Source organism: Colius striatus, chromosome 11 (genome assembly GCF_028858725.1).
Source record: "Colius striatus isolate bColStr4 chromosome 11, bColStr4.1.hap1, whole genome shotgun sequence".
In the NCBI taxonomy this organism is placed as follows: domain Eukaryota; kingdom Metazoa; phylum Chordata; class Aves; order Coliiformes; family Coliidae; genus Colius; species Colius striatus.
The window spans coordinates 707526-830407 of record NC_084769.1 but is presented as its reverse complement, the minus strand read 5'-3'; the positions used below and the strand labels follow the sequence as shown (position 1 = coordinate 830407).

Sequence of the window (122882 nt, the reverse complement as noted above, 5' to 3'; positions counted from 1 at the left end):
GAGGTGTGTGGCTGAGGTGCGCTGAGTCCCTGTGGTCCCTGTGCCCCCCTGGCAGAGGGACTGGGACAGATGTGTGTTGCATGTCACAGCAGCACCATGGGGATGATTTCAGATGCCTGTCCTTTGCCTCCAAGAAGGGGAATGAGCTTTCAGGGCAGATGTAAGGGGAACCCCTCTGTATTGAGGAGTGGCATTGACCCTGCTCAAAGCTTATGTGCCCCTCAGCTTCTCCATGGTGTTTGCTCAGAAAGAGAAGAAAAAGGAGTGTTTAAAAATCAATGCACAACAGGGAGAAAGCTGCCTCCTTTTCCTGAGAAAATTAAGCTGTATCTCAGAGATGGCACCTGCTTACTTGCTAAAGCACACTGAGTAATGTGGAGACCTCAGTGACTCAGAGCCTGTTCCCCTTTTCCTGTCCACAATCACCCTGCTAAGTGCCTTTGAAAATAAACAAAGTGCTTTTCAGTTCCTCAGGCAGCCCTCTTTTACGTTTCTGAAACCCAGTGACTCATCTCCAAATACGCAGAGAGCAGAAACAAATAAGATCTCCCGTCAGAGCAAAGCTGGGACCTTGGCGCCAGGAGCCCCAGCAGCCCATTGCCACCCTCCATGCCAGGGGTCACGGCCCAACGCTGCCTGGCTGGGGCTCGCAGCCACACACAGCCCGCTGAAGGCAGAGGGGAGCACAAGGCAGCCATCCCAGCTTCCAAAAGTATCTCCATTGCTGTAGGGGCACTGTTGCACACCAGAGCAGATGTCCACCTGGCTGGCACTCAGCCCAAGCAGCACTGGGCTCTGACAGAGCTCAGGCACTGCTATCCCCATTGCCCTCAACAGCTCCCACTCTTGCCCTCAGCCCTAGGTTGAGAGCATGGCCCTGTCCCAAAGGACCACAACCCTGAGACACCTTTGGGACAGCTCAACTGTGATGATTAGTTACTGCTTGATTGCAACCTGACCTGTCAAATCAAGCTTGTCACTTTCTCAGCATCACTCCCTCCACAGCCTGGGCTTGGCCTCCCCATGCACAAGCAGACAGTCAGGCTCTGCTCTAACCATTTCTCCCTCACACAACTGCTTTGAACTGTATTTCAGTTCAATTTCTAGGAAACCAAAACTGCTGCGACACTAAGGGACTGATTTTGCATCTCAGTAATTGGACTGACAGTCACAGAGTGAGGGTGGATTTGCATTTAATGAAAAGAGAACTGAGTTCTTGCAGGATCTTGATGAAAAGGCAACACCAGGACTTTCCTGTGAGTTGGTCTAATCTGAGTAACTTCACACAATGTGATAAAGCCTCATTTTAAGAGTGTGCAAACCCTCCTTGAGGCTGTGATGAAATCCCTGTGTGAGCTCAAGCAGTCTATTTTTTGAACAAGGTTTTGTACTGTCACACTTTAACACGTAGACAAACCACATGAGCTATTTTTGGTGGCCAGTCCTTTGTACTACTGACTTTTCCATCTGACAAGTAGCCAGTAAACCAGGCAATGACTCAGAATAACGGTTTGAGTATCCAAATGAGTATCACCCCCCATTGTCTCTCAACAGAGCTGCTGATCCATCCCCTGTGCCCTCTTGGCTCTCCTAATCAGCAGTTGAAAGCAAATCTTTCAGTGAGTCAGTAGCCATCACCTTTGAGGCAGAGAACGCCCCTCCTTCCCCTCAGATACTTTACTGAAAGGCTTAGCATGAAACAGAGGAAACATGCATTTGTAGGATATATACCAGGACTGGAATGTGGGCTTATTAAAGTATTAGAAATATACTTTAAACCAAACTCCACTGCAATGCTTTAGCCAGCAATTTGTAAAGAAAAACCCTTATGAAGGTAATGCAAGGGAAAATCCCAGCTTCTTTCAGTCCCCTTTACATTTGCTTTGAGCCCAAATTCCTGTTACACACCAGATCCTGTGCTCATGCTGATATTAAGCACAGCAGTATCTAAGGTAAGTTCTTTCATTTAAACTGACAGATTCTCAAAACACAGTTCCTTGCCTCCAGTCTCCAAAGACAGGCCAGTCCTCACAGGGTGAGGCAGGTTCAGTAAACGGTGTCCTACCATCCAGACTGCTGCAGCCACGGGATGCCTGGGCAATGACAGTGCAATTAAATTGATCACAAATAACTGAGGCAATCAAACACTCAATAGAGAGGGAGAGATCCTGCCTCTGCAGCACAGTAATCCTGCAGGAGGAGATTGCTTAGTTTTGCTATTTTCTCCTCCTTTTCCTACACACTCCGTGGGCTCCCATGAACTCACACCCTTCCCCACAGGGCCATGTGCTGCTCATTAATGGCCACGGAGACCTTTAAACCTTAAAAACCGTTTCCCTTACACAACAAAGCCTTTCCCTGCTGTGTGTTAAGTTACAGTAGTTTACAGTCTGCCTCTTCTATGATTCCAGCTCAAGAGAGGCAGGACACAGCAGCTGCAGGGCGCAGAGGGGACGTGCCCCTTCACTGGTTACCCCATGTCTGTTGGGGAAGCTCTGACCTCACCAGCAACTGCTTATAATACAACACTTTTTTAAGGAGAACATAAAAGCCCAGGGTACCCTTCCAAAGCCAGGGAAGCCTCTGTGCTCTTGGGCAGTGAGGAACTGCATTTTCACACTCATTACGTTTGACATTTTCCCCCCTGCCCCGTGCAGCCCCTCCCCACGCTGCAGCTGGCCTGGCACAGGCAGAACAGCTTCAGGTCGTGATTGGAACCTCCAGTGTCTGTGAGTTACCTGAAAGATGATGATGGGAGTGAGGTATCTCCCTTCTGATGAAAGGCTGAGGGAGCTGGGGCTCTGTAGCTTGTAGGAGACTGAGGGGTGATCTCATGAATGTTTACAAACACCTAAAGGATGAGTGTGAGGAGGCTGGAGCCAGGCTGTGCTCAGGGATGGCCTGTGATAGGACAAGAGGCAATGGGTACAAGCTGGAACAGAAGAGGTTCCAAAGAAACACAAGGACAAACTTCCCTGTTGGGGTGAGGGAGCACTGGCAGGGGCTGCCCAGACGAGCTGTGGAGTCTCCTTCTCTGGAGCCATTCCAACCCAGCTGGATGAGTCCCTGTGTGCCCTGCTCTAGCTGGTGCTGCTCTGGCAGGGGGGTTGCACTGGGTGAGCTTTCCAGGTCCCTTCCAGCCCTTGAGATCCTGTGACTCAGTGAAACAGCCACCAACCCTTTTCCCCTCACAAAGTGGACGTTAAAGAAGCCAGCGGCGCGCTTCACAGGAACACAACGGCAGTGTGCTTGGTTTATTGAAGTCACCACATCCTTCCAAAGCAATGCCTGTTTGTGCAATGTGCATACAAAATACAACACACACCAACCATGTACATCCAGGGCAACTGCTAGAGTGAGCCACGACCTCAGCAACAGCTCTAAAAACACCTTGCTGCAGCGAGCACTAGATGAGGCATTTCACAATACGACAGTTGAATTCTAGCACTGTACTGCTAGGCTAAGATCTAAAACGTCACACTACTCCCCGATTAAACAGCATCAATGCCTCTTTAAAAAACAGACGACTCAAACTGGTTTGCAGATTGACAAGACACCACACGTTTCTCTTTGGGGGCTGAAAAGCACAGCAGATTGAGACACAAATGTAACAGCTACATTCGGAGTACACTCGGTCTATTTACGCCAAAAATACATTCAGTAGAAGTTACAACTTATTGCACGTTTCTTACCTCCTGTAGAAACGTATCGCACCCCTTCAGGCCTATTTGCCAGCAGGGGCAGGCTGTGCGGCCTGCTGACACGGGAGCCCGTCCCTCAGCGCCGAGGCGGAAACGGGGCAGCTCAGCGTGCAGGGCGCTGCCTCGGGCTCTGTGTGAGGGCCAGGACAGCGTCCCAAACCCACCCTCCAGCACAGCAGGACCCCTGGAGCCGTGGCTTCCTGAGCACCCGGGGCCATGCTGCTCCCACCCACCACGAAGGACGCGCCGCGCATCCCGCAGCCACGCCGACAGCCCCGCAGCAGGCCCGGGGCCAGGTGAGCCCCGAGGGGAGGCAGGCCCTCGGCTTCCCTTCTCAACTGACAACCTCATTCCCATCAGAGCGGCCGTGCTGGGGCCAGCCTGGAGCCCTTCAGCGGGCACAGCAGCTCCAGGCAGGCAGGGACCACGAGAGGATCACTGCTCCATCCAGCGTCACGACCCGCTGTAGGGACCAGATGTCTTTCTGAACAACTTGATTTGTCATTCCTGGATATATTACCAAAGAAGGAAGTGGTATAACAATGTCTAAAATACTATGGGATTCGCTATAGGGTCACGTCAGGGAGTTACCTTGGTGAAGTGCAAATGGCTGTACGGGTATCAAAGTGCAAAGGAGATCATAGACTGAATTTCTCAGGGGGTATTTGGGGGAAGCAGTTAAGGAAACAACAACAACAAAATGAGGTGCTAGAGAAAATTATCTTTCCCTTTCAGTCCATTTTGCATGCATTAAGTTCTAGTCTGTTATCAGAAGCAGATGTAAAGAACTCGCCCGAACTAGAAGCATCACTCGGGAGAGGCTGAAAGCAGGGACTGCTCTGCAGCAGCTGCGAGCTCCAAAACTGGTATGAGCTCAAGGACTGGGGCTTGAAAGCGAAGGTCAGCAGGAATATTAGTAACCTCTCGAGAGCCCTAAGCCTCCCTACAACTGCAAAGGAGTGTCTCAGCTTAACCTCCCTTCTTAAATTGGAGCAGGACAAACGTGCACTGAGGGGAAAGGCCACTACCACAGAGGGGTTTGGGCTGGTGTGTCAAAGGAGTGCACAGTTTGCAAACATCTGAAAGCCCAGTTCAGTATCAGCCCCTTGGCTCAGTTGCTCCAGTTTGCTGAAACCCACACTTACCTCTCAACAACAAAACAAGAAAGAAAACCCGTGCAATAATACTGATGTAAGTGAAAGGCTGAGGCAAACAGATCGTCGCTGAAAGTGTTCCCAGGGCTGGAGCTGTGACCTGTGAGAGGTGCAGCTGAGGCAGACCCCTGCCAGCCCTGCAGGGCATCCTCCCCTCCCCAACTCTCCCCACGTGGGCACCAAAAGGGGTTTCTTCAAATTTCAGGTTGTTCAACAATCTCCAGAGGTCCAGGAGGGAAAGGGGAAAAGCACCACCTAAAAATCACCACTCCAGTGGACTGACCGAATGCACTGGGGAGAGCAAGTGGCATTTACAACTGAAAAGCAGTTGCTGATGGGGGTTATACAGGGGATTAAACTGAAACAAGCAGGGGGAGCAGGCTGTACCTCAGGGCAGGTCGTGGAGGGGCTGCAGAGGAATCAGCCTTGTGCCACTGAGCTCCCTCTGCACATCCTGCCTGATTTCACTGCACCTGGGGTAAACACACAGCGGGCATGAGGCCCATGCAACAGCCTCACCAGCCTCCTGCAGAGTGAGTTCTGCAGACCCACCAAGCGCCTGAGCCCCTGGGGCAGGGGAGGGCTCCAAGGAACCCCCGAGCAGCCGCGGGACCCAGGGCCGGGAGCGGGCAGCACCATCTCTGGGTGCTGGGTCACACCCTGTTACTCAGCAAACTCTCCTGTTTTGGGGGTCACCAGCCGCCTTATGCCAAAAAGCACATTTTATACAACTCACAGCACTTCAGTCGAGCACAGTGCCTGACCCAGAGGAGCTCTGCACAGACAACAACCTCCTCCAGCCTGCAATCCTCCTCACAGGGAAAGCACCCCCAGGAACAATTATCAATACACTTCAAGGGCATAGGTCCCTGCAAAGGACAGTATCGGTACAAAGTGCATAGGACTCAATTTCAAATGGAAGAAGTATCCCCAGAGAGCATTCTGATCACACTCCCCGTGAAGTCCAGGGAACATCTCAATTTTAGGCCAAAAAATCCCCCAAACCAACGGCACGTTTTCAAAGGGGTCAAAGAGAAGGTCACGGTGTCCCCTGGTCACCCTGCACGGTGTACGGGACCTGGCCAGGGTCTCACCAACGAGTCCCAGTGTCCCTGCACATGTGGCAGGAGCTGCACTCCGCCGGATCTGTGCCCGCTATGCACCAGGAACCTGCTCGGCTCTCCCCGTTGTCACCTGCTCCAAGAGACCGGGTTCAACGTGTTTTTTTAACACACCTCTCTGGCTGTGGCAAGCACTTGCTTCTTTTTCCCCACTCTTTTTCACAGCTAACCAGGTCTGCAGGCTCCAGCAGCTCTGGAAAGGGGGACTGTTTGCTTTTACACACTTTCCTGAGTGCTAATGTCATTCTTAAAGGTTCACCTCACCTGCACAGCTTAAATACTGTTGAAGAAACAGCTCTAATACTATTATTTTACTCCACTAGCACTGCTTTCAGATACCTTATTCTGCAACCTCAAGAACAGCTGAGTTCAATGGATAAGACCTTTCCTTTCCCCACTTACAAAATAACCTTTGGTTGTTCCTTTTTAAGTCAAGGATTTTTTTCAAGTCACATTACACAAGGACAACTCCTGGATCCAGTGTTTGCAAATCCCTTCAGTACACTTTGGATCATGCAGTGGCAGCAACCACACAAGAAAATGTGTGAAGCAAGTGTGCATCAGTTGGGGTCCCTGCTGCAGTTACGCAGTTGAAGCACATGAGAATTAAACCTATGCAATGACTCTGATTCTAATCTCACAAAGCATCATAGAGAAAGAGCTACTAGCAACCTAGTAGAAGTGTTCTCCACTAGTCAGCCAACAGGCCACACACCCCCTGCTTCTGGCAGCTTGCAGTATCATGGAAATAGCGAGTGGGTGATGCTTTTGACCAGCCTGGTGCTGTTACAGAAACCCTCATGAGGCCTCTGAGCAGGCTGTACTGGCTTTGTGCAAGGACTTTAGCGCCTTCAGTTTGGGTTTGAACAGGCCCCTGGGCCACAATGGACAAACAGTGACGCAGCCCAGGCTGTGGGTACGTTTGCAGCACAAACCATAGGTGCTGAAAGCTGGGGTGGTAGGAAGCACATCGGCTTCCCCAGGCCATGGGCACTGTGTGGCCAGGAGCCCTGCCATCCCCAGCCCCCTGACAGCACGGTGCAGCCTGCAATGAGCAACCAACCTTTCTGCCAGGTTCTTCCAAGAGTTAATTGTGTTAAAGCTTCCCCCTAAAACATCAAAAGGCACTAAAAAATATTTCCAGTGACCAATTGGCAAGATGGTGTTTAAAAACATACACTGTCTCAGTTCAGGTGGAATTTCTCCCCACCCATCCCTCCAGGTCTATTGGAAAAGCACTGCCTCTTGATTTTCCTGCTAAAACTGTTAAACGCTCCCTCCATCAATATGTTCAATCACCACATGAACAGATTAAATAACTCCAGATCCTAACTATAACATCATGTGTGAAACCAAGACACTGAAAGTTAACAAGCAACTGACCAGGTGCTTTTGTTCACAATATACACCCTTAGTGGAACTATCACCTCTTTTATTTGCTTAGGTTATGATAAATATAGTGTTTTAAAATGCATTTTATTGACAGACCCTTCTCAGATTCCTCTGTAAAAACATGTAAAAAGCTGGACTAAGTTTGGTCTTTTGTTTGGCTTGAGGATAACACATTCAGGAGAGAAACCACAGGCTTTGACCAACACCAGCTAGTTCCAAAACGTTTGGGGTTTGACTAGGACAAAAAACACAACAGTGAAAGGTATTTCCCCCATCGTGGGGTTTACAGCTCCCTTCTGCTGTGAGCCAGCTGCTCCATTTACTGGAGGAAGCCAAAGCAAATCCTCGACTTGAACCACGAATCAAAAGCTGCCCCTGCCAGTGGCCGGATCTGAAGCTGGACGTCAGTGCTTTGGCCCGGGCACTTCAATACTGAACCGCGGTGTCTGAGGTAGACCAAAAACAAAAGTGATATCACACGTCACGAGACGAACAGCAGAATTCCCTCCCCTGTCCTCCCGCGGGGAGCCCCGTCAGGCTTTGGAGTCCTTGTGCACACAGAGCTGTGAGATGGTCTTCTTGACGCGCAGGGCGGTGAGCCGCGCCGTGCCGTTGGCGTGCCAGCACTCGCGCATCATCCTGCCCATCACCCGCAGCGCCTGCAAACCACGCACCAAGGAAACGTCAGGAGCCAAACACTCACCTCCTGCCTCCCACTTCCGAAGTGCAACGCTGGAACACAAAATACAGGCCCCTAAAATGGTAATACCACCGCAATACCCAAAGTTAAGCCTGGACACGTTCCTGTGTGACCTGATCTAGGTGGGAGCTGCTTCTGCAGGGGGGTTGGGCTGGACAATCTCTAAAGGGCCCTTCCAACCCCACCATTCTGTGATTCTATGATATTCGAGAGAGTCCAGTTTTGTCTGCATTGATCTAGGAGCTGAACAAGAGCAAGACATGTGAAACACATCTGAATACAGGACAGGCTCAACATCGAGTTCCCTCCATCCCACTGAAAAACTCTGTCTTAAATTTGCTTTGTGATAAATTGGAAGAGTGCTTTTACCTCACAGCTTTGCCACTGGTTTGGAATATTTGGTCTCAGCTTCTGCTCACAAACCACCCTTCTCATATCTTCTATCGAAGGATCAGAAGGCACGACATCATAGTAAGGCAACTGGTACTCCTCGGTGATTCCTAAGAAAGATTTGTTGTGTAGGAAACACAAAATCCATAGTTTATCCAGAATAAACTCTAATTGCTTTCACAGGCAAAGAGAGCACAAAGGAAGATTTGGGATCTGCTCCACAACAGACTCCTACAGCCACATACTGTGAAGACAACTGGGAGGGCTCTGCAGATGAAAGCAGCCTGAGCTGCAAAATGGAAAGGCCAGAAACCTCACCTCCAACGGAGCACCTTCGGGCTATCTCCCAGTAAACCAGACCCAGAGAGTACATGTCTGCACGCTTGAAGGACTCGAAGATGTTCGTGTTCATCACATCATCGAGGATCTCAGGAGCCATATACCTGCACACAAAGGCGCATGAGCTGGAAGGGGATCACACACAGGAGCACGGCTGTGCTGCTGCATGCCAGGGCCAGGGAGCAGCCGCTCTGACCAGCAAAAAGAGGCAAGGGAAACCCTTTTTGAAGGGAAAGGGGAAGCTCCTTCTGACAGCCACTCCAAGGGAAGGCTGACCCGAGTGATGACTTCAATGACGTGCTGCCTACAGTCACACAGAGGGCCAGGATGCTGGGAGCGATGCCTCGGTGAGGATACGGGGCAATCCCCAGCCCCCAGGCCAGGCTGACAGCCGCCTTCACTGCAGCTGCCCTCACTCACCTCCTGGTGCCCACCCTGGGGTTCTGGGGGATGTCGATGGTGTTCAGCAGCGAGTCGTGCTTCACCGCCAGCCCCAGGTCTGCGATGGCGCAGCTCTCGTTCCTCTTCACCAGGATGTTTTTGGATTTGAGGTCTCGGTGGGCAATGGCTGGCTTGCCTGTGCACACGGAGGGAAAGCGCTGTCAGCTTCCATAACGACAGGATGAATTTTAACATAACGAGCAAGGACGCAAAAACAGGTTTATTCAACTTTGGCACCATGCACTGTAAGAAAGCCCCAGCGTTGAAGTCTATTTTGTACCAAGTAAAGCTCTGCTAAACGACATTGATTCTGAAACACCCGAAGCTTGAGAGCGTCTTTTGTTTCAATATCTGTATTTCAGGAATAAAACACAAAAAGAGACACTAAGTTCACCCTCCAAATTCACTCTGAAAACCCTTCACTAGCATTCCCTTTCAGCACAGCTGCTGCCACGGGCACACACACAGGCGTGGAAGGGGGTGCAGACAGTGGAAGTGGGGAGACGACATTCCTATTCCTGTTTCTGCTGTACCACACACACTAATACTGTTTCTTGTGGTCCAGCAGTTGGTAAAACGCTTTAGTACGCCACGTCACCCATAGATATTTTTACAGACAGCACTGAAGTCCGTGAGGGAGAACTGGGGAAGCGCTCGCCTTGCGTGCCGACGATCTCCATGTGCAGGTGTGCCAGGCCGCTGGCCACCGACAGCGCCAGCCTGACCATGCCCTCCACCGTCACCGTGCCTCTGTTCAGGTAGTCGAACAGGGATCCTTGCTCGTGGTACTCGGAGACAAGCCAGAGCTGAGTCCACGTCCCGTTATCTATACCCAGAGGAAGCAAGATTATTCAGCTTTACTTAAAACCATGGGCCGGGAAAAGCCGTCCCCGTTCTGTGGCCACTCAGGCGTGTCAGGGAACAAGCTCACTGCCGCCGCAGTGGGAAGCTGTGGGACGGAAAGCAGAGTTTCAGGCGGGAGCAGGGGCAGTGAAAGCAACGCCGGGACAGCTGCGTGGCAGCGCGGGCCTGACTCGCAGCCTACCCTTGTTATCGGCAGCGATGAAGCCCAGGATGTTCTCGTGCCTCAGCATAACCGTCTGATAGATTTCTGCCTCCCGGAACCACGACCGCTCGTCCCTGGAGGAGAAGATTTTCACAGCCACGTCTTCCCCACACCATTTTCCGCGCCAGACTTCGCCGAACCGGCCTTTGCCTACGATCTCCTGCAGGACGATCGTCCTCGCAATCGTTCTCTGTACCAGCAGAGGTAAACCTGAAAGAAGAGACGGGCGTTTGTGAAATACCTCAGCAATCACCTATAAATCCCATTTTCCAGTGAGCTGTACCAAGGGAAAATCCTCTCCCAACCCGAATCTCCCCAAATGCCCCTTTTGGATGCCACCTGCCACACGAGTGTGTGTTGTGTCAGTCAGTGGGTACAACAGACCACTCCAGTCCTGCAGCAGGCTGGGTGCAAGCCCTCCCTGCCAGCAGCCCTACGCAGCGCACAGACAGGCTTTGGTGCATGCCTGTGACAGGCTGGTGCCCATCAGTCTGCCGCAGGGCACCAGGGAACCCCACAGCACTGGGGGCGAGCTCCACAGATCCCTTTGAGAGCCATAACCCAGTCTGAGTGATGACAGGAATTATACATCCTTCAGACAAGGGAGCAGGGGACAGAAACGGATGAGGAGTAAAAACCTGGCATGTAGGGCATCAGCTTGGCTTTGCTGGAAGGGAGACTGGCTGTGGCCATCATGTGATGCCAGGACAGACCTCAGTAACCGTGCCCTGGCAACGCAGGGGCTAAGCCTTGCCAGCCCCCACATTGGGCATCACCTGCCACATCCTTGGCGGCCTTCAGGGCAGCACAAAGGCAGCTCTCCCTTCCTCACACACCTTTCTCAGTAAACCACTATGTGGGTGTATTTTCCAGCAAAGCCAGGAGACCCATATGACCCACGTACCTCCCTTTCCCAAGCTCTACCTCCCTCACCCCAAATACATTTATAAACCATCAAAAACACTAAAAATAATTTAAAACCCAACAAAACAGGCCTGAACTACTTCATTAGGTTTGATACAGACTGCAGTTAATCAGTTAATTCGGTTTGATACGGACAGTTTGTTTTGCAGTCAATTGGTTGATCTGTTCTGGCTGAAAATTTCGAGAAGAAAAATGAATCCTGCCATCAGTTTCCCTTTGCTTTGCCAGGCACAAAGCCCTGCCTCCTTTCACTGGCACCCTACTCGCCTAGGACTCTGAGAAAAAGAAAAACAAACCTTTGTTTGAAGTCAAGGCAACCTTGCTTTTAACAGAGCAAAATAATCGCTGAGAAAAAGCACTGTTTGAAGGTCAGCGTACTGAAATCTGTTCACATTTTCCCTCAGGCCTCCTGGACAGAGCCCTCACACCCTGCAGCCTTTGCATGGGCAGAGCAGGGCAAACTCCCTGCTTGGGTGAAAGCAGAACAAATGGCACCAGCACCCTGAGGCTCTGCCTCCCCTCCCTGCTGGGGCAGCACCCACAAAGCCCCCGTTATCAGCTCAGGGATGCCAGTAAACAGTTAAAACTTCGGGGTTTAAGCCAAAGTCTACTCATTACATCTGTGAGAAGTCATTAGGGAAGTACAGTAAATTAATCCTGAAAGGTATGCTGTTCATGGAAAACAAAGTAATTAAATTAAGCACCATTTATATTATTTTCACTTATAAATGAAAGCCTGATTTACATATTTTTCAAGTAGAGAAGGATTCTAGTCACAGAAAGCTGGGCTGTACACACCAGCTGTGCCACCAGCCCGAGGAGCTGGAGCGTCTGAATTCCCACCTCGCTCCTGCATTCCTGTCAGCTGACAAGTTCTCAGCAGCACTGGAGGCATCACAGGAGACAGGGCATCAGCAACAGGAAAATCATGCTCAGAACAAGCATTTGGAGTAATGCAATTCTGGCACTGCTATGAAATTTCAGGAGAGGCGTCTGATTCATTCAGTTAAACCTTTCTCATCAGCTATGCCTCACCAGCCAGCAACGCTTTTGCTTCACACTTGAAACTGACTTCTGAGTTCATTTTTTTTAACTCTCCCATTCAAACAATGAACCCAAGTTTTGTGATTTGGCAGACAAAGGGCAAACAAAGCCCTGTTGCTGGTGCAAGGTGTGCCCAAGCCTACGGGCACAAATCCTGCTCTGACAGCAGACCTGTTACTGGTGTACAAACCCCTGAGGCCAGACCCCACCAACAGCCTCTGCCTGCAGGCAGCGTTCCTCATCGCCCGACAACCAAGGTGGCGCGTTTGCCTTTGGTGTAAGCATCAAGGAAACCTGCTCAAAGCTGCCAGTGAAGCAGGCGCAGCCGCACGGGGCCGAGGGCGGCCGGCGGGGAGCTCCCCCTTACCAGAGCCGGAGCCAGAGGTGGTCATGTCGTAGATGAGATCCTTGAGCGTCTTGCCGGAGCCGACCAGGTTGCACTCGGAGAGAGGCTCCTCCACGTTGGGCTGCTTGGCGCGGGCCCAGCGCCGGGCCTGGCACACGCAGGCCGCCAGCACGGCCGCCAGCGCCAGCACACACACCGGCACCGCCACCGTCAGCACCGCGGGGCCCGCGCCGCCTCTGCCCGGAGACTCCAGCGCTTGCGGAGACACAAGGGAGAGCGGGGAGGGGAAGACAGGAAGATTTACGTGAGATCTTAGGCAGCAGCTTTTGCCTGTGAGGGTGGTGAGGCCCTGGCACAGGCTGCCCCATCCTTGGCAGTGTCCAAGGGCAGGTTGGACGGGGCCTGGAGCAACGTGGGCTGGTGGAAGGCATCTCTGCCCATGGCAGGGGGGTGGAATGGACGAGCTTTAATGTTCCTTCCAACCCAAACCATTCTGTGATGCTATGATAACATGAAAGGCGGTGGAGTGACAGCACGTTGAGATTTAACGATTGACTGCCCACAGTCATCCTGACGAGCCCCTGGGCTGGGGAGCTGTGCCCAGGGTGTTCAAAACACTGCACCTCTCATGCATCACCCAAACCAATGCCTGCACCACAATGCCGCAGCTCTGAGGGGATTCATTACCTGTGGCAGGGGCTGTTAAACACAAAACACACAACAGACTTACTAAGATATCTCAGTTCTTCCCACCAGCTGCTGACAAACAACAGAACATGAGATGAACAACATACACAACTTTATTGTCCTTAGGGCAGCACAAACAGTATCAAAAGGACAATAACCGGGAAGCTTTGAGGAGCACCAGCCGAGCCCACGGGAAGAGGCTCTGCAGGGGCCGTGCAGACACAGGGGAGCTCGGTGGCCGGGCACACAGCAGTGCCAGCAGCTCCCACAGCCCAGGCTCCCACTGATGCACATGGGCTAGCGGTGGGCTCAGCAGTGGGAGGGCAGCAGCTGGACTCCACGAGCTCAAAGGGCTTTTCCAACTGAAATGCTCAGCCTCGGTGAGGTGGAGGATGCTGTGTGTTCACCAGCACACGGCCACAGTCCTGCAGCCTACGGTCACTGCTGCCCTGCATCCTCCTGCCAGGTCTTCCAGCTCCTTCCTCCTCTTCCTCTCACAGTTCCTTCTTCCCAGAGCATCACTTCCAGAAGAGAACCTGAGAATCTCCACTTCTGTTCTCTTTACCTTCGAGCCTGTTTCCTTGCAGTCTGGATGTTACAGGTGCCAAACCTGTACAGGCAAAAACAGTTACAGTTACTGTTGGCTCTTTACCTTGCAACTATACACATCTATGAATATGCATAAAACTTTCCAGGAAGAAAGGAAGCAGCTTCAAAAGCCAAGCTTGCTAAGGGCACAGCACATTGCTTAGCTCTTCCTGGCGGCTCCTGAACCAGCTGCACACGGCATTGCTGCGGCAGCACCTTGCCTGGCACACACAGGGACTGCCCAGGCCATGATTTCAGACGGGCAGACAACAGAGGAGCAAAGCACAGAGGTGTGGAGCAAGGAGAGTGGAGAAATGCACCATTCCACGAGCACTCTTTTTATTGCTTCCCCCTCACGATGAACCCAAAAGATGGCACCTTAACAAGGTTTTGTGGAGCCTTTCACCATGAAAGCCTTTCACTCCAGCAGCCTTGCCCACACCACTTTGTCATACACTCTGCAAATCCGGGTTCTGCTCCTACATTTGCCAACAGAACTCAGCAGGACAACGCTGTGGTTTAGGCTTCTGGGACATGGCAATGTGCAACTTGCAGTGCACTGGCTGTACACTGCAAAGCACTGAAACAGCTTTTAGAGTAGGACTTTGAGAGACATAAATAAAAGCTCAGTATTTCTTTTTTAAAAAGCAACAAAACCATTCTTATCAGGGAAAAAACATCAGCCATTTTAACAGAAAAGGGATCAGATGCATTTTAACAGGAAAGAGCTGTGAGCACAACCGGTATCACCCAAGAGCTGCAGAGCAGGCTGTGTGAGACAACCACAACGGGGCTTAATTTGTAGAGCTATTTCCCTCCCATATGGCGTTTTGGGAGTCAGGCAAGCAGCAGGGCAGGACAGAGGAAGCAGCAGGTCTAGCAGGGACCACAGCAGGCCAGCAAACTCATCAAGACACTCAGGGGCAAGCAGCAGAAGCAACCTTGGCTGGAGCAGGAGGACGGAGGAGGGAGCACAGGGACACAGACACTCGGGGCCATTCTGGGGATGCAGAGCGAGACATCAGAGTGAAGCAGAGCGAGATTCAGACTCACACCCACTCAGGAGGGTGACATCCGGCATCAGGAACACAAACAGATGCCAGCTTTATGACTTATGCAGTAACAGTAGTTCAGAATAAAAATCAAGCTCAGTGATGCTTACAGGTCTCCTCAGTTGAGAGAGCTCAAGTGCAGAGGCAAGGCAGCAGTGAGGTGTCCAGGACAGTTTCCACGGGGTCTCCATCAAGTTCTGGCAATGAAGAGATCGTGACCATCTGCAGAAGCTTCTTGGAAGGAGTCAACTGGTTCTTTGTCATCCTTCAGTCTGCTGGCTGTATCAGACAAAGTGCAGACCAAGGCTGGTGGCAGCCACTCAAACCCCTTCCAGTTCTTCACTGAGCCCACGCAGGATACTTCACAAGTACCAGCACTGTGATTGCTGCTTTGCAGGGGGTTGGAAGCCATCTTCAATCCAACCCTCTGCAGCGCTGCATCCTGCAGCTAGGGCTGCAGCTCACCCCAGGGGGAAATCCATCACCCCAGGGGGAAATCCATCACCCCAGGGAGACTCCTGAGGCTTCCCACAGCACAAACCAGGCAAAGCAGGAGTGACAAACTGCACAAGTGCAGAAACACGACACACAAGGTGCAAACAGTACCTAAAGGCAACATCACCAGCAATGCTTGCAGTAGTTGTGCAATGTTAAACTCTTTGGGAACCAAGAAAATCCCTCATGACTCCCTAAAACCTAAACAGCCACTAATCACAGCATTTTGCAATCTGATTTTGAATGTACTGTTCAATGACTTACTAACCAAGAACAGAAGCTGAAGTCATGTACACACGTGTGAAACAAAAATAGCACATCTGGCAACATTTACCAATTTCACAATATGGGGTAAGTTATATTCCAGGCTGCATAAACAAAATCATACTTTCAGGGCAGCAGAAGAAGAGGAAGGATTTCTTCCCTCCTCCAATGGAAAAGACATTCTCACCCCCTACTTTTGCCTTGGTTCAGACACATAATGGGCACCCTAAGACTTCTAAAAGCCCTGAACTATGTGTGATTAAGCTCCTGAGCTACTCAGAGGGAACAAACTGTGTGTGCTTTGCAGTGTGGTAAGAAAATGTATTGCAGCTAAGGTGGAGCCCTAGTCAGACAGACAGAAGACTTTTAAATTATTGCAAAAAGACACTACTTGGACTAGAATCTAAAATCAACTTTCCCCAGCTTCCACCCTGATGACAGCCCCCAGCACCGCTTCCAGGATACCCAGACATCAGCTGGGAAAGGGCTGCTTAAGGATCCAGCAAACCCATCAGGGTCCAGCTATGAGATGAAGCATTATCTGAATTGTTTCCTCCCCTGCCCTCTCATCCACAGAGCAGCTGAGGCTGCAGCCCTGGCTGGAGCCCTGCCCACTGGGGCTTTGTTGAGGAGAACCCTCAGGAGATGGGTCCAGCTGGGGATTATCCCCGGAACTGCCCCACTGCTGGGGCGCTGAGCTGCACTGACACAAAGAGGGGAAAAACAAACCAACCAGAAGCCAGCCAGCAACAGAGCAGTAACACAAACTGGTAGTGTTGGCCACTGAACTCCAACAGTGGCTTTCAGAAAAACATCAGTTAAGAGGAAACAAAGTGGCCCCACAGAAGAAAGACAAATACATAAAAATACCTCCCTCCAATTCCTTCTTTGCTCCATTCCCCATCCTCCACAGTTTTGTCTCTCATTACCATTCTAGGAGACTTTAGTGACATTTTTTTTTGTCTCTTCATTCACAGATCTTCCTTCTAACTCTACTCTTGGATTGAGTCTGTGCTGAAAAAAACAAGTGAGACCTTCTCACCCTGTTCAGTAGCAGACAAGGAACAAGGAAACCAAAGGGGAGGGAAAGCCAGAGCTGTGCCCTGACCCACACCCCTCTGCCCCTCAGCACCCAGCCAAGCTCTCAAGGCCCAGCAAGGACTGAAAAGATTTCCTTTCCAATTTACATTCCAATGCTGAGGTTCACTCAGAAGGCTCTCGGTTGAAGAATGGCTTTTCTCACTTTCTGCATTAACATGTATCTTACAAAACTTTTGGTAGGCAGCCTTCCACTTCTTTAACATACCCTGAAAGAGCTTCAATGTCTTCTGGCATTTTCAAACAGGTAAATGCAGAGTAATTGCTTGTTCATGCAAAACCTACAGATGACATTAAAGCACAACCAAAATGTGACAGTCTTGTTCAACAATTAGTCTAATTGGTACCAGTCATCTCCCTTGGCAATATGAGTATTCTCAAGGGTTGTCTGTCTTAGGAACTGTGTTACATTTCCCTTTCTTTCCCCCCAGTGTGTGCCACTGTAGGTGATATGAGGCCCATTTGTGCCTGTGTACAGTTTGGGCAACTGGAATAAAGAAGAGAGCTGGCAAATTACTTAATATACACTTTGTTAATTACACTATTAGCTTGTTACCTTGTTGCATGAAGCCTCCTTTCTCCTCTGACTCACCTTCCATTATGCAAATAGAGAACAGAAATCATATGCTTTTTAGCTCAAGTTTTAGAGATGCTGCAGTGCCAGCTCACTCAAAACAGAGCAGAGAGGAGAGTGTCCTCCCTGTGTGCTGCCTTTTGATGGAATGACAGAAGCACTTTTGAAGGAAAAAAAATGTTAAAACCAGAGAATTCTGTGCTGAAGTTTCCCACTAGCTCATAGAGGTGGGGCTGTACACACTGAGCACATCCACATGCTTTTCCTTAGAGAGGCTGGCACTTTCTTTAGCCAGCCTCTGAAAGCAGCCTGGTCAGAAAGCCCACAATCCTGTGATGAATTTGCAGACCCACCTACACTCACCCAGCCTCAGCTTCCAGCGTCTGTAAAGATGGAGACTTAATACCCAGTGTCACTAGGCGTTCTGAGATCGAGAGGTTAGAAAGAGCAGCAGTATGAACACACATATAGACACACAAGAGCTCAAGAAACCCCTATTAACTACATCTGGTAGCAAATGTAAAGCATCTGAGCCTTCAGGCTCCAGTTCAACAGCTGCTGAGTCACTGCCTCCACTGAAGGAGGTAACTGAAGCCAACATCAACTTTGCTGCTTTGGAAAAGGGATGGGAAACAAGTTCCCCAGCCCACACTTATTCTTCTTGGGGCCAAACACCATCCTCCAGCATAGCCACATGTCAGCATCACTTTGTAAGAAGCTCAGTAGTCTACTCCAGGGCTGCAGGTAAAGGTCTGTGAGGTATCAACAGGCTTGTGAGGAGGGTAAATCCCACTCACGAGTGGGGTGTGGGCAGAGATCACAAGCACTGCCTCCCAGATCTGAAATGTGGCCTGAAAATCCTGTGAGACACAAGTCAACAACTGGGAGAAGTCTTTTAGACCTTGTTAGCAACTCCTCAAAACAGCCTGTTACATGCTGAGGTGCACAATTTCTCACACAGAGATTCACAGAAAGGTCCATCGAGGCAGTGGCTCGCAGGTGCTTTTCTGCAGCCCTGTTACGACATCCCACTGACAGAGGAAGCTCACCTCGAGTCACCCGCCAGCACAGAAAGTATCCCAGCCAAAACAGTGGACAGCTGGAAACTAATTCAGGGCAAAAACCAAAACCCCTAATTACTGCAAACCAATCCTGCACTTTGAAACCTTGTATGCATTAATGGAAAGTACTGTCATGAAATCCCTGCCAACAACAAGAAGGGTACAACAAGCAGATGTCCAGGTTGAATCTGTCCTTAAAGACGTGTATTTTCAGACATTACAGAAGAAACCAACTGAAATCAGGAACAGGCTCGTCTAACGCAAGACACAGTCGCAAGGGCTCTGCTGCTGACTGAGGCATGCAATGCCATCTACAGTTCTACCCCAGAAGTTCATGCACAGGCAATCAAAACAGACAAAAGGCCTTCTGCCCTCACGATGCAAGTCATTTGATTGCCTTCCAGTCACTCTTGATATCTTTACAGTACAAGCCCTTGGTAACTAACACACAGCCAAGCCAAAGCGGGTCGGCATGAAGAAGAACTGAGGGAGAGGCTCATGTCCCTGGCTGGAGGCAGCGGCAGGAACCCGAGGGAAGAGCCTGCCAAAGCCCCTGCCCCACCTGGCAGGGCTGTGCTGGGACGTGTGCACCATGCTGCACCTTCCCAAGGCTTCTCCTCCTCCTGAGATTCACTCCTTTTCATATCCACATGCTCTACTTTTGAACCAGAATCTGCACCATGGAGAAAGACAGAGAATTTCCATATCAAGATGTCTGTACCCAGAGTCAAACTCTTCCAAGAGAGAGGGTGGGCGGTGGGCTGGCTTACACGAGTACCTTGGCAAAGCAGGTGTATTCTAAGGAGCAGAGAGCCTGTGAGCTAAGTTAGACACCAACGAACAGACCCAGTGAGTGACTTTCCCACCATGGCTGGCAAGGAAAAGCCAGTGTGAGAGGAGCCATACCCATACCCCAGCAGGCAGTGACGGGGCAGAGGGAGAGTGACCCTAACCACAGACCTCTGCGCCAAGCAGCCCTGCCTGGGGCCGTGCAGATCCTGGCCCAGCCCACACTCAGAGGTGGAAATGAAAGCTTCCACAGTGTAAGGTAACAGACCAATTACTAAACCTAGGACTGCCTGCATGTCCATGACTCCCTCAGAGACAAACCCAGTCTGGGATTTCCGAGTGCCTAAAGGAGCTTTCCTGCAAGGAGTGACGTGAAGAAGGGCTGTCGGAAAAGACCAGCAAACAAGCACCAGCACCATTACATTTTCCACTAACGTGAGTCCCCCCCAAACATTTAGAGCAAAGGGCTCAGGACACAAATTAAGTAACTTTCTCTGGTACTGCAATATGAAACCAGATGTTTTGCAACCACCAGCTCCAGCATCGGGACAACAGACATGCCTCTACCGCTCCTCTATAAATAGCGGTCTTCTCCCAGGATTCCAGTAGCTCAACTTGAACAAAACCCCAACAAAAGCAGCATGGTATGTTATCCCTGCATTTCCAGAGCATGACCGCTGTTAGTATTTCCCTTCTGCTGTCAGTTGAAAGAAAAACACTCAAATAGCCCTTCTTCCTGCCCCAGGCAACAGGTGAGATTCAGTACCAGGGTCCAGACCCCCGGCTGTCAGGCGTCTCCCTCAGCTGGCTGCTGGGAACAGCATCCAGCATCTGCCTGTCCACACCAGGAGGAGACAGTCCCCAGGGCTCCACAGCAGCTGCCCCTGGGTCTGCCCTCCCTCGTCCTGTGTGACACTGTGAGTGCTTCCAGAAACCTTTTGTTAAGTACAACACAACAGCAGCTTAAATGCAATTGTAACTGTAAATTATGTGTTTACTTGCATCCTTCTTGCCTGTAACACCTCTCACTGGTTTAAGCATGTAGAATCACAGAATGGTGGCGGTTGGAAGGGACTTTTAGAGATCATCCAGCCCAACCCCCTGCCAAAGCAGGTCCCACCTAGATCAAGTCACACAGGAATGGTATCATCTGATAAAGCAGTATATATTTTTCAGCTTCTTCAAAAAAGCTTGGATTAAACAGAGATCTTGGAGAGAAGACTCCAATAATTAAACCTAAGAACAGTTCAAATATCTATTTTTAAAAAGCACTGCATCAACTCCTTTGCACAGTTTTCAGTCTGGCAGGCTTGAGTGCTGCACCAGTTGTGTAACACACAGAGCTCCTGGAAGTACCAATCTTTTTCCTTCCTCTAATTGGGACCAGGAATCTTACACTTTCTCATCCCTGCTGGGCAAGAATCAATGGTACCAATCTAACACTGAAGAACAGCTGCCTTATGAGCTGCCTAGATGAACTGCAGAGCCCCAAAAGTTCACCACAGGCCAACAAGATTGTTGAAACAGCGTCAAAGACACCCCTGAGGAATAACTTGGTGCCTTTTACCCCTCTTGCTCTGCAGCAGAAGACCCATGTGTTGTACAACCCACATCACTGGAGGGGACACAGGTGCCTGCCTGTGCTCAGCAGAGCTGCCACGAAGCCCCTGCAAACATGGGAGCCCTGACAGCAGGGGCAGCAGCTGCTCATGCCCCCACACCACAGACACGGCAGCGAGGGCCAAGGGCACAGAGGAGAGCGGCTCCTCACACGCTGGGGGCTGCCTCAGCCCTGCTCTCAGCTCCCTGCCAGCCCAGGCACTCTGCCCACCCACACAGGGCTGCCTCTCCCAGGTACAACCCACTGCCTTCTTTCCAAGCCTCTCTAAGCTGAATTCTTACCAGAGCCATCTAAAGCAGGTCTTTCAAAGTGTGTGCAGAGATGCTTCAGACTATAAATCAGTGCAAGGCCTTTGTTATTCCCTTGTGACGTGCCAGGTAACAGCTCTCAGCAACCCACAAGTGCAAATTCGTGGGTGCTACACACTGCAGATCCATGCCCCATGGAAAGTCCCCGCTACAGCAGAAAACATCTTCCTACCAATCCAAATCAAACACTTGCTGAAGATATTTTAGCCCATAGTATCTGTGAGGTTACAAGTCTATTTCTGTCAGACCCTTCATCTTCACAGTTAATGCCCCGTGGGGTATCAAAGACAGCATTTGGAATATCATTAGGAGATGCAATAAACTGCCTCTTCCCCAAACAGTTTAGATCTGGGTAAGTTTAGGTTTTGCTGTCTGAATCGAGTTGAGAAGAAATAGCTACTGCTTTACAGGCAGCCCTTAACAGCCCCATTAGCTGGCTTCCACAGCAGTGCCCTCTGCACAGCGTCTCCCGGGCTGCCACACGACACTCGACACTCACCGACAGGCAGGCGGAGGGTGATGTTGTTGCAGAAGTCGGTGTAGCAGCACTCGGTCTTCGTGATGTTCTTGGAACTGTGGCAGAAGACCTGTGCGTTGAGCTCTGGGAGGGACACGCAGGACTTGACGACCTCCTCCCGGCCGTTGGTCAGCATGACGGAGGCCCAGCAGGCGCCTTCCGTCTGGCACGTGAAGTTGGTGTGCTCGCACAGCTGGCACACGCACTTCAGACCTGAAAGAGAGAGTTCCAGCTTTCATGAGAAGACCCTGGGAAGCCAGACCCCCACACAACCAGGCCAGCCCGTCCTGGCTGCAAGTAGCTGCTTCTCCATGCCCCAGCCCATGGGGCTCCAGCGCAGGTGCCGTGTGGGGCTGGGACATGGGGTCCGGGCTGCAGGAGGAGGCTGGTCTCAAAGCCCTCGACAGCACAGGTCCCAAACACCCACAGATGACAAGTGCTGGTCCTTGGCCACAGGAAAGCGTATGGCACGTGGTAAAGACCACTGAGTACCCCGAGAAGTTTCTGTGAAAGCTGCCTTTTGCCTCAGTGGGGAGACAGAGGTTCAGGTTTGTGCTCTCAGCTTCCACAGACTCAAGACATGCATGGGCATGTGCTCCCTTTTGAGTTCCACAGTTAGACACAGCGATGCCCATTACAAACTGAACTTGAGCTCCCAGCAGCCGCTGTGCAGGCAGCTGTGCTGACTCCCCGAAACACGGCTGCCCTGGCGCAGCCCCGCCACGCTGGACACACCGCCCCTCGCTGCAGCCCTGCCCATCAGTTTCTTCTGGTGCACAAGTCTGGTGATTTCTAAACTTTGCACGTTTTTAACTGTTATCTTCACGTTTTACCTAATCAAACTGAAACACCTTTAGTGACTACTGCACTTTCCAGGCGTGACTGACTCTTAGCAGAGGAGGCAGGAACCAAAGCCACATCATCTCCGTGAAACACCAGATGACAACAAACTTTTTTGCCTTCCACGTTTTCAGCACCTGCTTCGTAGCAAACAATTTTTGCTTGCTTCGTGCCAAGTTTGGGAGCCCACATTAGCAGCAATAAGATAACCAAGACATCTTACCCTCGGGCTGAAAGCAGTTTTCTACACAAAATCCTCCCTCAAGCGCACTTCACACGATTATTCTGTTTCATAAAAAACAAACCAAACACCAAAGGGTGGAAATCCCATCTCATTTTAGAGCACAGAGACTGAACCTCTTCGACCTTTGACTTGAACAGTCCTCATCCCACCACAGGGTCCCTGAAGTACATTCTGTACACCTTCCTGGGTCAGACACACCTCTGCAAGGCTGAACTCTCTGCTCTGCTTACAGGAGATGGGGTATTGGGGGAAAAAAAAGCATAACTCCATCCTGTTTCTTTAAGAACTGGGCAGGGAGAGGCTGTTTCCTTTACTTAAAGATAATAGAGGTAGAGAAGTAAAGCCATGAGGAGACCACAGACCAGGATGGCCACCAGAACAGATGAGCTTTGCTCTGCTCTGCTCGCCAGCTGGCCCTGGCAAGGCTGCGTGCTCCAGCCCCTGCCCCGCTTCTCTCTCTGACGCCTTTCCCTGACCAAAGCAGGACTCAAACCACACTCTGCCATCAGCAACGCTGACAACCAGCGCACGGGCTGTTGACAGGCCAGCCCCCCGGCTGGGGTGCGAGTCCCTGTGCCCCACTGGCAGCTGAGGAGGAAGGTGTGACGGCCGGGGCCGCGGCAGGAGCGGCAGGGACGCGCCTCAGCCTCCGGAGCAGCGCAGGAGTCCCCACAGACGTCAGTCCCAACCTGATTTCTGTTTCTCTGACACTATTTGTTTTCTCTACAACAATCTTCATCCTGTGCTACCCTTCTGAAATAACAGCTTGTAGTGTTTATCTTCAGCTCAGGCCCGCAACAAACTTCCTTGGCACCATATGTTCGTGTTTATCCTGGATGCAGGGTGCGCTAGGAACCATAGCACTGTCTGCTTCGGCTTCCTCTCGCTACTGGGAGCGAGCACAACCAATCACCCAGCAACAGAACTGGTGCATCTCTTCCTTAAAGACATTACCATAGTCCTAGAAGAGATGCCAGGAGCAAGACTCATCAGATCCAAATAAATAAGACATCTAGCTGAAGAAAAACAGACACATCATCACCCATGCTGCAAAATAAAGGCATTACTTGGGGAAGTGAATGTAAGACTGCCGCAAGCGTCTCCAGCGCTTCAGACACGTCACTGTGCTGTTTTTCTCCACCTTCTCATGGCCTAAAAATAAGATGGGAAATGGTCTCTACGACGTCACTCACAGCAGATAATTGACAGCTTTATCCCTATTCTGGTATTCTGCAGACTGCTCCAGAGAGGAGCTGATCAAAACTTGTCCCTGCCAGCCCTGAGCAGCTCCAAGGACATTCCTCTGAGCACCGTGAACACGGGGTGAGGGGAGCGTGGCTGAGGGGCTCTGTAACCTCACTTTGAACAAGCAAACACAGTCACTCACTTCCTGAAGGAAAGGGGCCTTGCAGCACCTGCAGCCCACGAGCAGGCTGAGCTGTCTGAAGCCACGCTGGCAGACAGTTCTACTTTCTACTGTTGCATTCAGAGAGCGTTTCACTCTGGACATCCTTTTCTCTTCCCGTGACACTGATAGAAAGGCTCTAACAACATCTTTCTTGTTAGTTCTGAGTATTTTGCATGAAGCTGACTTGCCCAATCCGCTGCCCATAACCAGAAGTTCACAGCCCTACAGGAGCGAGCCTGTGAGAAGCTGTTGTGGAGAAGCACACAGAGGAACAAAGAGAAATCAAGATTTGGTCAAAACTCCCAATATAACACAACCACGTTATTATTGCTTCTGAAAGTGAATGCCTTCAGCCATCTGATGACAGGCTGGGAGGAATCTTTGTGCCCACCAGAGACTTGAAAGTCCAGGAGACCAAGTCGGCTCGACAAGCATTCCCTCTTCCCCTTCAGAAACACTGAGCTCACACAAGTCACACGAGACAGGCACCAGACCTTCAGATGGGAATAGCACCCGGTTTGGAAGGGGTGCAGGTGCACACACCCGCAAACATTACACCAGAGAAGAACATTTTAAACACTGCCACTGCTGTGGAAACCAGGGAAGTGGTTCCAGGGAAGGAGGTGACTGTGATGGAGCTAAAGGGAAACGGATCAAAGAGGAAAACGGGTTCCCAACGTTTCAAAACGAGGCCCTTTCTAATCCAGTAACGAGCATGACTCCTTTATTTAGTCCAGGACAACAACATGTCCCTTAATTGCACCCTCTGGTTGAGAAACTCCGAGAAAGTGGATGACTGTAATATGCCACAGCCTCAGAGGGCTCTGAGAGGCAGCCAAACTCGGCTACCGATGGGCACTCGGCTGCCCCGAGCACGTAACTCTCCAGCAGCCCTTACAACCCCGCCACGTGCCTCGGCACAGAGCATGTGCACGGCTGCAGGAGTGGGCTGCCCGTGCCCCTCAGCTGCCCCACAGAAGCCTGGCGCTTGGCAAGGCCCCAGCGATCAACTGCACCAACTAACAGCCAGCCACGGCGACCGGGAAGCTGATTCGCAAACTGTCAGACACACAACGCCGGCAGCTCTCCGACGCACAGACCACGAGCAGCAGATGTTCCCTGCTTTCAGCATTCTTAAGACACGAGTAGTTTTCAAGGATTTTTCTTCTGGTGTTATTGCGATAGGAGCTGAGACTATACACCAGCTTCTTGGATGAGACCCACTATGAACCAAGGACAGAATGACTTGCTCTTCAGAGCAGAAAATAACTGACACAACTTGCATAAAGAAGAATGTTCTTCCCTTTTTAGTTTTCCATGCAAGAAAAGGCACAACGGAGGCAAACACACCGTGTGACTAACTTCTGTAGCAGGAAGCACTGGCCCAGCACCCACTTCAGAACAAGCCAACAAAGACGCACAACAGGCTTTTTTTCCCCCTAATACTTCCAACAGTTTTCCCTCCAAGTATCAGCTTCAAATACATGAATCATTAGACAACTAAGGAACAAGGAGTCTTCATCTGTTGTTCACATGAAGTGCACGAATTCAGCCACCAGCTTAGTGAAAGCAGCAAACAATTACAACAAGTAGACACCATAGTGCAACCTCCAAAGTTAAATGGAAGGAACAGAGCATACAGTGGGCATAAGCTGCCTAATAGTATGGGACTGAAAGAATATACTGAAAGCTATGGGGGGAAAAACCCCAGACTTGTTCTCTCCTAAGACCCAGGCAATGTTCTGTGTTTCAACACAGACTTTTTACTGTACAGATTAACAAGGCATCACCCTTCCATTAAGTCAGAATCCAGAGCAACCCACAACAGTTGGCAGCTTCTTCCTGTCACTACCAGGCAGCAGAGCATTTCAAAATTAAATTGGAAAGCAAGTAGCTAAGTGGCCATAGAGTAATTAATTGCCTTTAATCATGCTGGGAAGGAAGGGTGAACACCCAGAGCATTCCCACCCTCAGGCTGTACAACCACTCTCCACTTCCAGACATTGCATTCCCAAAGTAAGCCACCCGAGTCCCATGTGAGCACAGGTGCTGTGGGGTGTCCTGCCTCGGGCACAGACCTGAGGACACCACTGTCCTCTGGGCACCTTCGTGGGGGAACACGTTACGGGGTGTGGACCTGGACCTGACCCACCAACCCGCCCGTCTGCCCCACACGGGACAGCGCTGGGGGGCAAAAGCTTCACTGTTGTAAAAACAGGCTTAAAGGGGACCCTAAAAGCTACAGTCTGGGTGTTCCCCAGTGCCTGGTCCACAGCTTGTGATGGAGCTGGCACACGGGCAGCAGCTGGGCCAGCTCAGCCCCTCAGCAGGCGGCCTCTGAGCAAGCCCACGCGGCTGCTGGTAACTGACCACGACAAAGAAACTGCTGCTGCGAGGCAGGGCTGCCTCAGCCCCAACCAAGGGCAGCCCCGGTGGCAGCAGCTGAGGTAAAAGGTGGGGGAAAGGGTCAGCTGTGACAGCGAGAGGCTGTGACCTGCAGAGTCACTCAGGAACGTGCTGTGTGCTCCGGAAAGGGGGATGGATCATAAAGAAATAACATTTGCTGAGGGTAGAGAACGCAGAACTGACCTCAGAGCATCACAGAGAAATCTCTCCATGCTGAGGGATCACAAGCCAGAGAAGAGAAAAAACAACTTCAGCCGAGCATGTGCCGTGACCAACCCCACATTAGCTGTCACCACTCCCAAGAGATGGCTGTGCCTTCCCGGGGAGCCCTGGGCACATCAGCTCAGCGCACGCTGCGAGGCACGGTCAGGAGGGGACCCAGCGCCCATCCTGCCGTTCGGGACTGGCCCATCACCCACTTCAAAAGGGCACAAGAGAAGCAGAAAGAGCTTCGGGACAGACGGCAACAAGGGGACTGGACACAGATTAAGAAATTGGGCTCCTTCATGTCAAAGGCAGTTTGTGAGAGACATGAAAGTTTCATCACAGATCACACTGAGAAGACGGATGGGACCAGTGTCCCTTCCAACCCCTACCATTCTGTGATTTCCCATTAACTCCAAAGCTCTCAGGCAGCACAGGCACTACTGACAGCAAGTTTACAACAAGCAGGAGGAAGCACTCCTCCTCCTCCTCACGCTGCCCCAGCTCCTGCTATTGCCACTGCTCCGAGGACAGCATTAATGTACTCAAAAAGTCACTGGATGATCCCACCTTTATGTACTGGAGATTTACAGACGCTGTCACAACACAAACATCTTTCCCCCAAGAGTCTGTAAACTGCAAGCTGCCAGGGGCTGGGAGCTCAGAACACAGGTTCTGCTCTCATGCCACATCCTTCCCAAGCACTCGCTGGAGGGGCAGCAGTGTCCGGGGCTGTCGAGACCCCTCTTCTGCCTCCCACACACAGGCACAGCCACACCAGGGAAGAGGAATTAACTTGCAAATACTGACTGAAACTCTGCAAGGCTGTTCCTGCAGCAGGAAAGGTGTGAACTCCTCCGAGAGGGATCTGTCTCCTACAGCCAGGCACTTCTGCGGCAGAGGCAGCACCTCGCTGTCAGATCTATGCTCTCGTAACACAATTCCTCAGGTGAGTAAATCAGCATCTTGAGCAATGACAGGTCTTAATGACAACTTGCTTCTTGGACTATTATGGAAAATATGGAGAAGCTTCCTCTCTGGAAAGAAATAAAGCAGGAGTAATGGCAGATTAAAAACACCCTGCAAAAAGGACTGAGAGCAAAGAAGAAAACACCAGAAAGCTGTGGAGGAGAGAGGGAAAGTTATTCCAAACTGGAGAAAACATCTTAGAACGGGTGAGATCAAACAGTTCCAACGTTTCCACTTCTTAAAAATATGTCTGGGAAGGGATTTCACTAATGTGTGCAAGTTTCTCCACTTGGGGAGGAGGATACTGGGTACTCGAAGTCCCTGTTCCGAAAGAGAGCAGTAACCACGCCAAAAAAATGGCAGAGGGAGGCTGAGGCCAGGCACTGAGATCAGTATTAACGCAGCAGGAAAAAGGGCAACAAAACCCAGCGGGTTTTTTTGTTGGAATGAGTTGACAAAGGACATTTGCTAATTTCTCCTTAGCTTTGAACAGTCAGAGCTTCCTTTGAGAAGTGATGCTTCATGAAACATAAGATACGTGGCAAAACACTACACGTGCAAGAACCCTGTGGAACAGAGCACACTGGTCGTGCTGAGGAAAGACCTGCTGGTCTCAGGCTGTCACAGGGCTCTGGATTCTGTGGGGAAGGGGCTGCAGTAGCACAGCACTGGCTGCAGTCCTGACCCCAAGCTCAAATAGCTCATGTAAAAAGGAATCCCTAGCACTGAAAGCTGAACACAGTCAACATCTGACAGAGAAGGTATTTTCCATCCAGGACATCCCACTGACTGCCTTTCCCACTGCCCCACGGTTCCCCTCCAGCTGAACACAGCTTCTCTCACAAACAGCAGGTGCTGGCAAAGAACAGAACTTTACTATGAAGATGGAAGTTTGAATGGTTCAGAATGACTGTATTAAGTATCTAATAACAACATTTAGCAACTAAAAATGGTCCATTTTACCTCACCGTTGTCACTGGGTTTGCCCCACTGCATGTCAGACTGAAAACATGTACTGCTGGAGAAGTGAGGGGGACACGAGCTCTGCACACACTGCCCTGATTACCTGGGACCAGCTTCCTGGTAAATGTGACATCAGAGAACATCAGCTTCCTAAGGTACTTCTTTTTGCCACCACCAAACTCAAGACGAACCGAGGACAGATAAAACACCAACTGCACGCCAGCAGCTGCAGCAGGAGGTCGCTGTAGGTCCCTTCCAACTGAACTGCTCTCTTCTGTAAGAAAACCCTAGCTTGCAAAGACCCTTTATTCTGGAAAAAGGCATTCCTGAGGCTATGCTCAGCAGTGGAAGACAGCTGGCTCTGAAGGAAGGCGGGCAGGGGCACGGGCATTGCTTCCGAGCCAAAGCAGGAGAAGATTCTCCTGTCTCGGGGGACACCGGGATCACGTCACCGCAAGGGCTCAGGACAGTGCTGAGGTGACAAACCTGCCAGTCTCCACACAAGCGACCTGCACGTGCCCAGATCCACCTACACATGTCCAAAGTTCCTGGGGTGTGAGCATATCCCCCCCCTCAGCAAGTACTCGCAGCACCTAAATTTAGGATCCAGTGTGGGCTTCAGTCGGGACTTTGCTCTCTGCAGGACAGCCAGGGTAGCTCAGAGCCCAACAGCACTCGAGGCAGTGAGAAGAAATTGCACTTTCGAACGAGGATGGTGTTATTAGCTCAGGGTCTCTTCCCTATCACCTGCTCATTGCTCAACACGTGCGTGTCACAGCACTGTTAAATACCAGGCTATCAGAACCTCCACAGCCAGGCAGAAGGTGAGTTTCTACCCTACACAAATGAGCCCAGGAAAAAGCCCTGAGCCTCTCCCTCCAGCACCCGGTACCGACAGGAGTATGGTGACAGACCACAGCTCCCAGGGGCTGCAGCACAACCCCTTTTTTCCAGGGATCTTTGCTGAAAGCTGTGACATCTCAATGGTGTAACCCAGAGCTCAAGACTGACTTTGGCAGAGGCTCCAACAGCCCCGGCTGAGCCGAGGGGCACAGCCCACAGGTCCCTCCCCTCCATGGGTATGGGTGGCTCTGCAGCCCCTGCGCTGCTCACCCTCAGCAAGTGCTCTCCAAAAGCCTGGCCCAGGAAAGCCTAGAATGACCACTTGCAAGTAACTGGTAAGGATCTAGAGCCCCCTCCAAAAAAGCAGCATTAAGTTCCACTCACTCACCCCTCACACAGTCTTCTACCTGCGTGAGTTACTGGCAGACATTCTGGCAGACCATGGAGTCAGGACATTAAGTGCTTCTTGTTCTCAGCCGTGTTGCTTCATTAAAGCTTTTTTTTTTAATTAAAGCTCTTTACTAAAAGCTAAGAAAACAGAGCTTTGGTGGCCAGCAGAAATGGGAAGATGGCATCATCCTTCCATGTGTTACATGGCAGTGAATGACGTTCAGAGAAGTACGACTGCTCTGATACCACAGCACCTCTTTGCAAGGACGTACTGCTTCTAGTGCTTGACAGGACAGAGGCTTTTCAGTATTACCCTTTACTAAGGACTACATAAACCAGATTATTGACGTGGAACAAAGATACTTTATGCAGAAGGTGGCTCCCTGGACCTGCCAGCAACACGGATGGACACAGACGTGCAGGGCTGGGTTCCCAGCTCCGTGTGTGCCCAGCAGCTGTGGCCCTGTGGGGCAGGCACCTCGGGCTCCTGCTCCAACTTTACATTCCATCAGAAATACTGGAATCAACGCAGAGCAATAAGAAATCGGGCTTCAGCTTCCCAGCCCCGTGTTCTCTGCACCTGCGTGTAACTCTGTACGAGGGTGTTTTCCAGTCTGGAACAGACAAGACGAAGGAGTTGTTTGAACACGGTACTACCCATGCAGCCAGAGTCCAACTTCACACTATTTCCACACACCTTCCTTATGCAGCAGGTTTCAACAGCAATCTGGCTAGCTTCTGATTTTGTTTGTGTTGTGGCTGGCTGTGGGCAGCAGTCACTCACACGTGTGCCCCCCGCTCTGCTCCCTCGGGGTGCGCAGACCAACAGCACTCCCATGCTCACAGCCAAGAGCCATTCCATACCTGCCTCTGACTGTACACACAGACACCTCTGCCACGCTGCATGGACAGCTTGTGGTTTGCTCTCTGGAGGATTAAACTGCACTTGAGTGAGAAACAAACTCTCACAAACTTAGGCTTTGTCTGAAGGCTCTTGTGAAACACAGAACAAGACATGATAGGCTCGCCTGCCACCACCACCTCCAGTAACACATTTCCTTACAGCAATCCACATCCTCAACTCCTGTTCATTTAGAAACCCTACAGCACACTGAGTACTCTTTACTTTCCCTGAAATAATGCTGTGATGAGTACAGAAGAGCATGCACCGGATGCAAGAGGATGGAGAAGATGTAGAACAAATGCGGTAGGAGCTGGGAGGGGAAGCAATTCTGGGGAGCCCACACGAGGTAAGCAGATAGGAAGCAGTAGGATTTTTCACCACATCAGTAGCAAAACACTCATCCTCTTAATGCTGTAAGTATTCCTGACTGGGACACAACGGATGTTCCTTGGGAGACCTCCATTGCCCAGCACAGCATCTTCAAACTTGCATGAGAGGGAACAGGGTGAAGAAAAGTTCACCAGAGCATGTTTAGCTATGCAGCTTGATTGGACAGGTCCATGCTGGACTGTGAGCAGATGTAGAGCTGCTTGAACAGACACACAGCTAAGCACCCAACACTCAGCAACAACTGCTGCTCCAGACCCTTTATAGGTACTATGTGTGACTCCCCTTGGAGCCCGCTCTGAAGAGCTGTCAGGGTGAAGAGGACATCTGCCTACCCTACGGCATACACACGCCCCATACCTGACCCAGACCCCCAAAAGATAACTAACAGGGTAAGAAAAGGAGAGGACGCCACTACTGCAGCTTCAGGGAGCAAAGCAATGCAGGACTGCTGTACACAAGTGACAGCCAAAGCCAAGGAGATTCGTTAGCGTATCGGTCTCCAGCGGGAAGCAGGAATGGTCCCAGCACCAGTGATTCCACTCAAGCATACCAGGCAAAACCAAGAGAACCATTTCCATGGCTCACTTCCAAAGTTGGATAAGAAAACACTTGACCAACAGAGAGAAGAGCTGGGACAGATGAGGTTTTATGCCTCATGAAGGTAACAATGTTTGCTAGACATGAAAAGCTATGCAGAAGCATTTCAAACATCAACAGCCGAGCTTTGTTCCTCTTCCTTGCCTGAAATAAGGGATTATATGAGCACTTTGATGGGGGAGCAGGCACAGCCCTTCCCTTCACCTTGGGGCCGTGACCATCCCTCTCTGCAAGAGTGTAATGAGCATCACGCCAGGAAACTCCTGTGGTGAAAGCACCAAGAGAAAAGTAAATTGGAGCAAAACTAACTGAAAACTCTTAAAATGTTCTATTCTGCACTGCCTTACTAACTGCTGGTTCACAGAATGTTACTAGAGAACACAGCTTGAGCTTTTAATGGAAAGGTTGAAGGGAAGGGCTGTTTTGTACCACCCGCTGTAAAGGACAAGAACCTGTATCAGAAAAAACAGGAGGCTGCGTGTTTGCAGCCCTGCCCAAAGCCCTCGGTGGGCTGCGAGCCTCGTCCCACCCACGGAGGAATGGGCTGCCCGGATGGCCCCGCGCAGCTGAGCCCCAGGAGCTGTGTCAGAGCGCCGATGACAGCCCGGAGCAGCTCGGCACGACCCAACGGACGCACAGCTCGTGAGCGCACGGTGCCCAGCCCGCGTGGGCTGGACGCGGCTGCGGGCCGCTCATTCCCCGTAAACCCGCGCTGACCTATTTCTCGTGCATACACGTTGATCATAATTAAATGCATTAAGCTCCTTAACCTCCCGAGAGCCGGCGCTCAGCTCAGCCCGGCCGCGGCGGGGGGTGCGGGGGTGCTGCCGCGGCGCGGGGCGCACGGCGGGGCTCGGAGGGGTCCGGGGGTCCGGGTGCCGCCCCCCGCCTCGCCCGGAGCGGCGCCGCCGTCCCGCTGCCCCGTGCCCGCAGCCCTACCTGCGCACAGCGACACGGCGGCGCCCAGCAGCGCCAGCGCTGCCCGCAGCGCGGGGCCGGCCGCCCGACGCATGGCCGGGGCCGGGACGGGTCCTGCCGCCGCCGCAGCCGCTGCCGCCTCCCGCCGCTGCCCGCCGCAGCTATAGCGGCGCGGGGAGGGGCCCGGCCCGGCCCCGCCCGGAGCCCCGCGGCGCCCGCCCCGGCCCCGCCGCCCCTCCTCGGGACCGCTGGGCAGCGGCGGGCGGCTGCGGGAGGAGCGGAGCGGAGCGGAGGCAGCGGGGGGTGGCCGCGGGGACCCCGAGCCCCGCTCCCTGCCCTTGCGCCGGCGGGTCGGGGCCGGACACCGTCCCAGCGCCCGACCTACGAGCCTTCCTGGCGCACCGCTACACGCCTCTGGAGATTTTAACCGCAGATACAGACTAAAACTGGCCCGGAATGAAATCACTCCTCCTTATTAATTCCACTCCCCCTCCCAATACCTCTGAGGGGTTTGGGGCACCTTCCCCTCGGTTGCATCATCATTCTATGCCAAAATTTCCACGAACAGCAACATTGTGAACTGCTTTCAGCATTTCTCCTATATCTTGGTACAATCTGCCCCCTCGGTTCCATCCAGCCCTGGCAGTGCCGGCATCCCAAGAGCTCCTACACAGTACAAACCACCACGACAGTGTTCAAAGCCACTCTGGCCCAGCAGCCTCAGCAGTACTGATGGGTATCAAAGATCAATAACACTCAAATCAAGATACCATGAAACCTATTCCAAACGTGCCAGCAGAGCAGACTGCAGCCCAAATTGCCCCCAGGAAGGTGTTGCACGTGCTCCATTGCTCTGTATTTGCTTTAAAGTAGAAATACTGCCAAGATCCCTGTTCTCCACACACTGTCAGATGCACCTCAATTTTTTTGACTGCCATGCAATACACTATTATTATGACATGTCTATTAAGCCTTTCAGACTTCCCCAGACTGTAATTCCTGTCAGTGATCCTGTGGCAGCTTTTCCAATGCTGAAGTGAGTGACGTTTGTCAAATCAGCCTTTTGCAGCCTACCTCGCTCTACCTGGCGTCTCCGACTGTGCTGGCTGAGGCCCCACACTTGCACCAACACCTAGGGAAGGAAAAAACCAAAAGAAGACAACACCAGCTGTTAATTTAAATGCTGTATTTTTCCTTAAGCATTTATTCAGGGTGACACCACTGGCCGTGTTCAGGAGGTTTTTACCATCTCCTACCCCTGGTGTTTCTCTGCTGTTAGATTGGGGCTGAGCTACCCAGGCTCCTTCCATGCAACACCTGAGCTCATCTTGTCCCCAGTGCCTCCTCCTCTTGCTGTTAATGTTAGAAGGTCAACTTAGGACTCTGTAGGGTGGAGAGTCTGATGCTGTGGGATGGAGCCCCGTGAACCTCAACTGAGAAGGTGCCCACGGGACGTGCTGAGTGCACAGAGGTGCTGGGGCTCCTGCTCTGCCCCTCCGAGCTCAGGCGCCCCAGGAAGCAGCCTTCCCTCCTAATGCTGTTTATAAATAGCTATAAACACTGGGGTTGGCAGATACCACCTACAACCATCCACACACATTGTGTTGGGCAGCTTGGGTCAGAGATCTGCTACCATTAACCCGCACACGTCCCTCACACAACCACAGAGCAGCTACCAAACCATCTGAACAGCACAGTGCAGAGCCACAGCTGACACTGCAACACTCATGAAGGTGTCACTCTGTAACTTTCTGTTCCTGCCCTCCACATTATAACAGCTTCATAACTGCATCTACCTTATTCCTTGCATCATACAGATACCGAGGGGGTTTCTGTGCTGTTCTGCCTGTCAGGTTGTGTGGTTGTTTAGTATTTCCTTTCTTTCCCACACCTACCACCATAATTGCATTTTTTCTTGGGAATCCACACTACATAAACATTGAAATGATGAAACTCTCCCACAGTAAGTCTGCCATTTTCATCATGTAGTGTAGCAACCTTAATCCCTTCCTTCCTATTTCTCCCTTCCCCACCGTCCCATGAGCTCATCTTTATTCACTGATACCAAGAGGCATCTTGTAGTTAAACTGATCTGGTCCACGAAGTGTTGGCTACCATCAACATGCCATTACACAGAAAAGTCAAATCAGATCTCCACTCCTTCCCAAAGATGAGGGCTGGTCTAGAATACATGGTCGAGAAACTCGTAAGGAAAGTTTCTTTAACATACAGGGTTTCCTGTTGTATCTACATTATTTGCAGCCAGACAGTAGCTCTGGTTGTGGCACTCAGTGACACAGATGGGTATGAAGTGGCTTATTACTGCAGAGGTTTGGTGTGTTATTCTGCTGCCAAGCTCTGTGTGACTTTGCTCCCTTACAAATCTGATGGCAATGTCTACCAACACCTTTACTTCTGTTTGGACCAAATCTAACCCAACCCATCAGGCAGAGACGATGCACAACGATTACAAGATGCTTTTCCAGCCCTACCCATGAGATAGTGCAGTTGCACAGTTTATTACCCCTGAGGACCTACATGACTGACTCCACATCACACTGTTACAAACTCTGGGAGTCCATTTAAGAGCCAGAACCTTCATTCTCACCAAGACCCTGTTCAGGTGTGGAAGAAGGGTTTCTCGGGTCTGCTCAGGCACTGGGGGCGTGGGGTAGAGTGAGCGATGCTCTGTCACTGCTCAGTGCCAGTTTTTAAATCCAGACCCCTTTTAGCCTTGTTTGCAATATCCCCTTTGTATTTAGTCTGCAAGGAGCCTCTAAATTTGCAACCTTGTAGCCCTGCCATGCAGAGGCAGCAGCCTACAGGGAAATCACATGGGACTGCACCCAGCAAAGGAAACCACCAGAGCAACAGGAGCTGCTGCTGCTCCTGCAGTGAGAAAACTACAGAGCAGCAGAGCTGGAGGAAAAACTGTGAATGCACAGAAGTGCAGCTGTCCTGGCCTCAGAAGTCCCACCTCTAACCAGGGTAGTCCTGTCCTCAGTTACTTCATGGAGGACAAGAAGCAGTAAATCACTTTTAACACACCGTTGACAAATCACATGAAAAGAGTGATTACAGCAATAAACCGATGTGGGGGGACAAGGTGGCAAACACATCAGTCTCTCTCTTTTATTGGATTGGAGTGGTGATACAATACTGATGATGCATTAAGGCAAGAGAATTTGTTCTGTGAAATAGATACTTCAACACTAGTTCCACTAAAGCAGACAGCAAAAACTCCACTCAAACAGAGGCAAACTTACCCACCTGGATGCAGCACCCACCAGTCTGAACAGGTAGGAACGCAGGCTGCATCTCTCCAACACCCCCAAGAGATTTTACTGTACTACACACGTTATTTTAGTTTTAAAACTCTGATTTTATTCATATCATGGACACTGGGAGTGAAGAATTACCATGACAAAACTTGTTACCGAATGCAGCTCCCACAAAGGGACTCCAAAGCACTCAACAGCAACCAGCAGCTTGCCAAAGGCTGGGGACACCCCCTCAGTGTTCAAGGACAGAAGGAGAGATGGCTTCATCTCAGAAGAGGTTTGCTGAGCTCAGCAAAAGACACCACACATCCAGTAACTGAAAAATAACTGGTGCTTCTGGCCCAAGGAAGGTATCTTGTCTGGGATGGGAGGCCTAATCCTCTGGCAGACAGGACTCGGAGGAGAAGCTGGTGCCAGGCACGAGCCTGCCCCGCTGTCCTGGACAATATTTGTGATACTGTCCTGAACAAGTGCGACAATTTTAAAGAGCAACTAACGCCCAGGTTGGAGACACAAGCCACATCTGTGTATCTATCCTAGCAGGGCAGGGGACTGACAGGCCTTCAGTCACTGGAATCATTCAGCCTGCTGATGGAAAGGAGTGTTGCAGATACGTGTTAAAGCCAGAGGATTTTCTTTGGGACCTTGTAAATCTGTTAGAAACTTTGCAGCTTGTTGACACAAACCAATCCATGTCACAGTCTACGGATGCTGGCAGTACACTCAGATGCCTGACTGGATTTTCCATTTCCCCCCTCGTTTACATGTGTATTTATGAAAGAAGTGTGTCAGGACACTAATCACGTTGCTCTCTCACACCCATCAGGTGCCATGCTCTGCCCAGCTTTTCCATACACCACCTGGCAATGCTGTCCCTGGTGCCTGTTTCAAACAGATACCAGACCTTTTGTTTCCGATCAGGCTGTGAAAAACTAGTTGTCTGAGCACTTGTGTGTTATTATATTGTGAATTACACGATGCCTGTGAACTCTAGATTCGAGTTGCCTGTCAGGTTTTAACCCCCCTCTCCAGTAGGTCTCATGCAAGTCTCAGAGTATTACTGATGCATAATTGCAAGCTGCTTTCATTTTACAATTGTTTTGAGACTGGGTTTAAAACCAAAGAACCTCACCAAACTCACTTGTATTCTCTCAACCCTGCTCTGCACTCGGTGCTCTGTGTTTGCTTGCCTCCAGCACTCAAGCTCAGCCACCGTTTAGGAAGTGCCTGGGGTTGCTACAGTATGTAATAAAGCCCATTGCTGAAACAGCTGCATACGTGGCTTAAACGCCTTTTCCCACAGAGGTTGCTGGGAACATTGGCCTCCTTTAGTTGGTGGGGCTTTATCCCAAAGATCACCAGTGTTGTCAATTCTACAAGCATTACTTTTGTGAACTGAGATGCAGGAAGAACAGAAAATGCAACCACCTAACTTTAAAGTGGACTTCCATAGTTTACAAGGGGAATTCTCTATGTATGTTTTCATTAGTGCAGAAGTGAGAAGCAGTGAGTGCTCTCCCTCCTGGGGCTGGCCAGGCAGCTCCTGCCAAAGGGATGACAGCTAGGGCAGAGCTCTTATGGATGGGCCACTGGCTGAAACAGCCCCTCAGGAACTACACCAAGCACAGTAGGGGCAGAGACACAGTTCCTCACATCTTACCGTGTTTATAGAGCACTCTGAGATTTGTGGGTCCCCTGTTGTCCACACTGTCTTTCACCTTTTGTCTCTAATCTGCATCAGGCCTTTGACACACACCAAATGCCAGTGAAAAACAAAAGGACAAGACAAGGGACTGAGGAAGAAACCCCACACTTTGAGGCTGTTGTGAGGCAAGCACGCTCCAGAGTTAGCAGCTTGCATGGCATGGTTCATCGTGGGACAGAAATAGCCTGTCCTGGGGGTTTAGGAGCCTCTGGAAACGGACAACACCATAAAGTCATGTGCCAACTGGAAGTGCTTCTAGGGTTGGCTGGAAAACAAGAACTTTGTTTTGTAATTTGTTTTGCTCCCCATAAGGACAAAACTCAGACCTGTTGAAACTTTGTGCAGGCAGAACACCACCAAATCCACAGACATCCCAGAAATGCCATCAGGCCAGTGGTTACCACTCACCTTGGGCCTCCACATCCCAGGTCACTGTCCAGTTAGGGAGCTGTCTCACAGTCTGTTTCCCGTTCTGTTCATCCAGAAATGCTCCAAGACCTTCCAAAACTTGCTGTCAGAATGACACAGTCCTGCAAAAACATTTTGTTGTTGACCCTGGCAATTGGGGGGGGGGAAAAAAGTTAAAAAAATCCCAACCTGCTCCAAAAAACATTTTGCAGTTCTTCAGTCCCCATCCCTGCACCCACCAAAGCTGTTCCCAACAGCCCCGAAATCTATTAACCAGCAGCCCCTCGGTCTGTTCAAAAGTCCATATTGATGAGTGTGTGCCTCTGACGGAGGGGGCAATAATAGAACTACTCTCTGGCATCATTCAGACATACGAAGTGTCCAGAGTGAGCATCAGTGTAACTACAAAGTGAATTCCTACAGGACTGTGCCCTCTGCTCTCAGGATGGCCGGCAGTGTTCCCCTCTCAGGCCATCCCAGCGCTGACAGGGCTTTCCTGCCTCTCCTCCTGGACAGCAGTGGCTGTAGGGAGACTGAGGCAGAGCCCAAGCACATTGAAGCTGCTGCCTCAGGCACTTGGTCCTGGCTCCTTTCAGTTGCCTCCTGCAGCATTAAGTGTGAAGCACAAGCTAAGCCCAAGCCAGCTTTTCCACTGTGTGCTGCTTTGTGCCTGAGCTAACACAGCAACAACTCAGCCTCCAGCCCATGGCTCCCCAGTGAAAGGCAGGAGCAGAGAGGCTGCTGCTCAGAGGACAGCTGCTGCAGTGTCAGCCTGACATCAGCTCTGTGCTGAGATGGACACCAACATGCAGCTCCCCTCTCCCCATTGCTTCATAAGGCAAAGCCTGTGCCTCGGTCCAGCCAAGCTGTACTGGGCACTGGGGCTTCTGCACTGTAGTTTCCACAGGGGGTTCCTGGGGGGCCCCTTTGGAACCATCCCTGGGGGGAGCGAGACGAGAGTAGGTTCATCAGGAATAGCAAGAGGAAAACTGAACCATCCACTGGCAACTGCTGGAACAAAGGCAAGGTCAGAGTCCCTTCCCTAAAGGCTTCCACTTTAATTCCAGATCCTCATGTAAAACAGTGCAAAAAGCACCAAGAATACTGAATTCTGTGAAGTTCCTTGTGCAACTTGAGAAGTGCTTGCAGAGCAACTGCAATTGAGATTCTCATTTCTGTGAGCAATTAGCAGCGGCAGAATCCTTTTGGGGGTTGTTTTGCCCATTATCGATGTTCACCTAATGAAGATGGGCAGTCACGTATTCTAAGCTCACACAGCATCTCATTGCAGGGGACTGGACACAGTGAGTTTGTCAGTTTCCAGCCTGTTTCCAGTGTAAGCGGAAAGCCGGCGCTGGAAGGCCGCCGCAGCCCCCATCGACCGCCGCACGGCTCAGGCAGTAATTGTGCTCAGCGTGCGCTCAGCGCCTGGGCTCGGCTCTCAGAGCACTGCTGCTGCTGCTCCACACCTCTGCAACAGCTCAGCTGCACGGCCAGTGCTAAGCTATTTTTAATTCCACGCACTAAACGGTTCCAGGTTGCACATACAGCACAGAACCAAACAAGAGCAGACAAAAGGCATCGCTTTGCCCTCCGTGTTTCACAGGTTCTCTGTACACCGAGTTACCGTGAGCTCTCCTTTGCTAGCAGTTCCTCTGCTCTTACAAACTGCTCTTTAGACCCTTCAGTTTCCTCTTTTCGGCTCTCATGTGGAAGTTACATCCTCTGTGCTGGAGGCAGACGATGTAATGCAACAGCTGTTGTAGCAAATCGTCATCAGACAACTCGCAGCATCCCACCCACAGTCCCCAACTGCCCCCAGCCTTTGGTGGGCAGCACATTGCAAAGGCTGCAAGGTTTTACAGGAGAACATTCCAAGAATAATGAGAAATCTATGCTGTGCACCTGAAACACTTGTGATATTTGGGGTAGGAAGGTTTTTTGGATGGTGAGAAATGGACAAGACTGCTGCAGAGACCTATGGGGGGAGAGATCAGAGTGGTATAAAGTCCTTAAGTGTAGTTAGCAACAGATACCAAGCTTCAGTCAACTGTATCATGACCCCTTAAGATCAAAAGAACAAGCTGACTGCAGGTTTTAATGTCTTCATCAAGAAAATCTCTGGCCTAGCCAAGTTTGGTTTCCTTCTGGCATAACTCCCCATAGCTACTGCTCCGCTCTTCTCTGAGCCTGGAAGGAAGAAGTGCAGCTCACAGATGGGAGGAAGGCGGCGTGGCCAGAGGCACTGTCCTGCAAAAGCTGTCCCTCCCCAGGGGTGAGTCCCAGGACAACTGAGGGAGCAGCAGACAAGCGGGGAGCAGCGCTTTTGTCCAGCAGCTGCTGCTTGTCCCAGGCACTGCTGGATGTTTGTCTGTCTGTAAGCACAGAGCCCTGAGGAGCCCCAGCACCCCGAGGCCAGGCCGTGGCCCTCCCGCTGCCGTGCCAGGGCTGCGCCCGGGTTGGGACACGCTGCTGGGGCTGGTGCGGCCGTGCAGAGCGGCACACGGCCACAGCCGTGCCAGCAAGGGCACGCTGCCTTCAGAAACACAACAGCAAACCAGCACCAAGTCCCAAGTCCGAGAGCTGGCAGGCACTCGAGTCTACGATGGCAACAGCCCGCCGTCCCCAAGAGGGCCGTGTTCCCCGACCTCTGAGCAGCGCCTGGCACAGCGCAGGACGACCCGTGAGCATGTCCCAGACCCCTCCGAAAATCCCTTTAGCAGACTTCACACAGCTCTCTGCCACACATGATGTGGAGGCAGCAAGATGGGTCCATAACCAGGAATAAACTGCAGTTTCCAAAGAGAAGGTCCTGGCCTCTCCTCCCCGAGTACCAGAGATCCTGCACGGCCTCGCTGCCCCTGCCACAGGCCAAGACTGACCCACACCATGTGTGGCTGTGCTCGGCTTTCCCTGGCATGCTTTGGCTCATGGCTTGGCACCGTGTCTCAGTTCAGGCACTACAAGTGAGGTGGGTTTCTTCCTTCCAGCTGGGGATCAAGCAAATGTGCTATTCCCAGGAGAGAGCATCTGCCACGGTACAACATTAATTCTACATTTGATAAAATGCTTACTGTTCCCACATGAGTCTTAGCTTTAAAGTGTAAAAATGCATTCTGTGTTTGAGAGGACTTCACTTCCCTCTGGTTAGATGGAATGGCACCAGTAACAGCCTCCTTTCCCTTCTCCAGTGCCAACCACCATGCCAAGGCTGATCTTTGTGCACAGCAGACATTTCACCCCACAGGGAAGAGAATCCCTCCTTGTCCTTCCTTATCAACATAGCTGATTCCAGGTAAATTAAAGTCTGGAAGGCTTGGTACAGATTCTTCATGGACAATTCCAGCACAGAGGGCCCACAAGGGAAGGCACAGGCAGTGGGATGAAGCCTTCAATGACTTCACTACAGCAACACAATCTGGAGTTGCAGGCACTGGGCTGCAGGCAGCAGTCCCCAGGATGCTGTCCATGTGCAGCATGCTCCTAACGAAGAACAAACAAGCATTCTGCATATGGAGGGACAAAATCCAAGCAAAAAGCACCAACCTCTCCCCCAAAGCTAAAGCAACCCTGCTTTTTACGTAGGCTTGCTCCTGCAAGCAGCAAGTAGCCATACCCATCAGGAGGACAGCCAGACCCAACAGACAGTGCCACTCCTGCGCTGCTGCAGCATTTCAGTTCTGTTTGACAGGCAGGGCCTCCTTCCTCTTGCCAGGGCTCCGGTACAGGGCCAGGCTCTGTTCCAGTGACAGCACCCCAGATCCACACTGGCTGTGTACAGCGTGAATCCGCCAGACACATGAATAATTCAGCCATGGAACTGCCTGTGCCATCTCCATAGTAATAAATGCAACGATGCCCTTATGGCAGAAGATTATATATAAGCACTCCAAATCTCTTTAGAAGATTAGATTTTGGGGGGGAGGTACCAGAGGAACATCAATTAATAATCATGCAGTAAAAACAGCGTGGGAGGCAGTGATGTTGTCTTCACCTGCAGCACTTGGAGACTCTTCCCCACTGCCTGAACCTTGACACTGAGAGAAAAAGCAGAGAGGAGTTTTCTCCCAGTTGTCAAGATGCTTGAAAATGGGGTTAAACACCACAGATAATCCCTCCCTGGCTATAACAGAGCCATTCCTCCTCTGCTCCCAGGTACACCAACCCCAGTTCCCCGGTAGCAGCAGTCAGAGGGGCACCCTGACTGCCCCCAGCAGCAGCAGTCAGTGGGGCACCCTGACTGCCCCCAGCAGCAGCAGTCAGTGGGGCACCCTGACTGCCCCCAGCAGCATCCACACCTTCGAGAAGCACAGTGCTGAAGGACTTAGCCCTGAGTCAAGAGATACGAAACTGCTAAGAAATTACTGCTCATTATTTTCCACTCAATTGTCTTGATTCAAGTTTGCCAGAGAGTCACATAATTCAAAGAAACATGTGAGTTAACATTTCAAACGGTTCAGTCAAAGCCTGGACCAAAAATACTTCATTAGCAGGACATGAACATGAGTTTTGTTTAGAACAATCCCTGGATGTTTTGATATGCAAGAGGAAGCTACCAGCAGCGGGACCAATGCAAATGACCTTGTCCAGCATGTCACCAAGTGCCTGGGACAGGCTTTTCCATCCAAGTCAGCTCCTGGCAGGCTCCTGGAGATTGGCTGCTGCCCTCCCACAGCAGAGCCCACAGACCTGCACTGGGGAGACACAATCTTGCCAAAGTCTAGTGAGATGCTGTGACTCAGCATGCCAGTGTTAGAGAAAGGCTCTGCAAATGCAGCCAGCATTAATTGTTATTAGTCATCAACGTGACAGACTTGTCCCTCTCCTGTAACACCTGCACTGCAAAATCCTGGAGATGTGAGAGCTCCAAGCAAAACCCCTAACCAGCCATTTCAAAAGTAATGCACCCCGAGCTTCCAGCTCTGACTTTGGCCCTGTCCGTCCATAGAGCTGCCTCCCCTCCTGCCCTGTGAAGACATCCCCAGCTGCCCTCATCCCCAGCACTGCAGCAGCCTGACATCTCCCTCACCACAGGCTGCCTCACCTCTCGCTTCTTTCCAACACCAACATCTGTTCCATGACACAAACATATATGAAAGACATTTACTTATCTGTGTGCAGCAGGCACCTGGAGTTAAGAACTGTGGGCAATACAGAAAAAGCTATCACCTGCATCAGAAGGCTATCACCTGCATCAGAAGGCTATCACCTGCATCAGAAGGCTATCACCACCAGAGCTGCCCCTTTTGCAGCTGCAGCTGCCACTAGCTACTTGCATCCAGTCCAACAGACCGACCCCCTGGAGCCATGGCAGAAGCCCCATTCCTCCTGGTCTGCCACTGTTTACAGCTGGCTCAGCACACATCACATCCAGCTGAAAGCAAACCAGAATGCAGTGAGACAAACAAGCTTTCACTTCCTATAAATAACTAACAAAGAAAACCAACCAGATCACGCTTGTCCTATGGTTTTGCAGCACTGTCTCCGCTCTGATTCTCATGGAGGATAATTAAAGAGACCCAGCAACTGCTGCCAGTTGAGGCTGCTCTGCAGCAGTCTGAGCCCCACACCTGGCTGCTGTTTCCACACTGCAGATGCAGCAGCAGCATGGCAGGCTGCTTGGGCACAGCAGGACAATGGAGACCAGGGCCGAGAAGGAAAGTCACAGAGGAAGAGGAGAGTGAAATTCAGCAGGCTTAAGGCTGAGAAGGGAACCTCACAGCCAGAGGAATCATGTCCAAATGGCTAAACACCATCCATGTCCTTACATTACCTGGAGGATTTCAAGGCCACGAACACAGGAGTGGTTCTCCAAGGGTGAAAGGGCACTGTCACTTCCTAGTTGCAATTCCACTTGGCATAAAAAGTGAGATGAGAGTATTGAGAGTTACAGTCAGAGAAATGGCTCTCTAGGGACGGAGCTGAGTCCCTCCCCATGGGCTGGGGGACAAGGAGTCTCCTCCTGCAAGGTATGCTCTGGAGGTTTGCATGGACATAGCCAATGTCACGTCCAAGGAGAGCACACCAGTTGCCTGCTGTCCTGTTTTGGGATGTAGCCCAGCCCAGGAGCAGCACAGCCAGACAAGGGGCTGTTCAGAGCCTCGGTCCTGCGGCGTCCCACGCAGTGTCCCATGCAGGATGACTCGGGCCAGCTCCGTTTCCCCGCAGCATAGGGCTGGTGACCCCGCTGTGTCACTGCTACAACCTCTGTGACTAACAGGCAGTAAGAGGACTAAAACACTCCTTGGTTTGACTTGAAAACATTCTATTTAATTTATACAAATACCTACTAAATAGAAAAAGTAGATTAAAACAAAATAGTTATTTTTCTGGCAGAGTTTAAATGCATATTATATAGCTTAGAAGAAATAAAATGCATTTTCCCCACAGCGTTCATGACCTAAAACTGCAGTCAAGTCCTCCACTGTTTTCCTGTTCTAGATCAGCAAGATACTAGACACAATGTTGTGTGGGTAATGGCTATATATACGTTCCGTATTCGAACTGAAAACATGTTACAGACCACACACCTACAAATGTGAAGCACTTAAAACGTGACTATCGAGTTGTAATATGGCAATACAGAAAACAATTCATGTTTCAGGTTATAGTGTGTTACAAAAACATCTGTGTAAGAAATCATGAAAGAGGCCACATAAAAATAAGCTTTAACTTTATGCACTTACTTTACAGTTAAAAAACCTGGCAAGTGCACTAGTAATAAATAATTTGCAAGTTGTGTATAAACGAGAAGTTCCTAATGTTCAGCATTATTGTAAACATCAGTACACGTGTAAAATGCAGCTAAAATCTGACAGTTACATTTTCAGTTTACCAAATTCATTTCCTATTACTCAGGCATAGATCAATGTAGTATACAGCCAATCATATTTTTGGCAAGTCATGTCATTAAAATTAACAGTGACAGTGCAAGTAAGGAATGCAAAGAATTCCTAGTGCAATAAAGAAGAGAAGCACAGGCAATATTGCTGATTAAAGTTTACCACTTCCATACGTTCACCCTGGGAGTGATCAGGAGGATTAAAAATAAAAACAAAGAAACAAACAAAAAAAAAAGCTGTTCAAAGCCATTATTTAATGCCCTGATCTTGTCTTAGGATTTCTCTGTCTTCCTTCAGGCCACTACCTTTGCAACAGTACATCCAGCGCGAGACCTTACAGCTTGACCATTAGTGAAATGCCCATCGCAGCCACTGAGCAAAGTCCGTCGTGTTCCGCGTCTCCCGCACAGCACGTGGCTTGGCAAGGACTTCTGCTCTGTCAGAAGCCACGTGGGGACCAACCGTATGAACCGCCTGGCCAGACCGCTCCCGAGCCAGACACGTGCCTTCCTGCCAGGAGAGCACCAGGAGAAGGTCAGCAGTCAGCTTTCAGTTTATCTAAGGAATTATCAATTTTGGTCAAAGTCTTTTTGATTCGCAGGGCTGTGAGTCTCGCTGACGGGTTCTGGTACCAGCATTCTTTCATCAGCTTGGCAAGAGATGTTAACGTCTGGGGAAACAGTAAAGAAACAAAGCCACAGAACACATGTGTCAGTACACAAAGCACAAGCCAAGGAAGCACCAGGCTGGGCTCAGCACTAACAATACAGTTTTACTGTCTTATTGATGCAGAGTCCTGCACCTGGGGAGGAACAACCCCCTGCACCAGTACAGGCTGGGGATTGACCTGCTGGAGAGCAGCTCTGCAGAGACACACGTGGGAGTCCTGGTTGACAGTAAGCTAAATATGAGCCAGCAATGTGCCCTCGTGGGTAAGAAGGCCAATGGCAGCCTGGGATGCATCAAGAAGAGTGTGAGCAGCAGGTCAACGGAGGTTCTCCTCCCCCTCTACTCTGCCCTAGTGAGGCCTCATCTGGAGTCCTGTTTCCAGTTCTGGGCTCCCCAGCTCAAGAGGGACAGGGAACTGCTGGAGAGAGGCCAGTACAGGGCCAACAAGATGATCAGGGGACTGGAACATCTTTTTTACGAGAAAGGCTGCGGGTTTCCAGCCCCGCCTGGACACATTCCTGTGTGATCTGATCTAGGTGGGAGCTGCTTCTGCAGGGAAGGTGGGCTGGATGATCTCTAAAGGTCCCTTCCAACCCCCACCATTCTGTGATTCTGTGTAATATACCTGAAACCTGTACGGGTACTGCCCCTGACAAGAAGCACTGAGATCATTTCAAATGATAACTGAAAACAACATCCATGAGTATTTCAAGAGAAGGGCCAGCACTCGTCTGCAGCAGCCCCTCACAGGCACACACACTTACAGGGTCTGAGAACCATCTGTTGGGAATGTTGGGCCTTTGCTGATCCACACAGACCACTTTCCTCATGTCTTCAAAGCTGGGATCGTTTGGAACCAAGTCATAAAACGGTGGTTTATAATCTTCCACAATACCTGGCGAGACAAACAAGAGAAGGGTCATTTAATGACTGTGTCAGCACAAGGCATTTCTGCATAGAAAGAGAGAACTCGTGACCCAGATAGCTGAGGAGCACAAAAACCTTCCAAAAGGTAACACCCCAGCGTCAAGCACCCGTTAGACAGCACAGGAACAGCTTTTTCTACCCAAAATGTTAATTAATTGGCTCATACCACAATTCCACAAAGTAAGAACTACTTCCACTTCACAGATGCTGGAGCTGAAATAGCGAGAAAGAAGTTCACTTGCCAAAAGGCCATCTTTTATAGTGCGTGGAGGTGTGCTAACCACGCAGGGCTGGGCTTTCTGCTAGCAAACCTGAACGTAAGCTCTGCACTGTGGTTCTTAATGGGCTTGCCACACACTTTGCGTGGCTTTATGATTCCCAAAAGAGCCCAATAAGCATGTCAGTGGCTACGGACTCTCACATTGCTGCTTCAAACGATTTCATTTGTTACTAGAACAGTAAAATACCCAGGGTAACTGACAGCACGTGCCATCACCCGGGCAAACGCCCGACAGCCCGCGGCACCCAGCCTCCAAATGCCTTCGCCAGGGCTGACAAACGAGTCGATGTATGTGCTCTCACAACTTGTCACCCAGATCACAGCAAGCCAGCAGGCTAGGGACCCTTTTGCCTACTTGAAGGCATGCACTGCTGTTTCATCAGTGGATTAAGCTCAAAAATGATCTATAGGGAGTTCAACTTCCTTAGCAAGCCAGTTTAAAAACTGGTGTTCAAAGACAGGCATTTGGGTCAGCAGCTTGGAAAAACACCAAGTGAATGAGGCTCTCTATGTACAGCAGGAACATGGGCAGAACAACCTTAAAACTGCTTCTTAGCAGACTGGCAGCTCTCTCACTGTCAGACACATACAAACCAGGAGAATTCCTGTTGCTTGGATGTGCTCAAGTGGAAAAGAGGATCTCAAACTTGGCTACAGTGCTTGAGTTCTAATTTTTATTCTATTGGAGCTGAAGACCAAAATCCCCTAGCCATCCTGTAAAGATCTGTAAACCCCCAGCTGTGATGGCTAAGTGAAGAGGGAAATGGTCTTCAAGGAATGACAATTGTCTTGGAAAACAGTAGGACAGTTCAAAGATCTGGCTACCCAAGGGAGTTAAGGTAACAGAGTCATTAGCAGACTGCAGGGCTTGTCCCAGGGTATTCTGACACAGATGCACCACCTTCCCCTTCTGAGCCATTCCTAATTGCATATACCAAACCACCTCCAGGGCTGAACTCTTGTCTTCATATTCCTCTTGCTTCCTCCCAGAACACTGAATCAAGGTTATTGTAAGAACTGAAGAATACAAAACCCCTCTGGTAAGCACAGACAGTGTGGATACAGATGAAGTAGTGGCTTCACATGAGTCAAATGCAGAACCTCAGAGCTACGTCTTACAGCTCTGAAAACGTTTCCAGGGTCATTAGGATGTTACACATTAACTTTATCTGTAGGAGACAGAGTCTGGCTCTAACTCGCTATTTTCATGTGGTCCTTTCAAAGTATAGGGCACATAAGCAGCCACTTCAGATAAGAGTAATAAACAGGAGCTGAAGTAGGTCTAGCCTTTCCTCCAGTAGCGCCTGCAGAGTGCTCCAAGTGGCAGCATGGCATGGGAGGCCCTGTAGGCAGCCACAGTCACCTCTGTCCCACAGCAGCGGGCACCCTGCCCGCAGCACATGGCCCTCGTCCGCTGCCCCACCGGCACACCAGCACCACCCACAGCCTCCCGCTCTCCGGACAGTTGTAAGATGACTTCTGACACTTTTATTGTCTTTCTCCCCCTGAGGTTGCTGGCTGCTTGCTGCTCACATCAGCCAGAGCTCACACACAAAGTGGTGTTTGCTTCACCTTCATTTCTCATTGCTGGAACATCAGCTTGTGCTACACATGCACAAACACAACTCCTGGAGCAAGGCAAGAGCCCACAAACGCCTAAGCAACAGACGTGGCCTTGGAGATACAACAGGCAGACACCAAGGGTGGCTCTGAGCAGTAACTATCTCTCAGCTCCTGGTGTTACTGTTAACCCTGAACAAGAGCACGGCACTGGGAACACGCGTGAAGAGTCCCAGGGAACAGAAGCGTGAGTGCCAGGCAAGCAGCGATGCAGGGCGCTGTGTGCCGGGAAGGGAGCACCCTGCAACGCACTGAACAGCCACTCCACAGGGAAGAAGCAATGCTCTGTTTGAAGACAGTAAAATACTGATTTGAGAGCTTAAGTCGCATGTTCAAGTACAGAGAGAAGTGCTGAGTGGCTCCTGCGACAGCACAAAGACAATTCCCAACCATTCTTAGGTGTGGTGAAGGAGTTTCCAATCACATTTTCCTCCTCATACTAAGCCACAGCAGGAGAGTACTCAGAATCACTGTGTCACCCTGAGGGACGTCAGAGGGGCTTAAAAAAGCATTTAAAAAAGGTAAAAGCTTAAAAAGCCAAAAAAAGAAACTAAAGCAAGTTTTTCCATGTTTATAACCACCAGGCTTAGTCTGATTATGAAAACTTCAGGGTCTCCACAAACTGAAGTACTGAACAAAGGGAATTCATGGGGACAGACTCTGCACGTCCACCCGAGTAACTCAGAGATAACAAGTGTCCCTCAGCATGAAGTGGCAGCAAAAGCGTCCAGCACACAGAGCTGACAACTGCTGCTGGCCCACTGAAGAAACAGTGCTGCCCAGCTCACACCAGCATGCTCCCCTGACCTCAGCTTGCTCGCTCTCAGTGCAAAGTCTTAGTACAAATCACACAGGCTTATCTGAGTGACCACCTGATGAAGTCATGATGTCCACACAGCTCAACACCCAAATGTGAGAGAAAACACTTATTCCATTTCGAATCCCTGCAAGGAGATGTAATTACTCATGGCAACAGCCAGAAACACAGAGCAACTGGAAATAAGTGCCGTGGGATTAGCATCACCATTGTCTTAAGTTTAAGACTTGACTGACGTGACCAATGACAATCTGCATTAGCACTCAAAGCTCCTTCTTGGTGGCACTGAGCTCAGTCTGAACCAAACCAACCTTGGTAGGTCTGCAGTCCGTGCTGGGTTTCATACCATCTTGGTGAAGCTGCCAGCACAATCTGAGCTTGTTAGTTCAAAAGCAGCTCAGGTAAATTGTCTGTGAACTGCAGGTACTGCAGCAATACCTACAGATCAAGACCTCAGCACAGGAATATTAAATAATAGGTACCACGGCATGGAATTTTCATTTCAAGGCGTAACTAGGTAAGACTGTGTACATTTTTAATATCTATTTCTTACAGTATACACACACAGAAAGTGTAAGTGTACATTCAGACACAAAGGCAGCAAGACATCTAATATTCAAAGGATTAGCAGGTTCCAACAGCACTGAAGTGAGACAGACTCCAGATAAGCCACTCAAAATTCAAGACTGGCAATAAAAACAAGCCTATCGAAAGCTTTCAGGTGAAATTGTCATCACATAGGCCAGCTGCTCTGTTCAGACAGACAACACCATGCATGGTGTCTGAGTGTAAGCACCCTGGCCAGCCAGGGCTGAGTGCCTCCCCTCACACGTGGGCTGCCCTCCCTTCCCAGCACTGCCACCATCACCTATGGCACACTGCAGTCACCCACCCCTGCCCAGCAAGCCTCCTGTGTTATGGCAACTGGCTCACACTGCTGAGGCAGACAAAGTGCAGGACATAAAACTGCACTGAAAACAATATAGTTACAGCTCGAATTCTCAAGGCACTCACACTGACATGAACTGCAACCCAGAGCTCTCCCAGTATTGGGAAATGCAATGAGCACATCTCCCTCACTGCCCACAACATACATTTGCCAATAAACAGAGTACATCATAAGAAACACATTCACAAGACCTTCCTCCCTTCTCTAATTAACCACATACATCTTCACCAGAGATCATCACCACACTGTGATTTAGCTGATGTATGTTCTTGTGTGAGAGCAATGCTGCACAGATCTTCAAGTACCTCCTGAGAGTGAGAAGGAATGTACAGCCACAAGCTCAGGTCTGCCACCCGCTAGAAAGCTTTAGGAGGCTCCCTTCAGCTCCTGGAGTCAGTCCCGTGACTGCCACCAGCTTCCAGCAAGACAGGAGCTGCTCACTACTGACCCTGCAACTTAAACTGCATCTGCCCAAAACAGCTGACCACCCACACATACTGCCCTGCTCTCACCATCACAGAGAACCCAGTTTACATCTCTTCAGAGCTATCAAAGCAAGGCTTAGGAGACTACTTAAGGTATCTTAATGCTTTAAGCACCTTGTAAGTATTCTAGAGAAGCCAGGGGCTTGGGACACTGCTTCAGGCCCCAGGCAATATCCCAGCAGGTTGGATGGTCTGTAAATCCTCTCAAAGTGCCACCTTCCAGCAGCTTCTCCTAACACGCCTCACTGCAGTGTTTCTGGAGACTACTAGATGCCTGAGGCTGCTGTGCTAGGAATTACCCTGAACAAGGGAGCAATACTTTTAACTGACAGTTAAAAACAGCAACGAGACCTGCTTTGTGAGTGTGTTGAACTTTGGAATGCAAGAGCATCCCTGAATTCTGACAGCTTCACTTCCTATTTTCCTTCTGTTCCTTAGGTTTTGTCACAAGAATCAGACACCTAAAAGTATTCAGTATGGTTTAATAACACATGGAAAAAGTTTAGAGGCTTCATGATGTAAAATTTTAACTAGCATTACAAATAATTGCTCATCAGGATTTACAATGTAGCAGGGGACGCTCTGTTGCCTTCACAGAAACAATACTCAGCCGCTGTATCCAACATGCCAACACCTTCAACACATGCAGCAAGCTGTCAGGAATCAAACTACTCTGGAGGTCCAGTATTTTACCGTGTGTCCTGCACATTATGGTCGCAGATGCTTTGCCATGTGTCTCCATTTGCTCAACCCCTTCTAAAACCAACTACAGGAGTCTCAAACACTTACCATTGCTCACCATGCGTCTAGCCACCTCCCAGAGGACCAGCCCAAACGCCCAGATGTCAACCCTCTTGTAGGAATCGAAGCAGTCTGCCTGGATGGTTTCATCCAAGACTTCTGGGGCCATGTAGCGTTTGGTACCCACACGGGGATTGTTCCCCACATCCAACTGGTTCGTGCTTTGGGAGTGCATAACCGCAAGGCCTGAAGGAAGGAAAGAAAACCCCGGTCACTGTTAATTCCCCTTAACACTGTGTCAGCATACGTTTAAAATTACATGTGAGCAGTGACACAGCTCCTTAAAAAGGAGGAGCTGAGAGTCCAACTGTCCAAAGACCAACTGGGCCATCTCCAAATTAGCTATCAGAAACAGGCTCATGCTGCAGCCTCAGGCCAGCTATCTCCTCCAGGGTCACCATTAAACATGTTACTGGGCTGTTGCAAAACGCTGCCGTTGTTTTGCAGCCACTGGATGTCCCCAGCGCTCCAGGCACGTACACACAGGTAGCCACGCGCCTCTTACTGGGAAGAAAACAATTTCACACAGCAATCAAATTTATTTATAGAACTTCTGGGTAGGTGGATATAACTGAACTGTGGGCAAGAAGAGAAGAAAAACATTGCATGATGGATGTACACAAGTTAAAAAATAAAAGCAGGAAAATAAAGACCACCGTATTTGCAGCAGCTTGAAAAATAAACATCCTCAGGCTGATCAAAAATGAGTCAGTTGAAACCACTCTACCCAGTTTTTACTAATTACTAAACATTTAAGCAAAGAACATTACGCGAGGGACTAAATGACTGTAAATTTGGAAACACACAGAGTACTCATTGCCATGGTAAACACGGAACACTGCAAATTGAACAGCAACAGGTGCATGACGTAACCAAGCAATAGGAAAGATGACACAAACCCTCCCTAATTTCCTCAACAAATCTAGTAAGAATAACATACACCCTTTACATTTAACACGAGTTTGTTTCAGATCACACTTTAAAAACTTTGTGACTCGGTCCCACAGAAGATCAAACTGTCACCACCATCATGTTTTGCTTTATGATGAAAGTACTTTGTCAGACATAAACACACAGATGCACATATAGGACATGCATTTACACGCCTACCTATTTGTTTATAGTAGCTTGCATTATAGAATATGTATGGACTCTGATATTGTAAAGAATTGCACACTGTAAACAAAGATTAGGTAACAAATTCTTCCTCTGAAGACATCAAGGCCTTGGAGAACGTTTTGATAAAAACCATAATAACCCATCCAAATTGGGCAAGACGGATTCGATGGACCGACAGGTGAAAGGTTTAAGGCTAAGGGATGCAAGTCAGCACCCCACGAGCTAAGAAAGTGTTGCAATGAGGTCAGGGGACAACAATGTTGTAACCAGGTTCTCATCACAGTGCCATCTGCGCTGCTGATGGGAGTTAGGAAGCACATAATGCACTGCTTCAGTTCTCCTCCTCAGGAGATCTTAAGGCACATTTAACCTAAGGCATGTAACTGCTTGTCAGAGCAGCTCCTACTTTAAGGTACAGATTCTTTAAAAACAAAGAACAGAAACTGATGAAACATGTTGGTTAAGACACCAAAAGATCCTCATTGGTGTACTGGAGTATCTGACAAACCGAGCAAGGATGTTGTGTTATCGTTCTTTGCAGCTTCCTTCCTAATACCCGTGTTTGTTTCAAACACACATTCCTTACTCCATGCAGGGCAGGGGGGAGCAAGAGAAGGACTGGGCTTATTCTGGTGCTCTATAAAGTTGTGCAACTATGACCTATTACCATGCACAAGAATTGCTTCAGAAGGAGGAGGGTAGAACTCTTCCACAGGGTTGACATCCATCCTTGGACTTTATCACACAGTTTCTGCTTAGCTAGAACATATTTGCAACAGCTAGTTTTGTAACTGCAGCGCTGGATACTCGGTGGGTCTTAGAGATGCTAGTTTCCATCATGCTGGCTGAAGGACAAACAGCCAGTTGACACAGGCTCTGCTCTGACTGCCAGTCAGAAGGGCTGGGATTGAATGGCCAAAGGCCAGCTGTGCAGCACCCAGACTGCCCACAGCACAGGCAGATGGAAGATGCACATCAAAGTGCATTCCTCCTCATTGCCAGAGCTGACACCTATTCCTCATGAATACACTGCCAGTTCAGAGCCTGGAGGGACTGACAGAACCCATGTCCAACTTAGCTCTGGGCAGCTGTAGCCAGTCTTTCCCTCTGCTCACACGTAGCAGTCCAAGTACCATTTTTCTCGTATGGTGCGTGTGTTGAAGCAGAGGAGACCAGAGGAGGAAAAAAAAGACAAAGCTATACAGAAGTGTATGAATACACATATGCCAGAAGCCACCAACACTGACACTTTCTTAACGTGTTCCATATCTGTAACAGAGAGTTACCAGACACATGCCTGAGGATTGCACATTTTTAAGAAGTTATTTTTACCACCATGAGACTTAACTGGGAAATATTTCTCTCTGTGCTTTCAGAAAATATCTGAAGCCTCTAGATATAGTAGATGTCACTTTATCAGTGTGACATCAGTCAATGTCCTTATGTGCTGTCCCCTTCTCAGTGTGAGCTACAAATTTATTTAAAGGCCAGTTCCTGAAGTTTGTCACCTCACTGCTTGAATTTCACTCACTATTCCATGTGAAAATTTAGACAGAAAGGTGTATGGCTTTCATGTGTTCCCTGTGTGTGTCTCATGTTGCCCTGGTGACAGTGGCAGGAACTAAGCAGCGGAATGATTACTGAAAACATGTCCATCTCTCAGTACTCTTCTTCATAGAATCATAGAATGACAGGGGTTGGAAGGGACCTTTAGATACCATCCAGCCCAACACCCCCGCAGAAGCAGGTCCCACAGGGATGGGTCCAGATGGGTCCTGAGGAGCTCCAAGGAAGGAGCCTCCACAGCCTCCCTGGGCAGCCTGTGCCAGGGCTCCCTCACTGAAACACTGACACAGGTTTTTCTGATGTTTAAGTGGAACTGTTTGTGTTCCAGCCTCATCCCATCACCCCTTGTCCTGTCACCAGATAAACCAGAAAACAGAGCTGCCCCCACCTCCTGACACCCACCATTTCGATATCTGTAACTGTTAGTGACATGCCCCCTCAGCCTTCTCCAGGCTCAGCAGCCCCAGGGCCCGCAGCCTTTCCTCACGAGGAAGACGCTCCAGCACCCACACACGACCCGGTGCCCGTGCCGTGCCACGCTGCCTGGCTACTGGCTGCACAGTGCTGCTGCCCCACCACTGCCTTCTCCCGGGACTTCAGAGGACAACAAACCCCCACACAGCATCGGACACGGGCTGCGGTGTGAACGAGCAACTGCCCCTCGGCACGCCGGCGGCCTGAGGCCGGCTGGGGGCGGCGCGGGGCCCGGGCCGGAGCGCAGCGCCCGGCGCCGCCATGGCCGAGGCGGCAGCGCCACCTGGCGGCCGCGCGGGCCCGAGGCGGCAGCGGCAGCGCGCCGGGGCCCAGCGACTCACCCAAATCCGCTATGCAGCACTGCCCGTTCTTCTTCACCAGGATGTTCTTGCTCTTCAGGTCCCGGTGCGCGATGGCGGGCTTGCCCTGCGTGCCGAAGATCTCGATGTGCAGGTGCGCGAGCCCGCTGGCGATGGAGAGCACGATGCGCAGGCAGCTCACCGTGTCCAGCGTGGTCAGCTGCAGGTAGTCGTACAGAGAGCCCATCTCGTGGTAGTGCGTGATTAGCCACAGCTGCGTGCTGGAGTTTCTGGAAGTCATGTCAGATGCAATAAAGCCTGCACAAGGAGGAAGAACAGAGGAGAAACGGCAGAATGAAACGGCACAGCTCCTCCAAGACTTCCCCAAGAAAAGAATCCATACTACCAGGCTTCTCCCACAACTAAGTTGTTTAATGAAAACTGTTCCGTGATTGTACTGCACTGAAAACAGACTGCAGGTGTTACCCTGGCAAAACAGAGCTGACCTGTTCCAGAACTCCAACTCAGGGCTGTTCACAAGAAGGTATTTGTGTGTTTTGTCAGTTTCAAGCACAGCTACTTGTTAGGACCCACATCCTTTGGGGTTTTGCTTTTTTTCCCCCCCTTTGAAGGACTCAGAGGTGAGGAAGCTTCCAGTTAAGCAAGAAGCACAGCAGACTATAGCACATCTGCTGCTGTCCACTCAGCAGCATCAGCCTGGAAAGAAGCAATACCTCAAAGAGGTATTGAAGGTGGCCTGAAGGTGCCATTTCCATTTTTAAGGGCCGCAAGCTGCCAGTGCAGGCTGCTGAGAAAAGGGTCAGATGCGTGTCATGTACATGTCACACTCCAATAAACAGACACTACATCCTGTGTCAGCTTCATGTTCACATCCAAGGTAAGTCAGCCCCAGCCAGAACCTTGCTGTCCCCACAGGAAACATCACACCCTTCTGACCAAACACAGACTGAAATGAGCACATCTCTCCACAGCAACAACTTGCTCTCCAATGGCTTAAAAGGCTGCAGAGAGACTGCTGCAGCCTGATAAGTCATCAGACATATGAGACTACTCTAACTTGCTGTAGGCTCCAAATGCCCCATCTTAACTGTTCCCCAGCTAACAACTGAACCACAGGACTTGAAGTCGCAGCTGGCTACAGAGAACGTGGCAGCACCAGAACGTTAGCATAGAAAATAAAGTAACTCTTGTACTTCAAATACTAGATACAGCTCTGGTGTGCGTTTGCCTCCTGGTGCAGGAACACAGGGCACCTTTACACATCACAGCTGTTGATCACCATGATTTTTCCAAAGAGGAATTGAGAAATATTTCCTGAGACTCATGAGCTTCAAGAACTACTTTCAAAAATGAAGTATCTTAAAACTGAACCCAAAATTCAGGAGCAGCTCCCTTCCCGTTAGCTCTAAACTTACTGAGTGCCAGCACACTGCTGACCTTCACAGCTGTAGCTGGGGAACAACCAAAGCTTCATACCCAAGTTGGAGGAACAAATCATGTTTATTAAAAGCCTACAGGTGACATTTGTCAGAAAGATCATCCACTACTTTCTCTCCTAAAGTCAGATTTCTGCACAATGAGATCCTTTTGTGACCTGTGATATTGTTTAATACTACATCTAAAAAAATTCTATACAATAGCCAACAAATTCGACAGCTGTGAAGAAAGACTAAACACAGAGAGAGGAACATGGGAAATGTGCAATGTCATTTCAGCCAAGTTACTCACTCTCTCGGGAAGGAAAGTTCAATGATTCACATTTGAGGAGGTCACCAAATTATTTTTGTAGTAACAAAGGAATTGCTTCAGGAAACATGAGACAAACATCTAGCAGGGTGAGCTATAGAGCCAAGGAATATTCCCTGACACTAAACAAGAACAAGGAGCGCAAGTAAAACTGATGGCAGACAGACAGATTGCAGATGAGGCAACATCAGCACTCACAAAACATGCTACTGCTTTCATTTGTAGAGGTGGCACAGCAGTTAAAGAAGGTCATGTCTACTAGGAATCAAAAGGCTGCTTAAACGTCAGCCATGTCTCAAAACACAAAAAGGTCGTTTTGTGGGCTCTCAGAACTGAGGACACAAGGCGTAAGGGATGCAGAAGATTCAAAGTCATCATACTTATTTACAGGAAGTGAGATACATCATGAAGGGGCAAATTCAGTTGAAGTTTACACACAGGAGCTTATTTTGACCCCAAGCAGAACAGTGAAACGGCAGGAAATGATGGATTCATACTGCACCTTACTCAGGCACAAGGAGAAGTATTCAAACATTTCAGTTCTATTCACTATTTCTCCCTTTGTTTCTCCCAGGTAAACCAAGTTATAAGAAAAAGTAGCTCCACTAGAACTTCTCCACCTATCACATTGTGCAATAACTCTTTTGTCAGTTTGCTGCCCTGCAGCAAGAGCTGCAAGGGTGAATTCTCAGCACATGGGTCTGTGGCACCTCCTTCCCTACACACTGTGCTGCCAACAACTGACGAATCTGGTTGCCTGCCTCTTGCCAGAATACTGCAGGACAACCAAATCATAGTTGCTATGACTCCTTCTCCAGTTGGGACTCAGATTTCAGCACCCTCCTGGCAAGCCACCCCAATCTAATCTCAAAGAACGCAAAATCCCTGGCAAACCTGCAGTGAACTGCCCAGTTAACTCACCTGTACACCAGCTACACCAGGACACGTGAACATGGTTGTCCTACTCACCTAAAATGTTTTCATGCCGCAGCAATACAGTGTTGTACAATTCCGTTTCCCTGAACCAGGATTTTTCATCCCTAGAAGAGAAGATCTTCACAGCAACATTTTCTCCTTGCCACTGACCCCTCCAAACTTCTCCATAACGTCCCTTTCCTGGTGAGGGAAGAAACACAGTAAAAGTTGTCAACTAACGGTCTTCACAGGGCAGAAGAACAGGATTAGCTAATAGGATAGCATGGCCCAAACATCACACTGGTGCAGTTCTGTCACCCCTGTGTGCACTTTTTACGACTTGACAATCACACGGTGCTCCAGTGTCCCTTAATGTTTCCTTTTTGTTCCAGTTGCAAGCCTTGAGCGTATGAGTGCAGTGTCCGTCCTAGGCAGCTCTCCCCGCTCAGCTGCCAGCAAACAGAGTGCCTTCATGGCCCAAGGGACTCATGCAGCACACTACCAGGCCAGAGTACACAATACAAATACAACTATGAACTTTCACATTAGGACAGAGGCATGCACGGATCAGCAGCAGGTAGAGCCAAACAGAGATACCCAACATTGCTCTCAATGCTGTAACCCAGAAGAGACTTCTTGCATGAGTGTTTTCATCTGCTTCTGCTGCACAGGCTAAAACACTGAGTCTCCAGAAACAGTGCCAGCCTAACTGGGGAGCAGAGACGCTTACTCACATGCAGATACAAGTACAAAATGTTGTATCACTGGCAGATTCATTATGCTTCCCATAATCTACAGTTTCTGGTGCAGAGAAATTGCAGAACATCTGAGGACATACATTTGGATCTAACACAAGGGTGAACATTTGGGCCTTCTTGATATAAAGTACCAAATTTTGCCCAAAGAAACACTGATAAAACATAATCAGAGTTTGACTCAGAGTTTTAGGGAATAATTTAAGGAGGAAAATGGCAGCAGTAGCATGTCACTGCCTGCACGCTCCCAAAGCAACAGCACAGAGCAAGTCATCTCCAAAACATTTGTGGTCCCACTCCAGTGGCACAAAATTGGGAGTTCAGGGTTTTTAAAACACCACATTATCCACTTTACTTGATGCTTCAACTCAACTCAATCCAGAGGATCCTTTTCTAATTCCAAAGCTTTCCCATGGAATTATATGTTTGTTCATTAAATGACACCCGCAGTCTGACAGTTTCCATCTTCACTTTGAGCTTGCTTTTCTAAAAGCCTTGTTTATTTAGCTTGGTTTATCTTTTCCAAGACTGAACAAAGCTTAAGGTTTTTCAATCATGAAGCAAGCACAGATTATATTTGCCCCTTTCCTCTGCAAAGATGTGAGTTTTTCACTTAGCTTTCCAAAACCAAAGCTGTTCCATAAGCTGAAGCCTGAAGAATTTCATACTTTATATAGGCAACTGAGGATTAGGAGATGAAGCTTTCTCTCTGCAAGGAATGCTGTTACCAAGACTTAGTGCTAGATGTGAACAAGAATTATACTAACCTACACACTCTACAAGTGTGATCTGGCGAGCCACTGTTCTTTGCACCAAGAAAGGAAGTCCAGAACCACTTCCAGATGTGCAGGAATGGTCCAGTAAATCCTGTTCAAAAGGAAAAGCAGATGTTTACTACCTATGAGAAACTATATTTCTTCCCCATTTAAACACTCTTCGTGGGATCAGTGAGGTTAAAGCTCACTGGGATCTCCATGTTGTTGCTCTCTCAGGATCAAGATGTACCATTGCCATCACTGTACAGATGGACAGAGAACGCTCTTTGTGAGTTTTACCACTCCAGGTAAAAAGTACAGCTTGGGCTGTAACTGCAGGAGGAAGGCTGCTGCAGGTAGCTTCCCTGCCCTGCTCCTGCGTGCCCCACTGAGCTTTGGACAGAGAACCTCCAGACACCACCTCAGAGAAGAGTCGGTATCTGAGAGGTCTTATATCACACCCAGACTCACACAGAAGGCCTGAAAGCCACACAGCACCTTACTGTCACAAGATAGCTCCTTTACTAATCAAATCCCAAACATAAGTGTTGAAAGCTAATTTCCTAAGTAACAGAGACGCCACATCATGCAATACTTGGCTGTTACACAGTTGTATGCTAGGTTAAGGTCTGGAGATCCAGAGCAGATGCCATACTGCACAGGACATACAACTGCTAGCTGCAGAGGCCCACTACATTCAGCAGAGGAGAGAGATATGTGCTTTGGTTAATTTCATATGCCTTACACAGAAAACAGGTAGTAGAGAACTGTTACTCCCAAACTATGGGCTCCTTAGCGCCTTCTGCCCCCATCCAGTTTCCTTTTTCCTCCACTCCATTTTTATCTCTTTACTTCCTCCCCACCCCCATCTCCTTTGCCACACACACCATGTCTGTTTCCCACCACAGCTCAACATTTCAGCCCTTGCTGTCATTATTCCCTCAGCCCCTGTACAGTCAATGACCATCTCCCCCCACCACCGCTGCCAGCTCCCAAGAAGCACGAATGCTGCACGCCCTCCTCCTTCATCACCTCAGCCCCACAGCCAGAAACACTGCAAAGGTTCCTTGGCTCAGGGAAGAAACATGGTCTGTCTGCACAAGGAGCACCACACAACATCCACGAAGGAATGGACTCAGGTGTCTATGAACAGATCTTCTACACCATAATCTTTCCAAGCACCTCAAAATAGAGAGCCCCGAGAAGGGCCACAAGCACACCTGGCACCACAAGGGTTTCTGAGAAATGGCAAATCCTGCCCCAAATTACTTTCTGTCTTTTAAAGAACTTGTAATTTGTTGTAAGCCTCCTTCCCTCAAGTGGCTGAACCACCTCAGATAACAGTCTCTAAAAGAAGAAAAAGGTAATTCTGTGGTAGATCAGAGTCATGGGGTATTTCGTCCCAAGCTATTCAAGTTTGCAGTTGTTTATTATAACTGTACCAATCAGGTTTTTAATAAGCAAGGCAACAGGAGCATTACCTGCATCATCCACACCAGAAATACCATTCACACTCTAGGACATGTTCCATATGTATCTTCCTTAAAAGTTTTCATCAGTTTCTGGTATTTTTAGTGCATGGAAACCAGACTTTAAACTGTAAGCTTATAAAAAGCCATGAATGGGCTCCTACTTAAATGCTTAAATCCTATTAGCTTTTTAGCACTCTAATACTCAGCTACTTTTTAGGCTAGGACTTCCATACCGGTTCAAAGCATTAGCAATTGTATTACTGGAGGATTTTTCTTTACTGAGGAAAATAAGATTAAAAAAAGGCATAAGCATGATCAATTTTCTAGCATTTCCAGCAAACTGCATGACTGGGCTTTAATCAAATCCATGAAACCTCACTGCTCCAAACAGCTTTTTAATGAGTGCTCAAGAAAAACATCATCTAAGAATGACAGGAGACTGTTGTTTTGCTTTTTAATACAAACTAAGGGCTCGTTTTCCTTCCTGCCTGTGTCAGAGGAAAAAACCCACACCACACTTATCTGCAGTGACTGTAAAAACAAGATTTGAAGAGGTCACAGCTCTTTCTATTCCCCATCAGGAGGCTTAAGGCTTGAGGCATTTGCTACACTAAGGAGACTAATCTGAAATGTAAACTAACCCAAAGTGCAACCCAATCAGAGATTTCAAACACACAATGAAGAAGAAAAATCTGGAATAAAGAAGACTTAGTGTTCAGCTTAACATTTACAAACAAGGAACTATCAATTTATTGTTTCTTACACCACCAGCACTCAAGAGGCAGGCCAGAGACGCTGCAACCAAAGCTGACAGCCTGGCAACTCAGAACAAACCAGCTCCATTAGACCAAGCCCTTAGTTTGCAACTTCTATAATTGCTTTTTTGAAGAATTATGATTTCTTCTCCTCAGGTTTTACCACCATTTCCAAGTAACATCAAATGACTTGAAGTGCAAAGGGTTGGCAAATGGAATGGAAATGGTCTTGCACCGATAAGAGATAAGAGCTGGATGTCTGTACTTAAGGGCAGATAACCAGTTGCACACATGCCTAGTTCATGGTGAGCATATCAAAACCCTCTGTTTTAGCACAGAATCCAGCCTTGGGGGCTAATTAGAGAGAGATAGAGGCAATAGAAAAAGACTTATCAAGCACAGTTCACAGAGGACCAAGCTGAAACAAATAGCAGGACAGCAGCAGAAAACTGCTGCAGTTTGCACCACATTGATCCTGCAGTTCCATGAGATGCCCAGACATCTCCAGCTCCAAGAGGAAGGCAATTTCCACTGCTCCAACCTTCCAAGGAAGCAAGCCAAAAACTGTTACCAGCAGCCAGCTAAGGTACCTCTAGATGAGAATGTTGTCTCTGACCATACCCAAAAGCAATACCTTTTACGGTATTACAAGTGTTAAGAGAGGAATGAATTGGGATAATAGACATAGAGAGGTAGTGGAAATACGGAATGGAAAGGTATGAGAATACTGGGACACCACAAGTGGAGTGAATTAGAAGCAAATATGGGAATAGTTTAACATACATTATACTTTAATACTCTCCCGAGCCTCCATGCACATTCAGCTCAGGGATCCTCTTAGACTCTTCTTGGTTTTGTTTAATGTGCTTAACAACATACAGTCTTCCCATCCTGTCGCTCTTCCAGTGTGTACAAACCTTTAGCATCTAGAAGAACCATCAGGTGATGAGTTCCACTGTTTCACTTACCACCGTTAAGAACAACCTTCATTCCTTTTATCCTCGATCCTACTTGCTAATTTTGATGCCCTCTCCCTTCTGTAGAAGTCAAACAATTCCTATCCATCCTCTCCTTTGCCATGTGGTGTGTGTCTATCATACTCCCCATCTCCATAAGAGAACCCTTCTCCTCTTTCTGCCCAAAGCATTAGTTTACTCCCTCGTTCCCCATATAGGCTGTTTCAAAAATGCATATTGGGGCACTGAGATGATCAGGAGTCTGATTACTCAGTTTTAACCTATTATTCCTTAAAGAAAAATATTCCCTGCTACAATGCTATCCCTTACTGGCCATTTCAAACCCTCAAAACTTACTTGTCAAGACGTACTGTCTTGTGAATAAACGGGCTTCCTACTTGATCAACACTTTCTAAGGAAGATATCAAAGGTTGTTCCTCACTTACACACTCATTTCAGTTTCTCTCTCCTACAGGGACAAACAGTCCAAAACAGAAATATCCTGTCAATGTTTTTAGTAGTATGTTATTAAAAATATTTATGTTTTGAACCATATTTATTTGGTCATTTTTCAACCCTGCAGGGAAAGCACATCATGGCCAAGAAATCACTAAAACAGAACACGTTTCCAACCCTTAATGTTGACGAGATTTTTTTAATCTTGGAAATGCAAGGAGAAAATTTCTCCTCTTTGATTTGGTTTCAGAAACAAACATTCCATCTGCCTCTGAAGCCTTGCTTGCTCAGTTTCAACAAAGCTGCTGGAAATACTTCTTTTTCTGACCTCGAGTGAAAGATACACTAAGTCTTTAAAACAAGGAAACACTTCTCCACGTCATTTCATTTGGTGTCAACATGAACATATTTCCCAAACTGAATTTTCAATAACCAGTGTTCATTTCTTAACATTCCTACTGCTCTTCTGTCAACAGAATGTCACTAATATCCCAGTCACCCAAGAGCCCTTCTACTGACATCATGGGAGTCCAGTTTGAAATGTTTAGGGGGGTGTGTATTGTCTCCCCTCCCCCTACCTTTCAGGCTGTCTTTTCCATACCACAGATGCAGCCAACGTTTCCCATCACTTCAGGCTACCCAGCAATCAGGCATACCCCCTGTTCTGCTGTTTAGACATTTAGAACATAACCAGTTTGGCTACAGCTTGTAACAATTCTCCAGGTTAAAGGAGATACCCTTGCAGAGGTTATCTTTTGGTTAAATCTCATTTAAACCACAGCTTTGCAGGCACACGACTGTCACCACAGAAGTTCTGATGCCAAGTGGCATCCTCTAGCAGCAAAAACTATTATTGATGTGGCCACACCTGGAAGGTCCAAGAAAGGAGCTTGTAAGCAAAAACAGCTCACACAAATTTTCACCATGCACACAGGTTACTTACTGCCAACGTGCTGTCTCCAACATTTGATGCAATGAGTCCCTCAATTGTGCCATACTCTGCATCTCTAGAATTGAGCCTTTCCATATGGTTTTTCTGTATTCTCCGGATGACCAGCACAGCTACTGCAGAAAAAACTATCAACACTATCACAGGAGCCAGTATAACAATGATTAGTGTTTCCATGCTGTAACTTCCAGCTTCTCCTTGAAAGGTTTGCCCTTGGAGAGAGAAATGGAAAAAAAAACGAGAGAAAAAATGAACTTGTGACTTCCCAGGAAAGTCTTTAACAAATAGAAGCAATGACACCAACATTTACCTTGGTGGCCACTTATAATCTGAAAGGGTGGCTGTGACATTCAGAGTCAGGAGTATTATTTTACACAAGGGACACCATGGCAGCAAGTCCCTGGGGAGCCCTCAGAGCAACCCCATCCCCAGGAGCAAAGCCCACCTGCACTGCACTGTCAGAGGTACCCCATCCCCAGGACCAAAGCCCACCTGCACTGCACAGTTCACTCCCAGGCAGTACCTCAATCCTGATCCTGACTGGATGTTTTAACCCCTATCGCTCATCCAGCCATTCAGATCATTCAGCCTCTGGACATCAGAAGAGCACCAGTGAGCCCCAGGGCAGGGAACAAAGGGCCTTACTTAAACCTTTCCTTTCACTGGCACTGAAGTGATCCCTCCCATCACATCAGATAAAAAACAAACCTTTCTTCCCCCCTCAAGATTCCCTATTTATCAGCCTCTCACCTTTAGAAGAGGGCAGCTGTGCAGTGATATTCATGTTGCACAGGTATCCTTGGCAGCACTCCACAGCTTGGTCAGGAGATGGAGGCGTTTTGCACGTCATTTTCCCTTGTTCATAGACTTGGAAGCAGCCTTTCTGGTAAACCTTAGCACCATCATTAATGCTCAGAGAAGCAAAACATTGCTGGCCTTGGCAACGATCTCCATTCCCACAGGACATGCCTTCACACACACATTCGTAGTGGACCATATTGTCATCTGTAAGAGGAGAGAGTTGAGAAAAACACACCACTGTAATCTTAATAGCCCCAGTTACAGAGATAATGAAATCACACCACAATAAAACCTCCTGTTCAAGGGACAAAATATTACTTGCAGTTAGTGCTGAAGAACCACCAAGTAGGAGTCAACGATACCAAGCCAGTTATTTCAGCAAGACAAAGATGTGAAGCTGCACCAGCAAAGAAATACCAGTCCCATCTGCCCACTCCAAGTACTCAAGTTTCAAGAGTTCAGTGACATTTTACATCACCTCTCCCACACACACTGCTGCAGGTATACAGCACAGGAGAGTCACGTACAGACACCCAGCACAGGAGAAAACCTAACAAACAGTGTGAGTTTAAAACAGCCTGATAAACCACATTGTATTTCTGTATGGAGGCAGTTATTCACAAGCAGCATGCACTGTCAGCAGGTACAATACCTCCCTTCCAACTTCAGACGCTTTGGTTAAGTAAAAGGAATGCATAGGGCAAGAAACAACTTCTAAGCATCCTCAAAGGGTCCAGGGATCCCTCCCCAGCTGTGAGACCCACTGTGTGCAGAATCACACTGCCTGCTGCTCTCAGGAACCGCACGTGCCTTCCCACGCACAGAACCCGCTGCTCCAGGCTCTGCAGGGCAGGACCCCACTCTGCAGTAGCTCATGGAGAACATGGGAAGCTCCTCAGCTTCCTGGAAAATGCAGGTGCCTGTGGTAGTAAATGGCCACATGCAGCCACAGCTGGCTGAGGAAGAGGCATTGCTGTGAAGGACAGAACTAGTCACTGCTGTTACACACATCCCATACACACACACACACACACGCATTTATTGCAACTTTACTCATATTTACATTCTCTTTTTTCAGTTCTAACACGAAAGAAACATTTCCAGCCACATATACAGTGGATGGATGGTCCTGAAACAGAAGCTGAAGATACTGTGTGGTGGACTTTCTCAAGCCTATCATTAGAGTCTGCCCACTGGGAACACAACTGTTTGTTTTCCTCCCACAAGGAACAAATACACAAATGTATTTTGCCATTTTTGAACCACTAACAAAAATTAAACTAGGCAGAGAATCCTGAAGTCAGGCAGCACCTGCACGATGATTTCAAGGACAGGCACACAGCCCCAGGTACACATGTGCCAAGCCATGGCTGGGATATTTTTTGTGGAATTGTTTGAAAAAAACAAATACAACGATGCCAAACATTCCCATATTCAAAGCTCTGTCCCTTCCCCTCCCACAACAGGAGCAATAAAACACAACTGGTATTTTAACACACAAGCACTAATCTCTGTTCTCCTGGCTGGAACTGCCAAGGCATTCAGAGCCAGTGACCTACAAAAGACTTCCTTCCCAAGGCATGGTCATGACCTGCCTGAAAGAGTGCAAGGTCTGTACCTTTGGTAAAGGCAGCGTTCCCCAGACAGCCTTGTAGCAGTAAGGATTTCAGAGCCTGTCAGTGAGCGAGACATTCCTGCTGTTACTGACAAACACCGGCCTGTGAGGACAGAGCTGAGGAGGTTTGCAGACTGCAGCAACAACAGCCATTTCAGTTGTGAAGTAACAGCAGAAATAGCTGCTATATGGAGCAGGACAACCAACCTCCTCTTTGAGAGCCACACCAAGTCCACAAGGAAAACTCACCTGGCTTGCAGCCTGACCCAGCCTAATGCTTTCTTGTTCTCTCGACACAAGGACCCTTCATGACTGAGCAAACCTCGTGCAAGTCAGAGGAGCAGCTCTGGCAGAAAACTGCCTTCCCTCATGGGCCACCTCTTGGAGGAGCTCTGCAACCCCAAAACAGGCCAGTGACTCTACAAACTGTGCAGCCACAGGGCAGTTCCCAGCCCACGCAGAGCAAACCTGACAGCCCTCACAAGCAATGAGCTGCAGCATTGCAACTCCAAACACGCTTCTGTCTTCTGAGGAGACTGCTCTCATCTGAGGCAGGGTGAGTGATCCATCAGGAGGCTGGCTGGGATCCCACTGCCAGAGCAACACTGACTGCATACAGGGAAACTGCTGCAGATCCTGATGTGCCCACAGACCAGTATAGATCAATTATCTGCTGTAAAAGTGAAACATTTCTGGTGAAGAGCTCCAGTGTTGGAAATTGAGACATTCTGCTTTGTGTCTGTCACTATTCCTTAGGCCCAAACCACTCCTTTCTTAACTGGTTTTCCAAATCCATGGTACATTGCCACACGCCAGCAGCCCTTCCCTTGTCAATGCCCTGCAATGCCACACTCACTTCAGTAGCTTTAACTTCACCTAAACAAGAAGGCTCATTCAGTCTGCAGAACAGCCAAAGCACAGAGCATGTCCTCCCACTCCTGCCTCTGCAGGCCACCAGCAAAGCCAGGGCTGCAGGTCAGCAGCCTGAGGCGATGCTTCGGTGATCATGGACAAACTGAACCCTGTACCATAGCTACAAAGCCAGCTAGGAAGGGATGGCTACTCTAGCTGTATTTCCCCAAAGCAAATCCAGCTGCTGGTTACAGAGCACTTGTCAGTGCTGGGTGAGTGCAGAGCAGAGGCATGGCTGGACCAGCTGGTAGGTCTCCACGGCTCTCATCAGCATGGCTGTGCGAGCAAGCTTGTGGGACAGACGGCAACACCAAGTGCCACAGGCCACTTGCAATGGAGAGGTTCTGGCTGACGCAGATGGACTCCCCCAGACACACGCTCAGAGCTATGTACTCCCCAGCTCCAGGCGTGGAAGGCTGTCAGGCCAGCTGCGTGGAGCAGTCAGGCAACCAGCCAAGATTAAAAATACTTCCATTACCCGAACGCCTTCACGCTATGTGTTTGTGTTTCGTAACAGAGACTCACTGCTGCAGTCTGGCCCATCCACAACTCTGCACACACACACAAATCTGACTTGCCACGCAGAGATACAGACATTTGCATTACTTATTAGTGCCATTAGTATGGAAGTGTCAAAACCAAAGCTCCTTTATATTCTTTGCTTATTCACTTTGTGAAAGTCAACAGTTAAGAGTGCTGACTCTAATTATGTAGGTATTTCAGCAGAACAAGAACCAAGACACTTTCCTCAGTGAACTGGGAGGCCCAGTGTTCAAGCCTCCTGCTGACAAGCTCAGAAGCTGCATCCAGCTCGTGAGTCCCTGCCCAGAATCCCCCCAGCCCACAGACACCTGGGAGTTAAGGAGACTGATTCATTTTCCATCACCATCGAGTCCAACAATAGGCACTTAGCCACCTTTTCTTATTGGCACTACAGCAACACCATTTCTTCAGCTACCTTTGACTTGAAAAAGTGCCTGTGTTGACTGTGTGACAATGTCAGCAAATATTGAACTAAGCTTAAAAAGAAAATACATGTAAGAGTCTCCATTGCCTTTCTTCAGCTGTACCTTTTAAAGGAGGGCTTTAGCAATGTCAAATCTTTTTCCTTCCAGCAACGCACCAGCATTGCAAACCCTCCCTTTCCAACTTGACATGTTCTACTAAGTTTTGAAGGGACCCATAAGCATCACCAGGTCCAGCACCCTGCTCCTCACAGGACCAAGTTCCACCTTGCAGATAAAGGCTAGTACATCTTGCCACACAGTTACAGCACACCTTTAGCATATGCATGACAGTGTGTGTTCAGAGGGACAACCCACGGGCCACCACAGAGGCAAAGCATAAATGAGAGCCAGTCTAAGTCCCGAGGAGTGGGCAGAGCAGATCCTTGCAGAGCTGTGGTCCTGTGCAGCCCAGGGCTGTGCCTCCACAGCCACATACTGCACATGCACAGACACTGCAGTCATCGGCCTGAGCCCTCAGAGCAGTGCTCTCCCACTGCAGGCCTGCTGCAGGGCTTTCAGCAGGAGCACTCTGTTCAAATGGAAAGCTTTGAAATCAAACCAGAGAGGTTACAAGTCACAGGCAAAGCTTATTTCAGAGCTGCTGAAATCTCTCGTAGGATGAAAGGGACTTCACACTCAAAGGTCAAGATACTTAAAAGCAGCAATATTCTCTCTTTTAAACAACGAGGCTTGGGGGAAGAGTTGCGATCTGCTAGGGCTTCGTGTCACAATCAACTGAAGCCAAGGAAAGACTTGGAAAAATTAATGTGAAATTAAATGGACTCTAAAGGAATTCTAAACAGCTCTTTTTTAGTCGTTAGCTTCCTCTTACAACTCTTGGCCATTTCAGGAAAACAGAAAATAAGCAGCTTGTGTATGACTACTCCAGACATTTCTCTCTCTCATGCATATAGCAACAAGCATCACAGAGCAGCCACAGTAATCATCACAGAACCGTTTAGGTTGGAAAAGACCTTTAAGCTCCTCGAGTCCACTCATTAGCCCAGCACCACCACAGCCACCACTAACCCATGTCCCTCAGCCCCACAGCTACCTGGCTTTGGAATCCCTCCAGGCTCGCGGAGTCCACCACCTCCCTGGGCAGTCTGTAATAAATCTTATTTTATATAAAGCTTACTGATTTAATGAAAGCCTTGGAATTTTCTAGCACTAAGAATCAGATGCTTAGCCTTATTACTGCTCTCCATATTACAAAGTCTCCTGCAACAGAAAAAGCCTGAGCGGTGTGGACACCACGAGTGGGTGAGAAGGCTGCAGAGGGGCAGCCCCCCAGCCCAGCTGCCAGAGAGGCAGGGGGCTGCTCCCAGAGCCAGCTTCCCACAGGCCAGGCACTCACCTCTGGAGCTTCTGCAGCTCCCACACGCTCTCCGTCACGGTGTGACACGAGACCAGCTCCCACCGAAGAAAGAGGCTCAGATTGGCAAGGAGGCCACGGCAGCCTGAGCACAGCGTGGCCCAGCCACCTTCCTTCAGTCACTAGGTAGGGCTGGAGCATGGGCAGCATCTCATGCACCGTGCTCACGACACTGCCAGAGTCAGGAACCTACACTGGTGCACAGTCCCAGGTAAGTGAAAAACTTCACACTCCTAAGTATTGGCATTACATTTAGAAACTGCTCTGCTTTAGTCAGGCTTTAGCTTGAGAAATGAAGAAAAGCCTTTCCCCAATTTACAGGGCTAATAAAGCAGTAATACAGAAGTGCTGCAATAAACCTTTGCAATAAAAGGATTTTCTGGACACTGAAGTAGCAAAGAAATACGTTTCTGCACTTAGAATTACACAGTGTTTGATTTTCTGGGAGTTGGGCTGTGGGTTGCTTTTTTTATAACCATGTTTAAATCTCATCTTCTGAAGCCTAGCAGCAATGCAGAAAGAGTCAGAATCTGCCCCTGAATGCCCGAAAGATGTTCCTGGACACTTTTTACTCATTAAAGATGCAAAAACACCTTCACAACCCAATCCAAATCCCAGAGAAAGGAAACACACTGATCTGTGATAAAATACACGGGGAAAAAATAAACACATGAGGGCTTTGTGCCTTTTGTTGTTATTTTGTGCAAAGGGAAGACAAAACTGTTCTCTCCCCCAAACATCAACTTCTTTGCAAATCCAGAAAAAAAGCAGGTGAGGAAGCACGTTGCTCAGGGTGCACCAGCCCCACCTTTGTGGCCTGTTAGCAGGCAGCAGAGGAGCAACTCCCATTCCCTCAAAGGATCTCCAAAGGCACACTGTCCCTCAAGAAGCACCCCAAACACAGGTCTGTGCTTCTGAGCTTCCCACCTTTGCCCTACAACAGGCTGCTGGCTCACAAGCACTGAGCAGTGCTTGAACATTCTGGGAACAAAGCACTGAGTTCTCCTATTGCTACCACCTGTCTGATTGGTGAGGAGGCCAAAACCTAGATGAGGAGATTAAAGTGAAAATTTGCTGAGGGGGCCACATTTCTGCCTCCCCAAACACTTCTCTCTAACCAGCTTGGAAACAGAAAGCTATTTCTAAAGGAAACACAACAGTGCTACTACTAGGGAAGATGGGGAAGAACGGTATTGTTTACGTGCCTTAGACAAGGAACTGCTCTCAGAAAAACAAAACTCACCATAGGACATTCAGGGGCAGGAGAAGAGAGCAAGACTGTCACATCTCTTTCTAGAGTCTTTCACAGGAGCTCTATCACCACAGGAGATAAATGCAGGCCCAAACACAGCATTCCTTAGAAAGGATTATAATGGACAAGCTCTCCCTCAGCACTGCAGCTTCACGTCATCAACAGGAAACTGATCTTCCTAGATGTCCAACTGGCACAGGCAGACAGCAACAACACAACATCTGCGCATCCCTGCTCACATGACTCTGCATCCCTCCAAACTCTGCCCAAAGCCCGTTCCAGGGGCACATCTGGCCCAGTTCTGCCTCTGCTCCCAGACAAGGCACAATCCTGTACCCTCACCTCAGTATCACAGGCAGCAGGAAAAGGAAGAAAATATCCTGGCACAGATTAGTAACTCTTCTCTTGCTGATCACTGATTGGCACAATTTGAATAAAAAGGGAAGACTTAAGCCCTAGAACCTACTTTCCTTTTATTAAGCAGAGACAGGTCAAATAACCAAGATCTCCAGACCCGCAGGGCAGCTTCAAGAGGGTGGGCTGGGCTGGTGATGCTACTTTATAGGTTGTAATATGCAGGCAGCACAAGAGTTTGATACCACACACTGTACAGCAAAGAACAACCGGCGCTTCAGACACTAACATGCACCTTTCCCATGTTCCCTTCTCCACCTACTGCTCTACATGTCAAGGATGTGAAAGGCAGGTGGTTACACATTTCCAGTATAAGCTAAAAAAACCACATGTAGACAAGTGTACTTCAAGAATAAGGAGGTACAGTGTGAAAACTGCTACCGAACCCTACTGTGTCAATAACATTAGCAGTTCAATGTGCTTTCAAACATTTATCCAATGTTCCTCCCATTCAACATTTTGTCTCAGTTTCCTATTCATGGACATGACTAAAGGCAACCACTACATCTCCGTGCGTTTCTCATCTTCCCCTTCCAGCAGCCACGCTAACATCCCACTTGATATACTCTGCCTTTTACTATTTGCATCAGCGTTTGAAAACAAACGCATTTCAGCAGAAGTCCAAAAAGATTTCACAAGGTCATAGATACGCCATAACAAACGCGAGATGCACCTCCTGCATCACTTGAAATGTTCAATTAAGAAAACAAAGCACTTGCAGAAAACCTTTATTCAACATCTTCTTTTGAAGTTATTTGCAAAGTAGCAAACACGCATCTTTCAAGAGCTCATCTCCTAAAACATCCAGAAGTCCTTGAAATGAACCATTCCTGCAGAAATACACTTCCCACTCCGCTGAGGTAAATCTTAAACACAACTGTTCACACAACTGCATAAATCACTGATGAAAAAGTTGCTTTCCATAGCCAAACATGTTACTGGAGTCGTCACGGGAAAGTTACACAATGCATTAAATACTCCAGGGAGCCTTCACAGAGCAAAACCTTTGCTCTTCAGAATGTAGGCAACATCACTGCCCTCAGCCCATGGGCTAGGAAGACCTACTTCTTACACAGGTCAGTAATTTGCCATTCAAATAAGGTTTCCCATTTCCCTCCCGAGACCCTGGCAAGACCTATGTCCATCACTCAAGCTGTAAGTTTCATACATAAACAGGCAATAAATATCCTTCGAAGCAACCTGAAATGGAAAAGCAAACAGCTCCCTCCTGGAAGGGGGTTGCCCATGCTGGCAGCTCGTGTAGCAAGCAGGGTGTCACAGCAGTGCCAGGCAGCTCCAACTGCTGAGCCAGGCCTGGAACACAGCTCCTCCGGCTGCCACACCACACAGGTCACTCACCTGGCCAGCTCGGGGAGGGAAACGCCATCACGATCAGCACAGGAAGGATCATCACTCCATCCACCATCATACAGCTGCAGGAAGAGAAGAGACATGAGAGCTGTGCACACTTTAACTGCTGTCTTCAAATGCAGCCACCCCAAAACCAGCATTTAGCAATGTCTTTCATCAACTCCTTACACAAAAGGTACAACCACCAAGGCTGACCGGTCTCCTTTTTACTGTGTCTTGTTCCCCAAGTCATCTTCTTCATTTACAAAATTCATAGTTTACTGCAGTTCCTTAAATATGAATTTTTAGTCACAGAAACATACCATGTGCAACTACAGTGCATATGTAGCAGTATGCTGGTAGGAAAACACAAACCCTTTCACTACCCAGCAGGTACATAAAATAGAAGATATGTTCTTCCAACCAGGTACCCAAAAGTTACAGTCTTGCTTTTTCAGTTCACAATAGCATGTAACTGTGTATTGTTGGAGCTTTGAGGGGAAACAGAACATCTCAGCCAGAACACAGAATAACTTTTTTTAACCTGCAGAAACCATTGCCAGATGGCAAGAAAAAGAGCAAGATGTGTTTAAGAGAAACACCACTCTCAGAGTCATTTCACAGTTTAAGCTGCTTTCCCAAGGGTTTTCCTTTCAATGGCAGAGCTTCATTTCCCTGCTGTTCAGGCAAGTAACTACATCCTGAGTGCAAACTCGGGGTGTTTCCAGCGTATCTGTACAGGCACATCCTCTCTCTAAAACAGTAAATAAAGGAGGGAATTCTCTTGGGTATTTCAGATCTTTTCCAGGATACTTGGGTCTTTAAAAGAAAGCAAAAGCTCTACTTTCTACTGTGAAGTAAGACTTACTTAAGAGGCTTCTTAAAAGAAACTTCTCTGCAGTTCCTTAACCTCTGCATTTAAATGATCACTCTTACCAAGGTATAGAGATTAACAAGCTTTCATCAGGATTAAACCCAACAAGCAGAGCTGGATGACAAGGAAGGGTTCATTTGTTCCATGCTACCTGGTTCCTACAGAGACTCTTTGGCCCAACCACATGCCATAAAACTTCAGTCAAAAGCACCAGCAAGTAGTATGTGCAAAACCAAGTCACTCTCCTTGACCAAGGCATTGAGTCATTACCACTCTTCCTACGTTACTTGTCTCCACTTTTTCACAATGCTAGTGAAGCAGATGGAGCTTGGAATCTGACACTGCCATTTTACTTTCAGGTATCTTCCCTTGCTATCTTCTCAAGTCACTGGTAGGCTGCTGAAGGGCCTGGTGATGAAATCCAAGCCATTCAGTTCTAAATTTATCGCCTGACATGGATTTGTTTTGCAGAATATGAGAAACATGTCAGTAATTGCTTCATCATCAGCTAAAATGATCACAGATTTCTGAACCCAAGGAAGCACACAGAGTTCCTGTCCTTACAGAGAGGATCACGCAGTGCTTACCACTCAACCTCCAGCAGGGAAACTCTCACTTTCAAATATCCATTCAGCAAGAAATTTGTCTTCCTTGTTCTTGATACCCATCAGTGCACTCTTAATATGTGCCAATACTTAACCTTCAACAACTTCACTGGAAACACAACGAAATGAAGACACGTGTAGCATGATCCCTGAGAAGCCCCAGATGGGAAACTTAAAGCAGAAGAATGACATCCCAGGAAATGATCAGGTGCTAAATGCTCCAATCACCTCAAAGGGGCCCATTGCTGGGAAGGGCAGGAGGGGGCTGCAGGTACCACCCTCCTCAGCCAGCAGACACTTCCTCTGGCTCAGCAGCTGACACCAGCGCTTTCCTCAGCATTACACCCAGATAGCTGTCAGCAAGTCTGGACAGGGTGGCTCATGAGACATGCCCTCTTTCTCTCACACATCAATGGTTCAAAGAGCAGAGGCAGAAAGCTTTGGTTTGAATGCTGCGGGCTGCAGCTGCCCAGGAGGCCACTGGGCAGAGGGGTCACTCGGGCTGAGCCTGGCAGGGACGGGGCAGCCCCCCAGAGCCCCCCGACACCGAGCACAAGAGACACTTTGCAGGAGACAGAAAGGTATATGTAACCATCGGGTGGGTTAAGGCATTAAACGGGAGCATGCTGCCAACAGGCAGAGTGGTTGCCAGGTTTTCTACAGATCTGTAATTCGTGGTTGCATCCTCCCTGTCCAACGAAACAGCTGGTGGGCAGCCATCACACCTCCTCCAATGCCGCAGGCCGGCTCTGGGGCCCACACACGCCACAACCTCCCCTCAGTGGGCTCCCTCCCTCCTCACAGCAACCCCGGCAAGTCCTCCCACTCCTGGCCATTTCAGCCCTTCCTCCTGCCAAACCTGACTGAAGCAGGGAGCAGGAGAGGAACCTGTAATGAGTTCAGTTCTGCCAGGAAAGGAGGCTGAACACAAGAAACATGAGCTGACGAGAGTGGAGGAATTTAAGACACAGGAAGCAGACAACGGTGGGGAAACCAGCAAAACTCTGCAAGTGGCATGTGCTTGTTTGTTTTCTTTCCAAATAGTTCATTTCAACTCCACTAAAAAAAGAAAAGTATATACAAACACAAGCTCCTGATCTGTATTTCTCAGGGAGAAGAGGAAGAAGGAAATCCAAACTGCATCTCCCTGAAGAAGCAAACAACCTTCCACAGGGGCTGGACCACGGTGACTACTTCCCAGCTCAAGAAAGGGAGCTGTAACACACTCAAGAGTGCCAAAATCAGCTCCCCATCCCTCAGTTCCACATGCCCCCATGTCCCCAGCCCACGTTTGCACTTCAGGTCAACACCAGTTGTGGTGAGAAAGAGAACAGTTCATCAAGTATGAGGATTTTTACCAGCCCTCACTAAAGGGATCAAAAAAGGAAAAAGCCACAAAACCATGGTAACACTCACTGTTAATCCCTCATCCAAAACACTGTTCAGAGTTCCTCTTCAACTAAGCCCAAGGATGACTTCATTGAGTAACACGCTTGAAATGACACCAAATTCTTCTGTTAAACGCATTCAAGTGCTCCACAGAAAGAAGGCTGGAATCCTCGCCCTGTTCCAGTGTGCACACCTCCCCTGTGCTGGGAAGCCACCTGCGGTGCAGGCACTGCTGAGGACAGGCAGGGGCTGGGTCAGAGGCTGCTCTGGCCCAGATCTGGGTGCCAGAGGCCAGGAGCGGCTTGCCCAGGGCCTATGGAAAGCCTGCTGAATGGCCTGCATTCAGCCCTGTGCTAGCAAGCAATTATTTGTGCAAGCCTCTTTGGTAGGGTTACATTTATGAATAGACTTTTCCTATTATAAATGCTAACAACAACAAAATCAGACTGTTAACAGACTTTATGCATTTCACAGCATGCATGGTCTTCTGAAAGAAGAAAGCCAAATACTAAGAATTTAAACGCTGCTTCTATGAAGCTTTGTTCCCCTAGACAGTCGTTTTCCCAAAAGCCTCAAAGAGTATTTTGTCTGCTTTCACTGGGCAGTGCTGTGCATACTTACAACAGCCTATAAAAACCCACCCTGCATATACTTATCGCCAATTAAAACCCTGTGCCGTGTATTCCAGCCTCAGCACAGCTCTCAAGCTTTTGGCCAGCTGTCTGCCCAGCCCTCGGCACAGCACGGCCCAGGTACTCCACCTCTGCTGGGGCTGGGAGACCAGAGCAGGGACGGAGCTGGGAGGGAGCCTCTGACCTCTGCAAATACCAACCTACCTTCACAAGTGATTTGTCGGCAAGTGCCCCTGCTCTAAACATTAAAAATGACAAAGTTTTAATACAGTGGAGAGGTTTATTTGTCAAGTCCTTACTCCCTGCTCTGAGACCAGGGAGCACTTCAGGTGGGAGCAGGCGAGGTCTGCGCTCAGCCCACGTCGGCACCCAGCGCCAGCCGACGCTGTGCCGAGAGAGCTGGCACGGCACCAGCGCCTCAGAGGGCTGTCACCATCCCTGCTGGGTGCCGTTTTGCTCAGGGTGTGCCGTGTCTGCCGCGCTCCTCTGACATCAGTAGTTAAAAATAAGTCTGGAGAGCAGGCTGCTTGCAAGGAGCTGTGAGCCACGGGCTGGGCAGCCCCGCTCCAGGGCTCCCACCAGGCCCCAGCCCCGCTCAGGGGCACTGCAGGCACAGGGCGGGGATGGAGCAGGGGCATCCCGCAGCTCCAGGACAGTGATTCGGTTTGTACAGTCACCTGCATTTCCACAGCACTCTTAAGTAAAGGCTCCAAAACCACATGCAACACTGCAGCCAGGCTTCAGTTCGCTTTCAGGCTCTCATTTACAAACTGCAGACACAGCTGGGGATGAGTTTAAGAGTCTCCATTGTTTTAAGAAAAGACATTTCCTTAAAAGCAATTAATAACAGACATAAGAACCAAAATCTGGTTCTAGCAACACCAGCAAGCATGCCTCTTACTCTTTACACTTACTTCGAGCCCTCTTACACTTACTCACAGTCCTCTTACATTTACTCCTTGATAGAGAGAAAGAAAACCTAAGTTTTAATGTAAAGAACAAAATATTCTTTACTAAAACTCCACAGCAAGCTGCTATGGATCTAGATATCCACAAGGTAACCAGCCCTCCTCCAAAGGGCAGGCCTAGCATTCCATCCAGATAAAGGAGAACTAGAAAGTCATCAGCAGATAAACACAGAGTTTATTTTCCTCTCTAAAGGTGTCAGTCTTCACCATTAGTTGAGCACACCACGTTGTGATGTTCTGCAGAAGCACTGGAGCTGCAGCGCTCAGAGGGCACAGCCCCACGGGCACCATGGCTCCGTGCTCCCTGCCAGGCCCACGGGAGGCTGGATGGCAGGGCTGGAGACAAGGGATCACAGCCGTCACATCTACGTACAGTCAAAAGATGACCATTTGGGTTTAACTTTTTCCTATGAAAGCTTAGAATTTGAAAGCCTACAACTTGCTCTAGGTCATGGGGGACAAGTGGCAGCTAACATTTCACAGAACCACTGAATGGTAGGGGTTGGAAGAGACCTTTAGAGATTATCTAGTCCAGCGTGACTCCAGAGCAGGCCTGTATCTGCTCCAAAACCAGCTTTGGATTCCAAAGACAGAAACAATTACACCATTTTCAGCAGCCCAAGTGAACACCAATAATCATAACCTAGCCAATCCTTGGTCAGGATGCCCAACTTAACATACAGATGCACAACGAATTCTTTTAGGTAAAAAAACAGTAGAATTCTTACTATTTTATCCATGAAGCCCCAACACTCTTTAAGGAATCTATCCTGAAAACCCCACTTTTGGAGCAAATAAAAATTGCTTTCTCTTTTCATCCTAAAAGAACCACTTGCCTCCTGAACAAACCATTCCTTTAGGGTCTGACACCAAAATGTAAGTAGAGAGACCTTGGATCCATAGTTGGGAATGCTGAGGTTGCTGCTCCCATGAGCCACAGGAGAGAGAAAAATCAGCATTTAAGAGGACATGAAATACCACATCAACACAGCACAGGCTGCAGGGAAATTGCATTTAGTCTCTAATGCCACCACCTTGACACAGAGCAAGACTGCGTCAGACAAAGAGCAAGTCCAATTAATGAAGAAATTTAAGATTACATTTCAATATGCCACAGACATGGGAATGCAAACCATTAGAGGAGTTCAGACTCTCCTGACGACATCAGAGGCACCCACACTATCACTGACAGTCCCAGTGGCAATCTGCCAAGAGCCCAAGGGCTGCACATATTTTGCATGTACCTCACCAGATTCGCATCAAAAGAAAACATCCATAATACTGGATTGCAATTCTACCATCCACAATAGCCACACAAGCTAGATTCATCCACAGGCATGTCTTTAGAAGGAAAGATGTGCATTTAAAAGCAATAATTCACAGCTTGCTCCCTGGGTTTTTGGATTGAAACTCACACAAACTACTGAACCAGCTCAGAAGAGCACACACAAAGGCATTCCTAACGTCACAGAATGGCAACCTTGGCTATGCCTTTCTTGAAGGCTCAGCTTAGTTGCCAGAACTCAGCAAGATGGAAGACAGCCACCAACACCACTTGGCATCCACCTGCAACTGCACAAGGCACACATCAATACACTTCAGCTCAAAGAAATTTGCAAAAGACTGTCAACTTGAAAGGCTCAATGCCTCAGATTCAAATGAGCACAAACCAGAGAGAGTGAAGGGTTCAAGACACTGGTTCTCCTGTACTCCTCCCATACAAAGCAAAATCACGACACTGCTGAGTAAGAATAAAACCACCAGGAGGAAAACAACCTGCGCAATGTAAAATGTTACGAGTGTTATTCCTGATGAAGTTAATAGCTCCAAATATGCTCGTGAAGAGACACTTCCTAGGTTCTTAAAAGCAAATGGAGAGGTAAAGCACAAGCAACACTTCCAGAAATAGAAGTCCTGTCCAGTCTTCCTCCTAAGCACACACAAGTAAGAACCAGTGACTGCTACACTCACCCCAACACCAACTGCAGGAGTGGCACAGCATGGGGCAACAAACAAGGAACACTGACATGACAAAGGGACAACAGAACCACTTATCTAAGAGAGGACAAACCAGAATCTTACTGAGTGACCACCAGCCCCTTCCCAAATGGGACAGGGAAGGCGGGAGTCACACACACAGCCTCTCCTTTAACAGTAGGGAAGGCATGCTCCTGCCCAAGACAGGGGTAATCCCTGAGGAACAAGCAGAGCAGCTGAAGGCCCAGGATGCACAAAGGACACAGAAGAAACCAAAAATAATGCCAGTTTCCCTGTGCAGGTCGGCTGGTGAGCAGGTGGCATCATGACCTTACATGTGGGCATTTAATGAGACATTTAATGAGTGTTGAAGCTGGGTAGCTATTGCATCAGTATGGGTACCTTAGGCAACCCAACACTGGATGTGGCTTACTCAAACTATGAAGTAAGCACAGACGTTTTAAACTGATCAAAAACACCAGTATATATATTGTAACTTCCTGGTGCCTTTGAAGCCACACACAGATCTTTCCATATCATTTATTGCCTTGCAGGGTAAATAAAGTCACCAGGAGGCAGCTACAAGGGGTTAACACCACAGTGTGGAACAGCTTTCCTCTGCAGAGCCTGCACACAGCACCATCTTGGCCACTCATTCACTAAGTTAATGCATGTGGCTCACTGACCACGTCACTGCTGTGAGCAGCTTGAAAGCTAGGTATGTAGCTCCACACATACAAAGAACCAGCCACACATGGGTTTGTTTATAGGGGCAAATTCACAGATATGTTTGCAAGCAGTTTCATGAGACAGTCAAGTGAACAGTCAAGTATTCAGCAGCTTCACCTTAAAATACATGTACTTGAGGCATCAAGCAAGGATCAGTTCGCAACACCAGTTGTATGTGAAATCTGTGAGAAGCCACAATAACTCATGTATACCTAACAAAGGTGTTATTTCACTATACTACACACACTTTGTTGCTACACAGGTATTATTACACAGCACACAGGCAGCTCCTACCAGAGGAGAACACTGCATTACCCAGTTCCCATGAAAAAGGCTCTGTTGCACAGCTGCAAAGTTTCTTGGCAATTTCCCTATTAGCAACAATTCAGAGTTGCAGACAATCTCGGGTATCACTCACTTTGCTAGGGCCATTCCAACTGCCCACACAAAGTGAGGACAACTTCCATTAACATCCACTGACTTAATTTGTGCTGGGGCCTCGGGCATAAGCAGCAAGCAAAATACCCTTTCAAAATCTGCTGCCAGGCACAGGAGTTTATCCCCTGGAATGGTTCTCTCTCAGAAGTCAGTTTCTACTGTCAGTAGTAAGTATAAACTGCAATGTAGGTATAAACTCCCTCTAACCTAAACACAAAACGTGGATTTACCCACAGCTGTAAGACCCAGAGACAAATATTTTCAACTGACAAACTATCAGAAGCTGCCTGTAAAATCTGTTTGTCAATTCTTCAGTAAAAAAAGATACAACCTCACAAACCCAAAATGCACACTGTAACAGCTACTTTCTTTTAACTTACTCAAAGTCCACCTCTTTGAGGCTTGGCCTGCTTTCATCCAGCCAGCATTACTTTATTTATGACAGATTTTATCTGTGTGTTTTGTGACGAAGGAGTTCAGCGAGGAACACACTTTCACAGCTCCCAGGGGCTTCAAAATTGTCTATCAAACATTGCCTGTATCACATTCTGGGTGCATCTGTCTTGACAGGCAAGGAAAACAAGATGTATGGGCAGAAACACAGAGCTTAATTCATATCTGCATAGAAAGGGCATATAGTCTGATACACAGTCAGTCAAGTGTTATTAGGGTATGGTTTCATAAACAGTTTGGACCAATCTAAGACACAGCAGCGCCAAAACTGGCTGTCCAACTGTGTTCTCAACTCACCACCATCACTCTAAGCCCGCTTTCGCCTCTCCTCTTGACTCCAGTGATCAGGAGGCCATGGGGTAAGTTGCATCAGGCCACACATTGCTTACTCTTTCCTCTGACTAATCATGCAAGGCCTAGTCCAGCTGTGCAACACTGGCAGAGCTGGTACAGGAGAGGTGGTGGGAACAGCTGATCTCAGAGACAGGCACCCCTTCAGAGGCAGCAAAACCGTAGGTTAACTTACAGTAAAAAACCTCTAAAAGCCCCCAAATAAACAATCACAGGGAAGACACATCTTCAGTCCTTACAAGAGAATCAGCAAGGCAGACAGCAGGGTCTTGACAATTGTTCCCTTGTCTCTCCAAATAAAAGTTTTCTAAAGCAAAATCCTAACAACCTGCAAATAGAAAACTACTTTCATCAGAACATTCCTCCATGTTCGTTTCAGTTTTAATCTAAAACTAAGACTGACTTTCACTTTCCTTTGGGCAAGCAATTGCCAGCTCCTCTCCTGTGCCAGGCTTGGTCTGGTGAGGAGCCCTCACCCTCCTGGCAGGCTGCTCTTTCCCAGCACCTGAGACCACTCAGAAACTGCTGCTGTGTTCCCAAATCGTATTTTGCCTTTGAAAACCTACAACTCCAACCAACCTCAGGCAAGTTTCACAGGCGGCCTACAAGGCAGGAGAACAGAAGATCTCTCTGCACTGCAATTTTACCAGATGGTCACGCACGTTACATCATCCCATTGGACTGCAACCAGGTATCACAGCACTGCAGCCACAGCAAGCCCTACCCCAGTCCGAGGCTGTGTCACAGTTTGCATGCACTACAGAGCAAATATCTACACACAGGCTGGATCACTCAGACCCAAACTGGTGAGCTAAAGGAGCTGCTAGAAGCTCCCTCAGCATGCAGGACTCTCTGGTGACCCCTTATCTATGTCTGAGCCCCCTTATCTGTGTCCCTATTTCATCACGCGTGAGGACCCTCATTTGCACATCAATAATCTCAGCGGGGGATTTTGCCAGCCTGGGTGGATCTGAACCTCCTCAATGATTTCCACAGGGTTTTACCACAAGAAGGCTCTACTTCCCTCCCTCAGCCCAAGCATCCTAAGGAGAAGGCAAGTCACGGTATTTAAATAAAAATTAGCTGAAAAAAAAAAGTTAAAGCCATTGCATTGGCAGATAACAGAACTGCAGCATGCCGCAAACACACTGCCCTTCACTAAAAGGAAGCCATCAAAGCTACAGAAGGGAGCAGGAGAGGAGAGTAAACTGCGTAAGGCGGCTGCCCAGGTAGCAGAGCAGCTACAGCACATAGGCTGTGGCACCGGGCCTCGCTCTGTGGCGAGCAGGGGAGGGACGCTGAGCTGGGCTTTGCACCTTCAGCTCATTGCTATGGATCTCATACTGAGATTAGAACAGCATTCTTCAGGAGTGATGGGTTGCTACAAAGTAGGAAAGGTTAAGGGACACGAAAGAGTCAGGTATTTGTTTCATACAACACTTTGAACTGCTCCAAAATGTCAACAAGCCAAAGGAAGCCTAATACAAACAAACAAAATATTTTTGGAACAATGAGACTGAGAAGAGCCTCATGCTCCATAGAGTCCTGATGCTCCATAGGCTGTGTTGCTGTGTTTGTGTCTCAGATTCGTTCATTAACAGCTACTCCGGAGTCCAAAAAGCTGAATGCAATTAGCAACCCAGCAAAGGAGGAAACACCCTGCTGCAGGAGAAAAAGTTCTTCAGAGATTATATTACACCACCACAGAATGTTAACAATATTGTTCTACAATTTGGCCTTGCCTGTTTGGACAGGCCAGAGATGTATTATTCTGTTCTTAAATACAAACTACAGATAAAAAACAAGTTATACTACAGGCATGGTGGCCCTCAGCTGTCCCACTGACACTACACAAATTGGACACTACAGCACAGAGGTATATAGGACTTAATTGAATCTAGAAACAAAGGGATGACTGATCTTCCAGTGTTAAGGTGAATGTAACCCAAAGCTGAGCTTAAAGAGCTAGTAAGAACAGATGGGGTGTTTCCTCTATCCTAGAACTCTCCAGCAGTATTTCTGTGCATGTATCTGTCCCCACAGGTGACATTACCCACAGTCAGTTGTGTTGCTGTTCACATCACAGCTTCACCCTCTGTTCTCACTTTCCACCATCATCCTTTCCCCCTGCTCCGCACCAACTCCCTCAAATGCATCCTGCAAGCTCTCCTCCTTTCTCACCATCACAAGGCTCCACAATCTCCACCACAGGTTCCTGTGCTGCATACATCTAACCTGTGGCAGCCTTGTCTGTCAACACTAATCCAGCTAACACTCAAAATTGCCTACTAAAACAGCTTGAGATCTCTTTCCAAATTACTCAGCCCTAACATTCTTTAGTTGCTGTTTCTGCCATGTCTGCCCATCTCTTAAGCAAACGTGTGACCCTCGTGGTAACAGAACCACCCTTCCATAGCCTCAACTGATGGTCAGCACTGCCATGCTACGTAACCATCATCAGGCACCTTGTCACCTCTGCCTAGATGACATTTTCTTCTCCAAATACATACAATTCTGACACTTATTTCCAGAGCTGTTAAGTGTTCCCTTTCCACCTATTTAGCTGTAAGCTTCCGAATTCGCACATCTCACAGGCCTTGCCAGACTCGACTGTACTTGTACACCTTCAGAACACTATTCTGTATATTTACCTAGACCTTTGCTTTAATTGCTGTTACAGATGCCAAAAGCAAGCACTATTTAACACATGCATTACCATGGCTGACCTCACACATATGGCTAACTGCAAATGTGAACTGCAAGCTACAATTCTCTTTACAGACAGGTCTAGCTTTGTATCTCTGAATGAAGTATCACCTAAGAGCAACTAGCCTACAGTTAGGTAGAAAAAAGCCATATTGAGTCAAATGAGCTTATGACATACATCCTCTGGTGATTTACAAGGTTCAGCATCTCCACAGAGGATCCAACCATGCTGGTTAATATTACAGATTGAAGACAAGAAGTCAGCCAACTCCTCCTGAAAACGGAAGTGCCCAGATATGCTTTGGATCAACAGCTCTCCTCACTAATGGGAAGTGAGGGACTACAGGACTGTGCTGAATAGGAAACACAAAAAGACAGCACTTGTTCATACAGAGTAGGTGACCACACCACTTTTTTTTTCAATGTCATGAAGTATTTGGCACAAAGTCATTTTCCTATGAGATGAGAACACATAAGGAGTGAATACACTTGCCACAAAGAACCTTGTTATGGAAACACGGTTAAAAGCATTGTCAAAAGCACAAAATTTCGGATGCCCTGGATAGTTATCATCATCAACCTGCCAGCACAGATTATAATACTGATGGAAAGCTCCACAAGGCCATATAAAAAGGTATCCATGTCCTTATTGCTACTCAGTGAAAACAGAAAGCCAGATGGGTCAGCAAGGCTAGATCTACTTCCACAGGAAACTGTTGATTTTTCACCCACCTCCTGCCAACAAGAAAAAGTTTAATGCTACAAAACTTCTCATTTGAAGAAAAACAGCACCAAAAAACCCACCTCAAGTTCTCACCAGTGTGGAGCCAGAACACAGTTGCAGAGTTAAAGCAATAGCTGCCATGTCTGCCTGTGAGCATTCAATTAGGCCAGGAATAATCTTAGCTTCAGCTGGACTAGACACTAAGGAAACCACAATAAAATGGACTGAGGCATTCGAAATTATTCTCAGAAAATAGGCCAGACCAGGCATGAAAACATCTGGGCTTGGCTTGACTCATGAACCACATGAGCAAGACACCCCACTGCTGCCTCCGGGCAGCTGGGCAAAGGAATGCAGAGCAGCACAAAGGTAGGCAGCAGGAGCCTCCTACACTCCAATTTTCTTTCTGTATCTTTCTCCAGTAAACATGTGCAACAGCCCATTTCTTTTGAAGCTTTTCCTAAAGTCCAAGCCTGTAGATTTCTGGGGCAGCAGCAACGCTTACACAGCCATGGCTGGTCAGTCAGTCAGCTCCAGGCACCTCTGGGGCAAAAACATGGCAAAAGAGTTAAATCATTGCCACTTCAGCCTATGCTAATATGTATGTCCAACTGGCTAAGACCATACACACTCCAAGTACCTCATTCTGTAACACCAACACGCACCAGTTCCTTCCCACCCAAAACAAAGCCAAGCCCTTGTCTCAGTAAGTTACACAAACTGTGATGTGGACAAGTTTATCCCAATTCCATGCAGCAAACAGACAAGACTTCAAATACCATAAGGGCTGTAGCAGCTGATGAGTCAACGTCAGCACTACTAACTCCAAGCTTTGTGGTACCAAGCAAGGCAAGTGTACTGAGCATTCTTACAAGAACTGTTCACCAAGCTCAAAAACCCCTGAAGACAGCTACGCCAGCCTGGAAGGGCCAGGCAACAGGGGAAGCAGCCATTGACCAGAAACTGCTGCTTCCTAGTCTCAACAATGGAGAACAAAACAAATACAAAGGAGGAAATAAGGAGAACTGCAGCAATCATTTAAAAATAAACTACTCATACATTTTAGAAGTAGGTATGACAAGATGAACAGGTCGGGAAGAGACACAGGACACAGCATGTTTAAATACTCAGTATACATGTAACATGGAAAACGGGTAGACTATTACATACACAACCTATAGGCCAGCACAGGGAACTGCATTCCTGGCCACCACATACACTGCTAATAAGCATTTCAGCAGTTGTTCTTCAAAGCAGACTTGGCCTGGTCCCTTCACAGGAAGCCACCGCTACCACACATGGCTCAGAGCTGTTCAGAAGAGGCTGAGACCTTCACGCCCACCTTTTGGGACAGAGCACCTTTGGTACACAGTTTAGTTTCCTCCAGAAGGAACCCAGCACATACGCGCCCAAACAGCTCAGCGACTCGCAACACATGGAGCTCCTCGGGGTGACTGAGGAGCTTCAAAAGCCATCGTGGTGCTCCAACACAAAACTCTGATGTAGTTAAGAGCTATGATGCTGTTTGACCCTGAAAGTATGTTTTACTGACATCCAAGGGCTAAACATTAACCTTTAGCTGAAAAAAAAGAAGGGAACTGCACACCCGATGAAAACCCCACTGCTATCCACCCAAGTTACTGCTCAGTTTGACTTTAATACTTGTCAGACTCTGCAGCTGTCTCCTCTGGCAGTTGGCACTGATCATTGCCAATCTGGGACTTATTTCCAGTGAAGACAGCATTGTTTTATTGGCCACTTAGGCAGCACATGCACCATTAATGGAGGTTTTATCTCCTCGTTTTCCTGTCAGTTCCAAACCAGCCAGGCTGATGCTGTTAACATTAAGAATGCTTATTTTTCCCCTATTCACCATCTCCAAGCCAAAACAACATCTGGAACTTCAGCTTGCCGTAGAAAGTAGAGACACAGATTAAAACTGGAAAAAGCTACACATCAGCTTCCAGAGCTTTATGTGTTTCTGCTTTTATTCAAGTTTCCCACATGTACCTTCCAAAACAGCTCTACTGGGAGAAAAAAAAACAAGTCCCTTGTATGGACTCCCAAACACAATGTAAAACCCCTTCCACTTCAACATAACCTCAAAAGGCATTATCAGAAAAATAACAGGAAAGAAACTGATCGAAAGTTTAGAGTTTACCATCTCTCTGTCAACAAAACAAAGGTGACATACCCGTGACCTACAAAAGAAAACGAAACAACAAAATATTACTGGTGTGTGTTACTTTATCAAGTAATGGAAAAAACCTGGCGCCACTTCAGCATCCGTAAGCATCCCACTTTAACAGACAGCTGTCTCCAGTGTCATTTAAGTATGCTTTTTGCTTAGATCACGTTCAGTGAATCACAAAAATCAATATGGAGAAGAAAACATAAAACCACGTTGTAGACATCCACAGAAATCAAGCATGTACCAACTAGCACCAGCTTTTCTGCAGAAAGACATGCCAAATAAACACAGACTAGTTTCTCCAACAACATTTATTTAACTCTTAGTAGTTTAATTAACAGAAGTCACGACTAGTGGTTATTTTCTAACCAGCTATTGCACTGAAGAGAATTAGAAACTTAAGGCTTACCACCAACGAAACAGTCTCCCACGTGTTTGCGCGGCTGCTCCCCCCGGACGGCACACCTCGCACGGACGCGGCCCGGCGCGCAGCTCCTGGGCCGTGCGCGGCGGCAGCGCGCAGCCCGCGATCCCGGCACACAGGCGCCCGCGGCCCCGAGCGCGGCGCGGCCCCGCCGGGACCGGCCCTGGCGGCAGCGGGTGCGGAGCCGGCACGGCCGCCCGGCCCCGCGGTACAGCCGCTTCCAGCAGCCCCGCTGCCGTGTGCTAAGCAATGAGCGCCGTCGGAGCAGGAATCCTCATTTCTGCGCCGCACGCCCCCCCCGGACCATTACACAGCTCGCAGTCGCGGGCGGCAGGAAGCTGCCTGGCTGCTGAAGCGCTGCCAAGTGCACGGCTTTCTTCATCTGACAACCACGTACAGTGAATCTGAATGACCAAAGCAGAATAAAGTGCATGTTTTCAGGAACAAACAGAACATGTCACAGGTTTCTACATCTAGCAGCAGAGTTTTAACATAACACAGAGTGGGACCCAATTAAAATAGTCGCTGTTGAACAGAATCCCTCGTGCTGCAAGTGGAAGGATGGAGCCAAACAACCGTTCTAACAAAGTCTCTTAGCACTGACAATCAGCTTCAAATAGGCATCTCATGCCAACTCCAGCCAGCTTTGGGGAAGCAACAACAGCATACACTCAAACGGTAATTTGCTACTCAATACATACAGAAACCCCTCTACACAGCACTCCAGAAATTAGTACTGGTCTTGCAGATTTTAGCTTTGCATCCAGTTGCTGCCTGTTCCCAAGGCATCTACTAACTTATTAGCCATTTCCCTTTTTAAACGAAGGCTTAACTAAAAGCTGCAGTACTCAGAAGTACCAACATGGCAACAGGTTCCTGCAGACCCACCTCTGCCAGTAGCAGGAGGGTGCCATGGCCCAATGTCCCCCACCACCCTGGGCAGCCCAGCACTCCAGAGCAAGCTAAGCACCAGCAAGTAAGCACGGAGCTGAACACATGGTTTCTTTAACAATGCTTTAATACATTATTCTATGTCAGCTGGCTGCTTAAACACAGAAACTACTAAATCATCTCTAAAACTCCCAGAATTGACTGAATAATATGAACTTGACAATCTGAGCTAGTAAAAATAAAAGTTATCCCTACTAATTTGTGCAACAATCAGTTGCCTTTTGTTTGTGTAACATTCACCATGGACGTGGATAAGACAGCATTAATTTGTACTAGAGCTTTGTGCTTGAACTGTCTCATGGAAGGGGCTCCCTCTTGATCTTTCCTGAAAATTGTGAGCAGGACATCTGACACTTCTCAGGGACTTCCAAAGATCATTAAGATCACTGCAGCATTTGGAATTAACCAACCAGTGAACCACTACTGCATGAAGTTCTTTGTTGTCAGGTATGTTTTTCATGAAGAGCCATTTATGTAGTCAAACAAAATCTTCACTCTGCCCAGAATTTTCCTGAATGCAAAGAGCTGCCAATCAGCTGTGGCCTTTAGCAATGACACTAAGCATTCAACAACACGACATCTGCCTTTTGGTGAAAGCAGGTGTCACCAGACACAAGGTAACACTGATCCACAGATACAAAAGCACTGCTGTGAGAAACATAACTAGTAACAACAGATCTTTAAGTAACAGCCCTTGCAAGAGATGACTTCTTACCTGCAGCTGTTTCAAGGGCCACGTATTTCTGGGCCTGCAACTGCACATTACCTCTCAGTTCTCCTCAAGTAGTGATTAAACTATACATCTCACTGCTGCACTCTGTCTGGTTTCTTTCTTTGAAGTCTTGCAACTGCTATACTGGTCTCTGGCCAGAGGTAGACAATCCCATATTAGCACCACAGGCAAGATAGAGAGCATGAGGCAGATCTTGTCTACAAACTGCTGGGAATATGAATTCTAAGCAAAGGCTCTGGCTCAATGGTCTGTGTTTGACCACACCAATGCAGCCTTCTCTCACCAGCTGAGAGGAAAGGGTAAGATGGAATGGCTCTGCCATCACCTGTGCAAAAGCCTCTGCTGCCATCACACCATGACACAGGCTCCAGCAGCAACATACCAGCTCAAGGCAGGCAGACGGAGCCCAGAAATACTGAGGTTCCCACAAGCAGGACTCCAAGGAAATCAAACAGCTTCAAAATAACTTTGTGGTAAACTTCCTAGGGGCAGAGTTGCTAAATTAGCAACTCTGAGGAGGGCTGTACAAGCTCAGGATCTCTGCAGGTCTACACTGCTCCCCAGAAGAAAACAATTCCTGGCCACCTGAAAATCCAGCCAGTCTGCACAAGCTGCTTCAGGCAAGCCACACTGCACTGAACTATGCTAGCACTACATAGGGTATTTCCACAGAAGCTTAGTTTTTTCTAGAGTCTGTGGTATGCCACACTGGCATTAGAGAAATTTTCATATAAAAGGGTAAAGGTTCCTTTGGACCTTCCTCAATGCTTTAAGACTTCACTCCATCTTTTGTCTACTCTCTCAAATTCAAAATCTTATTCTTAGAAATGCATGAAGTGGCAGGGACATCACTCCAAAGCACTTCATACCCCCTAGTCCTTCCCAGCTCACACTGGATAAATCCACAGATGGAATATCGAACACCCTCCAATACAGTCACACTCCCCCTTTTGTTGCAGCCACTTTACTGAGCAGGGAGTTCTGGAGTCAGGATGGATACAGGAGATGGAAACTTCTTTGGACTATAACCAGGAAAAAAATAGCTGCAGAAATGCAAAATAAACCCTCTGGAGTAATTGTGTGAGCATAATGATTCAAAGGAAAGCTAAGCAAAATTCAAGGTTTAAAAGAAACCAACGCACACCATTTGGAGTTGTACCTGGTTTCCTCAAATTTCCAGCACGTCACATTTGCACAGCTGGAATATCCATTTCAGGCTTTGGGATGTATTTAAATACTTCCAAGTTGATGAAGGTGATTTAAATTACCAATTTGAGTCACAATTTCATAACTCATTTCACATCTGACTTTGCAGTTACTGTTCGCTCTTTTCTAAAGAAAGGCTAATTACTGCCCAATGCAAATTAACGTATTGTTAGAACTGACTAAATATGGCCTGTAAAGACCATTCCCCAGTGAAAAAGCCCTCTTGTTAAGACCACCAGGGGACAGGAGGGAAGAACACAACTTTGGAATGTTACTGGGAGCATGATGTGCTGGCATGCAGTAATGGGGATGTACAGCCCCAGAGTTACTGTTGCAAATCTCTGCTTACACCAGTCAAGAATCCAGGCAAGCGCCCATCAGCCCCTGCCCCATCTAGAAGGGAAAGATTTGAAGAGCATTTTAAGAATCTGAGAAGTCTTAGATTGAGAGGGAGTATTTAAACACCTCTAAGCCATTCCCAATACACAGCTGGGGCAAGTGTTTAATAAAATTCATTTAGCATTCGCTATGTTCTTTTGTGAAAAACAACAAAACTACAAATTAAATCCATCTCAAAGCAGTCCAACCATTTAGGATAATTTTGTCTTTTATACTTTAAAAGCACAACAGCACAAGTGATATGGACTTCTTCAGGACCTCAGCTTCAGTATCACTTCACAGGCAGGTCAGCTCGGAGCTTAAAAACCTCATTACTTCCTTGAATAGTTCAACAGAGGTTTAAGTTTGAGCTTTCTAATTTTTAACTCAATTCAGAGTAAATTCAAATGGCTTTTTTGCATGTTTTACATGTAAAATCTTTACCATGTTCATTTATTTCATTTAAACACTTTAAATTACTTGCACCTTAGAAGACATGTTTTTTTCAGGGCTTTTGTTTTTGTAAAACGAGTGGCATTTCAAAACCAGAGAATCCACAGAATCTTATATTGACATTTAGATACTTACAGTATTTCCTCTGTGTCTCAAGAAACTAATCAAATACTAGATCAGAAAACCTCTGTACTTTTTCCTTGCCATGTGAGAAAACCCACTTGAATATTGAGTTGCATCTCATGGTTAGCCATACTGGACTAATTTTTTTCCCTTGGTGTTGGTTTGCTTTTTGACACCAAAGCTATTGTAGCTTTCTTGACCAAAAATTATTACCCAACAAGATAACATATTTAGCATATTTTTCTTCAGGTGTTAGAACCAAAGATGATTGCCTATCAGCTGTAATGCTAAAAACATGGGTAAAAACTAAGCTGCATCATGTCAACTAACACATTTAACAGACATTTTTCCTAGAATTGTGATATGTAAATTGAGAGTGTTAAATCATACATGTTTGGCTTGTCCAACATTATTTTTTTTAATTAACATGCCATTACAAACTGAATCTGGGACACTGTCCACTCTCCCAGGGTGTTCAGCAGCATTGACTGCACACACACAGTCTCCATGCAGAGCCACCTGGAGTACAACAGAGAGAAGCAAACCTTCACTCTCAAGCTAAAACAAACATGACACTAGAAAGTAACCACTATTTATGCACTTGTTACAGGAAGGCTCTAAATATACGAGCTACAGAGAACTGGAAGAACTGTCCTCAAAGCACCAGCAGGAGCCAAGGTTAAGCGGGCACACTTTCAGCACACCACATGTTCACACATCAGCTTTCACAACTGCAACATGCTCATTTTCAGAAGAACTCCTCACTTAACACACAACCAAAGAGACCTGTGGGACTGTAACAAGATCAATCACATCAAAGAAGTCTTAACATTTTTGGAAGAATATTTCCTAACTTGAAGAAGAAAAAGTACATTTCATATCCTTTCACACTGCTGGCACACCAAACCTCCAGAGATGTCACTTCACAGCTAACCGGTCACTTCTGTTTGCAGTTCTATTGGTTTTTTCCTCCATGCTCACACCAGTCAGCACTTTTGAAAGAAATCTCTTCTACACACACTTCCTCATCTGGCAGGAATTTAGCAGATGTTTACAAAGTCCTGCTCCAAGTCCAACCTGCAGTCAGCCCAAGGGGGACTGCAAGGCCTCCAGCTTTCACAGGAGTCAAGTGGTTCCCTCACACCTCACCCTGACAACAAGCTGTTAAAAACCACCATCCTCACCTTGCAAGATGTTATGTCAACTGTGCAGTCCAATGCCATCAAACCAAGAACCTTTCTGTGGTGTCACGGTACTATGGCATACTAGTTAGCGCATCAATGTAGGACATAGAAGCTGCAGAGTAATCACCAAGACATGTGAAAGCTCAGTGAAATGTTTTCAGCTACTGTTTTACCCATATTCAGGAAACACGAGGTGTACACACAGAACTGAACATCACCAATTACCAGCTGATAAACAATAACATATTTTGTTATGGATACTCAGCCACACATCTGGACTTTGGTCATTAAGCCCTCTCATGGTGACAGAGTCCTACAAAGCCTGCCTGGGGGTCCCTCTTTCACCTCTACTCTGATGTGTTACTTGTATCTGTAAAGAGAGCACAACTCCACCTCAGTTCTCCAGAACTCTCCTTTAAGAGGCCTGACAGAGGAGAAGGCCTTCACTCCCAGCCCCCTGTAAATCTTATGACCTAGTGTCAGGGCCACTTCCAGTGGCATCTGAATTCCAAGCTGAAGATCACACACAGAGCAGGATGCATTGGTACAAGTTCCAGGCTGCTTCTGATCTTGCTTCTACAGGCAGTTACCCACACCCAAATTCTGTGATCCTCTTGGCCTAGCATTCCCTCAGGTCTCCTCCAAAGCCTGCTGAAGCAGGCTCCTTTGCTCTCCCACATTCTCCACAAAGTCTTCTAGTTTCCCCAACTGCTGTGAAGTCTCACAAGCACATTATCCTCCGAAGTCCATCCTGCTATGAATCTTTCAGGAGCAAGAAGAGCACAGAGTACTCTTTAGGGAAAGGATCACATCCTACTTGAAACTAGGCAGTATCAAGGAAAAAAGAGCCTTCCTCACTCACCCTGAGCTATCAAACTCCAGCATTCCTATCGGAAGACAATCAAAAGCTGAGTTAGGCTCCTTCCCTCCCCAGAAAAACAGAGGAGTTGCCAATTCGCTTTGCTTTCCAACAGCTTGTGGCACACACACGCCTGAAGAAGCACACTTGTTTATATTTCCAGATTTTCCATCACATCCAGGAAAAACTGCAAGTGTCTCTCTCAAAAGAGGGAACCTGTTGATTTCTCCAACTAGGTCTTCAAAAGGCCCATGAGACCAACAGTGCAGTCTTTGAAAAGCTGCAAGTTAAAAGCTTCCCTACACCATAAGATGACCAGGAATGTCTTTCACTTCTCCCTGCAGGAACAGTGCAGGCACTTGCAGGAAACTCATTTAGGCTCTGAAAGGCCTGACGCTGCACTGCGAGAGTAAAGACCAGAGGCCTCTGTAAAGAACAGCAGCCTCTGAACTGCATATACTTCACTTCTGAATAGCCTCTAAATATCAACAAGCTCTCAAAATCTCATTCTTTTGTCTTCATCTGCCACCGTGTTGATGTGCTGTGGCTCTATTAACCCAGCCTTGCGGAACAACTTCAAGTTAATTCACCTTTTCCATTTGCTTTTGTCCACTCCCCAGAGCTCAGATATTTATTTTAAAGCTAAGCCAAAGCCATTCAGATGCTAACGTTTCGGGGCCTTCAATACTCTTGTTTGCATGCAGTAGGGCCTCTTTCAGAATAAAGAGCATCCACTTTGGGAACTAGGCCAACACAATTATAATTGGTCTACATGTCAAAGTTTTACAAATCCCCAGGCTGGGAACAAAGCAAGTTTTACTCCAAGCAGACCCTTTGTTAAGGAAGGCATAAAATTGCATTGCAAGCTCAGAAACACTGATTTCTCGCCAGAGACTCCAGTAACTGCATAAGGAAACTGACAGCTTCTAAAAGCAAGTTTGGCCGTCTGGCATATAACTGCACGTCATTTTGGCCTTCCTAATGGAGAAACAAAATAAAGCTCCCTCCAAATCCTGATGCTGTTGTACATTAGAGTCTAATAAAGGTTTTATTTGAACGTCTAACCAACACCCAGGATCAAAGCCCAACTGAAAAGATGAAGTCAAAGACTGTTCCGCTCATTAAAAAAATGCCACTTTTGCAGAAGATGTGGAAATAACATTTTCCTTTCAAACGTTATTTTAATGGTACTTAGATTTTTTTACTCCCATAGTCTAGGAGTAGCCAAATTGATGCACTCATTCTTCAAAATATTTCTCTCATAAGGAACGTCTATATACTTTAGAACAGGTTTTGCAGAACAATTATGCCCAAGTTGGCTTCAGAGGTATGGACATGAGTCTTACAAATGTGTAAAATGACTACAGAACAACAGAAAAACACCCTATTGTTTTGGCAAGTCACAACACATTACTCATGTAGATTATTCTCTACTAAAGGCTGATGCTAACATGCCGGGTCCACAAACACACACAGAAATGTCTACATGGCATTTCTGGCTCATTTATTATGGCCTAATTGACAATCAACTAATGTGAGGTTAAGAGAGATAGCAAAAGCAAAGCCAAGGAGGTGTTCAAGAATTTTTAAGCAGCACACAGTCCCAACAACACAAGCCAAGGGGCAGGATCCATAAGAACAGACACGGTGAAAGACCAAGTTATGGCACACTTGAAACACAGGAAGCCACCAGCCGTGCCCCAAACTGCTCCTGTACTGGTGCTGCATATGCACAAGGTGGGAATCTGCAGGTAGGGGCAACCTAGCCCAGGGTTTTTTCCACATTCTTTTAGGTGGAGTTTTTTCTATGCCATTGACTTGAAATAACTTGCATATTTCTTTCTGGACAAAGAAAGGTTCAATTTATGCAAAGATGTTGGAGGACAGCCAATGATTTAACCTTCATCATAACCACAAAGTAAAGCTGTACCTTTACTCTTACACAGACCTGTGCTTGGTTAGCTAGTCTGGACAGAAAGGGCTTCTCGACTGCAGCAAAAGGACTGTGCTCAAGAGAGCAAGAACTACACCAAAGGAAGACCCTATGCCACCTTTCTGGTGAGGGCTGCTCCCAAACCAAGATGAGTAGAGATGGTCCCACACCCCATTTACACTCAGTTATCCTGGAGACGAAGAGCAGACAAGAGTCAAAATTGCTATGCAAGTATCTTTTAATCACTATCTCATTTAGACCCAGGATGCACACTGGTTTTATAATTCAGCTAAAAAATACAGGTCACATGGAATAAAAATTACTTAGATTAATGCCCAATGAGAATGGATATCCAGAAGGGAACTTCAGTCTAAGCTTTCCAAATATTCACATGATTTTTCTATCATCATCACAATCATTAAAAGCACCCCACCTTTTTTTATTCACTACCATTGTAGAGTCTCCTTCTCTGGAGGTCTTCAAAACCTGCCTGGACACGTTCCTGTGTGACCTGGTCTAAGTGGACTTGCTTTGGCAGGTGGGTTGGACTGGATGATCTCCAAAGGTCCCTTCCAATCCCCACCATTCTGTGATTCTATGATCAGCACTTCTTTCATGACTTAAGAATACCTCTAAAATACTTCTCATCATCATTTAACTATTTGAAAGCCAAGTTGAAAAAAAGCTTTTTTTAGAAGGCAGTGCTTCTTTTCATTACATTGTTAACTGGGTAAGAATTCACTCATTTCATTTTCAGACTAGGGCACAACAAGTCATATCTTTTCATTCTGACAATAGAAATCAAGGAGTCACACACATAATACTACAAGATTGACTACCACATAAAAATTGTTGCCAAATCATCCTACAGCCTGGGATTCGTCCAGCTCATGCAACCAAAATCGATGTTTTAACAGTTTCAACAGGCAACTACTCTCAAGCACCAGCAAAGAATATAATTTAACAGATAAAAAAAAATTACTCATGAAGTTAAGAAGTTTCAACATGCCACATGGATATGACTTTCACCAATAATAAACAACCTGCAAGCTAACAACTACCTTTACTCCAACGTAACATGATACAATTAACATATTCTCTTAAACCAAACCATTATCTTTTAAGTTTTTCTCTTTTAAGATTCAGTCTTAAAATGACTTAATTGTTGCAGCCCACCCACACAAACACAGGAGACAACTTTATTGCAGTGATGAGCTCTAAATAGCACAGTGTGTTTTAGGTTGACTAATACAAACACGCATCTTGTTTAATTTTACATTTGTTCCTAGGGAGATTTCGATCTCTTCTACCTCCAATTCAAAATGAATTGAACTCACAGGGAATTATCCATCCCTAAAGGGATGAGTAACACAGGCAGATCTGCCATCGTGAGCAGCACTTTGCAGAGGACAGGCTGGCCACCATGCTAAGCAGAAGGACAAGGCAAGTGTTAGAGCCATAGCACAAAAGCTGTGGCATGTGCAACTTTCAAAAAGCCATGTTTGAACTGCAGTCAAGAGTGGGCAGGCAGCAAAGAAACCTGCAGAAACTCCTCCAGGTCTGCTCTGGCACCAACAAAGCAGGCAAAGCGGTCAGCAAACTCACAGTCACGACACACTCAAGTAAAGCATGTCGAGGCAGCACAAAGCCCTCTGCATCTGCCCAGCCACTCACACCTGCAGAGATCCCTCAGCACCAGCATGAAAACACACACCAGGAATTAACCCAAGTTACAACTAAGTTGGGAAAAGTAGATTAAATGTTAACCAAATTAATCCTTTGTCCAGTTCACCATAGGGTCATAGAGATGCCATGGAGGGGGACAAGCACGACTCCTTCCCTGGCATTGGCCAGCCAAAAGGCTTGTGCAACCACAGCACCAACTGCCTAACCCCAGGCCATAGGGAGAAGAAGGTTGGAGGGGCCTACTGAGGCAAACCCACTCATGAAAGCAGAGATTAGCAGCTTGCAGGACTTCAAAAGGAAGCCACTTCTAGCCTCCAAGCTATCTGTCCAGCCAAAGGCAGCTGTCGAAAAGCTGCCAACCTGCTCCTACTGTTACAGGATACTTGCCAGACAAACAGCAGACCTGCAATTAGAAGAGGTGTTTGTTGGCCTCTCTTCTGCAGCTTATTAGCAGAGAGGTAAGGTTTGTAGTCAGAACAAGAAATGTCTGACCTCCAGTGAGCACAGCTAGTTACGACTGCTCCATGAGATGAGGAAGAGGTCCTCCTACCAGTTTCCATTACACTGAGGACAATCCATGGCTTCAGCATGCTGAGGAGGAACGTCCCAGGCACTCAGGACAGGAGGTTAAGAGTTGCAGCGTCACCTCCTCCTCCATAAAAAGGCCAACATAACAGGCATTGGTATTCCACTCCATCTTTGTTCATGTCAGACAAGGTAAATGAAGAGTCCAAACTCTGCCTTGGACAACCACCAAATTGAAGGTTCCCTGTTTTAATAAGCTTTTCCTAATTAAGCTGTTTTCCTTTTCCCGAGACAGACTTGCATTCATTTACTACAAGCTACAGACTTCTACATGAATCTTTTCAGAAGCACTACATGTAGCAAACAGTAACATGGTTTGACACTGTCAGAAGCATTTCAAAATGGGGAGATGCTGATGACCAGAAGTCATTTTATCAGTGCAATCATTTAGCTGCCTTTTCAGGTCAAAAGAACAAAAATAAGAGTAAGAAAACAGACACCTAACTCAACAATAACCTGCTCAAGCCAGAAGAGGCTAGCAGCAGATGCTTAGGAAGAAGCATAAGGACAGGCAAAGATCCTTCTTCCACTCTCCTGTGCCCCCTGACCGTGTCTGCCAGGCAGAGGCAAATTCCCAAGCCCAAAATTGCATCTGGACTACTGCATTTAACAGTCTACCAAATATATCCAATTCCTTTCTTAGAAGAAAAGTCAGAATGTCTCTGGACCATCCCACTGCAACCATTCTGTAACTTAAACAGGCCCCACGCAAAGCCACGGGCTTTACATGTTAAAGCTGTTCACTACACATAGGACTCCTTAAGATGTAAGCAATAATTACTCAAATTTCTATCATGACTTTAAGACCTCTACAATACTTCCTTTCAAATATTTCTCTCCTCAGTAAAAGAGACAGTTTACTTAGACACGTTGCACCTACAGCACCTCACAAAGCTCTGTGGGAGAACACCTAGCCAACCTCAACTAGAACTAAAACAGCAGGTCCTGAACATAAAGAAACTGCTGATTTGAGGAGCAATGAGTTACTCTGATTGCTTGGAGACTTATGCTCCCTTTGTGCTTAAAGCAGAGCAGGATCACTCAAGGTGAGGGACACAGATCTTGGGTGCTTTAAAGGTGTTCCAGAGCTGGTGGCATGCTAATTTGTGGGCACAAAGAATGTAAAACGTGTTCTAACCAGAACTGGGCAGAATCCTCCATCCAACAGGCACTGGGATCCAGCACATTGCCTGGCCTGTCTGACACAACCACCACGCCACAGAGCAACACTCATGGCCAGCACTGCTTTAGCAAACAGGGTGGAGCACCGACAGCCAGGATGAATTCAGCACAAAATGAAAGAGCAGATCAAAAGAATCCTGTCTGGAGATGGGATCATGTAATAACTGGCAAAGGCCGTGATGCAGCACCTGATGTTGACTACTCATCGGCAGATGAATCATAAGGTCTGTTCTGGCCTCGCAGGGAAAAGTCAGCACCTGAGCTGCAAGCAAAGAACACTACCTTATTTCCAAAACACATTACTACTTTCTTTCACATAAAGAAGCAGTAATGTACTTATTTCTCTAGGAATATGGGCATGCTCTTGATGCTCCTTCTAGAAAAAGGTTAGCATGCCACAGAATGCACACCAAAGGCTAGATTCAACGCTACTTCATAGCCAGTACTAGTTCACTGTACATATTGTCATGAGTGTAAGACTTTGAGACCACGTACTGAATACTGGTAAGAGTTACAAACACAAATCACTTGACAGTAGGAACCTGTGAACAGTGAGCTGTAGACACCTAATTGCCAAAGAACACATTTTAAGGAAGGATTTACCCATCAGCTGAAGCAGGGTCACATCTAGGCTCATGGTCCAATACAACACAGGAAAATACTTCATTGCAACTACTTTCTGCTATTTGGCTACACTTTGTGATGTTTTCAGCCAGAACACACTTTTAGACTCATGCTTTGAAAAGCATCAAAGAAAAGAGGAAATTCTTGACAGTATTTCCGTGGAATTCCACGCATTTCACAGTCAATGGCATTTTCTAAATTCTTCATCCCAAAACACCTCGTAAACTTCTGTGAAATCCACTTTCCAACACTGCTAAGAAGTACTATGATTGCTTATTTGACAGATACATACAGATACCTCAAAGATGTAAATACCTTACACTCTTTCTGTGCAATAGCTGAACTTGCCTCCAGCAGGATTTAAAAGGTGCTTTTTCAGACAGTGTTGGGATATTTTTGCAGCTAAACACACTCTGAAACTATCCCAGTCTTGACTGCTCTCAGGTCCCAAAAATAAACTGTCCCCTAAGATGCATGCATACTCATGCACCACCAAAGCCACCCTAAAACCCACCCCAGCAGACCTCCACGAATCCTCACATGGAACAAGACAGGAAGAGAAGAGCATCACTCGGCAATGTACTTGTGTCCAATATCACCCAGTCATCTTTTGTAGCCCTACAGAGCCACACAGGTAAGTGGGCTCAATTTTCAACCTCTTTATCCATCATAGGAGATAAAAGATACAAGGGCAGCTATTGGGATGCCCATTTGAGAGTTCAAACACCCAATAATGCAAGCTATTTCAGCAGGCTTTTTGGCAGGAACGAGGGGGCTAAATGGCTGCCTAATTATTTTACAACGGCTGTGCCTAGATTCTATTTTAGCACCAGGCTTTCGTTAAATGTAAGCATTACTTCAGAGTACCAGCTGGCCAAAAAAAACAACAGAAATCACAAACAACCCACCCACAGCACCCCACTGGTGTTCTTTCCCCCGCCTGTGTTCTCTTCCTACCACGTCTCCTAACCCTCTCTCATCCTCACTGCTGAGGAGCCCAGCGTTTTCTCCCTGCCCAGAAGCATGCAGCTTGTGAAAGAGCAACACGAGGACAGAGCAGGGGCTGAGAGACTGGTGGGGGTAGAGGTTCTCAAGATGATTTTTATCCCCCTCCCAGACTCATTTGCATCCCTCTCAAATAAGCTGTTTGATGTCTCTCTGCTGTTGCTGTGTCTGGCATTTTTGGCAAGATGACGCAAGCCTCCATTCCTTCCCTGCTGGACACAGGCTGAGGACAGGCAAAAGATCCCATGTGGAGTTGCACTGTCATACATCTTCCTGTCTCACTCAGTGCTGGTCACCAATTCCTTGGGAGTTTCCCCACTCCTGCACAGGGAGTCCACCAGCCAGACTATGGAGAATTACTATGTAATCTGTGATGAGTAGAACAGGAAAAGAAACCCCTTGAGAAGACACATTTCATTTGGAGAGCTAGCCTCGAAAACAGATGGGTTTTGCAGGAAATTATGGCTATATTTAGCCATGCCCTTTCACCTCGGCTCCTCAACACATTCACATTCTCCTGTGGAGCATCTTTTTAAATGGTTTTAGAGGTGAGCCTTAGCAGGTGACCTTATCAGAAAAAAATGCAATTAACTTCAAAAACATTAATATAGAAGAGGGTCAAAAATCATCAAATATTCAGCTACTAAGGTATAAAAAAAATCCTCATGTCTCCAAGTGTGTTAAAAACAAACCAAGCTCCAAGAACATATAATATGGCCAAAACTAGTCTATGAGTCAAGCCGATGTAGGGTGAGTCTGAACTTCTGCTTGCACGATTTCAATCTCCATCAGCACTTCTCTGAGTAACTAACGCAGCCATAGTATTCTCTACAGAGAGTATAAATATTAAGTAACAACCTCAAAAGCTATGCAACCAACATAATTCTATTTTCAGTTTCCTAGAGTACATGTCAGTGATGAGAAAACATGTTACCAACAAGTACTGTGCAGGCCGTGACTGCCCACCACCTCTCTGCAAACACCATCAGTACCAGGTCAGTGGCATCTCCCTTCCCCAGCTCGCAACTTTGAAACAGCTTCTAGACTTAAAAACGTTTAACAGAGTTTTCTTCCCTCAGGTTGCTTCATTTAAATAAGAGCCTCACCTTCTATAGTCCGGGCCTAACTACAGTTTAGGCCTGTAAAAACTGGTTATTTACAAAGTGAGACATCTGAAAGACGATCTAAGTCACAGCAATAGGTCCTGAGATGGAGACAGAGGGTGCAAAATGAAACACATCTGTCACTGCAGAACGAGGAGACAAACAAGCTGAGATTTACCACCGGTAACTCCCCAGTCCTGTGCCACTGGACAAGGAGACCCACCACCCCACCCCCCATAGAACAGAGGGGGCAGAGGAAAGCAGGTCTTATCCCAGCAAACAAAATACTGAGATGGAAGGCAAACCTCTCAAAACATCACACACACTTAGCACCTCCCAGGGAGAGCACAGCGCATGCAGGAACGTTTTGTTCCCCTAAAATAGATCTGTAACACCTACTCCAAAAAAGTTAGGGTCATCAAAGGAGCCAGGCATGCACTTGAGAGCTCTCCATGGCCTGCATTTCAGCTTCCCACGATTTCAATTTCAAGGCAACCCAGCACTCTTCAAACAGTACTAGACCTTCAAGGACAGATCTTGGAGAGTATTTACAAAGTGCCTGCTGCATTCCAGATCAGCTTCTCTGATGATAAAGCAGAAGGATCATAGTAATGATACTATTACAGGAAACAAAAGAAAAGTGAAGATTTAAAAATAGACCTGCCATTGCTCACAGCAAACTGCTACAACCATAGGAGGTTTCTTAAATGAAAGGCTGAGACTGGTGACAGATGAGCTTCAATGAAGCTTCTGAAAGCTCAGTGCATCTTGTCTAAAAAGTGTGTCTATACAGAAGTGACAGTTTTCAACCCTGAAAGTTTCCACCTCATGATGCTACCTGCAACAACACCATTTTGACGAATTAGTCGCACTAGCACACCTCCATAAACCCCTACTCTTTCTAAATCTCCTGAAGATGAGTTCCTCTCTCAATTTTGTGAAAATAAAGTGGCTTAGTCTCAGCAGACTGTAGAACTACTCCTAGAAACAACTTATTTTAACACATTTCGATACACTAACAGAGATGGAAAGACTACCCAGGCAGCTTCCCCTACTATGTTCATGCCTCAGATTTCCCAGACCAGCGTGTGGTTTTAAAAGCCTGGAGGTTCAGATGCAGCTCTGCGCAGGCTGCAGCGACTGCCTGCTCCCACTGACCCATCTGACATCACCAGCAAGAGTCCTGACAGGAATTCAGGCAGCAGTCCCGCCATCCCCTTTGTTTCCTCCTGCATTTCAAAGCTGCACAACTGTAAATAAGAAGGCGGCCCAGACCCCCACCAGCCCTCTGCAAAGCACCGTCGTGTAGTGGAAGAAGTGCCTGTAGCAGATGATTATGCACAGGGGACTTCGGCCTGTAACTTACTTTCTCCTACGAAACCACGGACCCCAGCGCACTGACATCACCGATGCCAGCCCAGTGGCGCTTGCAGAGCCCGCTGCGACGCGGCACCTCCCGTTCGGCAACTTTGTGCGGTTAAAAGGACAGAAGATTCAGAGCGGGTCCAAACGAGTGCCCGTCCCCGCAGGCGCGGCAGCGGCGCTCACCGGAGAGGACGGCGGGGCTGCCGGCGGCCACACGCGCGCTCCGCGGCGGCGGCGGGGCGCTCGGGTCCTTTGTGTCCCCGCGGGGAGGGCGGCAGCCCGGGCGCAGCGGGAGGGGAACGCCGGCTGAGGGGCGTGCGGCCCCCCGCTCTGCCCTTCGCGACAAAGCCGCCGGTAGGCGACACCCGCCCGGTCCCGGGGTGAAGCCTCCGCCAGCCCTCCCGTCCCGCTCCTCCCGGGGCCTGCGACCATCCCCTGTGGGCTGGAGCCGCGGCGCAGGCAGCGCCGGGCCGGCGGGGCACGGGCAGGGCCTGCCGGGGAGGCGGCGCCGGCGGAGACCCTCACGCCCGTCCGTCCGCAAGAGCCCGGCGCCGCAGGCCGGATTCCGGCGCCGCTCCCACGCCCCCGGCTCCCCTCCCCGCTCCCCGGCGGCCCGAGGCGGCTCCTCCCGCGGCCCCCACCGCGGCGGCCGCACTCACCTCCTCATGGCGACGGCGGCGACGCTAGGCCCGCGGCGGCCCGGCCATGGCCGCGCTCCCGGCGCGGCGCTACCCTGCGCGCGACCCCGCAGCCCCGCGGCGGCGCCCAGCGGCACAAAGGGGACGGCGGCGCGCGCGGGGCGGGGCGGCGGCGGCGGCGGCAGCGCCCCGCCCGCCAATGGCCGCCGGCGCCCGTCACCCGGCCCGCGCGTCACTTCCGCCCACCGCCCCGCCCCTCGCCGCCCCGCCCCGCCCCGCATAGCTTCGCCCCGCCCTGCTCCGCCCCGCCCCGCCCCGCCCTGCTCCGCCCCGCCCCGCATCGCCCCGCCCGGCCCCGCCCGCCCGGCCCCGCCCCGCCCCGCATCGCCCCGCCCCATCGCCCCGCCCCTCGTCGCCCCGCCCCATCGCCCCGCCCCTCGTCGCCCCGCCCCGCACACTGGGGCCAGCATGCAGTTGGGGTTGCTGGTGGCTGGGCCGCGGCCGCGTTGCCAGGCTCGCTGAGTAGACGCCAGCACAAGCTCCTGGAAGGCCCGGCTTGCTTTCCAAGGAGGATAACGAAGCGGATTTGCAGAACGGCTCCCTCCGATTCCCATCCACGAGCACTTACATTGCCACACGATGAATCAAGGACGTCAGAACTTTTTTAAGCAAGCCTCAGCAATTCTGGGCAGGCTGAAATCACCAGAAATTCCCAAGTCGTGCTCCACATCCCTTCCCGACCTCAGTCCAAACCACGGGGGCCTTCTGATGCTCCACACCTCTTCCTGACCCCAATCCCACGCGACAGGGCTTCCCTGCGTTCCCTCGCGACGGGGAGACGGCGGCGGATCGCTCCGCAGGCGGCGAGGACGGCAAGTCCCACAGCACCAGCAGCTCGGCCTGCATGAAACCATTCTGTCACTTCTCATTTGTCCAACGCCATCTGAGACGTTAGCTCTGCTCCCAAGGACTCCAGACTGTCAGCTCTGGCGTGTCCCTCTGCTGTCACACGAGGCTGCAGTCAGTCAGTGCGGGGCTGCAGTCAGTCACACAAGGCTGTAGTCAGTCAGTGTGAGGCTGCAGTCAGTCACACGAGGCTGCATTCAGTCAGTCTGAGGCTGCAGTCAGTCACACCAGGCTGCAGTCACACCGGGCTGCAGTCAGTAAGTCACACGAGGCTGCAGTCAGTCAACATAAGGGTGCAGTCACACCAGGCTGCAGTCAGTCAGCATAAGGCTGCAGTCACATCAGGCTGCAGTCAGTCACATGAGGCTGCAATCAGTCACATGAGGATGCAATCGCACCAGGCTGCAGTCACACGAGGCTGCAGTCAGTCAGCATAAGGCTGCAGTCACACCAGGCTGCAGTCACACCAGGCTGCAGTCAGTCACATGAGGCTGCAGTCACACCAGGCTGCAGTCAGTCACACCAGGCTGCAATCACATGAGGCTGCAGTCAGTCACACCAGGCTGCCACCATGGCCCCGTGGCACAGGCTCACCCTCCCAGCACTGCCGCTCTCTGCTCGGGCCCAGGCACTGCTCCCCAGGCTGGCTGAGCCGCCAGAGGACAGGCAGCCCACACACCGTGTCATTTCTCCTATATGACAGCAGGCGTGTTTTGTTCTTTTTCTCAGCACATAGGGGCACTTTCCAAGCAGAGACACGAGCAGCTGTGAGACTGGAGGTGAGGCACTCAGAGGAGTGAAACAGAAGACACGGCGATGTAGCACGATTCAGTCTGGGACAGTTTGGGCAGTAACCCCGGCAGCGGTGCCAGGGTGGGAAGCCACTGCAGCTTCCCTTGGGAAAAGGCAGGTGCACAGAGGGCTTGGGAAGGGCTCCCTCAGGAGCTCCTTTGTGCAGACAGCCCCCGTGTGCGCCACTCTCCCAATTGGGCCAGGATTTGACTCATTATGAGTAATGGGAATGTTTTAAACAGAGAAAAGAATACCAATTCTCTTAAAAACACAGATAGCTCTACATTTGGCTCAACAGTACAAGGCCAGTAATTTTCCACAGTGTACTGCCAAATAACTCAACGTGACATTCAAGTAGCTCATGTGTAGGTGTTCCTCAGGAGAAAATACAGCTCTAACAAGGGCCATTTTCCAAAAGAGAAGACTAAAGGTTGGGTATCTAAATACGACTTTACGAGCATCTAAGTAAACAGCTGAATTCCCAGAAGTGCCAGGCTTCCCTGAGGCTCCACGGGAGCACTCCTGAAAGTCTAGCTGCTTATTTGCAGCCCAAAGCACTTCTGAAAACAGCAGCCTGCGTGGTAACAGAGCTCACAGCAAAGGGTGGCACTGCTGGATTAAAAGCCAGCTCGAACTAATGACAGGCTGTAGGATCTCCAGGCGTGAAGAAGGTGCTACTTTACTTTTGGTAGAAAACCAGGAGCTTTGGAAAGCCATGGCTCGGTGAGTAACCCCTGCATGGCTGGTGAGGCTGCTGCCAAGGGCTCCCTCACCGCCACACAAGGAAGCAGTGCTGGGAGCTCTGCCCACAGCCTCCTGTAACCAGATCACACACAGTTTACATGCAGCCGACTTGGAATTAATAGCAAAGAGGAGGGAAAAATCAGGTTAGTCCAGTAACCTCAGCACAATCTGTAGACGCAACTGCTTTTCTGTCCTGTTCCGCACGACTGCGTCATCACCGCCAGCATCCTCACGTCATCTGCTTCCCAAAGGGACGGGTTTTCTTCAGTCACCTTTTCTGTCAGAATGGGGAAGTGTTGGTGGGCAATTCCAGCTGTCAGTAGAATTTTATCTGTAGTAACATAATCTGGGGAGAGAAGCAGGGCTGAAGTCTAAGATGGATCTCATGACAAGGTGCTTTGTTTAGTGGCTGCCAGTGGTGCCTCAGAGCCAGGACGGCCGGTTCTGCCATGAGCAGTGATGAGGTGAGGAGCACAGGGCTGCCTCTTGGTGCTGCCACAGCCAAGACAGGCAGACCCTGAGCTTCTCACGTCTTTTACGCACACCCCCCCCCCCCCCCAAGGAAAGGTGTTCTGGACTTAGTGAGTGCATTTGTACACGGCTGACTCGCACAGCTCAGCTGTACAAGGAGTGGAGCATGATTAAATGTGAGGTCCCTCATTTCACAGCACAGAACCTCTTGCAGCTACTCTTTCCACGCCAGTGCGCACGTTGTTGCTTTTCCCCAGCTCAGGCTTGTATGATGCGAGGAGCGATAATGGCATGTCCGTGTGACAGGAGTGTGGTGTGCACGAATCGCCAGGCACGGATGTGAGAATAAACCCATCAATGCCAATGCAAACGCCCCAGAAGCAGCTGCAAGCAGAGCACACCTTTAGCTGCAGAGCAGCTTCACCCCGTCGTCCTTCCAGGCAGAGAACTCTCCCAGCACGACGCAAGCACAGCCAAATCAGGCGTCTGTTTTGAAGTTATTGCCATGGTAACCTGAAGCCCCTTTGTACTTGGTAAATCGTGTCTCTCCCTCTGGAGCAGCTGAAATGTCCAGGGAGACCACTTCGCAATGCTTTGTGAGTGTAGAAACAGCTCACACACATTAAAGATGGCATAGAGGAAGTTTCTGGAAGACTGAGGAGCAGTTGGAGCCCCGACCAGCCACTTCATGTAGGAAAATCACCTCCCCTGAGACATCTCCGGGGTTTCATTCAATTAAATGCGAGATTCGCTGTTCCCATGAGTGGGGCCCTGACTCAGCACCCACAGCAATTAGCCAGAGGGCTCAGCACCCTCAGCTATTAGCCCTGTGAGGCACAAAGGGTCCCGTGAGGCACAGAGGGCTCCATGAAGAGCCCCCGGAGCAGAGCGCAGCGGCAGCGCTGGCGGGACGTGCCTGGGCCAGCTGCCGGGCAGCACCACTGCAGTGGCGTGGCTCAGGGTCAGCGTGGGCATGAACCACAAGGACTGTTCAGCAAAAAACCTCACAAGCCAACGCTCTTATTCCTCCTGAAATACACAGTGGGAGGTGTTTTTGTTGACGTGCTCCAGATGAGGCTGTACCTAACAAGCACTCGGCCTGTCGCTGGGGCTTTAAGACCTCGTTTCACTATTAAAATCGGTACACGAGGACTTTGCGTGTGTGTTGGAGGTGAGCTGTGGTACAGAAACAACAATCCATATGACCTTCCACGCTGCTGCTTGTCAGCAGTTCTTTTCTTTTGCCTCTGGGAACTTTCTAACCACACGTTTATATGTATGTGCATGCAAATGGACGAACCTTGCAGCGGTGACGCAGCGCGGTCACACCGCCGCCCCTTCCCCAGCGCACTGCACGGCATCCTTCTGGGGACAGCCGCTGAGAAAACCCCAGCGAGTGCTTGGGTTTGAAATTAAAGAGCTTGCTTTAATATTAAACTGTGATAAATTTGCCTGAGAGTACATGTATTTCATCAGGCGTCTGTGAGTCAGGCGTGAGTCACCCCGGGAGCCGCGCTCGGGCTGCCCAGGACAGCCGGCAAGGCCTGTCCTAACAGCTCCAGTGCAGCCTGCAGCGCTCCCAGTAATTCCTCTGAGGAGACCTACTTAGTGTGAGCGCAGGACAGAGGACATGCACGCCGTCCCAGTTGCTCTGCAAAGGGTCTGACCCTGAGCACCTTCCCTGTTTCTCACACACCCCCCAGACTTGGGTGGCGTCCGGGAGCAGGATGGGATTCACTATGACAACGGAGAGCCTGGCTCCGAGTAATTAACAATAACATACAATTGCCACTAATTCTTGCTGCTATTATTAAATGAAGCAAACCACGTTCTGGCATCTGAGCATCAGCAGCATAACTCAGTTCCATTCCATTTTTTGAGACAGCTCTTTTAATCAGCTCTCTTTGCTCTCCAAACCGATCACACGCAACGTTTTGTTTTCACCAAAACACCCACCAAAACGTGTTCAAGTTCTCTAATTGCAAAGATTCCCTTCACGTGGCTCTGCAACTCCTTTCTGCTCTGGCTGTCATTTAGGAACAGCCAAATGGAATTTATTGAAATTATCTTGAAAAATAAACAATTTAAATTGCTCCTCAGCCCGGTGGGAGACCTCGTGTGCCAAGTTTCAGCCCGTGAGAACTCTTGTAACAGAGTCTCAGGGCAGTGGCTGGGACTGGGAGGTCAGGGAGGCAGGGTTGGCAAGCTCTTCACCACTCCAAACACCAATCAGTCGTTTGGGCAAGCTGTGCCTGTGGCCGATGGGCTGCTCAGGGGGCTCTGCTGAGTATGGCACCAGCCCCTTCCCCTTCCTCCCTGCTGCATGAGAGGCCCTGGGCCAGCCATCCCCACAGCCCGGCCATCCCCACAGCCCAGCTATCCCCACAGCCCAGCCATCCCCACAGCCCAGCTATCCCCACAGCCCAGCCATCCCCACAGCCTGGCCATCCCCACAGTCGAGCCCAGCCATCCCCACAAGCCCGTCTGTCCCCGCTGCCTGTCCATCCCCTCTGCCCGCTCCCCGGCCCTGCATCCCGCCAGCCCCCGCGCAGCCGCCCCTTCTCTTCCCGACTGGCTGGGAACGGTGCTTTTTTTGGCCTCTGCTTCTGTCATCTGGCATTTAAATGAAACGAGATCTCTCGTTGCTAACATTTATAGCAGCAAAATATTTGAGTTCCAGGGTTTGTAACACATGTTGTTAATGTCCCGTTGCCAAGCCCAGCTGAAGGCTCTCCTAACCCTTCCTTGCACTCGCCCTGGTCTGTGCCAGAAAACAGCCGTCGGCCCCGGCTTCCTGGCAGCAGGACAGGGAGTGCTGGGGTGGCCAGTGGGTGCCAGCGGCACCAGCAGGAAGAGGACAACCCCACCAGCACTGCCTAGGGTCATGGCAGGACGTGGAGCAGCACGGCCCCTGAGCAGACCTTCCCAGAGCACACTTTCCCTGAGCACACCTTCCTTCCCTGAGCACACCTTCCTTCCCTGAGCACACCTATCTTCCCTGGGCACACCTTCCCTAGGCACACCTTCCCTGAGCACATCTTCCTTCCCTGAGCACACCATCCCTGAGCACACCTTCCTTCCCTGAGCACACCATCCCTGAGCACACCATCCCTGAGCACACCTTCCCTGAGCACACCTTCCTTCCCTGAGCACATCATCCCTGAGCACACCTTCCCTGAGCACACCATCCCTGAGCACACCTTCCCTGAGCACACCATCCCTGAGCACACCTTCCCTGAGCACATCATCCCTGAGCACACCTTCCCTGAGCACACCATCCCTGAGCACACCTTTCTTCCCTGAGCACACCATCCCTGAGCACACCTTCCCTGAGCACACCATCCCTGAGCACACCTTCCTTCCCTGAGCACATCATCCCTGAGCACACCATCCCTGAGCACACCTTCCTTCCCTGAGCACATCATCCCTGAGCACACCATCCCTGAGCACACCATCCCTGAGCACACCTTCCTTCCCTGAGCACACCATCCCTGAGCACACCATCCCTGAGCACACCTTCCTTCCCTGAGCACACCTTCCTTCCCTGAGCACACATGCTCCATGAGGGAAGAACAAGGAGAGGCATCTGGTCTATATAGTTGCAGCAAGGAGCTTGAGACGTAAACTCCAAAGGCTCAGTCAGACAATACAGAACAAACAAACCAACCCATTTTTAAGCCTCCAGGTTTTTTAAGCCAGTCTCTAGGTCTGTCATCCTGTGGTCTGAAGCCCCAGGGTTGAATCGAGGGAGCCCTCGGCTCGGCAGCAGCAAAGCAGGCGGTCAGCAGACATCTTGGACACCGGCATCCTCTCCCACTGGTCTTCTTCAGGACTTCCCACCTCACCACGGGCTGAGGAATCCCTCAAAGGTCCTGTTGCCTGCATCATCCCTAAAAGTCCCACGCTGTGACAGGTGTTTCCAGCCTTCTGCTCGGAGGTCATGGCCAGGCTCTGTGCTGGAAAATCACAATGAGCATTTTGGAGCAGCTTTTGACACACACTCCTCTGTTCAAAGAGCAAATACAGAAAAGACAAGTGCACTGCAGTCACCAGAGTTAGACCTAGGGGCTGGAGGAGGTATTGGATGTGGGGGCTTGGCCCCCCCTTCATCTGCCAAGCAGAGGCTCAAATGCTTCCAAAGCACAGGGCATAAGACCAGAGACAGGCCCTCAGCAGCTCCTCTGAAGTAAAGGCTAAAAGGGATGGCAGCCTCAGCATGAACATAATTCCCATAAATCAATTCTCATAAAGCCAGGCACCATTCTTATTTTCCTCTCCAACAGCTGATTAAGTAGCTGGTGGAGGGAAGATGTGTAATTCATTGTCTGACTCGGGACGAGAAACCAACAGTGTGCTGGCTGTGATGCTTCCCAACAGCTGGAAAGGGAAAGAGGGAGAATGTCTGTTAATATTAGACATGACAGAAATAAGCCAGCTATATCTCATGGGGCAGGCAGCCCCACGCAGTTACAGGTAGCATGTGCTGTGAGATACCTTTATATTTCAAATAAAGCTCTTTGTAAGGGCCCAGATTTCTCCATTTCTTCTGCGACTGGCACGGACGAAGCTCAGCCTGGCTCACACCCTCTCCTGGACCAGCTCAAAGCAGCCCAGCTGGCCGTGACCTGCAGGGTCCCTTCTGGGCAGCACGGCTGTGGTACGCCTGGTGCAACGTGGCTGCCATGTGCTGTGGTGTGTAGCAACGAGCTCAGGGCGAGCGGGCTGTGGGGCACGGGGAGCAGTTCCAGTCACCCAGCACCTCCTCCCCAGGGCAGCTGCTCCCAGCGGATGGGAGAGCTGTGAAACACGGAAGCAAACCAGGTCATCGCTGTCCGAGGGACGCTTGGCTCTGCTGGCCTCAGCGAGATTTATTTGGCTCAGGCTTCTTTTTGCAAAGCAATGAGGAAACTTTATAGATTTGGTGATAATCTGAGACTCATCTGATGAACAGAAATGCAACTGCTGGCCAAATGCTTTCATCATGTGTCAAAGTGAGGGGTGCATGAAAACAAAGCAGAAGAGACGCCACGTGCATGTGCGACTCTCTCCACGCTAGAGCCCTGTGTGGCTGGGTGTTTGGGAATGGAGGAGTTAAGAGCTCACACACAGACCAGCCTGGAGCTGTGGGGGCTGGAACCCAGCTATGGGTCGGTTGGTGGGCTGTCTGCCCTGGCATACTTCATTAAACTGCCTCATTAAATGACTTCACTAAATTGGTAAAATCCGCTGCGGATCAACACCGTGAGAGCCACAGAAGGACCTTCTATGGGGAAAATGTGTGAACTCTATGGCAAGGTAGCACATCTCTGAACGGCCAAGAGCAGCCACAAGCCCTGGCAAGCAGTGGCCACCCCTCGGGGGCACCTCATGGCCCAGAGTCCCGCTGGCACATCGCCGGTGTGGCCCTGGGGTCGGCACAGCCCAGCTGCCTGCTCTGGCCTGACTTCTGAGCAGACAGGAGAGCCCTTCCTGCCTCTGTCCTTGCCAGCTTCAGCTACCCCATCTCTCTTTTCCAAGCACCTCTCTCCAGTTGATTAATTGGCAGAAATGCAGTTTCTTGTGGCACATGTCAGTTTCCTTTAGCACGGGTCAGTTTCTTCTAGCACAGCATGTTTTGGTGGAGCTGGGGCTGCCAGGAGCTGTGCCCCCTCCACAGGCGACCTGCCCGAGTGGCAGTGCAGGCAGCTCCTGCCATGCTGGGTCCCGTCACGGTGCCTGCATGGCCAGGGCCACCTGCACCTTCACACTGAGGACACCGAGCTCCCAGGTCCTGGCTCATAAAGGCTTGGGACACGCAGCTCAGTCGACGGCTAGTGCTGTCTTACAGGCTGCTATTTTTATCACCCTGATGAAATAATTGCTGCTAGAGCTGGAGGTGAGCGCAGGAATGTAAATGTTTAGCGGCAGGGCTGTGTGCAGACACGGAGCTGCGGTGCCAGGGCTGGCGGGGCGGGAGTCCCCGTGCACCCTGCCAGGGCTGCTGCCTGGCACGCAGACGGTGGCACTGGGAGCTGCAGCTGGCCCTACAGGAGGGGTTCATGTAGTGTCTGTGTCCTCCCTCCAGCTCATCCAGGCTGCTCCGGCCTCCTGCCGTGTTGGGGAAGGCAGATCTGTGGCTCTGACCACATTGATTCCTTATGATCTGTCCTGTTTGGCCAGTTTGTCCGAGTTCAGCTGCATGGTGCCCAGGAGGACAGCCTGCTCCTGCTCACACTCAGGCAAGAGCCAGCTGGCTCAGTTTTTCTCACTTTTACATGATGTTTCCTCAGGTGGTTCACAAGAGGCTGGCAACAGGGCGTTTGCTGTGCCAACACTTGCCAGCATATCCAGTGATTTGCCTCTGCAGTTTATTTCCCACAGCACTGCAGCCATGTGGCACCTGCACAGCAGCCCACGGCACTGCAGCCATGTGGCACCTGCACAGCAGCCCACGGCACTGCAGCCATGTGGCACCTGCACAGCAGCCCATGGCACTGCAGCCATGTGGCACCTGCACAGCAGCCCACGGCACTGCAGCCATGTGGCACCTGCACAGCAGCCCATGGCACTGCAGCCATGTGGCACCTGCACAGCAGCCCACGGCACTGCAGCCATGTGGCACCTGCACAGCAGCCCACGGCACTGCAGCCATGTGGCACCTGCACAGCAGCCCACGGCACTGCAGCCATGTGGCACCTGCACAGCAGCCCACGGCACTGCAGCCATGTGGCACCTGCACAGCAGCCCACGGCACTGCAGCCATGTGGCACCTGCACAGCAGCCCACGGCACTGCAGCCATGTGGCACCTGCACAGCAGCCCACGGCACTGCAGCCATGTGGCACCTGCACAGCAGCCCACGGCACTGCAGCCATGTGGCACCTGCACAGCAGCCCACGGCACTGCAGCCATGTGGCACCTGCACAGCAGCCCACGGCACTGCAGCCATGTGGCACCTGCACAGCAGCCCACGGCACTGCAGCCATGTGGCACCTGCACAGCAGCCCATGGCACTGCAGCCATGTGGCACCTGCACAGCAGCCCACGGCACTGCAGCCATGTGGCACCTGCACAGCAGCCCATGGCACTGCAGCCATGTGGCACCTGCACAGCAGCCCACGGCACTGCAGCCACATGCACATGCCACAGCAGCCCACGGCACTGCAGCCACATGCACATGCCACAGCAGCCCACGGCACTGCTGCCCAGCGTGCAGGGCACCTGCCACGAGCCAGGCCTCAGAGAAGACGACTCTCCTCTGGCACCTGCAGCCACCGAGGGGCTGGTTTTACTTACAGCAAAAGCGTCTGATGAAGAACGTGGTGAGCTCTTGGAGCCTCATCTCACGTGTCTCTCACCACTGAGCTCTCACCACTCGGTTTGCTGCGACTCGGCAGGTGCTGCCAGGAGCCCTGGGTGGAAGGTGCGGGGCTGGTGCAGCGTGTGCCGGGCCGTGGCACAGCCGAGGGGCAGCCGGTGCCGCAGCAGGGTGGGCTGTGAGGCTGCAGCCCTCGGGAGCAGGGAAACACGGGCAGGGAAGGGCGTCAGGGGAGGAGGGCAGACACCAACGACTGCAGAAACGAGGCAAAACACTTAAAGCTGCAAACTGCATCTGTCATGGTTTCACATTCATGTGTGAAACTGGCTCTGTGCGTTCTCACAGGGCTGGCACAGCCTCGCAAAGAGCTGGCTGCGTGTCGGTGGGAAGGGAACAGCTCAACCCAGATGTGACCAAAAAGAGACCAAGGAAAAGAAACTCTGCGCATCCTGCATGAAGAAACGTTTCCACACAAGGTGGCACCTCTCTCCTTCCATTCCAGCCGTGCTCGGGAGAAGCTGAAAGGAGCCGGGGAAACACTCGGTGAAATTACATCCTGGCAAGCAGGATGCATGATTCGTTATTAACTCACCCATCAGTGACCGTTTCTTTCCGGGGCACTAACAGCCAGGAGCACAAGTCAATTTTGCGTGTTCCACAGTGGTGTTGAGCAGCGAGGGGCAGGCAGGATGGATGAGGCTGACGAGCTGGATCAGCTCCCGAGTGCCCTGGCTTTGGCACGGGCAGATATTCGCCCCGAGCAGCCGCAGGAGCCGGAGGGGAGCCGTTCCTCACCCCGCGCTGCCCGGGCCGGGCTGGGGCACCCCTGGCCCCGCTGCCAGCACTGTGCGTCCCGCTGCAGATGGGCAAAGAGGTCTGTGCACTCCCGGCAGATCTGCCCTGTGCTTTATCCGATGGAGCTTAGCGCTTCGTGCCCACAATTTTCAATCGCATTTAAGCTATTTTAGAGCATTTTCCCACTCTGCTGAGGAGTGACGTGCGGGATGCTGCGGCTGCCCTCCCCTGCCGGCGGCTGCTCTGCCTCCCGACCTTCACACGGACAGAACGCGAAACGTCCTTGCATGTGAGAAAGCCGGTGGTCTGGCCGCGGCAGAGCCCCCCGCGCAGAGCCCCCCGGCAGCGCGGGGCAAGGGGCTGGGGCTGGGGGTACCCGCAGCCCCCCGGCAGCGCGGGACAAGGAGCTGGGGCTGGGGGTACCCGCAGCCCCCCGGCAGCGAGGGGCAAGGGGCTGGGGCTGGGGGTACCCGCAGCCCCCCGGCAGCGCGGGACAAGGAGCTGGGGGTACCCGCAGCCCCCTGGCAGCGCGGGACAAGGAGCTGGGGCTGGGGGTACCCGCAGCCCCCCGGCAGCGAGGGGCAAGGGGCTGGGGCTGGGGGTACCTGCAGCCCCCGGCAGCGAGGGACAAGGGGCCGGGGACACCTCAGGCTGTGCCCACCGCCTGCCCCCAGCCCCAGCGCTGCCGCCAGGCTGGTGGCTCCCGCCGCAGGGTACCAGACGCTGTTCTTGCCGGCAGCCCCAGCTCACGTCTGTCCCCAGCCTGAGTCGGCTCCAGCGTTTCTGCTAACGCCAGAGCTGGGGTGGGGTGAGGGCAGACGTTTTAGTGCATCAAAGCACCGTGCTCCAGCTGCAAGGGGTTTTTAATGGCCTTTTCACATGTAAAAGGAAATCTATTTCAAAGTAATGGAGTTCCTGCGTGGCAATCTAGCCATCACAGCCTGGAAATGTCAGCTGGGATGACAGTAATGAATCCTTTCTTGTTTAGGTGCTTTGCTGACATGGAAATTCATCGAAATGGACATTGCATGGCACAGAAAAGCCTTTTCTATCAGCAAATTGTCCTTTTACAACGGGAAAATGGTCAGTGCCAAAGTCTCCCCCAGCCCACAGGGTGCCATCGAGCCCCTTTTCCCTCCTAAGCACGGCTACTGCTGGCTGCAGCCTCCCCACAGCCTCTGTGCCCCACAGCCTCTGTGCCCCACAGCCTCTGTCTCTCCCGTGCCAGAGTGATTTTGCTGGCTCCTGGGTTCCTGTCCTGGGTAAAGGCCTCAGGGATGTGTGGGTGGGAGTTGTCTCCAGGGTTAACCATTAACGCCTCTGCTGCTGCTGCTGTGAGCTGCTGCAAACAGAAGCCACAGGTTTCTGTTGTGCTGTGAGATGGACTGTTTCCCTTCCAGGCACTGACTGTTCACTTGGGTTGTTCCATAACTCAGTCTGTGGAGCTGGGCTGGGCTCCTGTGCTTTCAGGGGCTGTGGACGGAGCCTGGGTTCAGGCCAGGGCAGAGGGAAGCCTGGCCACAAGCACTCTGTGGGCTCCCTTGCTCACAGACCTGACTTTTTTTAGGGGCATTAGTTTTCATCACCACTTCAGCACACAGAGCTGTGAAAGGTTGATTCCAGACCTCACAGGCACTGGCAGGGTGTCACTGCCTTGGAAATGCACCAGCTTCAGCCCAGCCAGGTCAGATTCACACCTGTGGGGCTGGGGCTGGCCAGTCATACATCTAAATTGCTGCCTTATGAAATGTGGCCACTGTTAAATGTCCCACTCCAAAGCCATCAGAGAAATCACAGCAGTACTTACCAAATGCTGCTGCTGGAGTCATGTTGTTGTGTTCCTGAGTTGTAGGAAACCGAATATTTGCTCTGCAAATGGAATTGAATAAAGCCACAAAGAAATCCACAACAGAGTCTCTTCCTGCAGCTAAAACTGCCCATTTTTCCAGTACATAATTCCACAGGCAACACAGAGCAATGTAGAACGTAATAACAAATACTCTGAGGATGCCAGAGGGATGCTCTCCCTCTTTCAGGCTGGGTTAAGTGCAGCCCTTGCTCTGGATCTCGCAGGTTGTTCCTGTCCAGGCTGGAAATGCATCACCAAGGCAGGTGTCAACTCCTTCCAATCTGTGACTGTCAAAAGAATAAACCTCAAATGCGTTTATTTCCTGCACAAACCCAGCAGATAGTATTCTGTCTCAGAACGAGAATGGCTCTGTTCACCACCACTATTGCACTCTGGGATCGTGCCCTCCCCTCCCTGCCACAGGGCCAGTGGGATGACACAGCCCAGGGACCTGCAGAGACACGGCCCAGGGACCTGCTGCTGCCCTGGCACTCCCAAAGCCCCCAGTGGGGCTGCAGCAATGGGAACAATGGGCAGCTTAAAGGAAGGCATAGTGAGAGCTAAACCCAGCCTGGGAGTGAGGTCCTGCCTCCAAACAACCCCACTGCTGCCCTTTCTTCTCACTTGCATCTCCATCCTGTGTGAGGACAGGAAAGGAACTCTACCTTTGGAGAAGGCAGCATGCTGGGGCAGGGCTGCAGGGGGCACAGGCAGTGTGCTGGGGCAGGGCTGCAGGGGGCACAGGCTCAGAGCTGCAGGGCTGCAGGGGGCACAGGCAGTGTGCTGGGGCAGGGCTGCAGGGGGCACAGGCTCAGAGCTGCAGGGCTGCTGGGGGCACAGGCAGTGTGCTGGGGCAGGGCTGCAGGGGGCACAGGCTCAGAGCTGCAGGGCTGCTGGGGGCACAGGCAGTGTGCTGGGGCAGGGCTGCAGGGGACACAGGCTCAGAGCTGCAGGGCTGCTGGGGGCACAGGCAGTGTGCTGGGGCAGGGCTGCAGGGCGCACAGGCTCAGAGCTGCAGGGCTGCTGGGGGCACAGGCAGGAAACAGGGAAATGCAACTCAAGGTTGGCCACAGCTCCAAGACACATTCCTGCAGTGAAGCAGCCAGGCTCAGCCCCTCCGGCGCAGCAAAGGGAGGACGGGCAGATCAGTGGCTCCTCGAATAGCTACACACGTCAGGCAGCTGATTTCTGCCTGAAATAAATGGGTTTATGACAACGTTTCACCTCAGGGGAAAGCATGTCCTGACAAGCTGCAGTTACTCGTGTGCCCTGAGGACCTGTGGTGCCTGCTTTCTTCAGAGAGCATTTTACTGACTTCTCCCAAAGCTGGGAACAGATTTATACCAACAATAAACAAGGCAAACCAAGAACCAGATCAAACAGTTGAAAATATCTACATTTTGCCCTCTTTGTTTGCTACTCTGGACCTGCAACACGGGGAAAGGACAGGGGCAGGGGAGAAGGAAAGCCCTGCACTGCTGGCTCACAGCCTTGTCTCTGTCAGGTAAAAACTCTCCCTGGTGCTTTTTCTGCTTCTTTATGCTGGCTGCCAGAAATCCTTACCAGAGGAATACACCAGACACCTCTTAGACTGTGAATTTGCATTCGCTGCCTGCTAATGAAGCAGAACTGCTGCTGTAGGAACTGACACCGGTGTGAGCAGAGGCTCGGGGATGCTGCCGTGCCAGGCCAAGAGCCGCTCCTGCTATGAGCACAATCTGTGCTCTCCTGCCCTGCCCAGCCCAGCCCAGCCCAGCCCGCGGCCGCAGGGGCTGCCAGGGCTGCCCTGCAAACTGGGAACATCTCGGCTATCAGCAGCTTCAGGGAGCGCAGGGTTGCAACAGAGGCACCGCAGGAGAGAGCTCAGAAACGAGCTGACTTGAGAAGAAACTGCTCAGGCTTGTTTGGAGCAGAGATTGCAGCAGCTGAGCTGGGGCAGGGTGCCGGGGAGGGGGGAGGAACGCCTTTGTGCCATGCCAGGGCTGACATGTGGCTGTCTATTTTAAAGCAGCGTTTACCACGAGCAGAGGTGTTGGATGGGTGCGGGAGCGCCGGCTCTCCCCAGCACGCCTCTTGCTGAGAGCCTGTCTAGATTACCATATGTTGCTCTGCCATATCCTTCACCGTGCTTTATTTGTCATCCTGTAGCACATATGCTTACAGCTCTGCTGCCTGGCACTCACAATGGCTGAATTTAGCTCTGAGCCACTCACCAACGCTCGCTCGGGGCAGCGCTCTCTGCTCCTCACCATCCTCACTCCCCACTCTGCCTGGCCAAAGCCAGCGGTCCAGCAGTGGGAAGGGATGATGACTGCAGGTCCCTTTCAACTGACAAGGGTTCCCATTCCTTTTGTGCAGCCTCTGCTGTGGCAAGCAGGAGGGCAAATGGTGCCTGCAGTGCACAAGATGCGCTGCAGTCAGTGAGAGAACAGCCATACGTCAGGTTGGGATGTATTTAAAGCCATCCTGAACGAGAACAACCACTAGCAAAATCACCACAGAGGAGGGACTTTTGTACAGGCCAGGCAGCAGCAGAGGCTGAAACCTGTGTGGCTGTGGCAGCTGCTGCCCCTTTCCTTCAGCATCAGTCCTGGGAAGCCAAAAGCACAAGTCAGTGGTTCCCCTGGTGCAATCATGTTTACTTAGAACAAACACACTTCTTCCTTTTACCTTGAACACAGCCCGGACAAACACCACCGGGAACATGGCTCACATCACTTCTCATCCTGCCTTTCAGGCAGATCTGTGGCTCCAGGAGGTTTCTGTCTCTGCTTACAAAGCAGGGCCCTCTGCAGACCCTTCCCCTTTGCCTCATGTCCTGCCCAGGACCACACACCCAAGGGGCAGAGGGCTGCGGTGGGTAGGGGACGGGGCTCTGCTGACCGTCAGGCCAGGATGTCACGAATGGCAGCTGGGTCTGCTGGCAGATTGTTGTTGATTCCTAAGTAAGTCATCCCTGTGCTCAGGGAAACTGTCCCATTGTGAGGCAGCTTGCAGTGGCACAGGTGCAGACCTTGCTCAGAAACATCTGCCATGGAGGGGAAGAGGGAGCCATGGAAGCGCTGCACTTACAGAGCAAAGCAGCAGCCTGTGCCACAGGAGTGTGCTGGCCACACACATACACACGCCAGAAGAGGAGGAGGCAAACCCACTGGAAGCCTGAACCGTGACCTCACTGCCCCCCAGGTGTTTTCAGCTGCCACATGCAAGTGGCAAACCTGCCCTTGTGCTCTCCAAGCTGAGTAAAGCCAACTGGAGAAAACCAGGAAGACGAGTTTTATGCTGGAAACTGCAGCAGTGGCAGTGAGTGAGGTGGGCAGTTGGAGGCTGCAGGTGGAAGACGTGTGTGCAGCCTGAGGAATCCTTCCTGTGTGCACCTTGTGGTGCAATCTGGTGCACTCCAAAAGGAAGGAGCCTCCAGAGCCTTATTCTTCAGGAGTGCTGTGGAGCATCAGTAATAAGTCATCTTTGGCAGGCAAATGTTAACAGCATCCAGGGAGGGGAGAACTTCATCAGAGCACAGAAATCATTCCAGCCTGCCTTTGGTATCACTCCAGCAAGTCTGAAATATCCATCAGGGCTCTGCTCTCATCTCTCTTCAGATCCATCTGGACCCTATCTTGGGCAAGACACTCCATTTACCACTGGTTTGTAATGCTTGTTTGCTTTTATACAGCATTCTGCAGCACTGAGGGTGTGGACACGTGTTTGCTCAGCAAAAGGCTGCCTCAGTTACAGCCATCACCTTCCTCACCCCATTACCCAAACAGGACTCGCTGCTGCCTGGATGCTGTGCTGCAGGAGGGCTGCAGCTCCCAATGGATGGCAATGATTCTTTGGTTTCCTTTCACTTGTTTTTAGTGCCCAGTACCCAGCTAAATGGCAAAGAAAACCACCATGCACAAAGGGTAAAGGCACCTGGAAGGAGAGAGCCTTGTGGCTCCCTTTGAAAGAACTCAACGTCATTGGTAAATAACAGTCCAAAAGCTGGCAGAAGGACACGGCAGCGCAGGGGAGGGGAGGGGAGGGGAGGGGAGGGGAGGGGAGGGGAGGGAAGGGGAGGGGAGGGGAGGGGAGGGGAGGGGAGGGGAGGGGAGGGGAGGGGAGGGGAGGGGGGCAGAGCAGGGGGTCAGCCTGAGCCTGAGCCCAGCCTCACAGGGCACACACAGCAGCCCCTGCCAGGGCTCAGCACCCTCCCAGCACCATGAGCTCACACTGAGCTGCTCACACGGCTCCAACTGCAAAGTTGTCAAAGCTAAAACAATACAAATAACCCCTCTATAGGCAACTGAGGCTGCCCCGAGGCTGAGTCGTGGGGCTGCCCCTGCAGAGCCCCGTCCTCCTCTGCTGCTCCCTGCTGGGCCGAGCATTTGCTCTGACAGCTGGGGACCTGCGAGGGACAGCAGCGAGCACAGAATCACAGGGAAGTGATCCCAGACACCAACAGACCACAGGCTTTGGCAGGCAAAATCTGCACTGAAATCAGGCATGTTCATTGGTTCAGCTCACCATGGTAATTAGTTACCTAGCACTTACCTAATTAACCAGAGCTTTTATATACCATTCCCAGAGGTCAACAGCAACTGCCAGACTCTGCCACTCCAGCCACTGCCTCAAATCTCTTCCAGCACAATGTCTCACATTGCATCAGGGCAGGCAGTAGACCGATGTTCCAGCATCTCCAGGGCTCTCTTGCAGCACAGGATGCTTCTGCACATCTGACTCAGCTTGTTCCTGACAAGATGAACCCGGGAAGTGCAAGGGCAGAGCCCCAGTGCCCGTGGCCCTGCTGAGCATCCTGCAGCCCTGGTGCTGGCTGCAGAGGGCCTGGTGCTGTCCTCGGGTCACAGTCACGGGCAGCAGCTGCAGTGGCTGCCCTGGCACTGCTCCCTGCACCCTGCCAGCACCTCAAGGACTGCCCCACGTCCCCCCAGGACCTGTTCTGGGATAAGGGCAGGCTGTGCATCAGCAGGGTACCCAGGCACTGTGGTGGCACTCAGCCTGCTGGGCAGCACAACCCAGCACAGAAACAAACCCGTCGCCTGCCACTTGGTATTGAGCCATGGAGGTGAAGATGGGGATTCATGGGAAAGGCCACATCCGTCCCTTGGTGCTTCCTTCCCTGGTGTTTGCCTTCCCAGGCTGTTCTCCAGGCTGCTCAGGAGGACTGTGACGGCTCAAAACGTCAAAGGTGTGTTGGCCTCAGGTGACCCCACGTGCAGACAGGCTTGCCAGGGCTGGGAGCCAACTGTGCCAAGCCCTGGTGCTGAGCCAGGCCCTGCCCCAGGCGCTGTCTGTGCCTGGCCCGTTGCAGTCTGAGGCTGCTCAGCCAGAGGTGCGGGGCTGTGGGTCTGAGCAGCCCTGGCTGCTGTGGCTGTGAGCCGTGGTGCCAGCCAAGCCAGGGCTGCCACACAGCCCCCCGCAGCAGCACCGTCCCTCCACACAGCCCACGGAGCTCAGCTACTGCATGAACTCTCTTCCTGCAGCTGAGACGAGTGCAAGGTGGCTTCCTGAATGGGGACAGACAAGGCACAGCCTAAAGCCATGGTGAGGGGTGGAAGCACAGCTTGGTCCCTGGGACCAGGGGATACACAGCCAGGGCAGGCAGTGCCAAGCCTGTGACCTCAGACAGACCCTTGGCTCAAAGCCAACACCAGAGGTGGGCAGAGATGGGAAGGAGATGGGCAGGAGATGAGCAACAACGGGCAGGGACAGGTAGGGATGGGCAGGGACAGACAGAGACAGGCAGGAGAGGGGCAGAGACAGGCAGGAGGGGGGCAGGGACAGACAGAGACAGGCAGGAGAGGGACAGAGACAGGCAGGAGAGGGGCAGAGGCAGGCAGGGCCAGGCAGGATGGGGGCAGGGACAGACAGAGACAGGCAGGAGAGGGGCAGAGGCAGGCAGGGCCAGGCAGGAGGGGGGCAGGGACGGGCAGGTCTTTGTCTCAGCAGCACGTGTGCCTGCCACGCGTCCCAGCGCCGGCCAGAGGACACGGGGTGACCCGCCACAGCCCCCCTGCCCTGGCAGGACAGGTCACCGGCGCCACACCTGCACAAGCAGCCAATGCGGGAGCCGGGCGGCACGGCCCCGGGGCGGCGGGCGCTGAGCGGGCGGAGCGCGGCGGGCGGACGGGACCCGCCACTGTTGATCTTGGGAGCTGCACAAAGCAAGGGCGGGTATTTAACCCCCTGCAGAGCCCCTCAAAACCTCTTCCGAGCTCCAAAATCCAACAGCTGAAGCAACAGCGGGGTGTTTCCCTTGCCTTCCCCGCAGAGCATCGCCTGCAGCTGGTGGAGCCGCTATGACTGAGGCAGCAGCGCACCCGGGGTGAGTAACGCAGGAGGGTCTGCATCTGCTTCAGTACCGCAAGAAAAATGTTCCCTGGCTCTTGTTTAAGCCTTATTTATACAAGGGGCCTGTACTGTTACTTAGTTGCTTTCCATCTATTAAAGCGGGTGGAAAGGGAAAGCAGACTGGCCTCCTGCCACCTGCAGAGCCCAGGTTTCATTGCGGCTGGCACTGCTGGGCAGTTGTTCGGGACAACGTCAGATCCGCGGCGCTACGAGCTCCGCAGCTGTCACACGCAAACCAGCACAGCACCTTCCCCTCCGTCCCGCTGGCAGGGCTCGGGGGCAGAGTGAGCTGAGGCTGGTGATCGGCACCGAGACCGAACTGCTGATAAGTGCTGAGAAACACGTTTTTGCTCAGCATTCAGCCGTGATGAAAGGGGCGTCAAGCGGTGAGGGGTGGCGCTGGGCGTGCGGAGGACGGCTCCCGTGACAGCGGGGCTCTGGCGGAGGAGCCGTCCGGGTGCTGTGCAGAGCTGGCTTGTCCCTGCCCCACACCCTCCCCGGCACCTGGGCTGCGTGTGCCCCTGGCAGCATCCCCAGGCCACCCCCTGCCCCGTCCCCAGCCCTGCAGGCACTGCCCAGCACCCCTCACCCGTCCCTGCCCTGTCTCCCCGCAGCACTGGCCTTGTCCACGTTAACAACCCGCACTTGGGCACGATGGAGGAGGATGTTCTGTACCACTTGGACTTGGGAACAAAGACACATGACCTGCC

The 122882-nt window shown here is 49.8% G+C and overlaps 2 protein-coding genes across 2 annotated transcripts; both read right to left on the bottom strand.

The window, feature by feature from the left end:
• Window positions 1–7901: 7901 nt before the first annotated feature.
• Window positions 7902–38151, bottom strand: ACVR1C (activin A receptor type 1C). Its single transcript, XM_062004529.1, has 9 exons — window positions 38143–38151; window positions 21655–21885; window positions 12640–12873; window positions 10284–10514; window positions 9897–10064; window positions 9218–9374; window positions 8777–8901; window positions 8438–8568; window positions 7902–8027 (listed from the first exon to the last, which is right to left on the bottom strand). Exons 2-9 carry the CDS (start codon window positions 21806–21808, stop codon window positions 7902–7904), a joined length of 1326 nt encoding a protein of 441 aa, XP_061860513.1. The 5' UTR covers window positions 21809–21885; window positions 38143–38151.
• Window positions 38152–44390: 6239 nt separating this feature from the next.
• ACVR1 (activin A receptor type 1) lies at window positions 44391–103077 on the bottom strand. The gene is made up of 10 exons (XM_062004782.1): window positions 102987–103077; window positions 72506–72579; window positions 64521–64775; window positions 63765–63982; window positions 59195–59294; window positions 57727–57873; window positions 55033–55308; window positions 51521–51718; window positions 46418–46548; window positions 44391–45654 (listed from the first exon to the last, which is right to left on the bottom strand). Exons 1-10 carry the CDS (start codon window positions 102992–102994, stop codon window positions 45520–45522), a joined length of 1542 nt encoding a protein of 513 aa, XP_061860766.1. The 5' UTR covers window positions 102995–103077; the 3' UTR covers window positions 44391–45519.
• Between the last annotated feature and the right edge of the window lie 19805 nt (window positions 103078–122882).

Excerpts from the sequence above, each read along its gene's own strand:
- ACVR1C (XM_062004529.1), bottom strand. The coding sequence starts at position 21,808 with ATGCTGACCAACGGCCGGGAGGAGGTCGTCAAGTCCTGCGTGTCCCTC. Across the intron at positions 10,065-10,283 it reads CATCGCTGCCGATAACAAGG|ATAACGGGACGTGGACTCAG; the intron begins GTAGGCTGCGAG and ends CTCTGGGTATAG. Across the intron at positions 8,028-8,437 it reads ACCAGTGGCAAAGCTGTGAG|GCGCTGCGGGTGATGGGCAG; the intron begins GTAAAAGCACTC and ends CGTGGTTTGCAG.
- ACVR1 (XM_062004782.1), bottom strand. Across the intron at positions 51,719-55,032 it reads GTGCTGCATAGCGGATTTGG|GCCTTGCGGTTATGCACTCC; the intron begins GTGAGTCGCTGG and ends TCCTTCCTTCAG. Across the intron at positions 46,549-51,520 it reads TAGACGCATGGTGAGCAATG|GTATTGTGGAAGATTATAAA; the intron begins GTAAGTGTTTGA and ends TTGTCTCGCCAG.